At 45.1% G+C, this 144,179-nt stretch overlaps 1 protein-coding gene across 3 annotated transcripts; it reads right to left on the reverse strand.

The window, feature by feature from the left end:
- Nucleotides 1-12,956: 12,956 nt before the first annotated feature.
- On the reverse strand, nt 12,957-106,541 carry SLC4A11 (solute carrier family 4 member 11). Of its 3 annotated transcripts, XM_082050375.1 has the most exons (21): nt 106,157-106,541; nt 92,706-92,756; nt 79,883-80,035; nt 69,944-69,990; nt 65,118-65,349; nt 64,410-64,472; nt 63,794-63,875; nt 54,588-54,711; nt 50,111-50,317; nt 45,080-45,164; nt 37,497-37,622; nt 36,637-36,750; nt 35,598-35,730; nt 35,211-35,284; nt 30,517-30,766; nt 29,668-29,774; nt 28,358-28,526; nt 25,179-25,352; nt 19,492-19,687; nt 17,281-17,450; nt 12,957-14,225 (listed from the first exon to the last, which is right to left on the reverse strand). In XM_082050375.1, exons 1-21 carry the CDS (start codon nt 106,380-106,382, stop codon nt 14,162-14,164), a joined length of 2,847 nt encoding a protein of 948 aa, XP_081906501.1. In that variant the 5' UTR covers nt 106,383-106,541; the 3' UTR covers nt 12,957-14,161. The 3 variants fall into 3 exon arrangements, with proteins under 3 accessions (XP_081906501.1, XP_081906502.1, XP_081906503.1); XM_082050376.1 differs by lacking the exon at nt 64,410-64,472; XM_082050377.1 differs by lacking the exon at nt 25,179-25,352.
- Between the last annotated feature and the right edge of the window lie 37,638 nt (nt 106,542-144,179).

Consider the following 144,179-nt stretch of genomic DNA (forward strand, 5'->3'; position numbering starts at 1 on the left):
GCCTTACAAAACCCTTGTGGTCTAGAGATTCCAGAGGAGGGGTTTTCCCCCCTTTCCAGTGGGGAATGAGCTGCTCTGATACTTTGGGGCATAGCAAAATCCCGGGAAAACTGAGGGCAGCGAGCCACCAGCCAACTCATGGGATGTTCGGTGAGCAGCTGGAGGGCAGTTCTCTGCACTGGCTGATTTTTGGAAGGAAAGTAGGGAAAATACCAATTTTTGCATGAAGGAAGGATTAAAAATAATAATTCTCATTCTCCCTGAAACCCTCAGTGTAACATTTCTCCAGCTGCAGGCCACAATGACCTTGCTAAGACACTTACTCCTGGGGCACCCTGGGAAGTACTAATTACATTTAATGGTAATTAGGGGAGGAAATAGCCAGTGCTCCTTAGCTTAGCTGCTAACCATAGATTTCTCCCTTTGGCCGAGAAGGGAACACAGATTTGGAGGAGCAGGGATGTTACTGGAGCATGAGGGATGAACCCCAAAGAAAATCATCCTTGCAGAATAAAGCTGAGACGTTGAAGACTCAAATAGCCAAATTTTCCCCCTCTATCTTCAAGCAGACAAGAGACAAGTTCTCCCACCGTGTCATGAAAGCAGCGCCAAGATATGTTCTTCCATCTTCATGTACAAATGACCATTAAAGTGGCTATTTTGTTAACTGTTAATTGATAATATGACACCCTATTAACTCTAATGGCAAGGTAATAGGCACAGTTATTAATATGCAAATTCTGATAAATCTCATTAACTCCAAGGTCCTAAACCTCTCAATATTTGCAGGACTAACATCCCAAAGCAATCTCCCCTGTACCACAGGTGTTGACATTTCTCTCTCCAAACAGGCAGAACCTGCCCAGGCAGATAAAATTAATCACTTGACACTATCAGCTTTCAAGGAGCATCACTAAGGACTGCACTTAACCATCAGAGAATGTCCCAATGAGCTGGTCTGGGGTATCTAAACCCCCTCTGATTTGGAAACAGAAGGGTCTTAATCCACTTTGATGGAGGGCTGGCCAAGACTTTTGAGCAGGGCCTGTTGTGATAGGACAAGGGGTGATGGTTTTAAACTAAAGGAGGGAGATTCAGGCTGGACATGAGGAAGAAATTGTTGTCCCTGAGGGTGGTGAGAGCCTGGCCCAGGTTGGCCAGAGAGGTGGTGGCTGAACCATCCCTGGAGACATCCCAGGCCAGGCTGGACGGGGCTCTGAGCAACCTGAGCTGGTGAAGATGTCCCTGCTCATGGCAGGGGGGGCACTGGGGGGCTTGGAACGTCACTTCCAACCCAAACTCTTTCTACAACACTCTATGACTGAAGTCCATCTGCCCAGAGGTGTTCACCCAGCAAACACCATCTCATTGTGGTGGGAATGTGGTACCCAATAGATGGTTTGGTCTCCAGACAATGGACCTCTACACTCAGGGTCCAGCCTGGGGTGAGCATTCTCAGTCCCTTGGCACCCACTAGAATGGGCCCAGCAGGGGCCTGTGGCAAATGGAGCTTGGAGGGAAACTGAGGCACTTCAAAGTCCCAAGAAGACAGTGAATTCTCCATTTAAATATTCAAATCACACATACCCTTTAAAAATCAACCCACAATTCCATAAAGGGAAAAAAAAGTGTTTGAAGGAGAGACCCTAAATGAGATATATTAGCACTGAAGTGGAACAGCTTTGGCTGGAACAGGAGAAGATCTCCTCCCCATCCCTCCTCTCAGGCATAAGGTGCTCAGCCCACCCGAGCATCCCTGCGTCCTCCCGTCTCTTTGGTTTCTGTCTGCACCACAGCAGCAATATAGGGACCTGGAACCTCTGGGAAGGAGGAAAACAGCAGGGACACAGAGAGGGGACACTGCTCAACACCCCGTGGGCACCAGGGGACCTTATCTCATAGTGGTGACATCAGTAACCAAAAGACATCAACAAGGGACCCAACCAGCAAAGGTCTTTCTGCCTAAACCCTTTTTCCACTAAGGGAAAAGCCAATGCAACATTGATAAATTAACAACATACCTGTGACTTAAAACTCTCAGAGCCGGGTCTTCTGTTTGGTTCTTTTTCTCACTGGATTTCCCTAAAACAGAAAAATAATTAAAAAAAAATAAGTAAACTTTTAATCCAAAACCTCATGCATTTTGCTGTTTGAGCAGATGGGGAGTGATTGAGAACCTTGTGGGAAAACGCCATCCAAAGGAGACATCCCGATAGCTCATCTCAAAAAGAAAAACAGGTGCATTTTCTGAAGAGCATTGGGTACAAATATTATCAGACACGGCCACGCTCCCTCTGCTGGAGTCTGCACACACAGCAAGCAGCTTTTGGTGCTTAAATCACCCGTGATTTGCAGAATTTGCTCACCAGAGGGGGATCCCAAAGCATTATCTCTGTAGGTCAAGTCAGTGCAAGCCACTGGCAGCACCGGTGCCTCATCCCATGTCCTGCACAGGTGGGACTGAAAAAGCCTGAAATAAAAGGGGAAAAGGTCAAAACTGAATGATTTGGCTGAAGTTTCCAACACAAACCCTGCAGCTCTAGCTCACAGCTGCAGTCACCCACTTACCAGGCTTCTATTAGTGAACCAGCATCATTAGCGTTCATTATTTATTCAAAGCAATGAATGTGCAGCATTTCCACCTACCGTGCTTCCATCCACCATCTCCAAGGGTTTGGGTAGAGCCTGATTTTAGTTCTATGCAGTGAGGTAGGTGCTGATGTAGTTTTTTTGGCTCAGAGTCACACAGCGCTGGACTGGCCCCTCAATGTGTGGTGCTGGTGTTGTAACTCCAGACCATTCAAACTAGGGACTGAGAGAAGAAGGTGATGCAGAGCAAGCACGCCTTACAAAACCTTTCCTAAAATCCAGCAGAAGACGGCCCTCTGAAGAGCAGCAAGAAGGAGGAAGGTTGCTTCACATCGTTGTGGCACACCTTGAGCTGAAAACTTGAGGGGGCTCTGAGCAACCTGAGCTGGTGAAGATGTCCCTGCTCATGGCAGGGGGGGCACTGGGGGAGCTGGGAAGGTCCCTCCAACTCAAACTATTCTATGGTTCTATGTGACTACAAAGAGGTGAGCTCACAGCCTCCCTTAGAGCAAACCAACAGAACAAAACCTTGGCACAGGCTTCTCTGGTCCATGGGTTTGGGTCCCTCACGCCAAGAAAGGCCTTGAGGTGCTGGAGTGAGTTGAGCGAAGGGAACGGAGCTGGTGAGGGGCTGGAGCACAAGTGTGATGGAGCGGCTGAGGGACCTGGGGGGTTCAGCTGGAGAACAGGAGCTGAGGGGAGACCTTCTGATCTCTGAACTGCCTGAAAGGAGCTTGGAGCCAGGGGGGTCGGGCTCTGCTCCCCAGGAACAAGCGCCAGGAGCAGAGGAAACGGCCTCAAGTTGCGCCAGGGGAGGTTGAGGTTGGATCTGGGGAACAATTTCTTCCCCAAAGGGCTGTGGGGCCTTGGAACAGGCTGCCCAGGGCAGTGCTGGAGTCACCATCCCTGGAGGGCTGGACAGACGGACATGAGGTTCTCAGGACATGGGGCAGGGACAGGGGTGGGTTGATGTTTGGACGCCATGATCTTGAAGGTCTTTTCTGACCAAAATGATTCTGTGATTCCAGATACTTTCTGTTCTGGATTTGGGGCTGGCCAGGCCTGCATCAAGCCCTGCACCCACCAGCTCCCCGTTTTGAGCCTGGTTTCCCCACACTTGGAGCCAACAGAACCAGTAGAGCATGCCAGAGGTGGGCTGAGACCCTTTGGAAGTTGCAGGTGGTTCGGGGTGATGGAGAAAGTATTGCAGGTTTGGAAATGAAGCTCCTCCTTGTCTTCTTTTGTTGTCCTCTAGATGGCACCTGCTCTCAGCAGATTAAATCCCTGATGAAAATCCAGCAGGTTTTGGTGCTTGGAGAGGCTCAGGGCTGCAAACTGCTTGCCAGAAAACAAAAAGCCCACCCAAAACAAACATAAAAGGTGCAGCTAATGGCTTTTTTTGACTTTTACACCAAAAACTCGAGATACCTGAGATCTTGTTGGCTGCAGCGTTTTTCCTGCTTTCCCTTCTGGTCCATCTCTAGGTCCTCAATCCCCCCAAAACACAGTGGGCAGGGGCTGATGGGCACTTTCCTACCAGCTCTACTGCAGTGGCAGATGCAGATCTGGGGACAGCAACAGACCCCATCAGACCCGGGAAGAGATATTTTGGTCCTTTATAGGGCTGGAAAGTGCAGGGAGGAACATGCCAACTCCCTTTTCTGTTTAAATCACAGCAGGCCACTGAGAAGGGAAATGCCCTCACAAACTCATGTACCTCTGAAGAAAGTCCAGATACAGCCACCCTAAACAACCCATTTTTTGCTGTACTCCATACCAAGACATGACATACAGTAAAAATGCAAATAGCATCCCTGCCTGGCTCCTCTTTGAACAGTTTATCCAGGCAATTTTTGGCCAGTGGATACTTAAACCCCTCCTGCAAAGCTCCCAGCAGCGCGTCGCATGTGTGTCCTGCCTTCCTTCCAAAGCTCAGATCTGTGCAAAACGCCACTGACATTTAAACCAACTATTATTAGATGCTTGCTTTGAATTCTGCACCTCATGGGGCTTTGGCCTTGCTGTCTGCAGTCATGGGCAGATGCCCATAAGGCCAGATGTGAGGAAGGAATTGTTGTCCCTGAGGGTGGTGAGAGCCTGGCCCAGGTTGGCCAGAGAGGTGGTGGCTGAACCATCCCTGGAGACATCCCAGGCCAGGATGGACGGGGCTCTGAGCAACCTGAGCTGGTGAAGATGTCCCTGCTCATGGCAGGGGGGGCACTGGGGGAGCTGGGAAGGTCCCTTCCCACCTAAACCTTTCCATGATTCTATAAAACCCCATGCAGTGCCAGCTGGAAGGTGACAAATCCCACCTGCCCACCCTCTCATCTCCCCAGCACCCAACCCCAGGGTCTCGCTGCACCCCCACTTGTTCATGGTCCTCACGTAGCACCGAGCCCTTTGTCACACCTCACTTGAGCCCAAAGGTGCTTTCATCCTTCCCAAAGCTACTCCTGGGCACCAAGCGTGGACCTGGGAGCTGTTCCTGGGAACAGGCCCTCATGAACTGGAGAAAGACACCTGCCAGAGCAAGACCATGAGGCCAGGGGACTCCACAGTTCCCAGCTTTTCTTTGATGGGTGTACAACCACTTCTTACCAATTTTGTGTCCATTCTTGGTACCTCCTGCCTGTCCAGGATGGATCCATCTCAGGTAGGAACACACCCTCACTCTCCAGTCATCTTGCAAGATGATCTCCAAGTGTTTAGGACAATCAACCCACACATGCAATCCTTCAGCACATTTACCACATGCCCCACTCTCCTCCCACCCCAAGCTGCTTCTTGTTGCCACGGCCTTAGTTCCTGGGCACCAGTTTGAGGATCTCTGTACCTGCCTCCTTTTGAATGTCCCTTTTTGGACCTTACTATGAAGATGGATGCAATCTATCACTCTTCTGCAGAAGAGGATGGTACAGCAAACAGTCTGGACCCTCCTTCACCACCCCAGGGACTGGCACATCTCAAAGATCCCTATGACAGAGCATGGAGCAGTTCAGGACCCAAAAATCTGATGGAACCCGAGGGAATGGCAGGAAGACGTGCCAGGGGAGGTTTAGGTTGGACATTAGGAAAAGGTTCTTCACCTAGAGGGTGCTGGACACTGAACAGGCTCCCCAGGGAGGTGCCACAGCCCCAGCCTGACAGTGTTCAAGAAGAGACTGGACAACCTCCTCAGACACAGGGGTGACCTGTGGGGTGTCCTGTGCAGGGACAGGAGTTGGACTCGATGGTCCTTGTGGGTCCCTTCCAACTCAGGACATTCTGTGATTCTATGCCCACAGCCTTCTGAAGGTAACACTGCAAAGACCTTTGCCCTCCTTTTCCTGATAGCCTATCAAGATTATATATTATGTATCAAGATTATATATATATATTTAATATATCAATATATATATATCTCAAGATTTTATATATATAATATATATTATATATATATTATATATATATATATATATACACACACATTGAAAAAATACGAAGAGGGTCACCAGCACTGCTTGTAGAGCAGCCCATGCTGATGGAGGCCAGAACTGACCCTCTGCATGGAAGGTGAATCCCACAGAACATGCAGATGCAGCGGCTGGAGGCAAAGAGCAAGTTTGCAGACTCTGGCAGCTCCCAGATGGTCGTAGCAGCCCCACAGGGCCTTTCTCATCCCTTCCCTCAACCTCTGCTTCCACATCCCAAAAGCCACTTTTCTGCAAAATGAGCTCCTCAGGGATCCTGATGGGCTAGAGGGAGCTGGAGAGTCACAATCACAGGTTCTAGATTCACAGAACCGCTATCCAAGCCTGGGTCCCGTGGCAGGTAACAGTGAATTGGACAAGTTGTCATCCCCAAGCTCCCACATTACACAAAATCCACTAGATTTTGGCCTCATCACCTCTCATCAAGGGCAACGCTAGCCAGGTCTGGGTGCTCTCAGTGCACCATATCAGGTAAAAGGATCTGTTATTTCTTATGTTTCCCCATTAAAGCACAAAGGAATCCCATTTTTGGGTCTCCAGACTCCATATTCACCACTGAGATGCTCAAACATTGGGGATTACAGAAGCGTCTCAGCTACAGGGATCCCCACCAGTGACCAGAGAAGCTCTAGGAGAGAAGTCCAAGCAATGCTGGGAGCTAAAGGTTAAATAAAGGACACCGATTAGGCACAAAGTAGAAATATATAAACAGTATATTTCTCTTTTTATTTTGTTTTTAAATACAGAGTTTCCTTATACAATAAAGGAATTCCCTCCCCACCCCGAGCCCCAAGCAACTCTTATCAAAAGAAATCATTCACTGTAAAATCAACACTAGATAGAGGCATGCGCTTTAAGAGCAGATTTAGCAAGTGCAATATCTATAGGCCGTATCTCCCTAAACAGGAACATGTGCTTTCCCCTCACTTAAAATAGTTCCCTTGGCAATCTGTGACAGAAACCTCTTGATTCACCAAACACAGAACTATTTAACCAGTTACATGCCATGCTGGAAAATGAACCCAGCGCTGGTTTTCTGACGTGCTGCAGGGCGCCCCAGCCAAGCGGCTCCGCTATAGCACAGGATGGGGACACAGGGTTTGAGATGAGCCGGCTCTGCCTCGGGGAGGTTCCTCCTCTTAAATCACATCCTCAGAGCTTGTCCTGCATTTACACTCCAAGGAAAGCAGGAGGGGAATGAGGGAATATTGAAGATACAGCCCCTTTCTCAGCTCGGGACAAGGGGAAGAGGGTTTGATTTGCACTAAAGTTCAGGACATAGACTTTGGTAAGACAACTTCTGTTTTTCGGGTAAAGCCTGTGTGGGAATGAGGTACAACTTCACATCAGTACAGAGGACAGGGAGAACAGAGAGGCTCAACCCTTCCAAAAGGAACCAAGCACTGAGCCACCTTACGTATTAAATGAGAGCGGCTCCGCCAAACCTGAGACACTAAAATCTTGAAAGGGTCGATAACTTCTTGCTTTCCAGCAGCTGCTGAGCTTTGCAGCTAAATCTCACTTTCCACCATGGGAATTGATCCACCTAGACCTGCCGGGTGCTTCAGATCACAGCCCAACATCTGTCAAAGATGGACAGAGGGATGCACATCCCAGCAGTCACAGCTGCCAGCCATGGGCACTTAAAACCTCGTTATAATTTGGCATCAGAAGCCTTGGAGATGGGAGGGAGCTGCTAACACCTGGGCAAAGGAGGCTCTGCAATGAAGATGTGGATCACTGATGCGGGCTGGGACCCTGCTGAGGATGCAGCTTGAAGTCAGTGGCACTGATCCTAAATTGGAGAAGCTGAGAAATATGTGATGCTATATCTATAAGATTTAAATAATAGAAAGGTGGTGAATATATCTCCCAAGGTGAGCAGTTGACAGAGAGGAGGGTACACTGCATGAGCTCGGTCATAGAATCATTTTGGTTGGAGAAGAACCTCAAGATTATCATATCCAACTGTTAGCCCACCCCTGGCACTGCCCCATGTCCTGAGAACCTCATGTCCGTCTGTCCAGTCCTCCAGGGATGGTGACTCCAGCACTGCCCTGGGCAGCCTGTTCCAATGCCCCACAGCCCTTTGGGGAAGAAATTGTTCCCAGATCCAACCTCAGCCTCCCCTGGCACAACTTGAGGCCGTTTCCTCTGCTCCTGGCGCTTGTTCCTGGGCAGCAGAGTCAATGTCACTCAAATGTCAATCAGTCTGAGAAGAGATCACCTGCACAGCTGGAGATGCCACCGCTCCTGGCACCAAGGGCTGCACCTTCTCCAGCCTCGCCTGGCAGAGACCAGCACGGCCACGTCACCCTGCCCCGTATGGACACTTGCAAAAACCATCTAAACCATCCAGTCACGAGACACACATCTAAATTCGATGGCAGCAAAAAGTGTGCGGAGACACAGATTGCTGCTGAGCGAAAACTGCTCTCAGCCCTTCAGCAAGACTCCCAAGCACTGAAACGGATACTCCAGCTGTTGAATTTGATATGCTGATTTTCTGGAAAACCCTGATCATATAAAAGACTTTACTGCCAATAAGGGATACCAATAGCTTTTGCAGCAGCAGCAATTTGTCACGTGGATGACCAACCAAGACGACACATACATCTCATTCTTCTGCTCCAAGAGCAGCCTTCGGCTCTCCGAGCAGCAGCTCCTTGCAGCAGAGATGCAGATGGGGAGCAGAAGGCAGCATCTCCCCCAGGACACGCTCTTAATATTTAATGCAACATCTGAACGGTGCCAAGCAATCCAAGCTCGCGCAGAGTTTTCTACAAGGGAAAGAGACAGACGCAGCCAAGGATTGTCTTCGTTTGAAAGGAAAACAGACAAAAAGCTGAAGAGGAAAGTGCTAATTTGTGTTGCTAAAGCATGTACTCCAGCTACACCCCCCAGTCTGTCTGCTCTTTACACAATATTGATGGTTTGCTCTTCGCAACCAGATCTGCAGCCAGTAATGTAATGGACAGGGTTTGGTACTTAAATGCCTTAATTAGATATGAAAACAATTAGAGAAGATATTCTAACATCCACAGGCCTCTGCAGAGATAGAAAATGGGGCAAAGCCATCCCAGCACATCTATTTAAGCTGCTTTGGGAGCTTGACAGATGAGAGGACAGCCCAACTGAAACACTGCGCCATAAAATGATCATCTAAAGAGATGCAGAAGATCGTGCAACTGCAGGATAATTAGGAATCCTTCGTAATTGCTCATTATGGCAAAGCGATCCCCAAGGGATCTGCTGCTCAGACACAGCCTTGACTTCTCTGGAGAAAAATATCTACTGGATACTTGGGCAGCATCTCCACGGAGGGGACAGCAGAGCCAACTTCCAGAGAGGGGCTGGGGAGGTGAGTTCTAGTTCAGGAGATGACAGAAAATGGTTTGCACAGAAGTTTTGGGGGGACAGATACAAGAGATGAGCTTGAGCCAACCCCAGTTCTGCCCATTAACCTTCCAGGCAGGTGGAAACACTAGAAAGGGAAAACACAGAACACAATGAATGAGGGAAAAAAGCAGCTTGATCAAGGAGTAACGTGAATGTGTGAACAGATAGTGTAGATACACACCTAGCGGGACACAGGCCAGAAAAAGGTAGGGTGCTTTTGGTGACATGGCATGTCTCAGGTCCCTTTTTGTCCCCTCCCCTCCCCTCCCCTCCCACCCCCCAAGTGTCCTCCAGCTCTGTCCACCTTTGGCCAACTTCACGTTCCTCCCAAGGGTGTCCACAGAACACAGTTCAGCAGCAGTTTCTAAAGCAGCCAAATATGATATGCAGAAGTTCACAAACAGTTTCAGTCTTTTGGTGCAGCTGGAGATGTGGACTTTGTGGGGAGAATTATTTGACCTACAGTATATGGAAGGGTGACCATTTACCTTCCCAGTTCACACAGGTCGTCGGGAAGCGTGTACCACATCCCATGGTCACCGCACCCATCTTGAGGCATTTCACCAGGTGGCAGCCTTGGAGCAAACCAGTTGAGTTCATTTACTCCATTCCCATCCTCTCGGAGCAAACCAGTTGAATTCATTTACATCTTCTCTCAGCAATGCACTGATGCATATCCAGGTAGTGCTTGACATTCATTAACAGCCTCACATCTTGATGCCAGAGCATTTGGGGATTGGTGCTAGTGAAGTTGTCAGATTCGCCTCCTAAGCAATCCAGAAAGTGCTACGCCGCCCGTTCAGCAGTCTATGTTTTCACCAACTTGCCTTAATTTACGTGCAGAAACACACCTATTTCCACACATAGCACGTCAACAATATTTTTGAAGGCAACAAAATAAGTATCGGACCAATAAAACTATTCAGGTATAAATCCAATTTTAATTGTCAAGCCAACTTCTAGCTCCTACATTCAATGCAAGGATCAAAAACTACAAGTTTGGGAGCAGAAGTTTATTCTATCTCTGGTTTCTGATCGTTTTGGCAGCTGTCATAAGTTTACTTCCAAAACCCAATTGTTTCAGAAGCTTTTTACTACCTTGTGGTTCCAGGTGAACATCACGGACTCTCAGTATCTATCAACATATTGCAAACGCGATTCTTTGGCAAAAGTTATACATAGCATTGTGCGTATATAAAGAGCTTATAATAAAACTTCTTTTACATTCTAATTGTCTTAAACCTTCACAGAAGTATTAAAGTGCTCAATCAACTCTGAACAAACTCTCCTTCCCTAATTAGCCGACTTCCTGGAAACGCCTGCACTTCAGTCAGCAAAACCAGAAGCAAACAAGAAGAGAAAAGGTACTTGCACGAAAAATAATCCTCTGCAGGGTTGTCACAACCCCTTGTAAGCCAAGAGGCCTCACGTCTCACATCTCACTTCTACACGCGTATTAAGACAAGGGTCCAAATGTTCAACCAGTGTAAGACAACACAACTTCTTTTCCCGAGTTGTGCTGGTTTCCCATCACTTAATTCTTTGGCCCCTCATTTCTGGAGAAAGAAAATCCTGCAGAACAGAGTCCTATCGATGCTACAAAGAAAACATGAGGGTTGAAGTAAAGCAACAGTAATAAAAAGATATAAACAGGAGTTGTGATGGATATTTAAGCCCTTAGTTATCTGGATTTCAAATGATGTCAGCAACATTTGATACTATCTGAAAATGATGCCTTCAAAGAGGCTTTAAATTAGGACGTTTTTGGTCCTTCTAAGTGAAGGGATGGAGGGTACATCTCAAAACTATTTCCTCCGGCAAGACCTGCATGCCAGTTCACCCCACCATGCTCTGTGCTGGAGGGACTTGCACCCAGGGCCTCTGCTCTTCCTCAAAAAGGACCAGAGCCACATTCCCTTGGGCACATCTTCTCCTTTCTCCAGCCACAGCATCCAAAACAGGATTCAAACCAGCCCACAGGGTCACTTTGTCCTGCCAAGAGCTGAGACACCAGAAATGCAACCCCAGGACATGTGCATTTAATAGTCACAGGGTGGTTTGGGTTGGAAGGGACCTTTAAGCTCATCTAGCTCCAACCCCCTGCCATGGGCAGGGACATCCTCCACCAGACCAGGTGGCTCAAATCCACATCCAGCCTGGTTTGAACACTTCCAGGGATGGGGCATCCACGTCCTCTCTGGGCAGCTTGTGCCTCACCACCCTCATGGAGAAGAATTTTTTCTTATATCTAATCTAAATCTCCCCTCTCAGCTCACTCACCCACAGGATGATGCTTTTCACTCTAGCTTTGGTTAAAACTCTTGACATCTATGGGAAAAGCTTGTTATTTAAGCATCACCAGGCCTTAGCACTCCCTGTCTTCCAGCAGGTACTGAACTGTTTGCTGTCACCTGCTCTTTTTCTGTTCACTGAAGATCAGACATACTTTTACCACCTCCGCTTTGACACTGCCCCGAAATCCTGTCGACTCTGCCCCGTTTAGACATGTAGACCTTAGTAATGGCTATTGGTGATCTCACCACAGAAATGACTCAAACGCTAGGAAATATTGACAAAGGCGGTCAGAAACCATGCACACGTTGACACCTGCTGCCACGCCACTTATCAGACACAGCATGAATTACCCCTGCTGCTCCGAGACTGACTGAGAGCCCAACGAGTGGCATTTACCTGCTTTGATGTCCTGGGGCGGTCAGTCCTGACCCTGAGACTTCCCAGCAGTCCTACAAGAACCGGTTGGTGCAACACGAAGGTCACGCGACGCTGTTTTGCTTGCTAAGCTGAGCGCTTTGTCCTGCAATTGCCCTGGGAGATATTGGCCACGTTCTTGGGGACGCTCTTACTGCTCTCAAGTATCGATACAAAGATGAAGGGCTTCATTAGAAAATCTAGTTTCTTCACATGTTTTAAAGGTGTAGGCAGCTACATTAAGATGAAATACCTTCTGATATTTAGTGCAAATACACCAAATCTTCAGTGGCTTGAGTGTGGCTTAGTGTTAGCATAGGAGAATTTTATCCAATGCCTTCCTCCCTTATTAAAGGGTCAAGTCTTCCTTGTCGTGCAGAAGACACTCAATTCGTAGGGCACATGCTGATAAGAACTCTGCACCACTTACTGGGTAAGCAATTGGTAAGAAACACTTCTGTGTTAATAATACATTTGTTTCATTTTATATTCCCTTTCTTCCCTCGTTTCTACTGTTTTGCAAGTTAATTATCTTCAGAGGGCCACATTTTTTAACACTTTACCTGTGATCTGTAGTGTGCAAAGGGCAAGCACTGAACTAAAGGGCAGCTTGTTTCACAGTACTCCAAATAAGAAAACTGGCCATAGTACAAGCAAAATTAAATAAACTGAAATATAAAAAGACAGCAGAAGTTAGATTCATCCAGAAATATAATATAATGTCTGTGAGTGGGGGAAACTTGAGATTAGCTACAAAACAGAAATAATGAAATGACCAACAAATATTGATTAGGCGAAAGAGGAAAAGTTTCATTGCATGCTGTACATTAAAATTAAATGCAAAATTCACATGTTGGAGCATCAAGACAGAATGAAGAATGTCACAAGCCATGGGAAGACAGCAAACACATGAACAAAACCAGTAACTGAGCAGCTTCTAAAGGAAAAGAAGTAACCATATCTCAAATGAGAAAAAGCAGCACCGAAGCAGCAAACAAATGTATGGTCAAGACATCACAGGTAACACTGACTGCACAAAACACTTTGGATATTTTGAAAGAATCAGGCCTATTTGTAGATCTATGCAAAATATATACAGAAATCCATATGTATATATGTACACATAGGCACTACTGTACATATGTATATGCAATCGTTAACACAACTGCCCTTTGACAAGTTTCAGTATCTGACTCTGGGTGCAAGCAAAAACATTGGAGTTGTGCAAAAATACACTTTTGTGTTTGATTACCAAGAAGTAACAGTAGAAAGATCCAAAGGAATTCCCAAATTGCTTAGACCCAGATGCAGTTTCATCAACATCACCATGCGAGCCCAACCTCTGAACATTTCCAGCTCATTTGTAGGAATTAAATATTCATCCAAAGCTGTGGATTCTATCAGTACAATTTATAGCTGTTTCCAACCCTGCTCATCTGAAGAGGTGGCCAGAAATCTCTCCTGACAGTGGTTTAGCATGAGGCCATCCCACCCAAAATACCAATTTGGGAACACTGGATGAATGGGAAATGGAATTCAAAGGCCAGAATGGGACTGTCGCTCTGTAAAAGAAGGGTCAGTTGCTGTCCTTATAGTGTTCTGAAAGAAAAGGACGTGGTGCATTAAAAAAGAAAGAGATTTCCCCCACCCTTCAAACAAGGGAACACATGACAACTCTGAGAACGCATGCTCCAACCCTTTGGACACGCTGATCTTTGGGGTTTCCAGTTTTGGGATGTGGAAAGTAGCATTTTCCATAAAGCTCGCTTGCCTCACAGCTCCAAAGAGCTTCGGCCTCTCAAGTCCAAGGCTGTTTTGGTCTGACACCTCAACGCTCAAGTGGTCTTGGATGTGTGCGCATTGCCAATGCCATAGTAGAGCAGAAAGAAAGTGGTGAAAGAAAGATCTGCAGATAGATTGTTCTACGCCTCGGCAAAGCCGCCTTCCCACTCCGAAAGAGCCGACCTCGCTGCTCCATGTGCGGAGGACCCCGTTTAATACTCTGCATCCATAGCATCCAAGTACTTGGCCTCGATGATCCTAGGGAGCAGGTTATACCTGAAATTGAACAAGAGGGAGAGCATTAGTACTTGTTTTTATTCATAAAACCTTTTGCATGTCCAGAGACCCCCCGTTGAGTTTGTCCATGTGTGTAACAGATCTGCCCAGCTGAAGGGCAGATGAAATGGGGGAAAGTAAAACCAACCAATCCTGCAAGTAAATGCAGTGTTTATAGAAATAATAATAGAAATAATAATGCAGGGCTCATCCTGGAAGAAGCCTCCTCGTTTCAGTTGAGGGGAAAGAGAACATCCTCATCCTCACAGGAGAAAAGCCACTTACCTAGAGCACTGTGTCACCACAATGCCTTAAAAGCACCTGACCCACACGTATGGTCCTGGTTTGTGCTGGGGAGCCAGGCAAGAGCTTCCTGCCGCCTCCGGTTTGTTAGTGGATGGGTTACTTTGCCAAGAATCACTTTAATTTCTGCCTTCTTCACCACTTTCCCAACACTCGAACCCCACCTGATACAGCCTTATGCTCATTACAACACTGTCAACACCAGGCATTGAGAGCCCACTGGAGAAACAGGCTCTAAATTCACAGTGCTCACTCGAAATCCTGCACTTGAGGGTTATTTGCCTTGCACTTCAGTTCTCCAAGTACCACAGGTCATTTCTTTCAGCTCTCACCACAAAGAAATTTTAATAGACAACCCAGATGCTTTGGTCTTTTGAGAAGCAGCAAATATATCAGCTGTTGGTAAGACTTTATCCCCACCTGGTGTCCAAATTCTCCACTGGATCGTGAAGACAGTGATTCCCTTATTTTAATTTCTTTTTTTCTATTACTATTTGCTTGTTTGCAAGAAAATCCTCATGAATTAACATATTTGGGCGAGAAAGGCACGGCACTGTAATATGCTATGAATTTTCTCCTGTTAAATCCTATTGCATATTAAGTTTGACACTTTGCTTAACAAAGGAAACTATTCTTCAGCTGTTAAAATAAGACACAAAGCACTAGAAAGCCAGTTTAAGACTTGGACGGGCCTTTTCAATAGCTATGCAAGAGAACTGAAACAGCTCTTACTACTGAGAAGTACCAGAATCTGCTTAAATAGACCTGTCATGAAATAAAATGCTTGAGAGCTGTGAGAGCACAGATAAACATCACAGAAAACTTGGAAAGAAGATCCTTCCTTTGAGCAACAAAATAAACTAGTCATCCCAAAGTTTTGAATCAAAGCCAGGAGCTGGGGATACCCAAAGAGATCACATCTGCTCCCAACAGGCTGTTCTTCAGTGCAATCATGAGAAGACATTTAAATCCATTATCTTTCACATTAACGCTACACCAGTGAAAAAAGACTGTCCCTCACGACTGACAGTGCAAATCATGCGTCTAATGCAGTCAGACAGATGGAAATGTGGCTGGGAGACAGACAAGTAACATGGCTGGTTTTCTGGATGGGATACTGAGCCATGACTCACTCATCTGGGTTTGATTCTTGAGTTTGACCCCTGGCTACTCTCCCATCTCCTCTTCCTCCCTTCACTTCACTTAAAAAAAAAGATATTTCATTTCTTCTACTCTGTCTCATCTATTCAGAGTGCCAAACCCTGTGAAAAAGTCATTGTTAACTCCAGAACTCATGCATCATGGTGCTGCCTCCTCAGCTGGACCCCCCAAAACAACACAAAAGCAAAAGATGTCAGAGAAAGGAAAACCAAGAGCAAACTTCTACATTGTGCCAGGTAGCACCATGTTCCCCCTCACAGCAGGGTTGGTTATCCAGCTACTAGAAAAATCTGCTCTCAAATGAGTTAGCAGAGCTAGTATAAGATGACAACATCTTATTTACTCAAAAGAAGATATTTGCAGCGCTAAATTAGCTCTTATTACAAAATCAGGTTCTTTGACATCACTCTCTCCACATTAATTTTGCTTATTCCACTCTGCCCGATATTTGAATGTTTGGCAGAGGGCCCCACATTTTCTTTTCTGTACCGAGCTGCTCCGTGTGGGGACTTGCAATTCTCACAAGAGTCAATCAGCCAGCACTGCACACAGTTGGAGTATTTACCAGCCACTTAACCAGTCACCCAAGTGACGCCCGTGTGAAGGGTGGGTGAGAGACTCTCACCATAGGAACAATAATCCCAGTGTCTTCCAAGATTTTGTTTATCTTTAAAAATCCAGTCCAAATAGCTCTAACCTGATCCTGTTGAAATCCATGGTAGTTTTGACATTTGCTTTTGTTTTAGAAAGAACTGGGCCCGCCTTTATCACCCAAGGAAAACACCACAACAGCTGCCTTGGCAAATTATCACCTTGATAGCCCTGAACTTTGAGATCAGACAAAGTCTCTGAGACTGCAAGCTCAAAGGCAACCAGATATCACTGAATACCATGCTGACCTAAAAATAATCAAATGGACTGGAAACAGATCTGTTCCTTCCACAATCTTATTATGACTTCTCATTATAACCAAAGGATGGAGAGCATGAATGATTTAACCGGAGAATGATGGGCAGTCACTGGTAATGAACATTAAGGAATGAATTAGTTAAATTTCTCAATGGTTCTCTCTCAAGACTGCAAGACATTGTGGGGTTCTTCTGTTTTTGAAGATAAATTTTAAGACTAGATGTGGTCAGTTTGACCTAAAGGATCATTTGCAACAGGATCCTGCACTGCAGGTCTGTAAGGTAAGAGATAAAGATTCCCCTTTGGGAAAGTTTCTAGCTCTGCTCTAAGCACAGCCCTTCAGAAATCAAGTTGCATAGCAATAAGGATCATCAAATGCCTCAGGCATCTCAAACTGCAAGAGGAGACTTATTTACCTCTCTGCTAGCTGTAAGAAAAGCACCTGCCAGCCCAGAACACTTTGTGCAACATCCAGCATCAGTGAAATGACAGATTTCCTGCGCTATTCCTCCTCCAGCCTGAGCAGCTGGTGAAGAAGAGGTTCCACCATCACCCATTTCCAAGATCTGGCTACTCAGGAAAGTACCAGATGCCCTTTTGGACCTCTCAGACCTCCTGCAGTCCAAGTCTCAAGGCAAAGTGCATCAGAGACAGAAATAAAAAAGGCAGACACACTTCATACCTGATGGGGATCATTCCTATCATGATGAGCGGGAAGATCATCTTCATGTAGGGCAACGGTGACATGCCGAAACCACAGAGGATGAGGAGCTGCAGGACCTGCAGGCCTGTGAAATAGTGGATCTTCCTCTGGGGCACTCTGCGGATGTAATGTGTTGGAGGATAGGCAGTCTGGGAAGAGAAGAGTTACATGTTAGATATGCAGTGACCTGGACTTGCAACTGCAGAATGTGTCACAGGCTTTTGAACACAAGGGTTTTTAGGAAGTCAACGTGCACAAATAGTCCATCAACATTAGAGTCCTTAATAGGTCCAACAGCTGAACGCAGGTTTCGTAGGGTTAAAACAAGTGCCTTAAACCACAGCGTTGGCACCAACACTCAGCAGATGACTGGGCACTAGAAACGTGGGGAAGAAAAGACGCACCACCCAGCTGAGATCACCTTCGGGAGCATCTGGAGTGCAAGGAAAATATCTTGATAAGTACAGTAATGAGATTCCCCTGAGCAGGATTATCAGGGCTTTGCAGCAACACGTGAAGTGCCTGTGGGGGTGCGCAGGGGGGTGAGAGTGAGCAGATGCATTTGGGGGCTCTAACTGCTGGATGGTTTTTCCACCTGCAACCCATCTTCTCATTATTTTACAGCCTCCTGTCCTCTGCTGGTCCCAGTTCTTGGCTGAACCCCAATAGGGGAAGACCACGATCTCAGATTGCAGAGGTGTGGAAGGAGGCTGTACTCCATTTTTGCAAAAATAATAAAATAAAGAGAGGAAAAAAGTGACATTAATAGGCTAAATATCACTCGTGGTTTCTTCTGACAGTTACTTGCTCATGTCTGAGCACAGGCTTTGACTCACTGTCTATACATCAATGAAGACTATGAGCGACTGTCTGCTGGCACCAATACAGACTCAATGGATTTCAAATCCTGCCATGACTCATTAAAAGGTTTCCAGAAAAGGGAGATCTCCATAGTTGAGAACACTTTTTTAATTTCCCAAACCGAAGCCTGGAAAATTCCACACATAATTGGTACTAAGACCAGTAATATTCCACATGCATCAGTAACTATTCAATCCTTCTTCAAAAATTGACATGACAAATGTAATCTTTACCTCGATTTCACACTTTTAATCTCTGGGATGTAATATCAAAGATCAAGATAGATTAGCAGAGATGCAGAGCCAAATTTGAGCCTTATTAAGCCCCTGAACCTCATTTCATAAGGGGTGAGCTGGACACCTCTTATTGCTCCCAGGTACCACATACACTGCAAACCAACACCTCCTCAGCGCTCGTAATAGAGATGGCTTGAAAACAGATCTTCCAGGTTCGTTTTCATCCCACATCAGAAGGGTTTCAATAATGCAAACAACTCAGAGTTATTATAAAATCCCATCCCGTGATACTCCACACGAGTCAAAATGAAAGTGTAAAATACAGCAAAAAAGATACCTGTTCTGAAGCTTTGTTGGTGAAATCAAGGATCACCATTTACTGACATTATGCATGTGCTTTTATTACTTTTATTTTTAATTTTAGAATGTGTCTACCCTGCAGCTGACAGACATCACAGTGGGGTTTTAAAACTTACAAACACCCTACATTCAGTGAGCAGCAGTTTCTTTGAATATATTTTTGTATTCTACACAGTTTAGGGGGTGTCTTGACTGGTAGCAGGAATCCTGGCTCCATCCACGCACTCATTTTTACCTTCTGGAATTGCTCCAGAGCAATTCTTAGATTGAAAAGAGAATGACTACATTACTCTGAACAAGAAAACTCAAATGCTTTCGTAGCAGTGAAAAGCAGAAAGCACTTTATGCAGAATTTAAAGGACAGATGAGACACCGTGCAATTCTACAAATTCAGCTACCACCTCTTTTTAACCCAACAATAACCACACCACTTTTGTTGTTGCACACTGCGTTATTCTCCCACTCATTTGTCTGCTGTAATGGAAAGATTTCTCTTGCTCATGTCTCGGTGGCAGCCAGGCTCACATAGAGAACAAGTTTCAATCCCTCTTTGCACAGAAAGTGAAATGGATATGAAGTGCAGGTTGGAGCTGGAAATCAGCCTCTTGAGAACATGAATTTTGTGGGTAACACTGTTCCCAACACCAGCAGCTTTCCTGGCACGTTTTGCTTCCAAGGCTGTAAATCAAATTTCATTTTCTGCTCCAGCAGGCTGGTGTTCTGGTCCACGTACCTGTTCTTTGAGCAGGAGAGCCACCCTCTCAAAGAGCTGGTTCCCATCTATGGAGGTCAACGCGATGTAGAGGAAGAGGCCGTAGAGAACGGGCTTTGGGATCCACTGGAGAGGTAAAGGGAGGAGCAGAAGCGAGAGGCCAACCAAGAAATTTGCCACGAGACTCGTCAGCCGCGTCTCCTTCACACTCACAATCCTGAAAGCGAGAAAACAAGGATTAAAGGAGCGGGATGATATCCCAGCATCCACGTAAAGCTTACGGCTGGGGCTCCCTGCTCCGCGTAGCTGCAGGACACGTGCTGCGGGGGAAAGGGAAACTCGTCCCCGCGGCACTGAGATCAGCGGTTCTGGCCCGAGAAGGCAGAGCGAGCTCCGCTGGACCCGGGCCAGGCGCTTAATCCACAGCTCAAACCCAGCAGCTGGAAAAAGGCCAAATTCCCCTTCTGCAGAGCTCCACAGATCCCATCCTGAACTAAATTGCCCTCTAAACTAATTCTGTTTAGCACATCGAACGAAAAAAAAGGCCAGGCAAGACTCCTCTTTCTGGGCAGTAATCCTTTCCTCAATTTACCCAGCTGGCTTTGATCCAAAAGAAAACTCATCAACTTCTACAGGAACTAATGAGCCTCTCGAACAAAAATAAGTCTGCAGGCTCTCAAGTTCGAGTCAGCAATTTTGATGTATATGAGGATCTCCTTGTTTACATGGGAGGGAAAGCTGAGAACACTACTCGGGGAGCTCAAAAATTTAATTCTGCTGTGTATAATAGCAGTTGCACTGCAAATTGCCTATTAACATGCAAAACATGTAATTAATTAATGCAAATTTTCCAGAGTTGACAGACCACAGATTGATTTTTTTCACAATGGAGGAAAAAAGCCTGACAAGAAAACATGCAGCAAATTTCAGAGCCTACTTGGGGGGTGAGGGGAGGTTGCTTTGTTTTTACTTAATTTCATTTCAACTAAACCTGTGAGCATCTCCTAGTTTAAAACAAAATACCAGAAACAATAGGAGGAAAGAAAACTCATCTTTCAAGACTATTTATAATGGAGAAAAGGGTGATTCTTAATATAACTTTTTTTAGAAGATAAATTAAATTCAGTGGATAAGTTAGTGAGCAAATCCCACTATAATCAAGACAAATTCTTGTCCACGGGCTGTTTTGGCGTCATCCAGTGGCCTCGTTCCCTGGACATGAGACCTCATATTCCAAATTAACCCTGTGCACAAAATATGCTGACAATTAACACAAACAGCCATGAGAGCTACCCAAACACATTTCGACATTTGCATGCGCTCTGTTGGGACTTCAGAACCCCTTCTGTCCTAAAAGTGACTGCTTCCCAGCAAATTCTTTCAATATTAAGTTTTTGGGAGTCTGGCTTACAAGTAACATCAGGCTGAATTTCAAATCTGTTCATACATTCAAGAGCACAGTGAAGCTGTGGGGATGAAGGAGCCTTGAACTATTTATTTAGAGGGCATTAGAGCTATTATTTAGAGGGCGAGGGTAACAGCCTAAGGCTTGCTCTCAGGGTTTGGATCACGAAAAGCCATCAGACCTAAGAAACAACAGAGATCACAAACAGAACCCAAAATCCTGAGTACACTTGAATTCCTTTGTGTATAATGGGACAGATCATATATTATCTAGGATTACCAAAAGAGGATGCACAGAAGAGCCACAGGAGATGTTAACCTCTAAGTAACTCACCCCCTCAAACTCAGATAGGTTTAAAGAACAGAAACCACATCTTTCCTCCTTCCAAATATGTTTTTTTTTCAGATCCTCTTGCAAGTCTCCCATATCAAGAAGTCCCTACCAATGCCTAGAGAAGCTGAAGGAAAGCAGGATCCCAGAATCCCAGCCTGGTTGGGATTGAAGGGACCTCTGGAGATCATCAAGTCCAAGCCCCCTGCTAATGCAGGATCACCAGAGCAGATCACACCAGGTCGTGTCCAGGCGGGTTTGAATGTCTCAGAGAAGGAGACTCCACAACCTCTCTGGGCAGCCTGGGCCAGGCTCTGGTACCTCAAAGTGAAGAAGTTTCTCCTCATATTCAGATGGAACCTCCTGTGTTTCAATCTGTGCCCATTGTCCCTCATCCTGTCATTGGGCACTGCTGAACAGAGTCTGGTCCATCCTCTTGACACCCACCCTGAAGAGATTTATCACCATTAATGAGATCCCCTCTCAGCTTCTCCTCTCCAGGCTGAACAGCCCCAGCTCTCTCAGTCTCTCCTCATAAGAAAGATGCTCCAGACCCCTCATCATCTTTGTAGCCACTGCTGGACTCACTCCAGTAATTCCTTGTCCTTCTTAAAACTTGGAATCCCAGAACTAGACACAGAACTCCAGATGTGGCCCCACCAGGGCAGAGCAGAGCGGGAGGAACAACCTCCCTTGACCTGCTGGCCACACTTTTCCTAATGCACTTCACTCTTCAGACTGTCCTTGCCAGATCCAGAAGAACTGGGACATCACCTGGATGGATATAGCTCGGCACCCTTTTCACTGCCTTCAGGTCTGTTTCACCACAAAACAGAAGTCTTGGAGATGACAGAGCCAAGCAGCTTAAAGCACAACTGCGAGTGCTAATTCAGAGTAATTGGACAGTCCAACAAGGACTGGTAAAGCCCCTACCAGAACCACTATGAGCCTCTCAAGTGGCCCAGTAACGTAGGAGCGAAACGATGCACTAATTGATTTAGCCTCATCCAGGTACAGCAAGAGCTCCCCTGGCTTCATCATCAGGCAAGGTGCAGAAGCAGCATTTCCGGCAAAAATCAAACCCACTGGATCAAATCAAAGCCTGCAAGCATCAGTCTGAGCTTGCAAAAGCCTGCTAGGTTCCTGGAAAGCAAAGTCAGGATCAAAATCAGATATACAGCCACCTCATTTCTACCAGATGCAAGCGTGCAAGTACAAGAAAAGCCCAGAGTAGCAGCCCTTCGGTAATGGATTTTTGAAGTTCATGCAATTTTCTGCCTGTCATCTCTTGGGGATGCAGCAATCGCAGAACTGGAGTTCGATCATAGACAAGATCCACTGCAACTAACTACTGCCAGCTCCTGCTAACACCACGTATTAAAGTAGTGTGGAATTTCTTAGCAGAATATAGTTTAAATTGCTCATAATTGACACAACTTGTGATCCTTAAAGCTTAAGTTCCCAGCCCCAGCTGGTCTCAGAAGACCAGCCTCAGTCTTCTGCCAGTTCTAGCACCTTCCTTGTTTCCAAAGTAAGGATATCAAGAGCAGTCACATTAAGTCAATAGAAGACGCCTTGTAATTTGTATGTGTTCAGAAACTGTTTTGGCCCTTGAGGAAGCAGTGCCAGAAAGCTTGTGCTGCAATGAATTAGTTAATGGAGATTAAAGAGCATGATCCAGGCTCATTTCCCCAGGATCCTTTAAATACAGCTAGCACAGGATTAGCCATTCATTCCCAGCCTCCTCCGTATGAGTAACGAGAGCATGTTTGCAGATTGCCACATGAAACTCAAGTGGTTACTCTACAGGGGAGAAGAAAGTTTTACTCTCGTTGTGACAGATCTTTATTCTTGTTTACATCATCATCCTCACTTAGCGCTTTGATTCGAGTGCAGGAGAGGAGGCTGCCAAGGGAGCCAGTGCTGAAAGAGCTCCTGATTTTCTATAATAATTGAGCTTCAGGACGTTTTTCAGCAGAGCTGGCTAAAAGAAAAAAAAAAGACAACATCGCTCCGAGCCTCCTGTTTATAGCTCAATGTTTCGCAGAGAACAAAAAGCTTCGGTCTCAGAGGGAGTTCAAATAATGAAGTAAATCCTCGTTCCCCTCTTCACTCCCAATATCGGGTTCACAGCACTCACTGACGTACCGATTTGCCTCCAGCAGAGGAAGAGCTGTGCCGGGAGGGAAGACACTTAGTGAGATTGGGGCATCCCGCAGCTCTTTCAGGATAATATCCAGAGCCATATCTAAGTGAGCATCACCAAATGCTCTTTTAGGGGAGCTGTGTGAAGGAACAGGGGACAAGGGCAGAAAGTAGCCCTTAATTCAGGCAGGGAACCAGACTTTGTCAAGGAGAAGCCAGAGCACAGAATAAAGACGGTGGCAACACAGGAAAAAAGCCACCAGGTATTAAAATTGACAACAGAAGACACAGGGGAAGGTTTGGCACACGAGTTTCAAAGCGTAAATTACACATCTCACAAAGAAATGGAGAGCAGAGATATCCCAGAGCAAATCATGGATGCCAGGAGCAAGGGCGTGGATTAAAATCCTACAGAACTCAAATTACAAAGTTGCCTTTTTTGTTTTAAATAGGGTTTAGCATTGACTTAAGACAAAGATATAGTTGTGGCAGCAACTAACACCAACACATACTAATGGGAATATGAGCCCAAGGGACTAATCTTCCAGGAAAGATTTGGAAAAGCATCGCAGGGAGCAGCAGGACTTGGCTATTTCCAGATGTAGAAGGTGAAATCTGTCCATCACAGACCCAAAAAAGCAGCTGTGCCAGCTGGCAACAAGAACAGCGTGAAGGCAAGACCAAAATTAAAAGACAGACACACTTCATCCCCCAAAGTAAATGACCACGTAGCCTCACTTTTGATAAGTGGCAACTCTGAAAATGGAAAGCAAGACAGGATAATAGGACTAATGGCATGTGAGTGGAAATTACCACTTCTGAGGTGAAAACACTCAGTTGTAACATATTGAGATCAAACAGACCAGATAATCTCTATTTTGGAGCAGGTTTCATGAGAATTTTTTTTTAATCTTTATTTTTTAAATAGGCGTCTGGTAGGAGCATGCTGGACAACTCAGAACAGAAAAACAAGTTGGTCTTAAATAGAATGCCGTGACCCAAGCACAGCTCCACAGTCGCTTTTGTTTAAGAAACAAGAAAATTTAATAAGCATCTCGCCTTCCTGAAACGTGGCGGAAGATGCTATGGGAGCTCTGAAATAATGCTGCATTTTTCCTGCCCTTTGTAATAACCACCAGACAGGTTTCAGGCAATGAATCAGGCTGGATTTTTTCTGGTGAAGACATCTGGAAAGATCTGGCCAAAGCATCTCCTCAGCTTTCCACAAGGTTAAGCCCCAAAAAAGGCCCTGGCTGATCCCTCCAGAGGACAATCTGCATCAGAGCGGGCTGAACCCCTGCAGGTTGACGCCAGCCACTGATCAGAGAATCATTTTGGTTGGAAGAAACCCTCAAGATCGAATCCAAACATAACTTAACTCTAGCACTAAACCATGTTCCTAAGAACCTCATCTAAACACCTTTTAAACCCCTCCAGGGATGGTGACTCCAGCACTGCCCTGGGCAGCCTGTTCCAATGCCCAACAGCCCTTTGGGGAAGAAATTGTTCCCAAGATCCAACCTCAACCTCCCCTGGTGCAACTTGAGGCCATTTCCTCTTGTCCTATCACTTGCCACTCGGGAAAGGAGACCAAACCCCTCCTTTCAGGCAGTTGTAGACAGAAATCTGTGTCAGTCTTAAAATAAGCACTTTGGTGAGGGGGATGAAGCAAGGTCACTACCTGAGGTGGCTTCATTTGGCACATCTCCCTTCGTATCTTGCAGGCCTTCAAGATGACAGCTAACTCCCCAACCGCGTAACCCGCTGTACCCAAGGGATTAGGAAACCACAAGTCAAACCAAAGAGATCCAAGACAATTCCTACTTACGTCTCGTAGATATGTCCATTTTCTACCCTCTCCTCCACATAGGCCAGGGCGCGGACGTGCATTGGGGAGTGAGGGAAGGCAGCGTGGATCCATGGGAGGCCGAAGAGTGACAGCCCTGTGTTGATCAGCGCAACGAGCAGGAGGTCCCAGTGATAAGCTGTTCCCTTCACCAACCTGAAATGAGGTTTTTGTTGACAGCAGTTACACCCGGTGCAAACAATAGCAGGCTGCCCTTGCTGAACCTGAGCTTGAATGCTGAACACCGAAGTGCACTTCTGTGCACAGAGCAATTTCACACTCCTCCTGCTTCACAGCCTGTGTTACACGAACATGAAAGGTAATGAAACTTGATAGTTTGCTCCCAAAGCAGTCATCTCCTGGAAAGAACAACGCTGAGCAGAAAAGGCAACCCACTAAAATAACAGCCCATTAAAATTTCACCAGCATTTTACTGCTACGTTTATTGCAGAGTCCACTCAAAATATACATGTGTACTTGCTCAGAGAGTCCATAGAATCACAGAATAGTTTGGGCTGGAAAGGACCTTCCCAGCTCCCCCAGTGCCCCCCCTGCCATGAGCAGGGACATCTTCACCAGCTCAGGTTGCTCAGAGCCCCGTCCAGCCTGGCCTGGGATGTCTCCAGGGATGGTTCATCCACCACCTCTCTGGGTACCTGGGCCAGGCTCTCACCACCCTCAGTGTAAAACTTTTCCTCATATCTATCCATTCCATGCAGGGAGTGGTTAGAAACCTGAGCACGCATTGCCGAACTACTGATACTGAAGTTTCCCCCCCGTCTTGTTTTTAACCCCGATTTCTCTCTTTCCTCACAAGCAGAACACGTGCTCAGTATGCTGCAGTAATCCCCTGATTATGTAATTGCTACTGCACAATGAGAAAATAGGACATGAATTCATTAGACTTCAGCTTCTCCTTGGTTGGGAACCAAGGAGATAAGCTCCTAACTTTGGTGCATACAGGGTAGCCTCTACATTTTCTTTCTTGGGATTACGGGGAAACTGTCAGCATTCACCAAGGAAGATGACAGTTTCACAAGGATGACACAGAGAGTAGCTGGTAACATTGAACTCACATCTAGTTCAACCTTGCCATGTTTTTGCAAGGTCTGCCCCTCTCCTGAATACATCCATCTGGTGCCAGCCACTTGGATGCAATAAGTTTAGAAAAAGGCTGGGGAAGGATTCAGCACTCAGAGGTTGATACTTAAAGGTCTATAACTGTGTTTCTGCCTGGCACTTTCAAACTGGCAAGAAACACCATTTAGGTGTCTTAATGCCACCCAAGCAAACTCCATTCAGAGACTTGGAGCCAGAGATGCTGTAGGATGAGAGGTGCATGGAGCTATTAGACATGACCCTGTAAACATGTTCTACAACAAAACATCTGTGTCAAAGAACAGCAGATGTCATTGTTCAGGCAGCAGAAATCTTGGGTGGGGTTTGGTTTTGGAAGAAGACGACTCATCTCACTTGGAAGCGCTCAAGTCCATTGAGTGAGGAGGTGGCCACAGGGTGACCAGGTCAGGTAGATGTCTACACTGCAAAGCCTCTGAAGCTGGAAGGTGCTGGCAGGAAGGGTGGGATTGTAAACACGCTTCCTGCGTTGGCTCACACTTCGAAAGCACAGCCCCTGCTCACGTGCTGCTTTCTCAGAGCAAAAGCATCTCCAGCATCCCCAGGGTTATCTTTTGATTGTCCCATCTGCCCTTTTAGAGGATATTCTATGTACAAAGGCCATATATGTAACAGCAGCATCATTTTAGCCCCCTTGGAACACTGTTTGGTCCCAGCAGGCTTGCAGCACTGGATGTAGTCCACACCTGCTTTGACCAGCAGACAGGCTCCATTGAGCTTGTCTAGCTCAACACACAGATATCTATGTACCTTATCCTGAATTACCTTCACACTCCCCAACCAGCACAGTATTCCTTGGACTGTCCCATAAGCCTCCTCTGTTTATTCTTTACCAAGGCACATCAGTGTTCTTTCAGGCAAACATCTTTCCCCCCCCTTTCTTTTTCCTACAGGAGGATATCACTACATTTGGTAAGACACCAAACAGCACGTTCTCCATGTAGCTTGTCTAGATGATGGTATTTTTATTCTGTGATGGTATCACAAACAGAAGATGTCAAGTTGTAGTTTTCCTGTCTCTAAAAGCCCATGTCCTAATACCTGATCAGCATAAGCTCAGGCCTGTAACAAGGCATTATGAAAAACACTACGAAGAGCTCCAAATAATATTTTACATTCCTTAAAGACATCCTAGTGGAAAACACCAACTTGTATTAGGAAAGAGATGACCCACTTACATTACAGATTTATGCAACACTTCACTTAAAGGGATATAATAAAGATAAGAGGAAAAATCATGTGGTCAAAGGAAACCAAATTAGCGTAACTGGATTTGAGCTTGTCTTTTCTCCGTGTCACTCCAGCTACACCAGGGAGAATGCTAATGTATTTTATGCAAGGAGAGAGCCCTCCCACGCATTACATTAGCAAAAAATCCTCTGAGACATTGTGGTTTCCCTGGAAAAAGAGTCATATGCGTTCATTCTTGATATCATATCTGATTGCAGCTGGCACAAAAACAGAGGGAATATTTTAATAGTGCAACATCTCAACACAAGTTTGCACGTAAATCAGACATATGAGATACTGGACATACTGTTTTACTTCCACCTTTTCAGCTGGAGACTAACGGCTCCAAACTCTTATTTTCTGATGCTGAACTGCAGCGTATCGTGCTATGACATTCGTGCAGGTCATTGTCTTTCCATTTTCAATAACTCCTCTGTACTGTAAGCGCAGTGCAAGTATCCACATGGGTCAGACACACCCTAAATACCTGGAGGTACACCCACAGACCTCAAATCATACAAAATATCTATATAACATTCATACATTGGTAAAGAAGAAACAGATTGAAGTGATGAGCTAATTGACGCTTTGTATTTTTGGCTCACTGCCACAACGTTGGGTTTTGGGGATGGCGAGGAGTTAAGCAGTAGAGTTACTTTCATCTGTGACAACAGTAGTTCTCCAGAACATGTTACAAATATCCTGATATTCAAGACAAACTTTTGACAAGAAGTGCTGGGAAAGAGACTCAAGGACATCCCTCCACAAAGGATGAGGGGTACCGAAAGCATTACCTGTTCTCCGGTGCATTTGTGAGCGACGCCACGATGTTCTGCTCTATGAAGAAGAGCATGGACAGAAGGAACCCCAGCCCCATGGCGCTCATCACTGACCCGATGGACAGGGACTGGACCGGGGCCAGCATGAACAAGCTCTCAGAGGTGTTGTAGTTAAATTTCGACACTGGAAAGATGAGGAGAATGATGTTAGGAGGCACCTTCTTGTCCAGCTATCACATAGACTCAATGTTTCATGCACACCACAAACTATGGGGAAGCAACACGGCAAGCCAGGCGTGATGCTCTGGCACGTGGGAGCCAGAAGGCCATAGAAGATGGGCTCATCTGGCTGGTTTAGTTTATTTTGTTTTCCTCCATCCCCTTAGAACTTGGCTGCCATCCTGATTTGACAGATTACTGCTCGTTCTAGCGGGACATTACATATATTTGAGCAAAACAAAAGAGGGAAACTTGTTTTCCCACAGATGTGAGGCATTTTTAGATTAGAAAACCTTATTTCTAACTAGCAGCGTACTCCTCCTGCTCAGTTAATCAACTGACAGAGGCATTTAAAAACTTCCTCACATCCAACAAGCTGTGCAAGGCATTTTAGTCTAAAATGCCCCTACTTTCCTGCCATTGGAAGAAATCCATGGCTAGGGATAAATCGCACATGGCCACACATTATACAATCCAACTGGATGGAATGGCCATCACAGAAAAAAAAAAGCCATTTCTTATTTGTTTCCATACATTTCCTCACCATCACCCACTCACGTCACCACAGGACAATGCAATTCCTGTCCCCATTAACGCTTCCTGATATGGAAAAGTTGATCTATTTGGCCAATGAATGACGCCTCATTTTTAGATTTCTTTGTGTAACTTAAACTGCCCAGATGCTCTGCACCATTTCACCTAAATGAGGAAAACGTAAGCTGGAGACAAAGAGGACAGGCTGGGATCATCATCTCTATGTCTGTATGGCTGGCAACAACCCTTCCTGCCTGCTAATTACTCTGCCCTTTGTTCTTTGCTAGAAATTGTGGCTCCCCTTATTGAAAGGGATATATACTTTAAATTACATTGAAATGAAAAGACACACTGGAATAATCTGTCTAGAGAAAAAACTTCACTCAGCCTTATTTGATCAGGGTTTTCCATGAATTCAATCTAACATTGAGGAAATCTGAGCTCTTGGTGTGGTGGGAGGTACACATAGTATTTGTGAAATTATCCAGAACTTGGCTATTTTTTTAGCAAAATCTTCCTCAGATTTTGTTTTTCATCCACTAAATATTCCAGAGAATAAAAATTTAACTTACTTTCGATTTCCTTGAAGATATAGGAACCCACAACAGAGAAAGTCAGAACTGAAATCGGTAAGGCACAGTCAGACAGAATTTCGCGTACTCTTGCATGCAAATATGGGCTGCAATGTAAAGACAGAAAATCCCCATCAGCACCACACTGCAGGGACAACAGCTCAATCCAGATTGCATTAATGCTTTAACAAGTGAAAACTCAGTCCAATCTTGTAATTCTAAATAAATACTTGGAGTGAAGAATTAGTCTTTAATTCAGCCCTAAATCCTCCGGAATCTGTAGCCTTTGAAAGTTGATAAATGCATAAGCAAAACCCATGAAGAAACAAACTAAGATGCAAGCTAGAAAAACATCCTCCAAGCACCAATTTGTGTCTTATTTCCACTTTAGTTTAATTGCTTATGAAGAGTTCTAAGGGCAATGGGAGTAAAATCCAAATTAGGGCTGGGCATTTGACTCCCAAGAGCACAGTGAAGGTCAGTTCCCCTTAGACCTTCCAGCACCCACCGGGGATTTTGCCCACCAAGATGGTTCAATGCCTGTTTGGGGAAGAGTTACATGAGTTCCAACACAAACGATGTGGTTCACCCAAAGCTTTCTAAAAAGTCACTTGCGATGCCAAAACAAATACAGAAGGGCAACGTCCAGTGACCGAATGTTTTGTTCTGCTGCTCACATTTTCCAGGTGGCCAGCCAAGTTCATCTCTGGCTTTGGTTTCCACTGCCGCTAATGGAAGAGTTCCACCTGATTTTACTAGGTTACAAAACTAAGATCTGAACCGTTAGCCATTCCTCACAGGTAACACAAAATAATCAGTAGTCTGAGCTCTAAGACTGAAGTAACTCACCTTTTCTTAAACTGATAGAGCGTATGGCCAAGCCAAAGGGTACCCAACATCAACATGAGACTAAGGACGGCAGTTTCACGTCCATAATGCACATCATGCGTGCCTGTTTGATTCTCTAGGGATATGGATCTGCTCACTGATGAATTCATCAAGAAGGTGGTATTGATGCCGAGGCTTGGAATAGCATCAGTTCGTGCTTTTTCCAAGTAACTGTCTCCTGTGCGCCCATGGCAGTAATATTTCTTAAAAACTGTACAAACAACCAACAGGCAAGCATTAGGATAGGTTTGTGACAATCAAAGCAAGCAACATAAAGTAGTTCTTTCTTGCTTGATCATGCAGTATTAACATTACGCTTCAGCAGGTTTATAGCTCAACCCCTCAAAGCAGTGAACAGCAACCAGGAGAGCTGCTTCTCTTATAAAGCCAGCGCTTCGCAAATTCTATTTTTTACTTACTTTAACAGGTCAAAATTAAATTCATCTAAAGCAACAATGATTGAAGGACTTCCAGTGCCAATTATTTACATTATTTTGTTCCTAGCACTGGAATCGCTGCTCTTAAATAAATTATATATTAAAAATATGTATAACGACATAAACCTACTTTGATCAGCCTGGTAAACAAATTCCATCAGGAACTCTGATAAAATTAAGAGCAGCCAGGCTGCACAGATCCTTAAGCGGACTATAAAACAGTAATTACTTTTCCTCCAAGGCTGGTCCAGATTTTAAAGGTGTTTTGATATGCAAAACCTGGCAGAAGATTTAAACGTACACTGCAAATGAAAATACAGTTACAAGAGCACGTGCGGTAAACCTGTACAAGTGAAACACCCAGTAATGCCTCTGGAACTGTCCATAAGTGTATTAGGTTCACTAAGAGGCATTTACATAAGTAATTAACAGTTGTAAATACACCCTTGATCTTGCTCATTTAGACAGCTGTGTTCCCATTTCTGTGGCACTAGCTGGCTCCAAGCTTATCAACATGTTTGGATGATTTTGCATCTTTTGGGAACAAGAGCCTGAGGTGACACAAGGAAAAAGTACAACCAGAAGATGGATGTTGGGCTTTGCAGCCTTGATGCTCCCACATTTCACTATCAGATAGCAGCATCGCTCACCCCATAGCCATGGGGAGATACAGGAGGATGAAGCCACCTCCGAGCTTTGCAGTCTCTGCCTTTCCTTGCTTTAGTCCAAAATATCCCTTTCAAACTTTGCATTGGGAAACTTGAAAAGTTTAGTGTAAGACCATCATTTTCAGGTGAAAATGCAACAAAATAATAATCAATCACCAAATAATAACCAAGTTTCTGAAAACCCCCAGCACCTCAGCTTTTCCATCTGCAACAGGGAAAGCAGGCAAACTGTGATTCTAAACATTCAAAACCAAGCAAAACTAAACATTCTTGCAAAGCAGAATTGGTATTTGCAATCACCCTGGATTTGGCCAAAGCACAGTTTGTGTTACTGGTGCTTTGGAGCTCACCCCAGTGTAAAACACCCCATGTTTTGTCATTTTAGCAGGGGTAATAACCCTTCTTGTACCACCTTTGTGTTTTAACCGAAGTCTAGGCATTGGACAAGTGGATGGGCTAAACAGGGCACGAAGGTCACAAGAGAAAAGATCGGTTATTTCACACTCAGTACTTCAGTATATAAATTTAAAGATTATAGTTTACAGCTCCAGGTTTAACCTTTCCATTTGCTCTCAGCAGCAGCCAGAAATGAGGAGAGCATCGTGCTTTTAAAGCACGAGAAAGGTTCCTGAAGCAAGGAGCAATCTCACTACGACCTCCATTAGCATGGTGTATTTCTGCGTCACGCTCTACGGAAGAGGCTCTGCTCTCATTTCCTCCCTCCGGCCTCGCAGCTGCATCCAGCCCAGGCAGGACACCCACACCTGCTCTGCAAACAGGTAAACTGAGGCACAGAGCACTGCGTGACCCGCACAACAGTACAGAACAGGTTGTTGGAGGATTTGTGCTTTCCGGTTTTGAACATTTAAAGGACACTTTCGTCATAACACAAATGATTGTGGCAGTATTTCCTGAGGATTAGCAGCTGGCCAGGGCTAAGAGCCTGTTCACCATCTCAGCTGACCCTACGTGTTACCAGGTCCTAGAGACACGCACCATTACTGAGCATATGATAAACCAACAGCACTTACAGCTCAGCAACTATGCAGAACGCAATCGCAGGCCTCCGTATTTAGATTTGAACTTGAATAAGAAACAAATTAATTTTTGGGTTGGGTCCTGGAGATTTTCTTAATTTCCCCACACTTGGCTACACTGCAATAATACATTTATGGCTGAACACATCTTTGGTGCCCTGTGTTCTATATTCTACGTACACTACCTCTCAGGCTGCAATCCAGTTTGCACCCACCTCCAAACCAGGTAGGATTGCTCCACTCTGTCCTGGATGTAGGAAAATAAACTTGGACTTCAGTCTTTTATTTAAATTAAAGCAATGAGAATGTGCCAAGACGACTACCAGAGGCCTTCATCCTGCACCACAGACTTGCTGTAAAGTATTAAGATTCCTACAAGTTTTGTGTTTGTTTTTATAACAGATCTAAGTGACTCCTGAGCAGCAAAGCAGGTGGTGCCCCCGCTGCAACGGAGCTGTTCTCGAACCCAGGGTGCGCTCAAGTTCCCTCCAACAACATTAACGCGCTTTGTTTGCTTCGGCCGGTTCAGCGCCGCTTCCTGCAGAGTGCAGATGTCAAGATCAAACAAACACAGCTTCGGTGGCTGGGCCACACGGCAAAAACAAAGTGTCACCGGGATGGCGTGAACGCACATGGCTTGATCCCTCTGTACAGAATCGCATCCTCCCCTTCCTCCTTTCCTGCACATCTATGAGTGGCTTGCAAATAAGGATCAAGGCTAGGAACGGAATGAGGAAAACACATCTGGGCAAGAGCAGCATGTCCACTGGCACTCAGGAAGCCACAAAGTCTCTGTGAGCTGGCTCGCTGTCACCAGGACACATCTAACAGCCTGCTACCAGCTTTCTTTTCCTACTTAACTACTCAACTGAAGTTCTGATGGGGAAATGGCAGTTGAAACCATCACCTCCTGCTACCAAACAGGAGCAGGAGAAGATGAGCACGTGGCTGTGAGCTGCACTGGTGCCATGTGTTTAATTATGAGGGTTAAGGATGAATTCTGTGCCTGCCAGCATCAGTGCCCTTCTGCATCTGGGAATGTGGCTGATTTGATGTCCTACCTCCTGTTGCACTGAAGACTCCAGATGCAGCTCAAGCTAACATGAGCTGGCACATAAGTGAAGCGTTGGTTTGATTTTATTGTTCCTGTAAGCTCAGCCCTTCCCAAGTACAAGGGAGAATTACACTAATTATACTAATTAACTTCCATGATCCTCTCCCCATCCCCACTACAATACTGTGAGGTATTACACACATATTCCTGGAATTCTGGCAGCTGAGACCAATGGGTGCTTTCTGCACCTTTAACCCACGCCCAACCCCCTGCTGTGGGAAATCATCAACTATGGAAGCACTGTGAATATTTGCATTTGCTAATTTTTACAGAGCAGTTGAATATTCTGTTGAAGAACACCGAGTGCCACAGGGAGACTGTCCCACACCTCCAGAACAGGGCACGAGCAGCACACTAAGCAAAGCTCACAACTACATATTGAGCAAGGAAGAAGCAAAGCATCCCAGAACACCTTCTCTTTCACCAAGCTTTGTCTAAAGCAGGATATTTGAAAGATGCAGGTGTCATGCAAAGGAAAAAACCCTTCAATTGCACCATCAAAGTACACACCGAAGGAGCCAAATCAAAGATTCCCAATGAAGCAAGGAAGAATCTCGCTTCAAATTGCTTTGCAGTGTCAAACCTGCTCTTTGAAGGCGTTTTCAGTGCATGCAAAGATACCATAATGAGCCAAGCTTGAGAATCTTGAAAACAAGGGACGTGCTCAGTGTGCTGAGTGATGTCCTGAAGGATTTCAAAGGACAACCCAGATTTGGGGCTGTTGGACAATTGGTCATAACAAACAAGGAGTGCAGACTTGGCCAACTCCTCACCAGGATAACAGAAAGATTGCCGTTCACATGGCATTTTCTGCTAACATTTTTACAAATACCTCCCACCAATCCTGATCAGGAGGAGAGAATACCAGAGAAATTTGTTAAACCCTAAGGCTGCTCATGGATACCCACCTAGAGCTTAACCCAGAAACAGGGACCAAGTGGTTGGAAAGGGCAGAATAGCTTTAGGAGCACACTGGAAGGGTCTCAGTGCTCACATAAAAATGGGCAACCCCAACACATCTTTCACTTCCCTTCCATGTAGTTGTAATCATGTAGCAAGGAAACAGGTCTAGATGCACTGCATTTAAGTTGGATATTTTTTGCCAAGACCATTCAAGAAGAGATTGGTATCAGGAAAAGGCTTTCACAGCACTGTTATTATGGTTTCTCCATTTGGTAAAAGTTAAGATACTAATCCTATCTCAGCTACCTGAAATTAGAACGGATAGAGATTCTACACATCCAGGCAAACTGCTAACAAATTGCTGCTTCAGTCTCACACAGGTTTTTTCCTGAAGACCATGAATGAACACACAACAAGCAAACATCATGCATATTTACAGCCTTATACTTCCCTTTGACAAGGAAGAGGCACTGAAAAACACTGTTGCAAGACTTACCTTTAATAATGCCTTTGATAGCATCAAGCACAAAGGTGATGGATATAAAAAGTGCAATTATTTCTTCTGTCGACCTGTGGATAAACCCCAGGAATTGAAACAGCCATTAGCAGTGTCTGCATTCAACTCCATTGTTCAAAGGAAAATCAGCATATTCATGCATTTACATGAAAATATACCAATTTTAGTTAGACTTCAACTCATGAAACAAAATCTAGTGAATCTTTAAAAGCTTCTTTCAGGCTGGAACAATAAGCTGAAATGATACTAGCCTCATCGCACAAAATACATTTTACAGCAAGTTTGCAATTAAGGAGCTTGTGGAATGTATAATTTTTCCATTTACTGAATAATCAGATCAAAATATGACTTCTTGAAAATAGCTACCTTTTAAAGAGCTTCATCAGAAGACTGAAATTAAAGAGGGAGTACATCACAAGGAAAAAGCTGTTCCACAGGCCAGTCCAGGCATAGAAAGCATTGAAATCCAAGTTGTAGTCATCACAGATGCCTCGGATAACTGCAAAAAAATGAAGCATTCGCATGTCAGATGAAAAGTTTGTTGTTACCACCCCGTGATTCCCCTCTGCTTGATGGCAAAATGAACCCATTTCAAGACGTCACTGCAAGGCACAGCAGAGAGCATCAAAACCCTTTTCTTACACTCCCATATGACCACTGGTGGCCCAAATCATTCTCCCTGCCCTTCTCTCCACTAGAAACAAAGAAGCACTTGGAAGATTTTCTCCCAACACAGCTCAAAGCATCTTTCCCAGGGATCAAGGCCACAAAAACCAGCCCTTGGAATTTGCTCTCGCTAATGTTTCGCGATGCTGTTGAGCAAGGGATCTCATACACGGTTTTGTATCATGTTTACTCAGTCAAAACTTCATGTCTTAAAACCTTTCAAGCTAGTCATAGCTCATCTGATTGTTCCTGTAGATACTGAGTTTGCTCCTCTACACCTCTGGCTCAGTGATATGAGCTTGCAGCCATAACTGGGAAGCCAGTGATCAGACCTTCAACAGTTAAAAATACCCCAGCAACAACACCAAGAACCAACCAAAAAGGCCACCAACAAAACAAAGGCAATAAACTTTGTCTCAGGTTCTTATCCTCAAATGGGTTAACTGCTACCACATGGGGAAACCATCAGACAAAACAGATTTCCTCCTTTGAGCAGAAATAATCATTATTCTCACCAACTGTTTTTTTTAATGCAAAATGATTCCTTTGTAAACCAGCTTTAACCAAACCTGAGTCAAATTCCTCCCCTTCCCCTCAGCACCATAAGCAACCCTTTAGTATTGATTTATTAAACCAATGCAACTGAAGCTGTAACAGGGTCGCAAGGCTCTTGTACAAAGTCACATTCGACCGATTGCAATCGCATCGGTTCCCCTCGTGTGCAAGTTTAATGACTTACCATTAATGTAGAGCGCTAAAGGAGCTGTGGTAAGGAGTACAACTAGAGGCTGCCCCGAGAAGAGTGCGTACAGCAGCCCTCCAATGCTCTGCCCGATGATTGTCTTCTTCACATCTATGGGTGATTGGGAAGAACGGAAGCAAACAAGGTTTTTAACCAAAACCTTCCCAGTCAAGGAGAATTCACAGGGCATACAAACCAACTGCTAATGAACAAGTGCAATACTTAAGATAGTATAGAGGTAAGACAGCGAGAAATCAAGGAGCGACCATTCGCCAGCAACGTGTCCCAGTAATTTAGGATGCTGTCACATTTCTAGATGTTCAGCTATGAAACTTGGGAGTAGGGGGGTTGTTTGGTTTGGGTTAGGTTTATTTATTTGAAACAGGTATAAAAACATGACCAGTTTCTGTGGAAGCCTTTAGGACAAGATTTCAGCTGAGACCCCGGTGAACTGTAACAGCAGTATGAACTGCTTCAAAGGCTACAATGGGGACAGAGAAAAGTATCATACACTACACACCAGTGGTTTGGATACTGGTAATCAAATTCAGATTACAAAGAAATAAAACACAGTAGCTTGTACTAGGAAAATCATATGGATTATTACATAGTTGTAAAGTGAGCATCATTTAAAAATACAGTAGCATTTATCTGTATCAGTCCAAGTCAGATAATACTATCTAAACTAGTGCTCAATTTTTCTGGTCTTCTGAGGAAAATATCATGAATGTAAGTTACAAAATCTTTCAGTGGCATCCTATTCATCAAATAAAAACTATCAAGATTTCCTGTGACAAGAGCTACTCAGTTCAAATACACAGAATCTTAAAACAGATGCACAAAACTAGTAAACTTACCAATAACTCCTCGGGTATTTTCATCATTGAGTGACCCAAATGCAATGGATGGAAGGAGACAGGCAAAATACAGAAAGATCATAGTCGTGATGTATTTCCCTATAGCTTTGTTGTTTCCAATAATACCTAGTGTAAACCACAACAACAACAACAAAAAAATCACATTATTACTGCCCATTTGCAAAGCATTTAAACCCTCCTTGCGTCAGCCATATGCAGCTTTAGTTCTTTTAATGCTGAAAGGCAGAAGTAGAAGTTCAGTCCACACCTCAGTCTTAAATGTATATATAGGTCTTTAACGTTTGCTTTTGCACAATCGTGCTCTTTTGTTCATCTGGGACCAACATGCCACTGCATTTCTGCCACCATCAAAACAGGAAAGACTGGAAGCCTTTGGTTCAGCTTTGCCAGCCCCAAAAATTCAGAAGAGAATCAAAGCAGAAAATCTAAGTTTAGGGCTTATAAGCCTCCCACTCCTTGTGTTTTTAATACCAACATAATAGGTGTTCTGGACTATGCCCCTAATGAGCTTCATGATGATCACTCATCTTCTCAACTCATGATGCCTTGGGCAGGAAAACTTGAACAATTTCATTTTTCCCTAGGCAGAAATCTGAGGTTATAGGCTTGAATCAATAATATGCAACGCTGAGCCAATTAGCACCAGCAGACTTAGAAAAACAAATAGCACAAGAGGTCAGGAATGCATACATTAAGAGTTTTGCTTCAAAAAAAAGCCCTTCTGAAAGAATGGCTTCTTTCTTTTCCATCCACTCACCCCCTCTCGTCTCCGTCGGAAAAAACACAGCGGGCCAAAACAAAAGCAGCCAGAAAACAGAATTAAAGTGTCATAATATGAATTTAAGGGCCACTGAAGTAGCTTCCGTTTCCTGTTTTCAGCCTGATGTCCATCCCCAGTGAGCTCAGATCACACCAGACAAAGGATGAGAGTTGAAAACAGCTGATATTGCTCGAGGAAAGCGTAAGTTATTCCTCTTTCTGAGAGTACACACCAGAGAGGGCCTTTTCAAACACCTCGAAACAGCCTTCAACCTGTGTCACCACCTTTGATAACTCTCCTGTTGCAAGACACTTGGACAAGCATGGAATCATCCATTTCTCCCTTCTGGAAGCCTCCTGAGCAGTAAACTCCAACGCAGGCATCATCCCTTAATGTCCCAAACATCCATCTAAGCCTCTGGTGGCATCAGTGTCTTGCTGGGGGAGCTACAAGCCCATGAGTTGAATCGGAGAAGGGAGGGCTTTGCATTAGAGACTACCGGGGCAATGTTGAGAAAAATCAGGACATTGCCACAATCGCTCGATGACTTTGAGACCTTATCTAACATCTGTTTTCTGCATCATTTGTAGTGCAGAGATAAGGACAGAAGGAGAATGCAAAAACCAAAAAAATATCAAAGACAGTGTGTAATGAACAGGCATGAGCAAAGGACACCTTCTGATGGTTCCTATTCACAGATATGAGAGGAGCAGACAAATAGGACTTCTGATGGTCAGCATCCTCAACAGTAAAAGGGCAGGGGCTAAAAATTGACAGCAGATATCTCAAGCATGCAAAAACGAGCCCAACCTTCCAAGAGTTGAAGGACCAGCTGTTTCGAGGCAGATTCCTTTCAATTTACTGTGAACATTCAGAAACCACAGACCACATTCCCAACCGCTCTTGGCAACCAAAGGGCCTAAAATTTACTTCTCGTGGATGAAGCTTCTTCATGTGATCTGGAGTCCAAGAGCTGTGGGCTCCTACCTCACACTCCCCAAGTGTCCAAGACCTTTAGAGAAAAGGACAGACTTGGCAGCTCAAACAGCGGAACGAGCGGTAGTTTTATTAGTAGACAGTCACGTCCTTGTTCAGAGGAATCTGCGTTGCTCCAGAATAGTGTTTTTTGGACAAAGGAGTCTTTCCAACATGAAAGGTCAGAGGCAACAATGCCTGAAAGCTTTGAAATCGTTCATAAAGCGACAAGCAACCAGAACCAGAGAAGCAAATAGTATTAAACAAAAAAGCTCATTTGCTGAGCAGACAAAACTACATAAGTGATGAAGTGCTTTCTAGAAAACTTTCAGTTCGATAAACCATCAGAAGGAAGGAAGAAGGCTTGAAGAATATCACAAAAGCTCAAGGATGGCTTTTAGTTTCAGCTCCAACCCTTGCAAAGCAAGTTCTTAGTGATCGTGGAGGCCCTTGTGACACATCACATCTGGGTCCAAGACTTTAGGTACAAAGCCAGACTTTACTCAGTCCATCATCAGCCACACAAGATGCAAGGAATAAATAATCCTTTCTGATGGGCAGCAAAATTCACTTTGTAATTGAGACAATAACCACAGCAGATTAAACGTACCTTTCCACAAACATGATTAATCATGCTTTAATTGCTCAAATTATGAGCAAACACTGCCTCCCTTTACAAGTTCACCTGAGACAAGCTCTAAAACCCCGTGCTAACCACAATTTACCTTTTGCCTTTTTAAATTCAACACCTGGCTAAATATTTTCAGGGCCTATTTGCAACCCAGGGACTGACATTATTTCATTTAAGAGGAGGTGGGCTGCGTTATGATGGCATTTCATCTGCGGAGGCTCATAAAGCCGTTGAAATATGTGTCACTCCAACTGCACAATGTAAATTTGTCGCAGAAAAATCCAACCCTCAGTCCAGCTGTGAAATTTGAGTAGCTGACTATTACAGAAGCAATCCCTTGAAATTAAGGTACATCTACGCATTGAAACGGGAAGCAATTACGTTCGTCGACATGACAGTTCTATTTTACTTGCTTGAATTTCTGAAATGTCAGTTTTTAAAAGGCAAGTCTAGAGTTTCAGAGAAAACTGCATCATTTTTGACCTCACTTTGCTTGGTATTGTGCATCAATAAGTTTATGACCAAGAGACCTAGAGACTCTGGTAGAGCTCCTTAAGTCTAGTAATTATACATTTACTGAATCAAAACTGAGACAGATGGACATTCTATGAAATGGATGACTATTAATGTTCTTTCCCAATTCTCTGAAATACCCAATGCAAACCAAATTTAATTACAGCACAGCAGTGTCTATTAAAACCCTGATTAAAACAGAAAAATTAAAAATCACCTTTCAATGGTAAAAACACACAGTAAGGATATGTGTTCATAGGTTTTGAGCTATAAAAACTCAAATCATTACAAACTTCTGCTAATGGTCTCAAGCTGGGCTTTCACTTATGTAAGTAGCTGCTGGACTCTGCCCAATCTTCTGAAGATGAACAGAGGATGAATCTTCCCTAAAGTCCTCTGAAGAGTAAATCTCAGTGCAAGTGAGACCAAGAACGTAGCTGGAAAAGGAAATCCGCTCTGATTTTGGACCAGAGAAGCCACACAAATGCTCAGACCAGGGGAGTATGAAGAAGGAAATCAAGGGTTCAGAGCTTTCCCGTTTCTTGGTTCTTTCAGCCCATTTCCCATGAAGTGCTCATCTCTTGGAAGGAAACACCCGCAGGCAAAACGAGATGCTTTTATGCGTCTTTAATGCACTCCCATCCACCACTGACACAAAGAAACTTCAAAAGCATCGTAGATGTGAACTCAGGTCATGATGCCCCAAAGGATCCAACAAATCAGTCTTCAAATTGAACTTTTACACCCGGGTGATATTTAGGAATAAAGGGCTGCAGAATGATGCAGGAGCTACTCCACTGATGAACATGGGGCAGCAAAGGCACTAAAGAGAAGGGAAAAGCCTATCTGCAACTCCTTTAATTCTTCCTCCTCCCTCAAGAATGCAATTCTGCCAAACAAGGTGTCCAGCACAGCCAGGTGGTAGAGTCGATGATTTGGCACATGCCACAGCCAATCCACAGTCAACGTTTTAGGTTTAATCTCTGTTCTACCTTAGACAACCAGCAACACAGAACTTCCCTTTCGAATCCCATTTTTCCAGTGCCTTCAAGCTTTCCTTCTAAGCACATCTGCATTACTGGGAGCTTTGGGGATCTTCCTCCTGCAAACCATCATCACCAAATGCCAAAGATGTTGTCAGCAGATGTGCACAACTGTCAGGAGTCGGTTATGGATACTCTGCAGGACCAAGGACAGGGAGGAAAATACACGTCTCCAGCTGAACTATCCACCCACCGCAGTCACAAGCCAAGGACACAGGTCCAGGAAAACAGAGAGAAACAGAATAAATCTCAGCCCTCTTATCTCCCCTTCACCCTTCCTCCCCAAGAGGTGAAGGGACACAGCAGAACACAGCAAAGCTCACCGTAAAAGTCACAGACACCTCAAATTCCCCTCCTGAGCACTCCAGGCACTACATTCATAAGTGTTTATTTCTCTGTGTTGTACCAAAAAATACACACTGAAGAATGAGGGTAGCAAATTCAAGGGATTTCAGGGTAAAACTTGCAGCTGAGCCCAGGCAGAATTCCCTCCTTCATTCCAACCAGCCTCAACAACAAAATGTTCAGAAGCTCCTATGGTTCAAGTAAGTCTTAAATAGGAATAATATCAATACACATATTTTGAGGCTACTTGACAAGATCAGGATGAAGTTCTGCACAAACTTGTTTTAAAAAGAAGGCAGAGGCCCATAAACAAAGTTTGTCATCATTAAGAGGAGACTACATGCCAAATGGTGTTAATCCTAACTTAAAGGGAAAATTACAGGTGCTCTTAGGCTCAGTATAATTCACTCATTCATCTTGAGATGCTCCTTCTGGAAGACACCTATTACAAGTCATCCATATCACCAAAGTCCTGGACTAAAAGTTTAGAAAACGCTTCCTTGATCCTCGTGTGTTCAGTGAAATGCGCAAGATTCCACAATCTTAAGCAGACCTAAAGCTGACAAATTCCTAATCTGGTGGAAAAGAAGAAAAAGCAGAGAACAATGACTTCTTTCTTTCCTCTCCAAAATCATGATGGTTAAGGATAACTTAATGGGCAGCTTTGTGCAGCATGAAGACAAATTCCAAAGTCCAACTGACAAAATATTTGCTGGCCCTACAAAAGCCTTGTTATTTATCACTTTGCCCTTAATCAGTTTATCTGTCTAAACCAAATCCTCAGGATGCTCCTCAGATTGAGGATTTAGAGGCTCCAACCACTCAAAAAAAAAAAAGAAATAAAAAAAGAGAGGCATCTTTGTAACTCAGAGCTCTCTGATGATGCACGTGTGGTTGTGTGGGGTGCAGAGCCTTGGATAGCCCAAATCCCCAATGCTCTGGTACACTGCTGCTTTGAAATGGTCCAGGAATTTCACATTCCTGATCACCTCTGGTCTTGGTGGTTTATGGCAGATGCTTTATGCTCCATCTGGTTTTCATTCCATGCAGATCTTTAAAGAATCCATCCTAATTTCTGGTTTCTGGGAAGAAATGGCACATACTAATATATATCTAAAAAATCCTCTTTTTCCCCCATATCCTATTTGAACCAGCACAGCTGCTCCTATGGTGAGTACTTCACATCTGAGCTGCAGTCGTTCTTGAATTTCACTTGGCTCATTTCTGCATCTTCCACTCTCCAGAAGTTCTATAACAACACACTGACACTTTTAAACATACACTTCATACTAAAACATACATTTTCTATCAAAATCATTTTACTTGAATATTTGTAATGCTGTATTCTCACTATGACAGTGTTTCATCATTCAGGACAGATGTAACCAAGGGAATAATTATTTTAAGCTAGTCAGTCCCAGTATCTTGTTTAGGACAAGTCTAATCTGCCACATACATTGGTTCGTGCAAAGCTTGTGGACTTGGCTGTAGCTCTGAGCCCCATAGGCAGCATACACAGGTTAATTTGGATACAGGCAGAGTCAGAAAATGGACCCAAAAATGGATTTCCAAATCTGCTGACAGCCAAAGTTGGCTGCAGGACCATCGTATGATGCATTTGTGCCTGTGACCCTGCTGTGCTCAGGACATGAACAGCCATATCATTCACTGCTGTGTCTCGAGATGCACATGGGTCCTCACAAGGTGCTTCTGCAGCACTTGCCTTCTGAAGTACTTCAATATCCCTTTATAATGAAAAGTTAGATTTTGACAGCCCTACAACGCAACAGCCACGGAGATGAAGTGTCCTGAACCCACTCCAGAGGTGTCCAGATAAGGAGCTTTAGTCCCTGCCAGATCTAGTGCCAGGGATATACATGCCAAGAAATAATTTTTGTGTTTTATTAGACTCCTTCCTGCTACTCTGAAAATAATTTCTTGTCCACCTTCCTCAGCATACCCTAAATCCCTGAAGAATATAGCATTTGCTTGTCTTCAAACAGAGTCTGCCCTGGTTTCACCCCAAGCCTCCTGAAAATAGTTGCATCCCAGCAGTTATAAAGCACCTGAAGAAAGCATCTGGCACTCAACCACTCTGCCAAGGCAGCACTTCATATTATTCCCAGCAGAGTGAACACCACAAACTTCAGAACCCATCGTGATGGGTGAAGCAGCGTCAGAAGACAAAGCTGGATCTTTGTGGTAAGGAACCACTTGGCAGCTCCCCCAGACAGACACACGGTATCTCCTGCAGCCCATTGCTACGTTCCACCCTTGTGGAAACGGAGGAGAGGACACACATCTGTACCCCAGCCACACTTAATCTCAGATTAAGCTGCTGTGGAAGCAGCTGCTGCACCAGAATACTTGTCTACAAAACAGGGCTCAGGTGTACATCTTATTTTCTTATGCCAACTCCAAGGGAAATAGCCCCCAGCAGAGGTACGGGGGGAAGGTTGGGACACTGTGGCTTGAGCAGAGGAAGATTTAGCAGCAGGAAGGTGTCTAATAAAGTCTTAAGATCCTCTGCTTTAGATCTTAATTTCATGCAAACTTATCGAGTTTGACAGTTGAATATATTAATCAACTCTCTAATAAGCTGTAAGAACCTGAACACGTTTTGATGTCAGGCTAAGGCTGGGTAATTACGGTTTGCCCTGAAGACTTCTCACAGCCTATAAGATCCTCTGAAAGTGAAAGTTTGAAAGCGAAAAGGGAGAAAGTGACTCTTGAAACCAACAAAGGCTTTGTAGAAGCTATATAAAGCCTGACACCTGAGGCTCAATATAAACATTGTATTGCTGCTCTTGTGATCCGGCTTTGGCAGACAAGCTATATCCTGTTTTTAAAAGCACTGAGCTGAAGTTACTACAGCTCAGATTTGGTTTAAACCTTCTCAGCTCCCACAGCAAGACCATAATTGCAATTGACACTGGCTTGCAAAGACAGCAGAAAGGATCCATTAGGCCAGTGCTGACTAATTAGGCTGCAATGAGTTGATCTGTGCCTACACACGACTACAATCAATCCATTTAATTGCCTCATTGCTTAATAAAAATTAAAGTCCTCATTTGCATACAGCTAGCATCTTCATTAATGGAGCGCTGCAAGATTCTCATCTATGGTGTGCCATGCTGCCTATTCACAGGCTTTTGTCAAAATATCCTTTCAAACAAGCAATAAGAGAGCTATTACACGTATCAAAGGACACATTCAATGCGCACTGTAAACAGGACATCGCATCACAAAAATTCAAAAATCAGGCCAATGTTTTCATAAACATTGGCCAACATACCGTCAGTGAAGTCCAAAGCGTACACTGGAAGTCTTCGTGCAATGTCATCAGAAATCCCCTTGCCAACATTGAGAAACTCATGCAACTAAAGAAAGGAAGGAAGTACTGTGTCAGTTTAAAGGCTCATGTATTGTTAAAGAGATTAACCTCCTTATTCAATACTGATAGGAGCAAAACTAGTCATTTTGAATAGGGTATTCAAATCAGATTTTGTAACGATAATAAAAATAAACTCTTCGCACTTGAATTTATATCCTCAAAAGCATTGTAAAAGACAAAAAATCCCCCAGACCACCCTGCTTTCCTCCCTTCCTTCCCTTTTCCCCCTCCCATTCATATCCGTGTCCCTGCAGGTAAGGGAGCTGATGCACAGTGTGACCTGCTGAAACACCCAGGTCAAGGGCAGGATTAGACCCTGGGGTGCTGGGTAAAGACCAGGTCAGAGATGTCTTTCCCAGCCAATTTCTTTTCCTTTAGACGGCACTGGAAAAACCTCTTCCTCCCAGTCTATGTTGAAGCCTTCAAAAGGGGATCTCCAGCAAGAACTCCCTCCCTTGGCATTGCCACGGGACAGGGAGACCTCAAATCAATGTAGGGGAACTAAAACTGCCAGCAAAAGGGAACAAGCTTAAATAACTCGACATAACCAAGCCATAATTTCTGCCCGTTAAAGGATAGTATGGTCACTGTAAAAGGGTTCCAAAAACCCAATGTGTTCCCCTTTTATTTCTGGTTTGGGCGCCTGCAAGGTGCAGTACGATTGTTTATACAACCTGATGCACACTACAGGCAATAAGGAGCTTTTTAGAAATATGTGACAGCTGCTATTGACTTACAGCCTCCCAATTTTCACAACTACATCCTTACAGAAAGCACATGGAAAGCATCAAAGAGTAGGCAACACTTGCAAATGAGGCACCTGTCGGATTTTCTCCCCTCAGCCTCATCTCAGAGAACACATACTACTCTGAAAATCAAATGCACCTTTATATAGTGCTAACAATTGCCCCAGCTGTCCCATGTAAAGTATTTAATATGTTTGCTGCAGAACAGACACACAGGACATAACCTCTGCTAGGAAGGATAGGGGGAAGAAAAAGCACAGCTCCAAAATTCACACCAACAGATCATCTCAAAACCACATGGGCATCTTCCTAACTCTTCGGCTGGCTTACATCAAAACTGATAAAACGTAATGCTTTAGAAAGGACTTGGCACTACAGTGCTCTGCTAACAGATTACGCACAGCTTTGCCTCTTTTCCTGGGTCTCACCTGCCTTGCAGTGCCTGGAAGATCAGCCATAAATAAAGCACAGCAAGGAAACCTTTCCTTTAGAAGAAATACACTGGGTACAAACAACACCACAGTCTGCAAAAGATTCCTCAGAGGACCAGCTCCTTCACCAGCAATTGTCACATCTTGTATTTTACCTGCTTAAGTCAATTCTGTTGCACTTTACATTTTGCCAATACACCTGTATTACTTCAGGACAGTTTCAGCTCTCCGACCTGAACAACTAGGATGAAAAGACAAACACCAGCACAACATCTGCAACTTAAGAATTATAAAAAAGCCCAACTATGAGTTTAAACCATATTTGGAGGCATATTTAGACATCAAAGCCATCTGAACTTGAAAAGCAATTTAAGTTTTGTGCCCCCAGAAAGACATTCCTGAAGGCACGAGTCACCCCGAGAATCACAATAGCTTTCATGACTAATATGTTTACTTGGCTCGCTGCAGTGAGTATGCGGAAAAATGATGCTCAGGGTAGCTCATCTTCCGGGAAAGAGGCCACACACTCACTGCTGCCCAGGGTTGAGAGGGAAGGGGCACTCACACATTGCCATAGCCAGAAATAAGAGTCCAGAAAAGAAAGGCATTGCCTAACTTCTTGTCCCACAAGGTGCATTGAAGCAAATTTGAGAGAAGGGGAGGCCATGGGTTATGTTTGAGACCCCTCCAATTCCTTCACAGATTTATTTCTTGCATGTGTGCAAGTTTAGCCTGGGATGGGGAGTGGGGATGTCAAGCTAAACCTCGCCAGGGTTATTTCTGTAGATATCACCAACATCAAATCTGGGGCTAAATAAGGGGAAGGCAGTTTCTTTTGTATGGCTAAACATCTTCTCTCTGCTCTACTAACCTCATACTCAACTTCGGTTGCACTGAGGAGAGAAAAGACCAAGTTTACTGATCTCTGAAGTCACTGCCCTTTTGATTTTAATTTTATCTCCCAACCCAACCACCATACATTCGCCTTGTCTAACCCTACTCCAGATATGTTCCAGCCTGGTTTTTGCCTCCTGTTATCTTCTGAGCTTGCGCCTCGTGAGGTTTCCAAAAATGTGCAGAAGGACAATGCTAACATTTGATTCTTGTGTGTTTTCACTTGTTTCCTCACATACTCCAGTGCTGGGAATTTCTTGGACTGCCATTCCACTTGTGTCTCCTTCAGTGGGTCACGTTGGGCTTTCCACTCCTGCTTATGCTGGCACTTGTCTCATGGTCCTGTCATCTTATTCATTTAACATCCCGGTACTAGGTGACCTTATCCTGAAAGCTTTTCTTTCCCAGAGCTGCATCCCCCACCAAGCTCAAGGCTTATTAACCTTTCAGAACCACAGCTCAGGTACCCAGCACCAAGTCTTCCTCCTGGCTCCTCCCAGTCTCCTCTTCTGCAAGTCTACCCAGTGCTTTGCTCCACGTTGCAGAAAAAAAAGGAGCACACAAAAAAAATCCCAGATGAAGTTAATGAATTTTCTACTTTCTATTCTACAAATCCCTCCAAGTCTCTTGCCATAAACAACCGTTGTTTGGATAAGAGGCTAAATCAGCACTATGAGCTACACAGCCAAATTGGAAATATCTGCTCCAACAACATCGACCCTTTCTTGGTCCCCTAAAGTACTGGGGGGCTGCACAACCATTTTACACAGACAGATTATCCCCCCTCCTGCTGATGCTGAGCCAACATTGCTCAGCCCTCTCTGCAAATCCACACAGGTATCAGAGACCTAAAACCCCAGACACCACAGCCAGAAATCATCGCAACTGCTAGGGACTCCTCCATGAACAAAATCACAATTAGATGCCTCAGTAAACAAGATTATTTCAGGCTGACTTAATTATGACTGAGTATACAGCCTTGCCTAAATAACCCCCCGAGATGAGCCAAAGCAAACTCACTGTGCTGCAGGCACAGCGTGGTACGCAACTGCCGTGTCCCCTTCGGTATTTTAGCAGAGGTAAAGATCAAGCACTTGCAAAAATCACACTCACAGGGCATTCAAGGCCCATTTTTTCCCCATTGCTGCAGGATCAAGGGAAGAAGAGAAGCAGAAAGTTGGTTTTTATGCTACCAAGAGACTTTATCCTGGTCCCTCCTGAGGGCTCAGTTGCAATCACACGGTGGCTCTGGATTAGGGTATTTGTTTCACTGGGGGTGGTTCATAGTTGAAATGACACCCTGGTCTCATTTGTTCTCATGTTAAATGCTTCCTTTCTTTCTAGAAAGGGAGGAGATGCTCCTGGAGATGGTTCTCATAGGAACTGAGGAATGCAGGTTATGATCTAAAAATCAACCTCACTTCTCCAGGCAAACTTTGCTTGTCAGAAAAGGAAATCTCCATCCCTTCTCTTAAGGTCTATGCTGGCAAGGCAAAGTCAGGAGCAGCTTCTTCCAACAGACATGAGAAGGCAGAGTTACCAATACACAGGCTGCATCTCCCGAGAGTGGAAGGATGAATTATTTTTAAAACTATTTACCAAATCCAGACCAAGGATGGTCAATGGAACAAGTGCTAAATTAAACTAGTGTCACTATTACAGTTCTGGCTCAGGGCTGTCAAAGGTTTGCCTGGCCAAGTCTACTTGCTCAGCAAGGCAGGTAGGAATCACCACATCTCAGGACCGACATCATAAGCTCAGCCTTGCACCCAGCCCTCCTGCTCACCAAACCATCTCTTCAGCTGTTTATAAAGGGCTGGTTTTAGCATAAGACAGAGCCAGACATGTCAACTTCTCTACAAAAAACAACTCCTTTGAAAAAGCAAGGGCAAAGGGTTAAACATACTTTACCTCAATTACATTGCTGCAACTACTCTGAATAGCATCACTCTAAATCACCGAGGTTTGAAGAGGGTTTTCAGGACTCGTTCTGAAAACTTAAGAGCAAGTATGGGGTCCAGCCAAGTTCAAAGCACTACCTATATAAGCAAGGGGATTCTGCAGGAAAACAACACGAGCTTTGCTCATTTCCAGATGTGCAGCTTGAAACCTCAAGTCTATTCCAGGAAAATAGTGATAAGTTAACCAGCTTCTGCACTGTAGGCAACCCAAAGCTTTAAGGTTATTTGTAATTCAGAGACAGGAGCAGAGAGCTAGAGATGGCAGAGTTTGTTTGTCAGGTATGCTGTCTGGTTAAAGAATGAATTTCTGAACGGAAAAGCAAAGCAATGACCAATACACAGGAAATTCCAAAAGAGAAAGCTGAGTTACAGCATTTCCCTTGGACTTTAGAGTACAAAGCAAGTAACATTTTACAGAGCTAAAGATCAAACAGCGAGAAGTCAAGCCAAATACTGACAGGCAACTTTTAAGTGAAATTACCATGCAGGGATGGCCAAGAAGCCTTTTGGCTGCAGGAAAGACAAGCAGCAGCTTCTTCAGAGACTTCTGATTGTAAGGATTAAGTACCTTGGACCGATAATGTACAGTGATCCATTAATCCCATCCTTAACTGAGCACATGGAAATCAAAGTCCTGTAACCATTTCACCCCCCTGCTGCTTTGCATCCCTTCAGCACCTGCCTCTTTGAAGTGCTTTCTTTAAGATTTACAGTGGGAGCTGAAGAAGATGGACATACACACAGCAGCTATTTGTAGAAACCTCGGTGCTGAGAGCTTGCTAGGAGATGCCAATGGATGCAAACAGCACAAGTGTTTCTTCTCCCTGCCCAAAACCCCTCACATTTACACTTTTGGACACCACTGGAGCAGGGGCATGGGCAGATGTTGGCCAACCTTACCTTGAGTGGTTTAGGACTGTGCGACTTGTGCCCATCGCTCATTGCTGAGGGTCTCTGATTCACCACTGTCAACAAGTGGCGTTGGTGGACTAAGGCTTCCTTGAACTCCTCCTCTGTTTTGGTTTCGAGGAGCTTCTGCCGAAAGGTTATATCCGAAAACATTGTGGCAAAGGTCCTTCCCACTTCTGTGGCCGTTTTGGTACTTTTCTGAGCAGGGAAAAGACAACAGAAGAAACCTTGTAAAACTATTTTATTTCACTTCCAAAGATACCACTGATTTTCCCTATTTGGCACCATCTAAAGACCAAGTTCTTCAGCTTCCAGGACCCCAGAGACATCCCATGGAAAAAGGCACATGTGGAAGCTACTGCAGATGAAGACACCAACCACAGCAGGATCCTGTGAAGGCATCAACATATAGGCCCTGACCAGAAGCACTGATTAGTCTTAATCACCGTCCCAGGACTTGAGCCAAAGCTGAATCATGCTAAGCATACATTTTATCCCCAGTCTCCCTTCAAAGCTGCCAATACCAAACGAAAAAGTGTCTTTGCTGTCCTACGGCATCTCAGCATTACTGCCACTGTGGTGGAAAGACGCCGTAGCCAAGGTTCCTGCAGGTAGAAGTGTCCTGATGTCTTTTCCGGAAGACTTGAGATTATTGTGCACATCTGCTTCATCAGCTTCCTATTTTCTGGGCATTAAAACTCAATTCAGTTGGCCTCTCCGGGGCAATTCTGGCAGCACAAATGGAGATTTAGAGCTCTCAGCTAAAGCTGCTACTGGCACAGAGGAAAGCATAAGAAATAAGCAGCTGAGCATGTACACCAGCATCACTATCCTCACCAAATACTTGGAAGGGACAGGAGACTTGCAAATAGGAAAAAGGAACAAGTGCCTGTTTGTAGGCTTTAACATTTCTGTGAGCCACAGGCCTGATCTTTGAGGGTCCGGCTTTAACAGTATCCAAGCCCACTTTCCCACCGCTCTAGGCAACTTGGAAACGAGATGTAAAGGGAACAGTAAAGGAGATCGAGCTCCCCATCCCTGCACAAACCCACCAAACCCACGCTCTGCAAACCCTGACCTGACCAGCTGCTCACACGCTTTGTTCAGAACAAATAAGATACTTGCCAAGGCAAAGTCATGCAGAATCACAGCTCAGTAAGAGCTCCTTTTGACGCAAAGTTTTAACCTCCCTGCCTTAGCTACACCCCACACTCATCATGCAGCAACTGCTAGAGACACCCAAACAACCACCCTCCCTTGGACACCCTCCAGCCTCCTCGCAGTACTGTGAAAAGTTGTAGTGAGCAACTGTGATTGACCTGAATTAGTTTTCATGACTCATAACAAAGCAGATGAACAATTTCTTCATGAGCACAGCCAGCGCCACTTGTCACAGAGACGTGGACATGTGGGTGGCACCAAACTAATCCCAAAATCATCACTAACCTGCTCCATCACTCACACTGCCCTGCCTCCATCTCTCTCCCTCCATCAGCAGAGATGGTTGCTGGGACACATTCAACATAAGTTTCTAGGGAAGGGTTTGGATTTAAGTAAAGATAACCTGCTTTGAAAGTTGCTTTTACAGTTTGTATGCTTGGTCCTTTTGGACTGAACCAGCTCAGATTTGCCATCAGAGGGGAGGCTTCTTCTTTCACCTCTAAGAAGCAGTGGTCCTTGGGCTGGATGCTGCAAGGGGTTACTGCATGTTGCTCAATGACCTTCCCTTTCTTTGCTATCCCAGAGAACAAGATGAAACTTTTTTGAGTAACAGCACCAAGACTCACAAGAGAACTCAAGTTTTTTCCATTCTCCAGATTACAACCCAAAGCTGGGTGGTGCAGTTGACTTGCTGGAGGGAATGGATCCCATCCAGAGGGATCTTGACAGGCTGAAGAGATGAGCTCATGTCAACCTCATGAAGTTCAGCAAGGCCAAGTGCAAGGTCCTGTATCTGGGTTGGGGGGAGAATGGATTGAGAGCAGCCCTGAGGAGGAAGACTTGGGGTTGTTGGTTGTTAAGAAGCTCAACATGACACAGCAACGTGCACTTGCAGCCCAGAAACCAAATCATATCTTGGGCTACATCCCCAGCCCCGTGGGCAGCAGATGGAGGGAGGGGATTCTGCCCCTCTGCTCCAGTCTGGTGAGACCCCCCTGCAGTGCTGGTCCAGCTCTGGGACTCCCAACATGGGACCTGTTGAAACAAGTCCAGAGGAGACCACATAGATGATCCGAGGCTGGAACAGCTCTGCCATGAGGACAGGCTGAGAGAGCTGGGGTGTTCAGCCTGGAAAAGGCTCCAAGGAGACCTTAGAGCAGCCTTCCAGTACCTAAAAGCGACCTATCAGGATGTTGGAGAGGGCCTTTTCACAAGGGCATGTGGCAACAGAACAAGGGGTGATGACTTTAAACTAAAAGAGGGGAGATTTGGGTTAGATATAAAGAAAAAATTCTTCCCCATGAGGGTGTTGAGGCGCTGGCACAAGCTGCACAGAGAAGCTGTGGATGCTCCATCCCTGGAAGTGATCAAGGTCAGGCTGGACATGGCTTTGAATAACCTGGCCTAGCAAAAAGTGTTCCTGGCCATGGCAAGGGGGTTGGAACTAGGCGGTCTTAAAGATCCCTTCCAATCCAATCCATGATTCTATGATCTGAGAAGGCGAAGAAACTGGATTCATCACCACAGATGCCCATTTTCTGGGCTTTTTCCACCCTCCCAAGCAAGGCTCATTTAATCTCTTACTGCTAGCAGGTTAATTATTTTAACTGCTGTACCAGAAATGCGTACGTAGAGCTGGCTAGATAAACTAATTTAACATAAAAAGCATATTGGCAACTGCAGCTCTGCTTGGCTTCCACTCCCTTTCCTTAATTTGATGCTGTTCATTGGAATTGCAAGCTTTCAGGACACAAGCGGATGCAGAGCTGTTCGCTGGGTGCTTTGCACGTAGCCACCCGGAGATAAGCCAACTGCCATACAATGAAAGACAGATCAATGCAATTGCACGCAGGTTCACTTGTTTGCCTGCTGCTTTTCACAAGGAACATCAATATGTTTTCATCCTGTTGGGTTCAAGATCTATGCCAAAAGCGCTGAACTGCTCAGTTGGGAAAGATCTGCCAGAAAATCCTGGGAAATAAGGAAACACCAGTATTTCCATTTAAACAAGGGTGGTGGTGGAGAGGGGAGGAGACAGACAGACCAGACTAGAAGGTCTCAAGGTCACACAGATAGCATTAGAGAGCAGGAAATTGAATCAGGATATGTCCTGTTCCAGACAAAGTCCACAACCTCTCCAGCATCTCCTAGACACACAGACCTAGTAGCCCCAAGGTGTAAACAGCCAGCTGAAGTGTGAAAAGGTCTTGAGCTTTGAACCAATCCACCACTAGCTAGAAGAACACACCATCTTCATCAAGCCAGTGCTTTCTAGGAAGACAGGATGGTGATCCCCAATTGACCTTGATGCCCCTTGTGATATCGCAGTAAATGTGTTCTATTGGGTCATTTGTTGGCCTTGTCTACACCAAAGAACTACTAAGTACACTTGAGCAAGCTTTAACCTTGCAGGTTTGAGTGCCAATAGCTATGAAAACACATCCCAAAGGACCTCAGCACAGTCTGACCTTACAAGCACCCCAGCTCCCAAACAGTCTTGCCCATACTGCCATACGGGTCACAAAACTACATCTTCCTCTTGGCTCCATCAGTCCATCTACAACCACAGGAACCACAGCTGTAGTGTAACTGTCAGTCCCATCAAGAGAGTTTGCTGGGAAGCAACTGAGACTCTTGCAGTGGGGTATCAGCTGCAGACTTGCAAGAGACCTTCACAAACATGGATTTAACCAGGAACAACATTATTTACCTCTAAAAACAGCAGCTAAACTGATAAAGCTGGAGGGAGTACTCACAGTATCACAGTATGTTTGGGATTGGAAGGGACCTCAAAAGATCATCTAGTCCAATCCCCCTGCTGGAGCAGGAACGCCCAGGTGAGGTCGCACAGGAACATGTCCAGGCGGGTTTTGAATGTCTCCAGAGAAGGTACTGAAGAGAAAGTACTACACACATCACAGCCGTAGCTCTAACAAAAAGTGTATGGGGACTATGGACATACTTGATCTGCAGTGTTCTCCTCCCAGTCAGGCTAGAAGCCATTCTAGCCTGCCAGAAAATCCTGGGAAATAAGGAAACACCAGTATTTCCATTTAAACAAGGGTGGTGGCGGAGAGAGGAGATGACAGACAGACCAGACTAGAAGGTCTCAAGGTCCCATGAGGACGCAGCTGACTAATCTCTCACAAACACTTAGTATAAACCATCTTGACAATTGTGGAGAAGATCTCAGGCCTTTTCACACCCCTTTTCACATTGTCATTAACCCTAGAAGGAGACCAAAGAAAAGCAATCTTGGGAGAACCCTCTGAAGCACCAGAGAGAAAACCAAAAGCACGATACTCACCATTTTAGGAGGAGCCAAGACTAATATCACAAATCTCACTTCGCAGGAGTTTTCACCCCAATTCTGAGGCCTCTCCAGACGGCTGATGCAAACATGACGTCGCTGAAGGGACCTTATAGTGCAACTGTCAAAGAAGATGGTATTGTTATACTTGGCACTATGACACATGGAATCACAGAAGGGTTTGGGTTGAATGGACCTTCCCAGCTCCCCCAGTGCCCCCCCTGCCATGAGCAGGGACATCTTCACCAGCTCAGGGTGCTCAGAGCCCCGTCCAGCCTGGCCTGGGATGTCTCCAGGGATGGTTCATCCACCACCTCTCTGGCCAACCTGGGCCAGGCTCTCACCACCTGCACCATAAAAACTGCTCTCTTCTGCTGCACAAGGTCTATTAACACATATTTCAACTTTGAGAAACACAAAACATTGGTTGTGAAAAGCTCACTTCAGAAGTATTAAGCAGTGACTTTAAGCTACTGTTAGCCCAATTCTGCTAGCTCTCTTGCAGAATTTGAACAGTTATCATTTTACAGGACATAACTTTCAAGATGTATTATCTCTCTTCCTCATCTGCTTTTTAATAGCCAAGAAATCAAAAGACAATATAACACATGTAGTACTTGTGGTATTATAGCAGTTTCTGAAAAAAAAAAAAATAAATGCTCTTAGAAGAAAAAAACCCAACACCTACGACACTGGAAAGCAGTTTACAATTAATTTCATTTCACCTGATCTCCAAAAGTGCTTTTAGAAACATTAAGGCAAGATGCCAAGCCAACACATTTCCACTGCTGTTGCCTTGGGCAGATCTTCCTCTCTGTTTGAATGGCTTTGAATGGCTTTCCCTATTTGCTCACAGCTGTTATTTTTCCCTGTTCTGGTCCAGGTGTGTTACAGAAACCAAGCTGACCTGCTTGCTCAAGATCTGCAGAGGCTGTCACAGGCAGGATTAGTGCTCGGAGGGAAATCCTTGGCTGCAATCCTGCCGCGCTGGGCACACGAGGGCTGTTTGACTCCCATTACAAAGAGCAGCAACAAGTTGTTTGAAATAAACACAGAGATCATCTTTGGAGGCTGTGAAAGACCAGGTCTGTCTCCCCCCGGGATATTTAAACAGAGCTGTCATCTAAATAACCATCATATTTTCCTGCTTGGAAACTCGAAGAGCAGCAAAGTGGGTCAGTGCAATTGCAGGAGGAGGTTAACGCCAGCCTGGACTGCAGATCTTCTGCTCCTATTAAAGCTACCTATTACTTCAACTCTTCTCAAAAGCACTGACAAGATACATACACAAATTTTGCCTACCTGAAAGAGGTATAGAAGTGTGTTTTCCTACCTCAGAGTGATTTCTTTCAGCTGGTTCAAAGTCACTTGGACTACTTGCTCCCTTTTATTCATTTAGCAAGCACCTATCAGTCCTTAAATCATCTCTCCTCCAACTTCTCTTCCATAATCCCTCACCCATCTCTTTCATTTTAAGATGTGTTCCCGCACCCATGCACCCTGAGGGTTGTTCCACTGAAGAAGACCTTTCGCTGGAGATGTTTTAGTCATGTTTTCTATGAAGTTCTTAAAAACATGCACACAAAATCACACCATGGTTTTCTCTCATTGAGTCTGACTTGCTGATCACAGATCGGAAGCAGCCAACTTGTGCAAATTAATCTGACAAAGGCACTTGTCTGAGAGCAACCAAACAGCTTAATTAGAACAACATAGGTCATTAATAAGATGAGAGTATTTCATTTATTTCCTAACTTCCCTCCACCACAGCCCCTTTTTCTTTTTCAACTCTGATCATTTGTATCAGCCTTGAAGGGAGGGGGAAAAAAATACATATATAGGACCTGCCTTGATTATTATATATAATGTTAGGAGTAAATCTCTTCTGAAGAAACTGGAAATAGAGAGCAAGTTCTTCTCTCTTCTAGAGTTGTATTTTGGATCTGCAACAATCCTTGTCCTTCTCTCCCAAGGGATCAAATGAGCACAGACTATGCTGGTTTTTACAGACAGATCAAAGCCCTCGTTAGCAACCCTGCTGTGGCTGGACAGAATCTCCTTGTGTTACAGTTCAACCAGTTAATGGGGAAAACAGATGCACTCTGGGCTTTAGACTAACAAGAGAACTTTGAAGTGGTCCAACACCTCCAGTTCACTCACCTTCATCCACCTGAACTGGTCAACAACAGTGAACGGTTAATGCACCGTTGGCAAAAGTGGCCCTTATTTTGTGCTCAGTTCTCAGCATTTTCATACCTCAGCTGTTGAGCTCACCAGTTAATTCATTTTGAAAAGGAAAGCATCATTTCTATTCCAGAGATGGCCAGCAGCAGGTATCATACCTACTGCTCAGAGCTGTACTAACGCTTTCCAGACATCACCCCTTTCCTGATCACACCAGCACATGCCCCGGAGCCTGAAGTTGGGCAGCATACCAAGTCACACACGTGCAATTAAATTTGTACATGCTATGGAGGTCCAAGTTCCCAGTGAGCTCTCCTGCTTGCCTGCTCCTACTCCATTTGAGCGAAAAGAACTGAAACCTCACACAATTCCCTCAATTTCAGCTTAATTTTACTCAAGGGAGAAGAGCCAACAGGCAGGAGCCCTGCTCCTCTTGCTACAACATGTGAAGTCATGTAGCAATATAGCAAGTTATTTGGAAAAAAATCTATTATATAGTGCAATTATTAAGCAAGTCACATGTTCTTCTGCAGTTAGTTTTCTCCCCTAAATGACAGGGTTGTGTTTCAGCTCCAGTAATTTCTATCTAAGCCGAACAGCACCAGTCCACAGGGCTACACCACCACTTCAGCTCAAGAATGTCTTGGGTGCAAATGGGAAATCTTGACTATTTAAAAGGTTGCTCTTTGTCACTGAATCACAAAGCTCATTCTTCAGAGGCGTTCTGAATTTTCCTAGCAGCCACCCCAAAAATCTTGTGTTTTTCTAAGCCAGGATCCACTGTTTCCTTACCTCGAGGGACTGGGAGAGTGTGCAACAAGAGGATCTTATGGAGCTTAGGCCATAATGAAAGATTTAGCAACACCGAGCATATTCTCAAGAAACCAAATGTCATCATTACCCATTTTTTTCTGGAATAGCTTTATGCACAGAGCTGGAATTTGAGACTTTTCACACCTATAAGAGATTTTTTTCCAACTCTCCTGTTAAGAGCCCTCTTGGCACCAACACATGCACCCAAATCCCAATATCACTTACGTCAGTAAAACTGAGTGAAGAATTTCCAGCCTAATTTAGGTCAATGTATGGATGCGATTTAAGTCAATAACAGCTCTACAAATCAGGCTGAGTTGGTTAGTGGGGGTAAACCAGAGTAAAAGCAGATTTAAACAGGTCTGATGCACCTGAGCATTGCTGCATGGAGGGGAGAAACAGCACCTTTGTGCAGAACGCAGCCTCACCCGCACTGAGCCTGGTCTTGCTCTATTATACCTACTTATTTGGGTAAAAAGATCGTGTACTAGTACTTCTATCACAAGGCCAAGTCACTTCTGCCTGTGTGTCATCCAGCATCTCAATCTTCTCTTCAAATTTAAGCCATTATTTAGTTGCCTCAAATCCTATTCCCTCATGTAGCACCTACAGCTTCCGCTTTTAATTCCAGAATTCAAATACAAATATAATACATAAAACTCAGCATAATTCAGGCCAATATGAAAGTCACTTGGAAAATCAAGCAATTTTTTTTTCAAGTAGCACTGAAGTTCCCACTAAGAGAAAAAAGACCTCCAGAGTAAATATCCAAAGCCCCAAAACACCCGAGAACTAGCAAGACATTTTCAGCTGACTCTAAATCATGTCTGGTTTGGCCAAAGTCTCCAAGTTCCCTTTTGGTTTGAGTTGAGCTAAATTTGATTCCCCTTCGGTTTGGCCAACAAGTTGAAAAATCTGTTTTCACCCAGTATTAGTCACACAGGAAAGTGCTGTGCTATGATTTCATGAGATGCCAGGTTGCGTTCTCAGCAATTTTATCTTGATCCTCCAATAATTGAGCTCATAAAAAGGGCATTTAAATTATAGCGTGTATTTCTCCTTTGCTGCCGTCCTCTCTTTCCAGGCTGGGTATCTAGCAGCGTTGAGTGTGGCACTCGGATGGTGAGAACTGGCAACGCTCCACCAAAATTACTGATCCATCGAGTCACGCACGCCGCAGGTCTGCTCCACGCCCAAGATGTTATCGGAGTAATAACACATTTCTCAAACAAATCATAAAAAGGGTCAAACTATGGAGACCCAAGAGAAACAGAAACCCTCTTTAAACAGGGCAAGAAAGGAAGTTAATTCAGAAACAAATTATCCCCTGCAGTAAGAAAAAGTGCCCAGCAGAGGTAATCAGCTAGCCAGCCTTTTCCTGTCCCCATGCACAACAACAATGACACTTCTTGTTCTCATCCGCTGCAAATAAATCTTCCTCCGCGGAGCCGCTCCGGGCACAAGCTTTCAGAAACCAGAATGTGCAAGTGAGGAATGAAGCTGTGACCAGCAAACCAGCTCACCCGCAGCTTGGCACCGTTGTTTCAAAGTCGCTCCAAGCTGGATATTGTTTTGGATGGGTAAATGCGCTTTGCTGAGCTCCAGAAAGACCCATCTCCTCTCACAGTTCATCTCTGCTGGATAAAGTATTTCCTACAGGTCAATGTATAAGGAGACACCTCCTCCTCCTCCCTGTACACACTGGAACGAGTCATCCTTCTCACCAAAAGGTTTATTTCAGGCCCCAAATTCCTAATGAAGGGTTTGAATTTGAGAACTCCTTTTCATAACACAGCATCTTCAAGCGCTTCAGTTCCCCAACGTAACCTAAGACAACCCAACGAGTGTGGCTACAGGCACTTAAAAGAAAATTAAGCAGTTCTTGGAACCCAAAGAACACTTGAGAGATGAAGGATGTAAGTTCTGGAGAAGAGGCTCTTGTTTACAACACTCCAAATCTTGCATTCATTCCTCTAAAGGATATTTATTTTAAACCGTTGAACTATTTAATTTCCCATAGCAACCCACTTTGATCTTTGGAAGAAGGGCAGCTACTCTGAGGAATACACAGCAACTGAAGCATCTCTGAAATCTATTCTACAGCAAAACCCGAAGCAACATGACTTTTCTACAGACCCAAGCATCTCTGGGTCTGAACCAACTCTTAAGCACATGAGAAAGCTTTTACTTTTGTTGAGAGATCCATTAGTAATGCATTTCACACAGCCATCAGTTCTGCATTAAATCTGAGAAGTTACTGCTCTTAAACTTTACTCTGTTTTGAACAACAGTCTTGCTTGATAGCCAAAATAACCTCACAATACCTGTTTGTGAAAAGCTACCTGGGTTTTTCCAAGTTAAACTCCTCCACAGGAATCCTCACAATAACACACTATATCAGAATAAGCAATTTTACAGCGACATGGAACACACAAACCACTAAACCGCCCTGTGCTTTCAGAGAGGCTTCTTCCCCTGCTTCCCCTGTTGAAACAGCTTTAGCAAATCACTTCCATGCACTGAAAATAAGTCCTTCACCAATCCATGTGCCTTATCAATGCAGCCAAAGGAAACACTCTTCAACTTCTCAACCCAGACTACAAAGTAGCTTGCTTTCATATTTTTCTAAGGGTTCAGATTTGGAGTAAAGCAATTATGTGTATCTCCTGGCAAGGAGAATTTAGCCTGGAAGTTGTGATGCCTTGGGAAGTCCACACAGCTCAGGCAGCATTTGTTGAATAATCCACACAGCTGGTGTTTGTGCTAGGAGGACATCAAGGACAGAGATCCACCAGCAGACAGTTAACAGTTAATTTAACATATTTAGCCTTAGGGATCTCTCATACCATCCTTAATCCCAAATTACACAATCCCAGCCTGGTTGGGGTTGAAGGAACCTCTGGAGATCTTCCAGCCCAACCCACCTGCTCACGCAGGGTCACCAGAGCAGATCACACAGGGTCGTGTCCAGGCGGGTTTGAATGTCTCAGAGAAGGAGACTCCACAACCTCTCTGGGCAGCCTGGGCCAGGCTCTGGCACCCCAAAGGAAAGAAGTTTCTCCTCATATTCAGATGGAACCTCTTGTGTTTCATTCTGTGTCCATTGCCCCTCACCCTGTCGTTGGGTACCACTGAACAGAGTCTGGTCCTTCCTCTTGACACCCACCCTGGATATATTTATCAGCATTGATGACATCCCCTCTCAGCTTCTTTTCTCCAGGCTGAACAGCCCCAGCTCTCTCAGTTTCTCCTCATAAGAAAGATGTTTCAGGCCCCCAAACATATTTGTAGCCACCACTGGACTCTGGACTCCCTCCAGTAATTCCTTGTCCTTCTTACCCTGAGGAGCCCAGAACTGGACACAGAACTCCAGATGCAGCCTCACCACAGCCATTAGTTCTCTAACGATAAACAATCAACCAACAGCTTCACAGTGAAGCACCAAGAGATCTCCATGCTGGTTTGTGTCTTACCCTTCTGGCAAATGCTGTAAACAGGAGAAAGAGTTGTGTCCATGGTTTCTAAGCTATGAGATCATGTCATTGACTGATGAAGCTGATCCATAACTCTGGAGATTTGCTTTCTATTTAGAAAACCATCACAGACACAATTAACTAGTAACCTTCATTCTTCTAGAGGTAAAGATTGCTCTTAGTGGGGCACGCAGTGTTGTGCTACTCTCAGCTACGCAGAATTTAATGAAGGAGTCTCAGGGTTTCCATAAGATTAAGTAGCCTGGTATGGCTTCAGCAAGGTCAGGTTTTAGTCTATTCTTGACTTAAAATAACCCCTAAATTCTATTGTGATTCAGAAGCCAATTATTTTCCTGGACACTTCAGGAGAATGTTCAGATCTCAATTCAGATCTTCAATTCCCCAACAATTTGTTCTGTCACGTGGCTCCAGCCCAGATCCATATGGTACTGGCGGTTCAAATAGACCTGAAACTGTCGGGAAAGCACCAATTCCAACAGAAGCAGAATAGCTATTTCACCCTAGGTCTTACCCACCATGCTTCCCACTGAGGATAAGGCAGACAAGAAAGAACAGCCATTTCTACAGCATAGAAAAGAGAACCAAATTGTGTCATTATGAATGTTCCTCTGCATCCAGGCTCTGCACAACCCAGTGAAAATCCTACACAAGATTTTTCTAACTAATTTCAGCTTCAATATTTCCCTTCTAAAACAATGCAGAAGCAGCACTATCAAATCTCAGAGCTGCTCTTCCTCATTAATATAATCCTATCATGATATTCAAGCCTCTCTCATCCACTAGCAATAAAAACATGCACAAAAAACTTCAGTGCTAACTTAAAACTTAACAAAGAGTATAGACTAAACGCAAGGATAAAGAACAGCAGATATCTTAAAGGGTCTTCCCACACACATGGATAATTTTTTCATCAACAAATTCCTTTTACTTCGGAGTTTTGGAAGTTGTTTTGCAATCCAACTTCAAGAAAAATGTAAGATCTAAAAATATGGTTCACAATCTGTTGCACAATAGCTACGGCAGAAATACAGCGCAATAATTAGATAATTATAGTTAATAACTCGTCACTGCTTTCCCACCACTTTCTTCTCCCTCTTCAGAGTAACAAAAGGAAGAAACAAGGGAAGTTTTGTACAAGACACCTTCAGGCTCTAAGCTTATTTTTCAAATCATGTCTTGTCCTGGAAGTTGGCATTACTCACATGGATGTGTTTAAAGCTTTGGCACACTTTCTACAGAAAGGCTGAACCTACCCTTTTCAGCTTCATATATATAATGATAGCATTTGTATTGTGACCTCAAGAAAAGCTTTGTTATTAAGTCAACGCTCTCTAAAGCCTCCATAGAGTTATGTCACTGTAGAAACCTCCACCCTCTACCCTTCCTAGAGTAGAACGTGCGTATCCTTATTGCAGCTACACTACCTATGGCATCAAAAACCCTCTTGGTTGAGCAGTACAGAAAGACCATTTAACTGTATGAGCTCATTTTCTTCTTTGTGCAAGCTGCTCTGAACATGCCAGATGTATGAGTAGAGCTGGCAGTAGCACATGTAGCGTAGACATTACCCAGCTCACCTGTTTTGCAGAACAGGGCCCTGATATGGAATAGTTACCTTTTTATATAAAGACCATGGTTTTCTCTTTCATTAGAGATTAGAAAGAAGGGTAGGGAGGGTTTGTTGCTTTTGTTGCTTTCCCTCCTCTTTTTAAAAATAATCTATTTCCAAACCAGAATAGATTTTCTTCCAGCCATAAGCAGAGGACAGGAGAAGAACTGCTAGTAGGAGGACATCTATTGTGACAGTTGTCCTAGCAAACTGGCAGTGAAGGCCAAAACATGTGCATGCACTCCCCGAGCCTTTAGGTACCTCTCCAACACATTCCAGTAATTTCTCCACAAATTAACATATTTCTTGACAATTTGACTTAGAGACTGCGTAGGTACAAAGCAACAGACAGAAGCCAAATCGCATTGTTTTGGCTGGCTCAGCGACTCAGGTTCTGGCCATCCTCTGGGAAGGGACAGTTTAGCTCACACAATGCACTTGACTTCAGGACAATAACTTCAAAATCCAGTCTGGGTCAAGTAGAAGCTGGGGTGAAGCCACCATGTCTCATAAATCCCAGGTGACAGGAGTCCTTACTGTCTTAAGGGTCTGCTCCGATGTTTAACAGTGTTGACAATTAATAAGTGTCTGAATTATTTGTCAGACAAAGCAATCAGTGTCTAAATAGTGTTGGAATTTATGACTTCAATTTTCAGCTACAAAGTTGAGACGTTTTCGTCAAAGAACCTAGGAGAACTTTCGGTACAAGTTCCCAGACTTTGGCAGGCAAAACCATCCATGAACCAGTTTGATTGTCCCTTTCAGAAGTTCCTCTCATTAACATTTCTCAGTAATTAGCATTTTCTGGCTCAGACTTTTTTCAGCATTCTTAGCTTATTAACACCAGATTTCGATAACATCCAGCAGCTTAATTCCCTGAAGAGATTGCAGTCGCCTCCACTCAGGCTGCTGCTTGACCATTTGCAAAGAGAAGCAGCCCAATGCTGAGACTGAGATCCCCCAGGACAGGATGCAGAGATGGAGAGGGCATCACCATCTTGACTTCCAAGAGCACATTCAGAACCACTGTTTTTCCCAGCAGCAGGAAAAGTTACAAATTTTGAGCATCCAGCGGATTCTGCTAATTTAACAGAGGTACTTACATGATACAGAGCCAGGACTGCTGATACTGCACCCCTGTGACTGTCGCTGTGACCCCTTGAATTGTGTCCGATAAGAGGTGAACTAAGAAAAGAAGAAAGGGAAATGTGAGAGGCTGCCCATATTCAGTTTGCAACTGCAAATAACATTTCCTTTCAAATGGAAGCTGAGTACTAATACCAAGCACACTTATTTATCTGCGCAGTGGATTGATGAAAGGATGAGGGGGTGACAACAGAGAAAGATGGAAACATTTGTTTTGATGCTTTTGAATTCTGTCCTTAAACTATTCACAGCTTGCAAAGGCAGCTGTGTTCCCTTCCCAACATCAACCTACTGCAATATTAGGTTATTAGTACTACTCAACATACACAGACAGACAGGACTGAGGCATCAGCTTCTGAATCCCCTGCCCTCTCTCTCCCTCTTCCTAATTACTGTTCTTATATTATTTTGTGGCACTGCTTAATTTTTCTTTACTGCCAGAAAGCCTAAAGAGATTATAAATGCAAAGCTCTAAGATAGGTAGCAAGAAGTAACCAAAGCATGAACATGCTTACTACATGCTCAGGACTTGACATATCTGTTAAACAAATTCACTCAGGCTGTGACAGTTACATTTGAGGTGCGATGTACATGTTTGTATATTCTTTCTTGTTGACTCTGAAACATCAGGGGTGCCTACAGAGAAACAATGCTTAGTTAAGCTTCTGTACATCTTGGGCTAAAAGGTAGCATTTTAGACTAGACTATGACATTCACTGATAATTTAAGGTGATATGTGGGCCAATGATGTTGGTTAGCACTGCCCTGGTTGAGTTTCTGAAGGAAAACCAAGTGCCTCTCATCTCTTCCAGTGGGCTGGGAGCAACGTGAAGGCTCAGCCCTTCCCAACCAATTACTCCTCCAAAGCATCAAACTTCCCCAGTCTGCGTGAATTCAGATGGAGAATCACAAGACAAAGGAGCCCTTTCTGAAGGGGCACTAGCAAGTGTCTCTTGGCTGAAGAGCATCAGACACTTTCTGAGGACAAGCACATCTAATGGGTCCAAACAGACAAGATATTCCAGCACTGTAGACTTCTTCCCCCAGAGAAGATCACCATGTCTCATCTTAATGAAACAGGGGTGAGACCCCACCAAAACATAAAAACCCCAGAGACACGAGACCCTCCAGCCTGGGTGACACGGAAAAATAACCCCCAAGTGCCACATGCAACATGCAAGTCTGGGGACCACACGGTAGTGAGTGTTCAACACATCACCAATGGAAACGACAACAACGTAACAGTAACCTGCAGGCAAAACCAAATCAAGAGTTGATTACCATTCCCTTCTCGTGGGGTCCCTGAATCCGTGAATAAAGTGCTCATGATTTTTTCAAAGTTGCAGCTCGGCTCCGTGTTCTCAGGATCTTCGGCGAAGTGTTTCAGCATCTCCCGAAGAACATCGTCCAAGGAGGTGGCTGTTTCATCAAGGATGATGCTGGCTCTGGCCAAGAACCCGTCCAAGTCTCGGTGGGCTCTGACTTCCTCCTCAAAATTCTTTAATTTCAGGTACTGTGTTAAGAAAAGAAGAGGGTTAGACAGTTGCACACAACACCCAACAGCAAAGGTGTAGGTTCTGTGTAGTTCACAAGCAGTTCCATTGAAGTTACTGCCACCAAACCAATGACTCTGGAATATCTTTGACTGTTCAAGTTCATGTTACAGGAAAAATCAGGTTTCTGTCATATTATTAATATACTGAAGGCTTGTGTTTTCAAGTCTTATCATAACAGAGTCACCACAGGTGAATGCTTAGGTACCATTTATACTCTGACATGGAAAGCAGAATAAAAACATTAGGGTTTTTTTGCCTAGGATAAAGCACATAAGTTAGCTTAAGACAGCATTTAAAACTCTCTTTAAGTTTAAATAATTCCAGAAGCTTGCAGAGATGTGTGAAAAGCCATTTGGAAGAAATAGACTCTGAGCTCAGTATGTACCTCAGGGCAACCTAACCCAGCTCTTCTCAAACTGGAAACCACCTCTCCCCAGTGCTCCCAGTTTAGGAGTCTGAAGTGGGAGAAGGAAACGCCATCTGGGCCATTACATTTTTTGGTGCTTCCTAAATTTCTATCCTTCCTGCTCCCAGGGAAGTTTCTGCCTTTGTGCATAACATTTAAACTTTGAATTAATGTGTGACAGGAGGGAGAAAAGAAAAAAAAGACAGTAGACAGTGACTGATACAGACTGATACTGTCTCAACTCTCTGCTGGTTCCTTCTGCTGTCCCAGACTTGTTGGCCTTGAAATGGAAGAAACAATCCTGCTGTATTACAGAACCTCAACCTCTTTCTGTACTTGTCAGCTGTGAAGTTCGTTAATTGAGTGATCAGACTACAAAATGCATCATTCCCATTTCACAGCCGTCAGAAATCCACGCACACAGTTGGCACTCTCAGTGTGCTCCAGGACTGACAGTTCTGTCCTCTCCTTCAACAGCTTAAGATGGAGCGAGGAAATGGGAACCGCGCTTTGCGACACGCGTCTTCCTTCCAACGGGAAAGGGGCCAGGCTTGAATTCATGGTGTTGAGGAGCAGATTGTCAAGGTACATTTAAACCCCCAGCTCCCATTAAGCTCAGTAAGAATCAAGCTTTGAGCGGCTTTTACAAGTTTGACACCAATTTGCCTCCACAACCAGGATCTTGGCGCATTCCCCCCCAAGTTACGGAACCACCCCAAAGGCTGAGTCATGGACACCCTCCTCTCACACAAACCTTTTCTACCTTTTCCATTTACAGCCTAGACGCAGGGAAAAAATGCTAACATCTCCCTAATTACTGTAATTATCACAGCAACTATCAAGTTGTCAGTATACATCCATCGCAATTAGCACTGTTTTACTCTGCATCAATCACTTCTTACACAGCATCCAGGAGAGGGAGGATTCACAGAGATTTCAGCTCCCACCCCCAAGGCTTTGTTGCCATCTGCTCTTAGGAGAGGAGACAGTGACACAGCCATGTTACAACTCCACTTAAAAGACACCATTTAACCACAAACGGCAATGTCATTCTCAAATTATCACTGTATGATAGCAAATTAAAACACCTATCACCATCTGTAACATTGGTTTTCACGGGGTCACCATATGACCAGCAGCCACCTCCCAAAGGTAACTCATTTCAGCTTGTCTTGCATGGAAAATCCAACCTAGGATGTAGGTTCAATCAGCAAAGAAGCCAAATGACCTAGAGAGGATTTGATAAGGATGGCAGAAGAGGTACCCATGGAGGCAGGAGGAAGGTTAAGAGGATCAGGAGTGCCACCGTGCCGAGGAGCTTACAAAAAAAGCAGCAGTGGCTTCGTATCACCAACTTCTCCCATGCACAAGAGAAGCCACCAGAAGCAAAACAGTAGAAGGAGAAAGCTGAGGGACAGCAGACACGGATCAAAGGCATCCAGAAGAGGGCCCTCATCATCTCAATCAACACTGATCCTCCTGTGCACAACAGCAGCATTTGCTTGTTGGGGCAGGACAGCCCGGTCAACAGGAAGTCACAGAATAATTTTGGTTGGAAAAGACCCTCAAAGATCACTGAGTCAAACCATAACATAAACCACGTCTCTAAGAGCCTCTTCTATATACCATTGAAACCCCTCCAGGGATGGTGATTCCACCACTGCCTGGGGCAGCCTGTTCCAATGCCCAGCCACCAGTTCCATGAAGAAATGTTTCATAAGGATTCAGCTCCAGCTCTGCCACAGGCTTCAGGCAACGCTTTGGGTAAATAACCCCACATCAACTCCTGTTTCATAGCCCTGGTCCTTTATAGGAAACAGGGGCAATAGCCGCCCTTATTATCTCTCCCGTAACTCCAGGGAAGACATGCACATTAAACACCTCGAGACAACTAGTCACCATGAAAAGATATGAACACATCACTCCCTGAGACAAATCAAGATGAAATGAATGGAAGTGCTGGTACAGCAATGCCTCAGAGACAGCTTGAACCGAACTATTCCAGTCAGAACACTCACCAGTTTCAGGAGAGATTAATGATTGCTCCTTGGCAGATATTTTTATCTAGATAGTCAAGTCACACCAGGATACTTGATGCTGGAAACTGCTTAGCAAGAAACCCAAGACAGCTACCTAATAGCTGTTTTAATAGCATTGAATATCCTTGATTGCAAAGCTGCACGTTGCATCCTGGCAAGAAGGGAGACTGTTGTGCCAAAGAAGGGGGAACACGTTGAAACAGCTTCCCTTGGCTTCAGGCAGCTCTCCTGGCCAAAGTTGCATACTACCTGTGCAAAAAAAGAGCTCTCAACGCTCACCAAGAAGGCCCAAAATGCAGGTTCTCTGTTGGGTGGCTGCTCTGGACACCACTCCACTTACTGCAAGAACCTCAGAAAGGTTGTCCAAAAAGCATTTTGTCCTGAGCAGAGTTCTACCTGTGCTGTTGCCACAGTCACTCAGGCCAATTCCCTCAGAAACACTGTGATGGTTATTACAATGTGTCAAAGGAGCTTCTCCTTATTTATGGATACCAAGCATCATACCAGATAGCAACTTGCCCAAGACACAGCTTGCCCTTCCCGCACTCCAGAGGGACACAAGAACCACAGGCTACCAGAGACAGGGAAAAATCAACAGACAACACTTCTGATCTGACCATTTTTCTAGCAATTCCCCCTTCGCAGACACTCTGAACCATCTCCTCCACAATTCAGATCCCGATTTCCTTCACATTTGAAGCGCCAAATTTACATCAGTCCTCCTTGGAGGCAAAAACTGGCAAGGGTGTCTTTTCTCAAGCCGCGCTAAAGCTTGCTAGCTCTTTGCTATTTGTTGCTCGACAGCACACTAAAATCCTCAAGCAAGAAAAGCAGGACTACTCCAGCTCCAAAAAGGAAAAATAAAATAGAAGAGACACTTATGTGTTAGCTGTTTCCAACTATTTCTTATCAAAGGCAGACCCTGCATTTGAGCTTAGAATTCGCACTTACGTGATCAAGTTCTTAGGTTACTTTCACTCAAGTGTATACAACTCAGGGAACCTTGGCACTAGTATTAAACAAGACAAATTATTAACAAAGATACTTCCATTCCTGAGCACAGAATAGCTTATTTTAACTTCTATGACTTAACACCAAACAATGTTTGGCTTGTTTTGTTAGTGGTGGGTTTGTTTTGGTTTTTAACACAGAAAGTTTCTTCTATTAATGTTATTTACACATTTTCCTCCCCCTACTAATTCAGCCCATTGAAATACCTTTTGAACTGTCTTAGAGGCCAAAAGCAAAGCAGAGTTAGAGAGCTCTCTAGGCTTCCCTAAAATGCCCCCAAGGCTCTGGAACACAGATTTAAGGGCCCAAATTACAGCCTTCGAAGCCTGTAATATTTGATTTACCAGGATCAGTGGTGCTAGATGTTTTTCACACAGTCCCTCCAATGGGCAGATGAAGCAAGAGTCAAGAAAACTGAAATTACCACGAGTCATGTCTCACAGCCCCCAAAACCAAGACTGCACATAGTATTAAATAAACCTATTTCCTCTCTCTATACTTTCTGTGTACTTGCACAGTTGAAGGTTTGTAGCAACACAGCCTATATTAAGCGGGGGGGGGTCTGCATTTCCACCTCATCGCTATTGAGTTACGGTCTTGAGAGGAAGCGTAAACTAAGCGTTGTTTCTTAATCATCCTCCTAGACCGCGTGTTTCCAGGGAATTCACTCCTGCTGAAGCTCATGAAGGCAGATCTGATTAGCTGGAATAAACAGGAAACCAAATCACAGCAATGTCTATGGGGTGTTTCTGCTTTCGGCTCCCGAGGAGCTCAGCAGCCTGAATCTCTGTGGTGCGGACTTGGATCCCTTTGCAGGCAGCTGCGGAAGAGAAAGTGATGAATTAACATGTCAAGGAATTGTCTGGGACCAAAAGCAGCGGAACAACCAGAATTAGAGAGAAATTGTTTGGAGAACAAGCAGCACATGGCTTTTTAAGGTTTAAATACAGCTAGAGGAATTCAAGGAGGGAGGTGTTAATATGCCTTCTGTTTTGGTCGGTAAAACCACCTCCTCACCCCCACAGAGTGTTTCAAGATCCTTTTAGCTGCTTCTAGATTATAAAGAACAGTAACTAGATCATGCAGCGTTCTTACCTTCCTCGATGTGTGCAGTAACACACAGCCAGCGCTTTCACTTTCAGCTGGAAAGGGGAAAAAATAAGAGAAAATCAGAGCAGTATTATGATCACAGGTAGCAGGAACCAAGCAGAAGGCTCAGAACAAAGTGTTGTATTGCTCTCTTGGTGAAGGATGATCTCTAGAGAAAACCAACCATTCAATTTTGACAACATTTCCCATTTTGGGAGTGTAAAGTGTAGAAATAGCCTTTGGCTTTATCCGACCGGTCAGGGTTTGTGCCTTGCAGCTTTTTTTTTTTTTTCCCTTCAGATTCCGTATGTATTTTTACCCTTCATCCCTCCCAAAAATTTAACTCCTAATCCTTGAGGTAATCATTTAATCCCATGCATCATTGTTTGATAGATTGAGGCTAAGATTGCATGAGTCACACTTGTTTGGAAACCATTCTTGTCCTCGTTAAAGAGTCAACAATAACACCCAGGCACTTCCAAGAGAGATCACACGCAGTGACTCGAGGATGAGCACATTAATGTCCTGTCAACTCACCACGCCGCCTCCATAAATCTAAGCATAAAGCAACACAGCTCTTGGGAAAGAAAACTGCTGGTTAGGGACTATTAAATGTCACTTAATATGCAGCCGACGCACGGGGACGAGGGTCCCTGGGAAATCCCCAGTTCAAGCTTCCAAGCACCAACATTAACATTTTCTTAGGGTATCTATGAAGCAGTTTGGGGGGTATTAAGCTAAAAAATGAAGCCCAGTTGTTTTTGCCACAAGTCCACTCCACACTGCTCACATCCAAGGTAACTTCCCTGTAGCATCACTAGTACCAAGGTATTGTGCATCTTGAAGTCCCCATCATAACACTCTCCAAAAAACCCGCAAGACTGAGCTGTTCCCCAAATTATACAGGGAACTCATGAATAGTTTTCATTCAGATGAGCGTAGCGACAGCATGGAAAAAACCCACTGAAGACCAAAAACCTTTCCAGAGGCCAAGCTGTGGAAAAGTACAGAGATGTAACACAGAGGTACAGCTATTCAGACAAAGATTTTGCTTCCTTTCCAGATCTGGACTTTAAATCCTAACTTATAAGAACTGCGGTGATCCCATTTCACAGGCTGACCTGATGCACAGGCACCTTCAAACCCAGCCCTGCTACTCTCAATAAGTGGAGGATGCAATTCATATAAAACCGCCAGAACTCAAAAAAAGCGATTGTTTTCTTTTTGCACACAGAAAGCTGCTTTAACCAACACCATCTCTGATCAAACAGGAACTCAAATTGTGCCCACGGTGGGGTTAAAAGGCTGCAATTCAAACTGGGAGCAGAGTTGGTGGAGGAGGGGGAAAGGATTGCCTTCATCTCCCACTAAACCAAATAAGATGGTTCAGAGGCTTTGGTTACATCACTCAACCTCTTCCCAAGTTCACTTGGACCCTGTACATGTGATTAAAGCGTCGCTTAACTAGACAAGTCTGCTGGTGCAATGGTCCCAATTATTGCTGCTTCTGACACATCTTTTGGAAAACACAAGCTGTTTCATCTTAAAAATGCTATTTATTATTAAAAAGCAAGCACCCAAATAAACCAGAAACATCAAGTGTTTTCCCCAGGCTCTTACATTTGTAGTTCTTCAACGCTCACTTACTCAACTTACAGCCTAATTACACATGCAAAAGTATGCTGGAAGATTTGGGAGCCATAAATATTCATTGAGGAGAAAACATGTTTTGGGTTTTCTGCTCTTGCAAGAAATAGTTCTAGAGAGACAAAAAAAACACCCACAACCCTGAACACCACCACACATACGCTAAAAAGGTATCTACACATCTGCAGTCTGTCCTTAGAGATGCATGAAAATACAACAGAAATTCATGTTGTCCTCTTATCATGCAGCAGCTCTTGGTTCCTCTTATCAGTTTCAAGCGTGTATCAATCTTCTCCGTTGACAGCTCTCTCAGGTGCTCATCAGAGTGCTGCTTTATCAACACAAATAAAGCGAATCTAATTACATCTGTTTGACTGGGGTCTTTCAAACATCCCAAAAAAAAAGCTGTTCTGGGTACGGAATTGATGATTTGGAAAGCCCAGAGCTTCATTTGTCATTTCATCCAAGCAACATGTCACTCAGACTTGATCCAGGGAAAGGAGATGGACTCATACAGCCATCCCAGTTCAGGGCTGTTATCTTAAAGACCCCCTAGAGTGCTAAAAGAAACTACTAAGGGATAGTAGTAAATCCACTATAACATGAAAAATCGGGGGGAAAACACCCCAAACTACAGAGAATTTCCAAGTGTTTATCTGCCTGGCTTATGAACCACCTGTTTAGTTACTATGGGGGAACCTACTACATAATGAGGGATAAAACCCTGCATAGGGTTGCCCATGACACATCCATCAGGAGACAGCTTGGCGAAAGCCCAAGACCATCCACCACCAGCCTGACACCCATTTTCTCCTCTGTGGAACCATCACCAATTCTCTCCAGCTATGGAGGAGCTGCAAAGACGCAACACCCTTGACTCTTGCACCCCTGCATGGAGGAGCCCTTGATGGCAACAAAACGGATATAGAAAAAACACTGATTCACCATCTACTGACAACAAGGAAGAAAATACCCATCAATCATCCATTACGTCTCGCTACTAGGAATAATAACTAGATTTCACACCTAAATGTCAGGATTATGTATACTTAAACAGAAATAAGAGGTCAAGGCCATGTAAGATTTTCATTTCTATTTTTGTGGGCCTCCTTGTTGGACAAAGCAGGCTGCAAGAGTCTATTTTCGGCAAGCTAGGTAACGGGCAGCATTGTCTCTGTCCTCATCCATAGCTGAAGGAGAGCTGCCAGGGTGACCGACCTTATCTGTTGGGCTGCGCTCCAGGTTCTGCCCAGGGGAAAAACCAAAAAGCCAGCGACACATCTCCAACATCCCCTGGCAGCCACATCAAGGCAACGCGCGTATCCCGAATTTCTAGGCTACATGCACACGAGCACGCAGCACTACTGACCGTGCCACAAGCGGCTCTAGCAACAGCGATGACTCGCCAATGTTAGACTCACACTCATAGCCACATTCAGAACCCTGCCAGGGCACAGTGGTGTTCCTCCGTTTTTTCTTTCCCACCATTTTCAGAACGACAGGACTACGAACATGGAAATTTAATATTTTGAAGCAAGAAACGCAGCAGGAAAATTGTTTGCTGTACTCCAAAGTGGTCTCATTACAGCTGCCCTTCGCATAACATCCCAACAGCAACTCGGAGAAATGAAATCCCCTACTCGCTTCCCTTCTGCCCTTCATTTAGATACCGACACCTATGCAAAGGCAGCCCTGAAAACAAACCCGTGGTATTAATATGCTAAAGTTTAAGGCTTTTCACCTTTTGTCTTATGAGATCTCCTTTCACAGAAGATCCCCTTTCCATCCCTTCCCCTGTGCAGGTCCCCAGTGCCGCCCCTAACACCCGAGAAGACACCACAGTCTTTGGAGTGGAACAGCTCCACACTGCATGTCCACAGCATCTGAAGATCATATTTTAGTTGGAATAAAGGAATGGAAATGGGAGAGCAGGAACTTTTTGGCTGTGCAGGTGTCAGCAATCATTACTTAAGATCTACATGCACTCCCCAGAGCATCTGCATAATAAACAGGCTAATAAATCAGAGCAGAATACTACACTAACACTTCCATTATTTTCTCAGAAAAATACCAGGCATCTGGCATGAGGTTTAAGGTTTGAGTTGCTGGGTTTTTTACTATTTAAAAAAGTAATTTTAACTGGACATGGGTTATTTCTTCAGCGGTCTGAGCAAATCTAAGCCACAACCACTTCTGTTAAAGCACACTGCAAACAGCAAAAACTGTTCTGCTTTTAGATTGTTGCCTTAAAAAATGTAAATAAAAACACACCAGCACATTACACAAGAGAAGCTTGTTAGGAGCAGTGTAGATAGCTCTAACTCATCACTGGCAGCGAGGGATTGCACAAGCAGGATCTCCAGGGGATCCTTTGCTTTGCCATCCTGCTGTGCCTGTGCTGAGTCTGGACTCATCCCCACCAGACTTGAGCGATTTTCTTTAAATATTGTTAGATAAATAATTGTGTAGGGGAAGGGTAAAAAGGTGTATTTTTTTCCACACTAAGTGGAGGGACAGGGTGCTCAAAATCCTGGAGGAAGCTGCCCTGAAGTAAACCCGAGGTGAAGCACCTTAAAGGGAGAAAAAGCCTCCTTTGCACAGAACCACCCGCGCTCCCAACCCCCCCCCGCACCTCCCTTGGCTTCCTAAGCACCGCTTTGAAAACACCCTCATCAGGAAATTCGGATGGAGGCCATCTCCCCGACACAATCGGTGTATCCACTTTCCATTAGAGTATAGGAAGCTTTGGGAGCCCAACATCCCACGCTGACATCAAACTGCTAAAACAGGAGTTATCAGATGGAACGCGTGGGTCAGCATTGTGCCTCGAGACATAAAAAGGACTTTGGTATTAATGTGAGGAAATGTGACTATTGTGTACAGAATGATACCCATTCAGGCCCAGACCACTTGTCTCTGGACGCTACTCTCTCTGGAATATCCTTGGCGCCAGCATCCAGCGTTTCTCCTCGTCCCCTTCAAGAAAATAAAGTCATCTCGGTAGGGGCTGGGCCGTGAGTTAACGCGCCGTGTTTTGCTCGGAGCGGCGGCGGCGGGCGCGCACGTGCGTGCCCCTGGAACGGCTTACAGGAAACTGTTGATTCTCCGTATCTAGGAATGATCAATTGTCCAGAGGGTGGAAACAGGCTTTAATTTCTCCTGAAGCGTAAATCGTGTTCCGTTATTTCCCCCCCCACACACACCCCGACAAAGCCACATCCTGCTTGCTGATTGGCTTTTTGCTGCCATCAGGATTTTTTACCTTTCCCCCCCCAGCAAAAAACAGTTTCAAGCACCTCTCTGCAGCTAAAACCACCAGTACAAGCACCAACCATCAGGAGCAACACACTGCAAAAGTTGAGCAGCTACAGCTACACAAATCCCTGATAAACTGTGACCAAGTTCGGGAAAGAAAACCCCATGCAAACCCCTCTATTGCAGTCTGGGGCAAGAAGGAGAAGGTGCATTGTTTTAAAAACCTCAAGCCACAAGAATGAGGTCCAAAGAATTGTTTTAAAGCCCCAGACTGCAAGAACGACGTCCAAGCGATGAAAATACTTGCCTGGTTGACTTCAGGGAACTGCCAAACAGATCAGAGCACTGTGACCAAAGACAAGGCTGCGGCCCTGCAAATCGTACAGACCCACTGCAAGAAATGAGGCTCCCGTTGCCTGTCTGCAAACTTTGAGGCTCAACCGACACCAAATTGCTGTATTCACTTGCAGGGATTTATTTCCAAGGGTGCTGCAAATAAAGCAGCAAATGGTTCAATCCCCCAGTTTGATGGTTTAGGCTGGAGGGATGTAGGTATGTCCACCTGCAGCCCAGGCTCCAGATGCGTTTACGGAAAAGCCCACACAAAATTGTGATGGATGCACACAAATCAAGCTGGATTTCCCACCTACAGCACAGGAAAGGCAACAACTCTGCTGCTTTGGTGGGGGCTCACCCTCTGACCCCAGGCAAGGGAGTCAAGGAAAAAGGGACTTCACTTGGGTCAGGAATGCAGTGTTGACTCCTACAAAAATACATGCAGCAGGGCGCAGATCTAACATTTTACTTCTATTTATTGTGACTGAAATATAAGCCTCAGCCTCTCTAAAAAACATCCTCATCTTCCCCTAGAAGTGCAGATCCCAGGTCCAAAAGCATGCAGCTTCAGGTAAAGACCCACAATCATTTTGGAGCTATTATTTGCTGAAAACAGAAGTTTTGCCAGCAAAACCTAAACTGGAAGGACAAGAGGCAAAAGGAAAAACACACACCAGCACAAAACCAACCAACAACAATAACCACCACCCAAAAAAAATAGAACCCACACATACCACCTTTTTCATCATCTACTGTAAAGGAAGCAATAAAACACCCAGGAGAAAGGACCCAAGTGTCAAGACTGAGCAGCATTTTAGCACCTGGTAATCTGCAGTGATTTGGGCTCAATATTCCATGCAATGGCAGCCAGTATTAGCTAAAAATGAGATAGGCCATACCTTAAACCCTAGATTTCTTCAGGCTATCCTGGCTTGCACACATCTGTGCACACAGCCCAGCATTTTATAACAATGGTTAATTGTCAGAGTTTTATGGGCTGTGCTATGTTTTGTTGGCTCAATGTTTAATCCCACACAGCGATCTTTTTAAAACAGAATTATAGTAAAGTGCATCCAATTATGCTCATAGCGAGCTGTACATCCATCATACGAAGATTAACAGCTCGACAGGATGATGGCAGAGCTGTCACTGTATCTGTAATTCCACTTCCATTGCCTGCCAGCAGTCAAACCCTGGGGTACCAACTCATTCCCTTCCCAGATGGGATTCTTGGATTTTTTTATCCTTATACTAAGGTGGGCAGCAACCTCACAACAGCTCGCCAGAAAAAGGGCTCCAGCAGGAACGATTTGGACACCACATTTAGCAAGAGACTGAACTATGACAACCAGAACACGCATGCAGAGACTTACAAATATCACAGGGCAGCGATTTGTCTTGTTTCAAGTCACCTTCAAGGTTTTTCCTGCTGGGGATTGAGCAAAGGTATTTTATGCAGCAAATACTTGACACTAGGGAGCAAATCAACCTGGGCAGCATTTTTCAGAGGATGGCCCATAGTCAGTCCCTCTCTGGCCAGGCACCAGCTGCCCAAGCCCCACAGCAAATGTTGCAATGGGTTGCAAGACACAAGAGGGCAACATCGAACCCTCTGGCACAAGGTCTTGCAGCTCAGAGGTTTCACAGAGCCTGGAGAAAGCAAGAAAAAGGGACAGGGGTGGAAGGTGTCATTCCCACACTTGCTTTTCCCCTCTGCTTAAAAAGCCACAGGGGATTTTGTAGGATCCTGGTGCACTAGCTCAAGTGGGGGTTGGAAATGAGGTGTTTGAGGGGGATTTTGCATTGCATGTGGAATTTTTTTCCTCCTCTTTCCACTTCCTTTTCAGCTCATCTTGCAGGAGACAAGCACTATGAGTGCTCAGCTCCACAAGTTTTGTACCAGGAATGCAAAGCTTGAGCATAAAACAAAACACCCAGAGGGGAGCAACAATGCAAGGGCATTTCTGAAAAGTGTCCCCTTGCAGGGTGGAAAAGGAGCAGTATTTCCAGATACACCTCAGCAAGGGCACAATTAAATCTCAGCTCTGAAAAGATCACAGAAAGCTTGTGAAGATTTTTTTCTTCTCCCCACAGCTGCTTTCATTAGCAAAAGAGCTTAAGGGGCTCATCTCAGCCACTTTCAGCCACCTGAAAAGTCAGCTCTCCAGGAGGATCAGCTGTACCCTCTGCAGCCAGAGACTGACTTTTACATATACATATACACACACAGAGAGGTATAAAATCAACTCCGCAAGATGCTTCAGCAAAACCACCTCTGAGCAAGAGCTGACAGCCCAGATGACTCAAATACCTGGAAGTCTGAGGAATCCCATGCCTGATGCTCACGGAGAACCACCTGCATTTTGGCTACCTGGACCACTTTGATGCTGTCATGGAAAATAATACCAAACAGAAAAACACCACCAAAAAAACCCACTTTACACCTGCTCTTATTGAAAGTCTGGATTTTAGTTCTGTCTAAAATCCATTTTTTTAAACCTCTATCCTTGCATTTGAAAGGGGACTCTCCAGCACATAGATCCATTTTTCCTTAAACATCCTAAATATCTCAGCTGAAAGAAAAGGAATACAACTAATACCACCGTCACAAGCATCAGTGCTGGAGGGAAATAAGGAAGCCTTTTTTTGTCCTGTTTTGAATGGAAGGGAAAACACTTATAAAAAGCCCAGGAGGACACACAAGGAAAATCAGCTTCTTCAGACACAGAAGAATCCACAGCACTTGCATTCCTCATTCCCAAACAATGCACCCCACGGCATTAATCCCAGACTTGTCATAGCAAAGTACAGTTCCCCTTAAATCTTCCAATTAAGATAGCATTTGTAAAATCGCATGCTTTAAAATTGCTAGATATTATTAAAGTCACCGCTCAGGCTTCAAAAAGTGGACTTGAAAATAGTTGAGCAAAGCTCTGGGTCCTGCTTGTTCTGCATCACCATTTCCAATAGTTGCTCACTGTAGATCAACCAGGATTTGCTTGTAATCTAAAGATAACTTTCAGCAAACTTAAAGGACTCTGATACCATGACGCCAAGAACAATCCAGAGCCCTTGCATTTCGTCTCCCATACAGTCTGTGCCCACACAAGCAGGCTCCAGGCTGCCTCTACCTGCTGAGAACAAACCTAAACTGCTGCCATGTCCTAGAGGTTGCATTTTTGTAGGCACAAAGCATGAAATGCAGGTTTTGCTAGCCCTCCCACACCATTTAGCACGTGCATTACAAAGGATGCTAAAATAGCATTCTAGAGGCAAAAGCAACCTCTCAAGCAATCCAGGTATTTTATCCCTCAATAGCGAGCATTTTAGATACCATCACAATATATGCTGCTTGGAAGTTGCCTCCACCTTGCTCCCCACATTGGACAAAGTTTCTAAAGGATGCTGACCTGGCAGAGAGTACAGAAAGAACACAAGTTTTGGGCACACGTGTCCATTTGCAACACAACTGCACAGCTTCATTCTCAGCTCTGTCCCCCCAGGAGCACCACAGCAGCAGTTCCAGCAAACCCAGCCTGGTCCAAAGTCTCTCCACTGATCTGCAGAGCACTCTTTGCCACTTGCTTTTTGCACAGCTCTTCTCTGTCTCCTCCCAAAACACTCGGTATGAGCCAAACCACTGCTCAAAGCTGACACTGTGACTCCCCACCAAGGGTGGAAGCCCCGGGGGTGCATTTTGCCAGTGGGTTGGTGCCCACCAACAAGCAACGCTGTGGGCACCGCCACCAAAAACCATCCTCCTCCCCAGCACGAAGCAGGCACAGATCCCACTGAAGTATATTTAGGGGAGCTTAACACTTGTGCCCTGACACAGAGCACATAGTTTATATTTATAAACCCAGCATGACACACACAACAGCATTTCACTGTACTGTAGACATAGCTGTGTGCTGCAGGGGACTGACTTCCATCAGAGGTGTCTAACAGGCTGGTTTTTCTCCTCATTTGTGCTGTTTGCCTCAACACAGCAGGCTTGCTTGCCTGCAGCTGGGATGATTAAACCCAAAAGGCAAGTGTCTGAACCCAAAAGTCCCACCACACTTTTCCCTTACTGACTGCTGTGGAGAGCAGCAACTGAGCTGGACAGACCACAGCTCCAACTCATTTCCAGCATTTCAATTGAAACGTGATAAAAACACCAACCAAAACCAACCAAAGAAAAAGAACAAAAAACCTACACCCCCCCCCCCCCGCCAAAGACTCCAAAAAACAACCCCCCTCCAAAAAAGAAATAATCCCAAACAAGCCCCCCAAACTCAAGCAAACAACACCCCAAACTGCCCAAACTGAAAACAAAACCCCCCAAGCCCAAACCAAATAAAACCCCTCAAACCCAAACCAAACCCACAAAAAAACAACCAAACAACAAACTTCTAAAACCCTTGGGAACCCCCAGAGCCACATTTGAATTATCTACAGGGACCAAACACACCAAAAATCCTGATTTCTCACTAGAAATGGTTCTTTCTTCAGCGACCAGGCCACAGCACCGAGAGCAACACAAGGCCCAGGCCCCAAACTCAAGGCCTTTTTAATTAAAAATAATACAATAAAAAAAGCTGGCAGGTGGGAATAAGGAGTTCAGATGCTTCATGCAGATGGCTAAAGACCCACTCAGCAGCCCAAACTTTTAAGTTTATCAAAATTCCACAGCAAGAAATGGCCGGGAGGGGGGGTGTCACTCACCAGTGGCATTCGGCGTCCCCTCCACGTTGACATTGATGAAGAAGCGGATGCTGTCCCCCGAGACGATGGAGGAGTTCACCGCGTCGAAGAGCTCCTCGCCCCCCGACTCCTCCCTGGCCCTGCAGCCATCGTCCGTGTCGCACTTGAGATACCCTGCAACAAAATGGTGAAAGCGGTTAATGGGGACGCACCAGGGCCTGGAGCCACTCAGTGCGGGGATACCCACTTCTTAACAAGCTGAAGGACATCTCCTATGCCCGGCGAGGGATGAAAACAACAGAAAAATCAGGTTTGATGCGTTTTGGATCAGCCTCAGAGGTGGGTCCCAAGGGCAGCTGCAGGGCCTGGAGACACCATGGGCCTCGCACACCGGCCCACCCACCGGGTCAACGGCAAGTGGTGGATCCCCGGGATGCACCTCCCTCCTCTCCGATCACAAAAATAACACCACGCAAGATGAAAACTCCAACTGGAAACCATCAAAATTGCCAAGCAGCGACCCAAGAAGCCAAAACCGGCACCACAGCCCCCCCAGTACACCCCCAAACTCTGCACATTCGGCAGTTTGAATCACCAGCACCGTGCGGCCGTTTCCCTCGCGGTTCAGCAATTTGAAACCCAGAGGGGGGGAAAGGTAGGAAAAAAAGGTTTCCAAGGAGATACCTGATATGGACAGGCAGACCTACAGCTCCCCATGGGGCAGAGGAGCAGGTCACAGGAGGCAGCAGCACCAAGAAAGCAGGACAAGTTTCTTAATTACAGCGGACAACTCCTTAGCCTTTTGCAATGCGTCTAATTAGAGTTTAACCTCGCCACATTCAACAGCAAGCTGCTTCACTGCGATGTTTTATTACGAAGCAGCTGGAGGACTCTTGTGGTGTGCTCATGTATCATGTTTAATTAGGAGAATTAGGGACATTATAGAATGTCAATTTTTACATTACCAGGATTATTCACCAGCTTCTACCCATCTTCTGACAAGTCTTTTATGCTTAATTTGAAGCAGGAGGGATATATTTCATTAGCTTGCTTTAAGGCACTACAGCAAAATGAAAAGGATGAACTTCAAGGCGGAGGCTTGAATGGAAACAAAAAGTATTAATGGCTTTAAAAAAAAAATAAAATAAAAACAAACTCTAAGCAAACATGGAGGTGGCAGCAGCATCTTGGAGGGATCTCGAGCCAACAGTAGAAAACAAGCCCTGAGCAGGGAGGCCACAAACAGGAACCCGGTGACACAGCACAGGGGCTGCAGGGCTTCCTGCTGTGGGTGACACCCCATGGGCACTCATCCCAAACACTCGTCACCTCCCTGGGAGCACTGCAGGGGCTCCAAGACTTCAGGTGACTTCCGAGCTGCTTATCTAGGGCATGGGAAACCCAAAAAGATGCTCAGATTAATTCCCCTGCCGATCTCTGCCTCCTTTATCTACCTATTTTACATGAATAAGTGTGAATGGGTCTCTGTCAGAACTGCTCTGAAAGCTTCAAAAAGCATCCAGGTTGCTTCTTTCTCCATCTAGCGTGCCAGCAAAATGCACCGAGGGTGCCATCCTCTGCTGCTGGTGGAGCTTAGGCAGCTGTTCCCATCTCTGCACAATGGAAACTTGCCCAAAACAGCCAAAAATAATTGAGTGAGGAGAGCATAGGAGACACCTGAATGCAGTACCTGAAGTATCACAGCACCAGGTATGAAACACCTGGCTGGCAGATATATCAGGATCAAGTGGCAGCCTGTGTCCTGGAGGGATGGACAAGAACCAGGCAGGTTCCCATTGGCTTTGGAAGCACATGCAAGCATCTCAATCCAAAACAAAGCATCAAATTTGGGGCTCGGTTCCTCTGATATGCATGATGGACACCACAACCTCGCCCCAGCAAAGCAGAGCACCCACCAGTGCTGACAGCCTCCCTGTGCCAGCTTGGGCTGCCCGGCAAAGCAAAAATCATCCTGGGCTAGGCTCAAATCACTGATCCTGGCTTTTCCATCTCAGCCATATCCAGGATCGCAGTCCCAGGAAAGTTGTCACAACAGGTTTGAGCTTCTCCATCCTTCCCCACTTGGTGAGTCCAATGAGAGGCATGTGGGGGCAAGATGGTTTGAGCACACAGCTCTGAGAACACAGCTGAGCTTTTCCCCACTGTCCTAATGCAATTAAGACACAGATGGGTAAATGGGTAAAAGCCAAGCAGGGAAAACTTGTTTATTGACCTGCCAAAGCCCACTGAAACTGGCCCTGACAGCAGGGAGGGCTGGAGACAGGAGAGAAGCAGCACAGGAGCTGGAAGAAGGGCAAGGGTGGAGTAAGATCAGAGGGTTGGGCAGAGGTCAGCGAGGACTCTGGCAAGGGAAGCATCCTCTGTTCCTCCCTCTTTAGGGGAGGAAAGAGCAGAACAAAAGGCAGCCGAAGCCTCGTGTCCCTTGGGCAAGGGACGGACAAAACACTCAGCTTGCAAATAATCCCAAACCTGGGCTGCGCAGGAACTGCGCTCCCGGGCAGGTGTCTGCTTTGTCACTAAACCACCTCAAGGCTTCAAACCCACTCCCTGTTTTGAATCCTTCAGCCTGTTAAGTCTGCCAGGCATTTTAAAATGCAAGCAACTTACTCCTGTCAAATGCAGGGTCACCTCGAGGTGAGAAGATGAGCTGTGTGCGTGGCAGATGCACCTTCCCTTCCCTCTGAGCATGGATCAGTAGCTGCCTCCAGCCCTGGCAGCTGTTTTCTCCCCATCGCCTGATGATCACCGAGTGCCATCCCTGCTGCTTGAAGGGCAGCAGATGCCACAAGCGACAGCAGAAGCTGTTCAGCTCCTCTGAAAGTTTCGCTGGTGTTTTGCAGAAGTTGAGAGCCAGATCTGCTGTGGCCGTCACATAATTTGTATAAATATCAATCAGGTTGCCATATGGAAGCACTATCATTAATGCTTTATAACCTGTGCTACGAACAGTCGCTCAAGGGAGGCGGAGGGGTTTAGACACCTTTGCATACTGCCTTAAGTTGGCTGGGGAGGAGTTTAAGAGCCCCAAAATGATGCTCCCCCCATCTCCATCACTGCGGATTGCTGCCTTCATACACAGGCAGCATTTGCTGAAGCACCATGAGCTACATGACAGGGTGAGTCAGACCTCTGAGCACAGGAAGTGCCACTTCACCCTGAAATATTGTCAGAAAGCACTAGAGAAAAAGAGATTCTGCTGAGCAGGAGACCAGAGCTGGGAACTGAGCTAAGCTTGGCTGAGAAGATCCCTGCACCCCTCCTGCACCTTGAAGAACACCTTGTGGTCAGGATGGTCCCCCTCAGTCCATTCTGCAGGACTCATCTCATCACAAAGAGAAAAGGAAGAGCATGAAAAGTGCACAAGGCCAAGGACAGCAGGTACCACCCTTTAGTACTACAGGAATAAAAATCAACTTCTCACCCTGTGCAGCCATAAGTAGCAGATGTCTTGACCCTGAGTCCTTCTGTACCTCAGCCCATTATATGCAACATGAAAATAAACCATCCCCCTTTTAGTACAAATGCTGTGAATTTCAAGAAGAGGCAATTTCCCCAGCCATTCCTCTCTAAAGCACAACCCCCTCCCCTGTAATTCATGCCTGGCCTAGACCTGCCTTTCTCCAACATCTCAATATCCACCCCCAGCCTTCTCTCCTTACTCTCATCACCTTCTCAGAGCCACTTCATCTCCCCGGTCCTGCCACTATCAGCCCTCTCACAACCCCGACAAGGTGCTTTGCCCTGCGGCTATTTGGCTTTTGAGCTGAGTTTTAAGAGCCCAGGAAGAGCAGGGAATTGAGCTGCAGCAATCAGAGGTGGCATTAACTCTCCCTCCGCTGCCTTAGTGGCACCTGGCAGCTGCACCTGGGGTAATAAAAAAAATATCAGAGTAGGAGCTAGCAGGAAGCACAACTTCAGCCACATCATATACGTTCCCTAGAAAAGCTTAATTGCTCCGTGGGAGCAGCACTCACAGCCCAAGGGCTGCAGACTTCTCCAAAAAAGCCAAAAAAATCTTAATCACACTCAATTTCCTGGGAGAGAAGCAGTTCTATTACTAATAACATCATCTCATATCCTAGGTTATGAGGCTTATGCCAGACACAGCCCCAGCATAACCTCTCGGTTATGCCTCAGAGGAGACAAAGCCAATCATTGTATTTTAATCAACATCTGCAAGCATCCACACTAACCAGGAGGATAGGAGTGCAAATGCATCTATCCGCATATTGCTGCAGACTCAGTTTAGCACAGAAAGCCAGACAAAGCATCTAAGAAAGATTTTTAGGGGGAGACTGGGCATTTTTTCCTTTTGGCATTACCCAGATGTCGTCCAGTTCTGGGCATGTGCATGCTACACATTTTTTATTTAATCAGATATATTGCTGCTACTGTTTTAACCAAAGTTACATGGATGAGATAAGGTACATATCCACATCGCTAGATTAGCAGGGCAAAATAAGAAAGCTAAGATCAAAGCTTGTCAATAGTTATTGACCTCTGCCAAGTCTCTGCACAAATTGGTGGCTTTATTTCTAAAGGACATATGCTACATTAACACTCTGAATACTCAATGCAGTTTTCTGGAAACCACTGCTCTTTAACCTCAGATTTCAAGGTACGCTACAAATCTGGAAAAGTGTTTTCATTTACAGCACCTCTTTGCATAGCAAAGCCTATTCCCGCAGCCAAATCCAAGTCCCAGCTTCCAGAATCACTGGATGGCATCTCTTCTTCAGAAGCGGTAGTTGCCCCATCCCAAAGTCTCTTCAGAAAGCTAAAGTTACATTAAATTGGTTCTTTTGAGCTCAATGTCTGGAAACTCAATCAGCTAGCCCATCTCAGATTTCTCAAATGTGTTTTTAAGCACAAAAGGCAGCAAATTACAGGATGGTCCTTTTTACTGCTTTTGCAAAACAGGACTTGTGGTCACCTCACCAGAACACAGGAGCAACAGCAGGTGCTGTGCTCCTGGCAGCTTCAGCAGCCTCAGACATTTCACCCTGGGAAAAGGTAAAGTTTTCCTTCTAACATCACTGCTTTAGATGATTTTGTCACTGAATAAGACCCAAAAATCCAACCGTTGGCCCCACTCTTAGCATTTCAAGCCATAAACCTCACAGCCAGAGAACCAGCTCTGCTGGAGCCCAACAGGCAAGGGCAAGAGCTTGCAAGTTCTCATATCAAACAAGCCCAAGAGCTATTTGCATCTACTTTCTCAGAAGAACTACAGGTCAAGTACAGAAGGACAACAGAAACAATAATAGTATATATTCAATAGCTTATAAAGGTAAGCGGGGAGCAACTGGGACATGAGCATTACCCTAAAATCAGATCTGGTTCTTGAAGCATCCCAGTGCTCAGCTGGAATACAGTGTTAAGGAACTCAAGAGAAAATTAAGCCCTGTATGTAACTAAAAACCAGTCATGATACTGGCATTAAATTAACAACAAAACAAAACACACAATTCAGCTTCATCTGACTTACCCACTCTCATGGATTTTCAACTTAAACTGACAGCAGACGCTAATTTTGAGGAAAGGCATGAGGTTTTGATTAACCTCAGCTAAACTGATCAGCCTGAGCTTTAAGCTATCAGAGGACTTGCCTGGTTCCCTGAGTGCTGCAGGGTTGCAGATTCACTGCATCACTCAGAAAATACCCAAATACCCAACATTGGGTGGCAAAAAGAAACTCAATAATGGGTCCTCCACCTTCATTCTGACCTTTACACTCTGCACAAAACTAGTGTTGCCTCCAAAGGTTAGATAACCTTACAATTAGTTAATATTAGCAGGGATAAAGCAATCAAAGGATTCAGGAGAGACCAGGAAGAACTTTGTACATGTGTTACCAGTTCTCCAATCTGCACAGTATTCTAGAAAAAAAAGGGTTTAAATACCATCCTGCTCTCACACTAAGACAAGTTTCTGGTCACATCTCATATGCTGATTTCCACATAATGACCTATTTATCAAAATAATTCTAATTTTTCAGGCAAAAAAACCCTAATCCTATGGATAGAACATCTTTCACACAGATATTTGCCTGAATTTTTCATGCTTCTGCTGAGGTTAAACTTCAAAGTTCGGAGGTTACTTATTGTTTTGAATCACAAGAGTCTGAAAAAACAGTTGTGAAAAATTCCTTCCTAACAAATTATTTCATTACACAGACAAAAACAATTGAAATGCTGCAGCCACCGAGCAATAGCAACGCTATCAAGTCACGTTTTGCAAAGCTGTCTCTCACAAAATTAAAATTTTAAGCCACGCCGATTAAATAAAGCCGTTCTGCATACAGTTGGATGCTTGCTAGAATTTTAAGCTTTTCCTTTGGTTCGCAGCCGAGAGTTTCCCTGGCAAAGCTCCCTGGTTTTGTCCTAAGGAGACTCGCCCATGGTATGGCAGGCAGCCACGTGGCCATGGTCCGTGCCAGCCCAGGAGAGAAGACAACTGGGAGGTCAGGGGATGTCCACAGACTGTGGTGTTGGACTGCTGAGAACTGTTTGGCACAACGAGTCCAAAGTTTCTCTCTCCCATGCTTTGCTTAAAATCACAGAATCATTCTGGTTGGAAAAGACCCTCAAGATTGAGTCCAACCATTAACCCACCCCTGTCCCTGCCCCATGTCCTGAGAACCTCATGTCCGTCTGTCCAGCCCTCCAGGGATGGTGACTCCAGCACTGCCCTGGGCAGCCTGTTCCAATGCCCCACAGCCCTTTGGGGAAGAAATTGGTCCCCACATCCAACCTCAACCTCCCCTGGCGCAACTTGAGGCCATTTCCTCTGCTCCTGGCGCTTGTTCCTGGGGAGCAGAGCCCGACCCCCCTGGCTCCAAGCTCCTTTCAGGCAGTTCAGAGATCAGAAGGTCTCCCCTCAGCTCCTGTTCTCCAGCTGAACCCCCCAGGTCCCTCAGCTGCTCCCATCACACTTGTGCTCCAGCCCCTCACCAGCTCCATTCCCTTCTCTCAACTCGCTCCAGCACCTCAAGGCCTTTCTTGGCCTGCGGGGCCCAAAACTGACCCAAGATTTGAGGTTTGGCGTCCCCAATGCCCAGCACAGAAGACCGACCTCCTTTATTAAGCTAAATATTCTAGGTTGGCACAGGTAGACTAATGACTTCTCCAGGTCACCTAGATGGGATTTAGAGATATGTCCTCTCCTCCCAGCCCCTCCATGAGTAGCTTAAAGGGCAGAAGAGCTGGGGAAGCATTGGACGATGCTTCTTGGCTCTTGAGCAGCCACTGGGAACCCATCAGATGCAGGTTTGCAGCCTTTTGGAGTAACAGCCACCTGCTTCAAGACTACAGAACTAAACCATAACCTCCTCATGTGGAGAAAAAAGATATGTAGAAAGTGTCTAGCAGGTGCAATCACCAACACCAGACCTGAATCCTTTCAGTACCAGATCCCTCCAGTGCTGGCCAGTCATGTTCCCAACCCTACTTCAAGTCAGTCTTTTGTCACGAAGAGCCAGATGGAAACCAAGCTTCCCTTGCCACTTCAGTAATAATTCATAACAGAACTGAAAGAACTGATCTGCTGTAAAAAAAACCCAAAACAAATACACAACACCCAGGCACTTTTGAATTAATTCCAGTATTGTGTTTTGCAGCCAGATTTCTAGGAAATGTTGTGAATAGTCCAAGTAATTCAGTGGGGCTCTGTTTTTATTTTTGTTGTTTTGTTTTTACAAAACACAGCAGCACGTGGAGGTTCAGCTCCGTACCAGAACCCACAGAAATCAGGAGTGTTCATTTTATTATAGGCCTCCCAATAGATAGTTCTCAGAAATAACAATCTGCAAGAAACCTGCAAGCGGCCCCTTGGGCTCTCCATAGGTAGCAACAGCTCATCTCCTACTGGTAAACTGGGCATCTCATCAGGGGAAACCCATTGCAAAACGATTTGTTTCACTAAAAAAATTTATATTAATTTCATAGTTAGGCAAACAATTCCAAACTAGATAGAGGCAAATTTAAAAAGAAAAAAACACACATAAAAAACCCACCACACAAAACAAACATCCCATAGCACACATACCAAACTGCAAACTGAAAAACAAAACCAAGCTGATAAAATATATCCAAACATCCCAAGGCAGACTGAGGCCTTGGGGCCCCTCAACGCAACTGCAATTTATTGTGCCAGCAAAACCAATTAATAAGTCAGAGGAGACCAAGCAGTGAAGGATTTGCTCTGGAAGACAAATATAAAATATTACGGTGCGATATCTGTCGAGCCAGCTTTGAAACAATGCAACAAATTCACATATCGCCAGCGCTACACTGGGACTCCTTCCTTCGGATTTTGCCAGAGGAACTAGAAACCCTCTGGTTGTGTCTTATCAGTGAAAGTTCTGGGGTCAATTAAAAAGCTCATCATACACTGGCAGAATTTAATCACTTGCAGCTAATACTGATAGTTTTAGAGCTAATCCACTCGTTGCAGACACTGGATTTCCCCACCACGGAGGGTGCAAGAGGTTGACAGCCAACAATGCGGGGCTTGATAAGCAGTTATTCCGAGCAATGATTGCTGAGCTGCATTTCATCAGGACTCCAATTATCTTTAGGTCTGGATTGGGTCTACACAATCATCTCGTTAGTCACTTAAAGCTGCCGGGGAGAAAAACTCATTTTGGCAAAACAACTTTGCGGAAGATTCAATTGACATAAACACACGCGGATCGCTCGCGGGGAGGATGAGGGGACACCAAATGCTACTCATCTGCTTGTGCTTGTTCCACTGACTCAAAAGAATGAGTAAAAACATGGATTTTCATCAGCAAGAATGTCAAGGGGACAGCTATTGAAAATGACAACACATGGGTTGAAAACATAACATGGCCAACAACTGTCATTGTACCTGCTGGCACCACACTCCCCATCAGAAACTTCTCACTCGCAGGTACAAACTGATTTCCTTGTTTTTTCCCTTGGTTTTGCCTCTACAGAGCAAACTACTACATGGATTTTTTCCCCTCCTGTTCACCCCGCATGCATTTACCTTCTGCAATGCACTAAAGGCCACAAAAAGTGACTTTCAGTCAAGTTCCTCCAGCAACACAGGAAGAAAAGACAGTATGATAGAAACTGGAACCTGTAGCTAAAGACATGGGCTCCTTTGATTAATTTTCCAGCTTTTTAGCCCATTAAGAAGTTATCAAATAGGTCGATACATGGTTGGGACCATATCAACCCTCTGAGCTTCCAGAATAGTCAGATATTAGCATCCCTTCACTAGAAAATCCTTCCTGGGCTTTCCTCAGCAATTAACAAACAGCTACAAATTATTAAATACGGAATTAAGTTTTTATGACCAGTTAGTATCCAGGAGATTCTTACAAAACACTGGTTTGGGGCTACAGCAAAGATTACCATCACAACAGTTTAAACTAAACCTGGAGTCTCAACTTAAGTTTTAACATTGCCACAGCTGCTCTTGAGAATGCAACAAGGGTAAGGAAAAAGCTGGCAAAGAGACACAGTGTCTGAACAGAGCCCCAGATATTGTCAGAAACAAAAACATCCTAATTACTAAGAAAACAGAAAACCATATGTATATGCACGATCTCAGAAGGAGATAAGGAAAAAACTCGGCTGTGCAATGAGCAATAGTACCAAAAGATGTTTCTCTACTGAGAAAGAGGGAAGAAAATATAAGTGCTAAGGCAATCAAAAGAAGACGTTTGTCTTTTTCTTCCCCCCCTCTCACAGAATCCCAGAATGTCAGGGGTTGGAAGGGACCTGGAAAGCTCACCCAGTGCAATCCCCCCATGGAGCAGGAACACCCAGATGAGGTTACACAGGAAGGTGTCCAGGCGGGTTGGAATGTCTGCACAGAAGGAGACTCCACAACCTCCCTGGGCAGCCTGGGCCAGGCTCTGCCACCCTCACCATGAGGAAGGGACCCCCAGGTCCCTTTCCCCTACACTGCTCTCTAACAGGTAACTCCCCAGCTTATACCGGCTGGGCAAGAGCATCTCTTGGTCTCCATAATGACCTGGCAGATCCCAGCAAGTGGTGCCAAGAAACAGCCTAATCATCACGCAGCTGCATTTCAAAACAAGTAGTTTTGAAACCATGGGAAAAGGTAACTTCTTTCTCTGTGGTTTCCTCTAGCCCTGATTATGTTTTTGGGTAAGTCTTGAAGAATCTGAGCACATGAGATTTCTGTACAGAGAGAGCGGAGGGATGTGAATATTGAGACGCAACCTCCAAGATGTGCTGCCCATATATTCTGTGCAGATACACACAAGCCCACAGTTAAATCAGGCAGTCGGAGGTGACTCATCACTCAACAGCAACTGAACTTTTAAAAAAAGGTCAGTTTGTAATGAGGAATGAGAATGACAGCAGATTTGAGCGTGAAATAACCAAGAAATCCACTGTATTTTCAGTCGCAGTTACTACAGCATTCAATCCTGCAGGCAGGCTGAAGAGGACAACCTTCCCTCCTACCCAAAAACCACAGGGAAGCAAAGCAGCATACACAGTTTCATGATGTCCTTAATGATACCTCTAAGGTGTCATCTCCGTAAAACAAAAGAGGAAGCCGAGTAATAACGCAAATAGAGCAGAAATAAATGCTCGCTGCCATGGCACCAAGTTGCATATCTCATGGGAGAGCTTTGCACAGGGAATGCCCCAACTACAAACATGCGCTCTAAAAACACCCAGATTTCTGCTTTTTTTGTTGTTGCTTGGACAGTTTCAGGAAGACTAAACATCGAGTCCTGGAAGGGGACACATAGAACCTTTCCACAGAAGATGCTAGGACAGAAAGCTTAGTGTTCCCTGGGGCAGGAGGGCTTGGGACTAAGCAGGTGACACCAAAACACAGAATCCCAGAATGTCAGGGGTTGGAAGGGACCTGGAAAGCTCATCCAGTGCAATCCCCCCATGGAGCAGGAACACCCAGATGAGGTTACACAGGAAGGTGTCCAGGCGGGTTGGAATGTCTGCAGAGAAGGAGACTCCACAACCTCCCTGGGCAGCCTGGGCCAGGCTCTGCCACCCTCACCAGGAAGAAGTTCCTTCTCAAATTTAAGTGGAACCTCCTGTGTTCCAGTTTGTACCCATTACCCCTTGTCCTGTCACTGGCTGTCACCGAGAAGAGCCTGGCTCCATCCTCCTGACACTCACTCTTTCCATATTGATCCCCATGAATGAGTCCCCCCTCAGTCTCCTCTTGTCCAGCTCCAGAGCCCCAGCTCCCTCAGCCTTTCCTCACACGGGAGATGCTCCACTCCCTTCAGCATCTTGGTGGCTGCGCTGGACTCTCTCCAGCAGTTCCCTGTCCTGCTGGAACTGAGGGGCCACAACTGGACACAATATTGCAGGTGTGGTCTCCCCAGGGCAGAGCAGAGGGGCAGGAGAACCTCTCTGACCTACTGACCACCCCCTTCTAACCCACCCCAGGTACCATTGGCTTCCTGGCCACAAGGGCCCAGTGCTGGCTCATGGTCACCCTGCTGTCCCCAGGACCCCCAGGTCCCTTTCCCCTACGCTGCTCTCTAATAGGTCATTCCCCAGCTTATACTGGAACCTGAGGTTGTTCCTGCCCAGATGTCAGACTCTATGTTTGCCCTTGTTATATCACACAGTAGAATTTCTCCCCAAGCCTTTACACAGCTCTCAGCCAGATGCTGGAGACTCAGTCATCTTTCCAGGTCCCAACCTGGATCACCCTCTTACATTCCCAATCCTCAAGAAAGCACCAGCCACATCCCAAGGGACCAGAAGGAAGCCACAGAAGGCCAGAGCAAGACCGCCCAGACCTCATGCACCACGTACTCTTGGAAAACCTGCCAAAGAAATAAAGCATCCCTGAGGTCAGGGTTTAATTTCTGCCCTTCTACAATTCAATCCAGCCTTCAGAAAATACCTCCCAATAGAGCTGAGAGTACATTTCATCCTTTTACACCCAGAAACCAGCTCTATTTAACGCTTTCAGAGAAGGCAAGCGAGCCAGTACCAAAGGAAGCACTGTCAAAAGCGATGCTGGATCTACTGCAGCTGACATCTGGCAGATGTTCAGCTTCCCCTTTCCCAGATGTTAAGACCTGGCCCCCTAGAAAAAGAAAGATAAGCCTTGTGACAGCAACAGGCTTAGGCCTGTTGTTTAGACAACATTTGAGTCTTCTACTCTCCCCATCTGGAAGTCCCTAATACTCCAAGCACTGCACCTTTTCAAGGGCAAGAAGCCCCAAGACCTTCAAAACTACAACCTGAAGAGGCTGGTCTTGAGTTGAAGTCCCAATATGATCTCTCCCTAGAAACCCCCGGTACACACTGAGCCACCTCTGTTGAGGCAGATGATACAAATGTCCAAGTGCCACAACTTAATTCAAATAATAATAATAATAAAATCTTTGAGGGCACTGCGTGCTGAAAGACATGTTTACCAGAGCCATACAGCATTTGCCTGATGTTGCTGGCAGGTTGTCTCCAAAGGGATCTGACACCTCCACGTGATTTCCACTCCAGAAAAAGACACACAGATACACCTGCCAGCTTGTGCTACAGGAAAACATCCTGAAAGAACTTGAAAAACAAGGAGCCACCCAGAATAGTCACTGATGACAATGCAAAGATGATTATTTACTGCTTTACATATCTAGAACATCTACAGGATTTAAAAACGCAGAGTCTGCTTCCAGTACAAGATTACACAACTACCATGCAGGATGCTCTTCACATGCTGCTTAAACTAAACGCACTTTGGATCTCTTGAGTTTGAAGTCCAGCTAACCCCATAGCGCATCTGTCCCTCCAGTACAGTGACACTATACACAAACAAGTCAAATAATACTTGCCACTCTCTTCAAAGAAGTATCCATTCCTTGACATCGCTGCTGGTGGAGACTCTAAAAAGACAGAAAAAAAGAAATCATCAAGATGCTGAGTGTCCTCACCTTACTGCTAAACTCACTGTAAGCCTGGGTTACAGCAGCAAGCCAGGCTCAAAATACTGCAGGCATCAGATTTTCCTGAGTGTGGCAACTTCAACCTTTTGTTTATTGACTTCAGTATTTACCAGAATATCCTGTACAGTCACAGTTATTGCTTGAAAAGAGTTAAGTTGGTCTCAGACATCCTAGGCTGGGACCACAAAGCAGCAAGACTAAAGATCAGGACAAGCCTGATCATCTCAGAGACCTAATAAACCTGAACAAATGCATCCAAAAATAATACAGCCTGAGCATCTACAAAGCTTGTGTACAAAAACAAAAGCTATAACGAAGTCCAGACTGTAGCTTATGCTTATATAACAAGAACCAGTTTAATTTAGAAAAAACAACTCAATTTAGATGAGAACAGGATATCACATCCTATTCTGCTGCTCCTAATTGTTAGGATATCCCAAAACAGTGCTTGGCACTTGGAGATAAGCACCAGAACTCTGTAGCTTTCCTGGGTCTCCTTCCTGAGCTGGGGTCCTGCAAGCACCATCTGCACCAACGGGGTGTCCCGAGGAAACCGCACGTGGGAAGTGACGCTGCCCAAGAACGAACCCACAAACGCAGCAGGACCAAATCCTTTATTTGTTAGCAAGGCAGTTCTGCAATTAACTGCTGACAAAATTACATATTGAGCATGCAAAGAGATGTACAAACAGCACAGGAGGCACCTGCTTTCAGGTGTGATCAAAGGCTGGTACCCAAACCCAGCCTGGCTGGTTTTAATACTAATAATATTTGACAGTTCAGACTGCGTGGGTTAGAAGCACCAGCTTTTCTGCACAGGTGCATGCCATGTTTTACAGTGAGCTAACAAAGCTCTTTACTCGAGCAAAAGTCACCCAAGCGGTCTCTTAGAAAGCGGCCACTAGATGATGCCCATTTATATGTTTCTTCCCAGCCAAAACGCAATCAAAAAGAGGAATATATTTGCTCTGTCTTTCCCAATTCATTAAGCTAATCAAACATTACCTACGCAAGCCTGGGATGAATTTGGGCCAACAAGGAAAGAGGTTTTCCCTGCTTTATTGTTCTACAGATTAGGCTTCCTGCTTCTCGTTTGAGGTATGAGACAGTTTCCCAAAAACCCTTTCTCTACCCTATAACTTTTGGCTTACAGGTTATATGGTCTCTTTTGGCTTTTTTTTTTCCCCTCTCCTTTACAGTGTGTCACATTTTCAAGCATCATAATTCATCCTGGTCCACTGGGAACCTTTGTGCACCAGACGGATACAAGTCACACCACTGACGGCAGCACCTTCCAGCCCTAACGCTTGTCACAGACCTTCAGTGCAGACAGTTCCTGGAGGGACACCCTGATGACCATTGAAAAAATAATAATTATAAAATAAAATACAAAAACCTGAGGGCAATTCGACTGTCTGGTCCAAGAGAGAAACACAATGTTCCAAAGTTCATCCCAGAACAATAGGCTGGAGGAACAAATGCACCCTGGCCAAGGGGCACCCATTACACGAGTCAATTGTTTCCCTCCACCTGGAAGGGAAGGAGAAGATCCATCCAGACTGATTAGCATGCTAACGATCAAAGGAAAGTCTTTTTTTTTTTTTTTTTAAGAGGCTCTTATTGTGTAATGATTGCATTTACGTATTTCACAGAAACAAAATACACCTATGCGGATGGATTACCCAAGGACCTGACGTTCCCACCGGGAAGGTATATCAACTTCTCCTTTCTGTTACAGCTTCTGAGGGAGCCTGAAGCAACACGTTCATCCTTCACCAGGCAAAATGAGACGCACTGTTTGCTTTTTAACTGAACACACCTATTTCTATGGGTTGATAATGCCTAATGCGCAGGAATTCAGAGCTGGCTGGTTGGTTTCCTTGTTAAAAGTATCTTCTAACTGCAGCATTGCCCAAGTTGACATCGCACCTTTACAGAAGGCTCTGGTTTGGTCGTTGCTTGGACCAGGCATGAAAAGGGCAAAGCTGGGGTATTACAGCAGTCAGTGCCATTTCATTAGGTGGCACTCGTTCCTCTGAGTCACTAACGAGCGATAGTCCCCTAGGCAACACGCTCAAGCATTTATGTTGGAGGTGCTGTTTTTTCAGATGAGTCATAAAACAGAGGTCTTAACCTTGTAATTAAAGATGCAATGGCACGTTTGGGAAAAAAAAAAAAAAAGAGTCAGGTGTTCACCCTACTATTGTCCTGACTGAAATCCAGCCCTGGTAATTTGTCTTCTCCCTGTGTAATGTTGTCCCATAGCACCAAAGGGACTCAGGCTTCAAAACAGTCTTGCTGGAGCCTTTTGAAGAGCTGTTACAACCCCCCACGGAAGGGGCTACGCACATTAATATCAGGAATGGTGTGTAATGTGCCCAGGAGGTAAAAGGTGATGGGGTGTTTAGGCAAGCCCAGACACACGCATGGAGCTACTGGACTAGCTTAAAGGTATTAGCAGAAACAGAGGTAGGATGGGTAAATTGGGGGCCACATCATCTGCATCTCTGAGAAACAAGAAAAAGTAGCATTTAACTGAGCAGAACAGAGACAGAGAGGGCAATTAATATATTTCCTCTTCATGCATCAGTCTCCTTCTCCCTATAGGCTGGACATGAGGAAGAAATTGTTGTCCCTGAGGGTGGTGAGAGCCTGGCCCAGGTTGGGCAGAGAGGTGGTGGCTGAACCATCCCTGGAGACATCCCAGGCCAGGCTGGACGGGGCTCTGAGCAACCTGAGCTGGTGAAGATGTCCCTGCCCATGGCAGGGGGGGCACTGGGGGGCTTGGAACATCACTTCCAACCCAAACTCTTTCTACAACATTGTATTTTCCTTAATCAATTTAGCACAAGCATAGCTTATATGTTTATGGGATGCTAGCTAAGGACAAGACCAGCTAGACTGTGCTTAAGTGCATGCTCAGTAGCAGTCGGCATGGCAAACATAACAGCACATGCTTCTCCTTGCATAAGGCTTATGGGATTTTTTAATATCTAAGGTCCCAGCTCCTTAATCATGTTTTGCTGGAGACAGGAGCAATGGGTTCACATTATGCGGAACCGACAGCAAGGCAGAGCCATCTTTTCTCTAGCAATAAGGTACATACCCACTGCCTGACACTCTCCAACCTGCCTTTCCTTGCCCTATCTCTCCACTCTCAAAATTAAAAGAGCTCAATCATCGGGCAGTTATAAAACACTGTGCTAATCAATGCAATTGTTAAGTGCAGGGAAGCCTGGACAGGAATACAAGTCTCCAAAGACATTAGAGATCAACATTACAATGCTCCAGGGTTTGCCTGAAGTTGCTGAAGTGTTTCTGTGAAGTATAAATCAGCCCTTTGCAGGTTGGAGGAGAAGACTTGCAGGCTGGGGAGCACTTCATTAGCACAGGGTGGGAGTTCCCCTCTCCACACCAGCACATCACTTCCCTCACATCCACCAAACACATTTGGCTTGTTCTTTTCCCCCAGATTTTCTTGCGGAGACTTCAGCAATTAAAACAAAAATCCAAGTAAAGCAATTTCAGCAAGACATAAGGTCAGGCTTTTAGAGGCAAATCTGGAAGACATTACCCCAAGGAGCCAAGATACACCAACACAGCAAATTCACCCTCATGCCTCCAGTATCTTGGACAGAGAGGTCCATGCCCTCACTTTCCCACCCAACACCTACAGGGACAACCAGGCTCCCCCATCCAAAGGCAGAACAAGATGCCATCTTCTATTATCTGCCAAAAAGCCTGTGCTATAGGTCTTTTGACAATTTCAGCAGCACTCTTCATTTTTAAGAGTTAATTTACTCCAGCAAATCAGTTTTGGCTGCCACCCCACCTCATTTGCTACAGGGATGTCTCTGAGATGAGACTGAATTGGACAGGCATTACAAGTGTCACCACTCAGTTGCTTCTTCAAATAAAAGCTTCTGACTGGTTTCTCATCCCTTTATGAGCACTGAATTCAAAAGGCAAAATTGAAGAGCTGAAACACTGCAAAATGGAAAACAAAGCCTATTTCTCTAGACTCAGGGATACAGCTTAGGATTTCAGAAATAAACCACTGCCCTTTGACTTGAAGCTATTGCAGTGACTCCAAGAGCCAACAAGAGGGAGGTACATGAAGTTTACTACTCAACTGGTATTTTGCTCTAGTTTAAGGTGCTTGGTTTTAGGACTAGGACGAATCAGATGATCTGCAGTGGGACATACCAGATAAGTGGATATACTTCCTGATTTCTAACATTCTTACCATTTTTACATTTGCATTTAACAAAGAACAAGCTCTACCGTGCCATCCTCCATTATTAAATTCCTGCGGGGAAATGTGTCTCAGATCTAATAACCCATTTTAACTCTCTTGTTTTAAAGTTAGTAATAAGTTCTCTTGAGCCTTGCAATATTAGCGGATTACAAATAAAAACACATTCTCTGGATACTTCGGTAACTCAATTACAATGTTCTGCTGCTGGCATCTTCCAAATAAACAGCCCCGTGCAGCACAAGCCTTATATTGAAGCAAAACAAGCTCTATACAAACGGTACCACAAACTTCAGCTTTTATGATTTCACCCCAGTTAATCTCCCTAAATTCTGGTGTCTTGAGGTTTAATTGGAGTTCAAGGCAACACCATTTTGACAGAGTTATTAGGAAGATACTTTTTCACTTACAGACCCTTTAACATTGGCTCTGAACATAAGCAGCCTGTACATCTGAAGCATTTAGTTGCCCCATCAGAGGAAAACTGTTGGGTACCTTCATCTTCTACTCAGGGCGTGCTCCGTTATCCCAGTTTCAACACATTCTTCAACACTCTGAGGACATTTCTGAAACTCATCAGCAAATACAATGTCTTGCCTTAAAGCTGATAAGGCAAAACACTTGAGCCTTTGAGCAAGTCGCAATAACAACAAAAATTTCTTAAAAATCACCTGTTCAGTTGGAAAAAACCTTTAGACTTTCCCAATTTCCTCCCAGGAGGAGTTACCAATTCTCAACGCGACCAACTCAACTATCTAGAAACAAATCTACTTTCCAGAAGACATGTCGGGCTGTAGCTTTAAAACAAGGTCCTGGCCACTTCAAGATGAGTTTGTCAGTCAATGCTAAAAGATCCATCACTACCATTTAAATAGTTGGGCACCAGCTTCCCCGCATGATGGAGAACGTTGCGGTTGGCTGCACTCCCTCAAACAGATCTGGAGCCAAATCCAGCTTGAACAAGTGTTTTGTCTCATCTAAGGTTTAGATCTGGGGAAGATGATACAACTCTCCCTTATCCAAGGCTCCACCAGATTAGTATTTGATACTAAACTCTGAACTCATTTATTGTTCTCACCATGAATCAACATCACAGGACAAAGGGGTCCACAGCGGCACAAGAGACCAGGGAGCTGCACCCAGGTTTATGCCATTTGGGGCTGGGGAAGAGTCACGATTTATACTAATACTTTAATAACCAAGTGATGCTGCTCCCCTCCTCCACCCCAAGTCAGCAGAAAAATCAGACTTGAGGAAAAAAACCACACACAGAAGGAATAATATCCCAAGGGAAACCTGCAGGAGAAGCGGTTTCATTTTTTAATTACGTGGAGCATTGACTAAAAGGAGAATCTAAAAACCTCTGTATGCAGCAAGAGCTCAGCAGCAGGAGGATGGAGAAGCCACAAACTCCTTTTGTAACACAAAACTACATCACCACAGAAAAGCAGGAAAAGGGTCCAGCAGGCAGCAAATCTGATCGCACTGACCAGCCGATGGGTCCAAATACATCGATACTGCGGGATTCTCCTGCACATCTTTTGTGCTTATGGAACATGCGGTTTTGGCAGCTTTCAGGGAAGAACCAAGCAGCGAGGTCTCCTGGTGGAGACATTTGCTGCAGATTATTTAAAACCATTCAAGTCAGCAAGAACGAGTGGACAGCAGCACGTGAAAAGCTGCTTGGCCTTAAGTTACCACGTCTCATTTTTATCTGTTCCTTAGGCTGATCCCTTCCCCACAGCCCTGCATATTTCAACTGGAAAACACTGCAAAAGCACAGCTCATACTGGCACAGCAATGAGAAATGTGCCCGTATTGCTGGGCAATAACAACTCACATAAACAACAAAAGGCTGAGATTTTACCTGTTGTTTTTCTTTACACTTGGAGATGTGACAAAGGCGAAAGAAACAAACCACAAAAGTCAGGGTTTCAAAACCGATCACCGCAGTTCACGGAAGTGTAAGACGAGTAAAGCGTGTGTGTTAATGCTCGGGCAGGAAAGCGCCTGGTAAATATGGTGTAATGCCGCTGCACATGGCAAGCCCGAACGCAGACCTTTCCCTGGAAAGCACCGGTTTGCTTTGACAAAAAGCAATGGGAAACATAATGGAAAAGAACCAAGAGTGATAAAAAGACCTTTTGTAAGTCATTAAATGGGAAATAACGGCACTCCGCTACCTCCCAGGGAGTTTTACCTTGAAGGGATAAGAATCAAGATCTACTACAGAACTCTTCTTGACTGCAGCTTTACAGCCTCACCCCCCGCAAGCACAACACGTGTCTCAGCGAGGACACACATCCAGCCACATCGCATCCCGACAGAGGCTGAGGGGACCTACCCCTTCACAGGGCACAGAGCCCTGTCCTCCTCAGTTCATCCTTCCTCTCAGCGGTACAGCTGTTGGGAAGGGCTGAGACCCACGACAACCTGCCAGAGGACCAGCCATGTTCCTCCTCCCCCCAACTACATCCCCATGCCCATCACACACAGAATCACTGAATAGTTTGGGTTGAAAGGACCTTCCCAGCTCCCCCAGTGCCCCCCCTGCCATGAGCAGGGACATCTTCACCAGCTCAGGTTGCTCAGAGCCCCGTCCAGCCTGGCCTGGGATGTCTCCAGGGATGGTTCATCCACCACCTCTCCGGCCAACCTGGGCCAGGCTCTCACCACCCTCAGGGACAACCATTTCTTCCTCATGTCCAGCCTGAATCTCTCTCCTTTACTTTAAAACCATCACCCCTTGTCCTATCACAACAGGCCCTGCTCAAAAGTCTGTCCCAGTCTTTCTCATGGGCCCCTTTTAAGTCCAGAAAGGCTGCACTAAGGTCTCCCCAGAGCTTCTCTTCTCCAGCTGAACACCCCAACTCTCTCAGCCTGTCCCCCAGCAGAGCTATTCCAGCCTCAGGTCATTCCTGGGGCTCCTCTGGCCCCTCTCCAGCAGGTCCATGTGTGTCCTGTGCTGAGGACCCAGAGCTGGACACAGAACTCCAGTGCTTATATTTAGAGGAGGACAGAGAACCTACATATTCACACTCCCAAGTCCTCAACAGCATGTAAAGTTTCACAACAAGCTTTGAATAAAATAACTCAAGAAGTAGATGAAAAACTGAATTCAACAAGCAATAGAGCTGAAGGGGTAATCTGTGCTATGCCAGCCCACTATTTTCTGCCTGTAAAAATAACTTTATAGACCTAGGAACTACATATCTAAATAACTTCCTAATACTGCTTTTCTTCATCACTGTTTGAAGAGTTCACAACATATCAGTCATCACATTGAAAGCTTAAGGAGACACTTCTGCCCCCTACTTTTCCTCTCAGCTTATCCTCCTCATCATGAAGCTGTCAAGCCTTTGAAAAATCACAACCAGACACCAAAGGATGAAGGACTCATCCCCACATGCTGTGCCTATAGGTTTAACGCAGGCAGCAGTGTGCTATACCAGCAAGCATTGCCACCACTTTTGTGATAAAATAGGTGTTTTATTGGAGACCTTTACCTAGATGGGTCGTTTTACACATCACCCCCATCCAAACACCTACAATAAATCAATTTTTGAGGTCTTGGAAACAGTCTAGAAGACAGCCATGACCCTAGAAGGTTTAAATCTACTCCAAACCCCTCCACCTTGGTAAACTTAGAAGATAAAGTGTTGTCCAAGGCAGACACCAAGCAGGAAGGCGCTTTTAAGTAGCTCAATCCAATGGCAAATTGTTGCTTTGGCCAAGAGACTCAGGCCTGCAGGGACACAAGCTCTTCCCTCCTTGTGTGTAGACACAGGCAAGTCCTCTAGCAATCCTTACAGGAGAAGATGTTTCTGTTCATAAAAAGAACTTCTTTATAGAAGTTATGTATGTTTAAACATACTCCTCTTGCCACAGAATTCCACAGATGAGTTGCTTGTCTTCCCTGACCCCCCTCCAGAAGTATCCCCTAAAGGCTTTGCACCACCTCTTTGCTTCCCACAAGGGTTTCATATCCCCAGAATTCCCATTTTTGGGACTAAGAGGTCTGGATCACCCCAAAATAAACATCTCTAACACATCCATGTCCCATTTCTCTGATTTTTTTGAAGGACGTGACACCAACCCTCTGACATCTCCCAGGTGCACCAGCCACTTTGCTCCACAGATCTACCTAAACAGTGTCCTCCATCACAGTGTCACCACCCCAGGATGCCGGTCCTGATCTAGGTGGGAAACACAACTTTTAGCTTCACGGCTCAGCAGTCACTAAAATATAAGATTCAGGGATTATACACAAGGACCTGCATATTCTTCTGGTGGAGGTAAATTGCATGAGGAGGTCTTAAATCACGCCGGGGTCACTCTGGTACACGAAACCCCAGAACTAATTTTCACAGTCGCTGGCTGTGAAAATAAGAAAGCATCATATTGAAAGGATAAAGCAGGAGGCATCTCCTGCCTGCTCGCTGCCAGGCAAACACACACCCACACACAGGCTCAGGGATCAGACATGTCTGATTTCAAAGCATTTTCCCCTGCTACATTAAACAATTCCCCTTCTCCATCCCCTCCCCAGCTTCCTCCAGAGCACCCATCGCCATAAAACCATTTAATAAAAGATTGCTGGACGCAGCAGGGACAACCAGAGACCTTCCCCCTCAAAAACCAACCCATGCATGTTAGAGGTTGGGCTTGAGGTGCTTGGATTTACCAGCAGCACCACACTCATCACAATTTAGCCCACCCCAGCAATTAATATCCAAGGGTGCCTCCCAGAGGTGAGCTGCAAGAGGAAGCAACCCCGTCCATCATGCAGCTGCTTTGCTAATGGGATATTGTTTCCCTCCTCCACCAAGTTTCTTGGCCAGCATTTTGTAGGTGAGTGGGACAAGCTGAGAAGCAGGGGGAACAACGACACTTTGGGAATTGGCTGCCGGACAGAAGTGGAGCTCTTTGCCTTTTCTTTCCAGGGGGAAGTTTCATTTTGTTGGGCCCTCTAAACAAAGTGATTTAAGGCTTGCAAGGATTTCTTGCATAAGTGCTACATAGAGAGGAGAGAAAGCAAATACCTCCAGAGATCCCACAAGCTGGCAAAGACCCAAGAACAGACCAGCTGAAGCTTTTCGGTAGACTTCTCCTGAAACATCTCAATAATTTAGAAAGCATTCACTCTTCCTGACAGCTTTTCAGACAGCTCTTTCCCTTACAGGGCCCTGTCAAAAACCTCCTAACTCTTAATCACAAAAAGAAAGATACCGCAACGGCCCCAAATCTTGGTGAGGGTTGGACATGGCTTTAAAAAGCTGCTTTGGATAGTTTTCTTTGCTGAAATGCTTCCCTTGTACAGGCAGGTCTTCCAGAGGCCACCACCTGCCACTTATCTGCAGCGGTACCATGTAAAATATGCCAAAGCTGTTAAGAGACAGTCAGTCTGTCAACATTTCATTTGCTTGGGGCTGTTCAGAGGAAGGGACCTGTTCCCTACAGTGGTTCGGTTGTGTTAAATACTGTAAAAATTAAGCTACTAAAGGTGTAAACTAGCAGCTACAGACTCATCTTTGGTGTTCAGTGGAAGAGATGCTCCAGCACCACCAGTTTCACGCTCCAGCATCCCCCCAAGGATACCAAGACCATGTTTTGGAACACAAAGTGTGTTTCTACAACTTATTTTATCCCCAATCTTACTTCCAGCAGACACTAAAGAGGCAGCAGTGGCTGGGCCAAGTTTGCAGTGAAGTTATTCCCGCACCTCTTCCCACCACCACCACCCAAAAGGCATCTGGATCAAGCAGGAGACCAGCTCTAATTCACTCCAAACCAGAAGTTAAATCAAAAAACAAGATCTCTGCTGTAAACACAAAAAGACACAGCACTGAACTCAGCCACTTGATCACCAAACAGATTTTCAGTTGTGGTTCCCAGAAAGACACAGAAAGAAAAACCTCCCCTTGCCATTAACAGTGGGTAGTTCAGAGGATGCTCAAACAGTCCGAAGGATGCTCAGCCTCAACCCTCCCCACAGAAAGAGGCATTTTTAATCACAACAGGCTTGGCAGGATAACACAAATCACCCCATAGAGTTTCTATGTCTAGGAGCCACAAAACAACAGCAGTGACAACACAACCACCACAGGCTGGGGGGAAAAGAGCCAGCAGCATCAGATCTGATTTTACTGTACATCACCAACCCAAAATAAAAATGCCCTGGTCCGGTGGTGAAATAATTGCAGACTGACAATCCATGATAGAGTGTTATTCATTAGGACATTGTTTACTGTTTGTCTACGTGGCTTCCATGGCTACAGCAACAGGGATGATGTTTGTGAGCATTTTTAGATTACATATATGCATTTTGTTTTCACTCAGCACTGCACTTTCCCCACGTGAAGCATCAGTATGTAAAGCCTCGCAGACACACCGTTTGGATGCTTTAACATTAATTAGCGAAATAAAACAGAACAGGTAAGACCTCTTGTGCTCCTCTCCCCTTGCATACCCTGAAACTAAATTCAAAGCCTGAAAGACAGCACTCTGGTTAATGTAAATTGAATTCAAAAGGTATCCTCCATCCTTAAACACAACAGCACAGAGACATCCGGCACAGGCAATAGATATCATCGCTAAGCAGCAAAGCCCATTGAAAATACATCAAGCACTGCCTTACTTCAGCGAATTAAATAATTAAAGAGCTGGCAGAGCTGGTTTTCTAGATTTCCTGTCCAAAAGCATCACCCAGCAACATTAGTGCTTCAGTTTCGACTGGCTTTCTGTTTTTTTAAAGAGCAAAACTTACCTGCGCTGCTACTTCAATAGAGACGCTGTTCAAACAGCCCCCGCTCCCTCTGAGCCACCAACACTTGTTCCCAAATGCCACTCGCTCAGGTGGCCGAAGAGGCAACACTTGGTGCTTTCTACACGGCTCCAATATTAATCCATCCAGAGCATCTTTCTCCCTCACTTCCGATTGGCGAGAGGCGAATGGGTGGAGTGAGAAGGCGACTCATTAGCTCCCAAAACAGACACCTCCGACCCGGCTCTCCCAACCTGGAACTTCACGCCTGCCAAGCATCGCTCCACATGCCAAGGGTGGGCTTGGGGTTGTCTCCTCTTGCCACCCCCAGCCCCACCTCAGAGCTGTTTGCTTCTTGTACCAAGGAGGGGAAAGAATATATAGAATTAAAGCAACCCTGTGCTTCGGAGCCGGTGGTTTGTGCTGGATGCTGTATGGACGAAGCTCATGCCTCCTTAAAAAAGAAAAAAATAGAAGAAAAGCAGCTTTGTGGCAGCCAGGCTCAACTCAAGTGAAGATGCTGTACCTTATAGACAGAAGTACAGGGAGAACAAGAGGATGTGAAGACGCAGGAAGAAAAAAGGGGGGGAAGAACTCCACCATAAACAACACAAAAAAACCTGCTGCCAAGAGGTATATATTGCAAATTTCTTAAAGGTATAGCTGCTATGCTCTGCCCTATACAGGGCTGGGCTCCGATGCTTTTTTTTCTATGCTACCCAGCCTGACAGTTCAGCAGCAACTCAAGGGTTAACGTACGTGTTCGATGAGGAGCCTGCACAAGGGAATGGCAAACAGGGCGATAAGTCTGCGTTACACCGGCAAGTCGCAGAACATAGAGCTGGAAAGACCTCACCTCACCCGAGGAGACTTAAACCCGAGCCCGTCCGCCCGGCGCTCGACTGCGCGGTGCCCAAAACGCTTTGGAGGGGAGATACCACATCCTCCCTCCGCTCCCCTCCAGCCTATTCTAGTGCTTCACTTTCCTTACAATTCAAGATTTTCATAACAATAAGCCAAGTCTCCCCCAGCTGGATGTTTAAAGCCCAGAGGAATGGTCTGTGCTGGCCAAAAAATAATACTACTAATAATAATGAAAGAAACCTAACTCCCCAAAGCAGCATCAAGTCAGCTTAGAAAAAGCAGAACCCTAAAAAAAGACAGAAATAAACAGCGAGTTATCCAAACGCTGGCAAGACTGGGTCACGCTGTCATCTCCGAGTCCCTTACAGTAATTTTGTGACTTTTAAGTCACAATTTGCCCAGTAATCGTATTTACCAGGAGGCAGCAAACGCTCCCCAGCACCAGGCGAGGCATCGCTGGTAGTGGAGAAATTCAGTCAGAACCACATACCCCGTTTTCAGTCCCTGCTACAGACTTGTTTCCGCTGCACGAAACCACAGGCAACGCATGTTTTTAAACACCTCCTACGCATTTTCTCTGCTGAGACTGCTCATCCAGCCTCTATTATTTTTTCTGCATGCCACCTGACGAGCTTTTCCAGGTAAGGCACATCATATTCAGGCTGTTAATAAGATGCAAAGGAAGGATTATCATGGTTCAGAAAGTATTTGAGGGTGGGAGAGACCCTCGGAGGTCTCCAGCACCTTCCTTGCTCCAGGCAGGACCACGTTCAAACTACATCAGGCTGCTCAGAACCTCATCATCACACCTTCTCCAAAAAGAGTTTTACAGGCAAGACTCCTGTTCCTTGGGACCAGCACCTACACCAGCTCCTAAAAACAGCAGGATCCACTGAGATTCTCCTTATAGACTCTTTGCAGTAAATAAACATGTAAAATTCTGAACCGAGCTGATATTTTAATACTTCCTCATAGTGAGACAAATCTCCACTAGAGGATCTTAATACCTTCCCCTATTCCTACACTTGATACCTTCAATAATAGTTCAAAAGAGTCGACAGCATCCCAGCTCTAAAGGTGAAAGGAGCCCACCCAGCCTCCAGCAGGTATTTCAGGTTTCAAAAGACCGCCGGATTCGTTTCAGTGAGTGAACGAGCTTATGAAACAGAAGAATGGCTGAGATCAGTTTCTATTTGTATTATTTTCTCCGTGCTGAGGTTGTTTATCAGCTCTCCCTGGGCACCAGGGTGCAGGAGGGACCGGAGCTGCTCCTCGGTGGAGATGACAGCGGCCAAACGAGCTCCACGACGGGAAAGTCCATCAGCACAACCACCCCAATGCATCCTACCCGCACCACCTCACCCCCAGCCTCCAAAACCCCCCGAAATCTCAATGGGCTTCTCTGCTACCCCAACACCACCCCTCAAGTCGCCAACCCTTTTACCCCCAATCACGCACCGTCCACCGACCCGCTCCACCTCTGCGCCACCAAACGTTGTGGCCACGGGGCCAAATCCTGCGAAGAGCCAGCGCTGGCCCCGAACTGGCCGTAGGGCGAGCGGAGAAAGGTGAGCCGGGGGTAGCAAAAAGAAGCCGGCTCCATGAGGACGGAGAAGAGAGGAGAGCCAGGTACGAAGCAAACCGCGTCTCCCTTCGCCTCCTTCAGCGGGTACTGTTGGGACATGCAGTCTCCAAGCCTTCTCCTCGAGAAGTCCCTTTTTTGGAGAGGAATTAGTGCAAGAAAATATATATATATATATATATATATATAAAGAGCTGCTCAAGCAGCCCCACTGCTGCTGTCACAGCCCGGCAGAGCACACTGGAAAGGCTGCGTCTTCCAGCCTGTATTTAAACGCCCCTCGCAGAAAGCAGAGATGCAGCACAGGAAGAGACAAATTCCAGCTCTGCGTCGCGCTGATAAGCCAGGTTTATAATATTCAAGAAGTACTGGCATTACTACAATTCCTCCTCACCCACCCACCCACCCCCACCCCAAGGAATATCTTGCGCGGTGGCTTGTTGTGCACAATAAGCAAAAAAAAAAATAAAGAGAAAAAAAGCTCAATCCCTAAAAAATAACAAAAATAAATAAATCAGGCTGTTCCGGTGGGAACAGCCAACACGTTGAATAAAACAAACACACGTGTGTTAAACCCTGGGGATGCAATTAGGCTCGGAGTGGGGGGGAAGAGGCGTTTCGCTCCTGGAGAAGGAGATGGCAGCGAGCAAGAGGAAAAGGAGAATGAGCCTGATGGAATAAACCTGATGCTCAGCTCCATGTCCTATGGGGTGATTCTTCCCCAGGGGATGAGCCCAAATGCAGCTCCCGTTGCTGCAGGGGGTCATCACTACCCCCAACACCCAAAGGGGAGGAAGGTCCCTTCATCCTCAACCCCCAGAATGCCCCTTTCTCCTAATTCTCTGCTCCTCTGCCCCATGAACAGGCAACACCCAACAGTAACTCACTCCCATCACCACTGCTGTTCAAAACCCACCCACAGCATCTTGAGATGAGGGTTGGTCCAGCTTCAAGCAGTGACTGGCCAAGATCTCCTCTCCACCCGCTTCAAATGTGGGAGTTTTCCCCCCAACCAGAGCCCACATTATCACTAATCTCCATCCATCCCTCGCTGTTGGCACTTGCATCAGGTCCTTCAAACCTAGAAAGCCAAAAAGCAACCACAGAGAGGAAAGTTCCTGCCCAACACAAGTATAAATTCAGCGTTACCCACTCCGGTGGCGCGGATGGGGTTTTCATGTGTTCCTGCCCATCTTCTCACAGTTTCTCAGCAGGATGTTTATGAGGAGTGAAACTGGACTCTATTCCCTCTGTGCCCAACCCAAATCACAGCTTCCACTGGTCCATCAGAGCTTGCAAATACTCCTTCAATAACAGAGTTACACTGGAGCCCTTGGTGTATATATATATTTTTTAATTGCAAGTCAAAGCCAGGGATGAATTTAGAAACAGGGAACAGAAAAACCCAGGGAATTATGAGTGACAGCTAAGCACTTTGATATCAAAGCCAGCACTGACAGATGCAGAAGCCTACAGTGTTCTGCTCCAAGCCAGCATGTCACCCTGCTCTGCAGAAAGGCTTTATGGGGACCTTAGATTAGATTATATTCAGGAAATCATATTGCATTAGAAAATAAGTATTTTCCAGTTTTACAAGGTCCCCAGCACAAACTCCCACAGGAGCCACTTTGCAGACTTCACCATCACAAACCACTGCTCAAATTAAGATGAACTTCTGAAAACTGGGAATGTCGAGGCAATTCCTTAACGTTTCTGCACCGCATCTTTCCCAGCGGGATCCATGTCCCGCTCTGGCAGGGACATAGTGCCACATCTCAGCAGCAAAGGGAGCTTGGATTTAACGTATGGTGTGTATCTGGTGTGCCAGGCAGTCGTTTGCATGTTTAGAGTCTAGGTGACAATTTCATGAAGATGAGTCACTAAAGCATCCCAAAGAGTTGCTTACTTCCACACAAATCCTATGTGAAAGAAACGAGGCTCTTCTAGAAGTGGTTTTGTATTGGAAAGATGAATTTTGGTGGGTCTGTATTAGGAAGTAGTAACTCAAGTGCCACGCAAGCTAAAGAACTAGAAAGCTTTTGGATAGCGATCATTGGGGCTTCCCAGAGACACATAAATCACAGCACAGTTTTCAGAATTACTCACTGAAAACAAACACACCCCCCAAAAAAACCCAAACACCACCACACGGCTATTTTCTCCCCCCAGGTAATATGATTTATCACCTTTCTTAAGGCATAAAGTACATATGCAGAACATTACCACCATTCTGCAAGGACAAGGTTTGAGCTTTCGGCCTTATACAGGCAAATATAACAGCACCGTGCTAAATCAAATAACTCCTGATTAAAATCCAGCTTTGCAGCTAACATCTTTGTCTTCACATTGGCTCGACATAAAAATAAAGCTCATTTTAACTACTGTTTACAGCCTTAAAATGATTTACTACAAGCTTTACTAGAAGTCAAGGCGCTATGAGTTTACATACAGATATCTTATGCCGCTGGGGGAGTCAAGCCAGTGCTCCATGTAAAAGCACAACTTGTATTTCTAGCTGCGTTCATTTAAACAAGCTGAAGTGTTCAAATTGCCAAAGAACAACACGAGAGCTGGAGAGGGACTTTCTCCGCGGTACGTAATTCTCACAGAGCAGCAACCATGTAAAAGCCACATATATTTCAAAACTAGAAGGACGCTGGTTGTGATGGATTAGCCAACGCGTCTCGATTATAGCGGGGAAACGGCTCACGGGGTGGTAGCAACAACTGAGGTGGTGGTGTGGACAGGACTGAAGAGTCGCATCACTGTTCTCTTCCAACCTTATAAAAAAAGACAGCCAGAAAACCAATTTCAACAGCAACCCAGGTGAGAAGGGTGAAGTACCGCTGGATTCATCCAGCCCCAGGTCAAGCTGTTTGTCCCGTGGTTCAGCTACAGCATTTGATGGACAGAAAATTCCGCAAAGGAGGGAACAAAGCTACGTTCACACCTACAGAAAACCCACTTAAGAAGTCCTGCAAACATTGCGTGTTGCAACAACTCAATAAAAAAAAGTTCTATGTTTCAAATAGATTATTCACATGCATATTGCCGCTGCACAGCCCGTCTGCTACACCAGGTCTCAACAGCGACAATGGAGAACAGCAGGGCAGAAGAAAGCCGCGCTTCATATCTCATGTTCTTCCTCAAACTTCTTATTAAACGGGAAAAGGGGGGGAAAAAAGGAAATAAACCGAGGGCACAATCCTCCTGGAGATCCTCAAGAGGATCTGAGGACCAGGCTCCCGATCGCTGCTTCGCAGGCAGCAAAGCTGTTGTGCCACCTACAGTTGCTTTTACTCCAGAACAAAAAAAAAAACACCACCAAAACACCAAACTTTTCCTCCACGAACCCAAGTCCCTGTCATTTAACGCAGTGTCAAACCAGCGCTAACGCAGCCATGCTGATGAAGGAAGCGCTTCCTTTGCTAAGGCGGGGGGGAGGCACTTCAGAAAATAACTTTGCAAGTTTAGAGTCAAGCACAAAGTGCATTTCAAAGCGCATTTAAACCCACCCTTTCCAAAAAAAAAAACAACAACACATCGGTGGAGTTTTTGTTAATGCACACAACTGCCCAAACCCTTTACATTAGTTCAGCTTGAGATATACAGTTTCACTTTTTTTTTCCCCCTCCTTTTTTCCTCTTTATTGCGGCTTTTACACCATTACCAACCCGAAGTCGGGCAACCGCATCCGCAAGTGCCGGAGCGGAGCTAAACACCCTCCCCTTAGTTAGGTACAAACAAGTACCAAAAGAGGGGAGCAAACACCCCCAAAACAACAAGCCCCGCAGTTTTCATCGCTCCGTTACCCCCCGGTACTTTTCTCACTCCGCATCCGCGCTCCCGGGGCTGGAACATCTCGCTCCGACCCACGGAGCGCAAAATTTGGGGGGTGTCACCACCTCCCCCCAGCCAACAACCAGCTCCTGAACAAAAAGCCTTGAGGAATGATGCAAACAGAAGAATTTCACAGATTTCTCCCCCCACCCAGCACCCAAAAGGGGGAGGGAGAAGGATACAACCCCATCCCCTGCATCCCAGCCCTCCCCGCTGCTGCAAAAAAGAAAAGCTGGGGGGAAAGAAAAGGGGGAAAAACTACGCAAACTGCCGGCAAACACTCATCACATTTATGGTGTGTGTCCCCCCCGCAAGGGCTCCTGCTCCTCACCGCATGGTTGGAGGTGAAACACCCGTCGCGCTGCCATGGCCGCCCGGGGTTTTCCTCTCATCCCGTCTTCATCTCCACATTTTATTTCGCGGGCTTTGTTGTGGTTTCGGAAGGCTATTTGTTTATTTATTCGCCCGGCCGAAATAAGAAGGAAAAAAGCCGGCTCGGCTTAAAAAAAGAAATAATAGTTATAATAAATAAAGAACTAAAGTGGCGGTGCGGGCTGGAAGGGGAAGGAGGGAGCGGCGGCACACCCCCGCCTGGGTCCTAGTGCCCGCCCGCCGCGGCCCTCGGGGCACCCCGGCGCGGCCCCGGCTCCACTCTAACAACAAAAAAGAAGATTTAAAGCCCCTTTCTCACAAATCTCGCTTCTCCCGTAATATGTGTTGATGTGCAGCACGCCGCCCCATCATTCGGACCAGTTTTCTCTGCCCTTTCAAAATTTCCTCTTAAGTAACCTGGCACAGGCAGGTTTGAGTCAAAAGCAGCCAGTTGGGTTACAAAATAAATCCCCAGGGCGCAGCGATGGACCTCGAGTTTCCTTACAAAATCAAGCAGCGACAACAGCAACAAAGTCTTTAAAAGCAGGTGCAGAGTGATGCTCCCCAACCTGCACTATTTGCTTTAAGAAAAAACAGGCAAATTTCTTAAGTTCTTACAGATTTTGTTGCCCCCTTTTTTTCCCCCTCTGGTGAATTTTCCCCAGCTGCCACTACCTTGTTTGCTCACAACCCAAACAAGCCTTTTTTATTATTATTATTATTAATTTTCCTCCCTGCTAAATCACTCTCCCCAGAAGGTGCCAACACCAGGAATATTGAACATGAAGCATTTTGGGGAAGCAGCAAATAAAGCTTAACACCCCTCTGCTGAAATAAAAACAAGGTAGCAATTAGACTGGCAACAGGATGTTTGCATCACCCCCAGTGTGTACACAGTATATCAGGATAAATAGGTATATGACCATAAAGGCTGGACTCTTTTGTTCCTCCATTTCCCAATCCTTTCTTCCTCCAAAAGGTTCTGAGCTGGTGGAGCTGCAGCAAGCAATTGGGGAAATTTGGAAATTAGGGCTGAAGAAGGTTTAAAGAAGACTTAAAAGGTATGTTGGCTTTTGATTGCTACAGATCTTCGTCTCAATGCAACATATCCAGAGTGAACCTTCCCCATCCTCTAAATCAGCAAACCACAACCACTAAAAAAGCACCTAGAAAACCATTTAACAGCATTTTAGCTGGAGGTGGGAAACCCCCTGCAAAGATTTGAAGGCTTAAGATACTGTGCTGATCCAGTAAACACTGGATAAAAGAGCGTTCATGCTTATTTATCACCTAATTTCAAAGAATCAGCATCTGAAAAATGGAACATTAGTTAAGTGCCCCCTCTTTCAGCTCACAAGAGAAACCCATTCCCACCCAAAAATCATCATAGAAGAGTAAGGAGATCTGGTTTTAATGCAATTATGCTGTTTTACAAGATGTATGTATTTTTAAAAGTAACCATTTGTGTTTTTGCTGAAGTTCTGCTTACATTGCAGAAGCTAATAGTTGTTTTAGCGGTTTAAGCTGTACAAATTTAATACATTTAGCTCCTCACACAAGTCGAATACATAGTAGTCCAGTTACATCAGGTGACTGGGAGCCCAGTCTCCCAAGTGGGGACCTTGTCTGCACCTCCTGGAAGAGGCAACCAGGACATGCCTATGGGAACACATACAAAAGCCTACAGGGACAACTTTGCAGGGTTGTATTTCATACAAGTCTCCTACACAGGTTTGTAGACCTGTAGACCTGTTTCAAGACCTACATCCCATGGGCACACAGCTAGTGGTGGAAAACTGAGCCCCATATTAATTTCCTTTTATACAAACCCAACCATATTTCCTTACGATGATGACAAATTATTATAGCAATAGGTGTCCCTTGCTAGAAATATTAGCCCCACCACCAGTATAGCTGTTGGGAAGGTATCAATTTATCCGATATGATGCCAGGCACCAAAGAAGGTATCAGATACCTTTTGTCTGGCGCTATCTGGTCTACCCCAGTGTCTCCAGACCCACTTTTTGCCAGCGGTCTCCACTAACCCAGCTCAGCACGGTCACCCAGAGGGAGCTGGATCCAAGGAGCAGCAGTTCCACCCTACCCTGAGCCCTTCAGCTTCTGAGGAGCTTCATCTGAGCATTCCCCTCCAGCAGGTTTTAACTTTATGCACAGAGACAACCTCCCTTCAAGGCAGATGCTCATTACCCTCTCTTAGCAAGTTATTTCTTCTTGACTGTCTGATTGGCATGGGGTAGTTCTTTGTATCTAGGGCTGGTTTGGGAATCCGGTGGGATTTCTCCTTGACTTCACAACCAGGTCACACAGGACCTGCTCGCCTGGTCCAGCAGGATCAGCCATGTATCCCAGCAGAAGATACTTGGGTTTCCTCCAAGCTGTGGACAGATACCAGGTACATTTGCTTTTTAGTAGGACACTTTTGCCAAGACCGTGATCTTTCTGGTGGGCTAGTGCTGCAGACTGCAAGAATTTGGAAGGCAGAAAGCAACACTAGGTGGACCCAAGCATTGCAGAGAAACTCTTACCCAACACTCACGCATGAAGTACTGCTGGGATTCCCTGTGATACAGCCAAGGCTTTAAACAAGAGCCAAGAAAGCTGCTCATGGAATCAACAAAAAAACAAAGCACTACCATACCTGCAGTCATAGTTCATTTATTCTATTTTAATCATGCTCTGGACTTGTTAAATCCCCTCCTATCTCCTGATGCTTTAACTGCGAGTCAAGTGAAGTGGAACTTTTGCTTCCCAACCGCATCTGCTGGTGCACAAGCTGCTCTGTGCAGCTGCAGGAGCCCAGCCCTGCAGGACACTGCAATAAATGCTGCAGCACGGCAGAGGGAGCACAGTGTCCTGCTGGGAACCCCCCCCGAGGGGAACCACCAGTTAACAGCTACTTTTCTTGGAGTTTTTGTCATTTGGAAGGGTTTTTAAGTGTTTATCCCACCACTAGTTGCTCTTGGGTCTCAGCCGTGGAGCTGAATCCTCCAGGTGTCAACCACAGCACTGAGGATCCCAGTTCATGATAGACTTCTGAATTGGTCCTGCAGAGACCCAGGCTGGTTTGGAGCACTAAATGCGCTTTCAGCAGTCACAGAAATTCAGTATTATAGGCCAAGGTAATAGTGGCCTCGCAATTTGAGCAGTTGCAGCCTGAAGATTGAGACACTGGGGTGAGTTTAGCAACTGTCCCCCCCCTTTTTTTTGGTGCCTGTCCTCCAACCCACTAAAAAAGCACAAATACATATCAGATAGAACAGTATCAGACCCTCCAGATGCAGCCTCAAGTTACCCTTTAAGAGTCAAATCTTTGAGGGTTGCCCCCCACCTGAGAAACTGAAAAATAGGAGAGAATACTGCAGAAAAATAGTCACAAAATTCCAATAAAAGGCACAACAACAGTCCCTTTAGCACAGGGGGGTCCAAGGAATTTAAGAGGCAGCAGCACAAGGAGCTGATGCAGAATCCTGATGCTTTAAGGCAAAAAGACACAACACTGCTGCTTCTCCTTGCTCATGTTCACAACTAAGGGGATGGCCAGTAGGATAAATTAGTTATATCTGATTAAGAGGTACATAAATACTCATTCATTCGTCTCCCTCCTGTAGACTTCCTTTTTCCTATGGCTTACTACAGCTCTTAAAGCACCACTGGCTCTCTCCTCCAGCAGCTTGGAGCTCCACAGGGCCAGCAATGACCGAGGCTGGTGCTGCTGGGAAGGTCCTTTAGATGTAGATTGCACCCAGATGGTGATTTCCCCCTGGCACTGGTAGGAGTGGGGGAAAGCAGCCAGTTTCTCCAGTGTGCTCTGCCAAACCTACAGGCAGAAACTCCCTGGCAAAAGTCACACCAGCATGCAGGTTTTATTAGGCCAGGACTAGTCAGCCAACTTACATTACCACCAACTAGGACAGGGAGATGCAAGCAGGACTGAGCGCTCAAACACGGTAACTGTTCTTACCCTAAACACAGCCCCCTCCCCATGTTTTTACCTCATTCCCCCAGAGGTATTTGAAGGTTTCTTCAAGCATATAAGGGGAGCAGTTCTCACCCAACCATTGCCTTCTTGGAAAGGAGCTGAATGCCACAGGAGGGGACTGCAGCTTGGAGAGGATCACAGAACAGTTGGGTTGGAGAGACCTTCCCAGCTCCCCCAGTGCCCCCCCTGCCATGAGCAGGGACATCTTCACCAGCTCAGGTTGCTCAGAGCCCCGTCCAGCCTGGCCTGGGATGTCTCCAGGGATGGTTCATCCACCACCTCTCTGCCCAACCTGGGCCAGGCTCTCACCACCCTCAGAGCAACAATTTCCTGAATCTCCCTCCTTTAGCTTAAAACCGTTCTCTCTTGTCTTATCACAACAGCCCCTGCTAAAAAGTCTGATCCCACCTTTCTTACAGATCCCCCCCAGGATCTGACTGCAAAGTCTCTGCTCTAGCACTCCTAAGGAACACACATCTAGGGCAGGGAATAGCATCAGGAATAAACCTTTTCCTCTTTGGAGGAGTTTTCCATGTATGCCACACCTTTACAGAAGCAGCAGGAATAAGGATCCCCTAACAAAACCTGGGCATCCTGACTGGAAGGTCTTGTGAAGGGTGAAGACCCCACTTGCCAGCAGAGCAGGAACCAGCAGAGCTGGACACCCACAATACTAAGCTGTGGTTCACAGAATCCCAGACTGGTTGGGGTTAAAGAGACCTCTGGAGATCATCCAGTCCAACCCACCTGCTAAAGCAGGTTCAACAGAGCAGATCACATCATCTGGTTCATGTGACAGACACCAATGCTGCCAGAGCTTTTGTCTCCTGACTGTGTTGGTTAGCAGGGACTGAATTAACCTTGTTCACCTTCTCTGAGGCCCCGAGGGCCAAAATATTAACTGTGGACTACCTGGAAACTGCCTAGACCACAAGGCAAGAAAACCATTCCCTTCCCATGTGTCCAAGAACAGAGGATGCTCAGGCCTTCCCCTCAGTAGGGGTTAAAGAGTTGTTCCTCATCCAGCCATCTCTTTTCACAAGGTGTTTCACAAGCAACACTTGAGATCAGGCAGCCAGACTGGTCCAGCTCACACTTTACTGGAGAGACAGGGTCACAACACACTAAGACAAGACTTGGTCAGACTTAAGTGCCCAGTAGCTGGGCTTATCTTAGAATCATAGAATATCCTGAGTTGGAAGAGATGCACAAGGCTCATCAAGTCCAACTCCTGTCCCTGCACAGGACACCCCACAGTTCACACCGTGTGTCTGAGGATGATGTCCAGTCTCTTCTTGAACACTGTCAGGTTGGGGCTGTGACACCTCCCTGGGGAGCCTGTTCCAGCATCCAGCACCCTCTGGGTGAAGAACCTTTTCCTAATGATCTTGGAAACAAAGGGAACAAGAAGAACATTTGGTGGCCTGCTAAAAAGTTTAGTTAGCGGAAGATTTGTCTTGAGACCCCTCCAGGCTGCGACCAGTGAGCTGTAAGTCTGACATGGACTTGTGGCCACTGAAAGCTTCCACCAGACAGCGCAGCCCCGTGCACTCACCTTGGCTGACTGATTAAAACACCTTGTACAGTACAAAACATCTCAGGGACTCTGAGGGTCCCTGCAAGATCCACATGGAAAGCAGAAGGGAAAGATTTCCCCAGGCAAGTGACAACACAAAGCCTAATCTAATCCAGACCTTAGAGTCCTACAGCACACCAAATGCCATCTCAAGTCTTTCCATCTCTTGTAGGAAAGCAGAGGTGCAGCACAGCTTAGTAGGGGAGGTGAACTAAAGAGCAAGGGGAGGTAAAGTAGACAGAGCAGCTCAGGAGAGGAACAATAGTATGTGGACTTCATTGGTCTTACAGCTCTGGTCTGTCTCCAGGCTCCTGAGCACGCTCTACCTGAGGGCAGGATTTGAACCATAATTTGAAGGGATATTACTCATTGTTACCTTGGTATAAAGGAAAAAGCTACTTTTAAGTGAGTGTGGCATTGAAATCCATCTCCTGAGAAGGAACTTAGGCTCTAGTCTGCCACTAACACCTGAGTATCAGTTTACCTTCCCAAAATAATTAAACAGGATGTCTCCATGGAGCTCATCAAAGCACATCTCCATTTCATGTCTCATTAACAACAGGATACATTATATCCATGTGTATCATTGCTCCCTAGACCCTATAGCAGCAGTCAATCAAGGACCAGAGAGCCAAGGCTCCATCTCTCCCTGCCAGCATGTTCCTGAGAGCCAACACAAAATCATAGAATAGTTTAAGTTGAAGGCACCTTCAAAGATCATCCATGAGCAGGGACATCTTCACCAGCTCAGGTTGCTCAGAGCCCCGTCCAGCCTGGCCTGGGATGTCTCCAGGGATGGTTCATCTACCACCTCTCTGGCCAGCCTGGACCAGGCTCTCACCACAAACATTTCTCCCTCATGTCTGGCCTCAGTCTCCCCTCCTTTACTTTAAAACCAACACCCCTTCTATCACAACAGGCTCTACTCAAAAGTCTGTCCCCATCTTTCTTATCGGCTGCTTTTAAGTCTGGAAAGGCCACACTAATGTCTCCCCAGAGCTTCTGTTCTCCAGCTGAACACCCCAACTCTCTCAGCCTGTCCCCCAGCAGAGCTGTTCCAGCCTCAGGTCATTTCTGTGGCTCCTCTGGCCCCTCTCCAGCAGGTCCATGTGTGTCCTGTGCTGAGGGCTCACATCATATTGTCATGGGACACAACACATACTGGTGCAGCAGGATTGCCGAGACCCAGCCATGCCACCAGTGTCACCTAAGAAGTGACATTCACCAAGAGATGGTTTTCCTTTGCTTTGGTTTCTACATAGGTAAGACCACAGAATCACACAGAACATTGGAAAAGCCGACCCTTAAATGATGTTCCAGCCCTACAACATCCTCCTAGCCTAATGAGTAGGTCTACAGGCAGAGATAAACAATAGATTTGCATAGAGCCGCAGCTGAATAGCTGACTTCAGCCTCAGTTTAGCCTCGGAGCATTAAGAAACTGTTGATTCCAGTAGAGAACACACTTGCCAGCCTGTTTTTGTGCAAGAGTACGATTTAAAGAAAAAAGAAAACCCTCAGTAAATAGTCCCGCCACTGGCAACCCAGCCTCTCTTCTGTAGTTAGCAGTGACCAAACAATGTGAATATTTTCACTGCTGCTGGAGGCAACATACTGGCGATAAGGAGTTTAGCATGGCAGTTATTTAGTTATTTTCAGAACACCAGTGGATTTAGAAATAAATTATGGTCCTTACTCAAGACTCAGCTGAACGTGTTATGAAGCTCAGAGAACAGACTAGAGCGGCAGATCCAGATGATGTCATGTAATAGAGCAATAAAGAATTACACAACTGAGGGCAACAGATAAAAAACAGGAACGCTCAGCAACATCTAAAGATGTAATAAGGAATAGCCTTCAGTCTTAGCTACACACACTTGCAAAGCCCCTTGCCTAACACATTGGTTAGATCACGCCACATCCACGGGATGTAAATATTTACCCGAAACCTTTGTGACCAAGAAGAGGAGGGCACCAGGCGCCAGTGCAGTTTCACGCCACGCAAAAACACACGGGAGAACGAGCCTGAAGACCAACATTTTCCAGGCAAAAGGTAGTTTTTAATCCAACTCAGCAGCAGGTTCACGAGGACTCGCAGTACAACGAGACTGGTAGTCAGGAGCGACTGTAACAGCTTCCAGATAAGCTAAAAACCCCAATTTTGACACCAAAAGTGATCATATGCAGGGATGCGGTTGTGAAGATTCTTCACACTTTGGGATGACAACTTTCATCTCACTGAGTAGATACAATTGCTGGCAGCAAATACACAAGAACAACAACAAAAAAAGCCTCAAGTTCCACAACAAGCTTCAAAGCCCTATAACATTTTACTTGCTGCTAAAACATTCACAGATTGTTATGCTTGTTTAACATTGAGTTGCACGAAAAGCCTCTTGCTTTTCTCCCCTTGAAGTGCCATCCTCCCCCAGTCATGGGACAGTTGGGTACAAGTAGCAGGGATGCGCTGGTTTTCCAAGTGAAGTTATCATAACTTGACACCTCTAGTTTTGACACTGAATAGACTGGGATCAAAACTGGATATTGGGTGAAAGGATGCGGTAGTGGAGGTGTTTTAAGAAACACGTCAAGTCCAAGTAGCCAGCAAAGAGTTTGAGCTGAGTGTGGGAACCGCAGCATCCCTGTTCAGGTCCTCCTGGAGTAGGGACATCACTGTCCTCTGTGGAGGATTCACTGGGACCAAGGGCAGAAAGTGTCCATGTACCCATGGGTTAGCACATCTGCTCAGCTTTGAGACCATTGCTTCAAAGGAACATCAGTTTTAAGGAGACACTTGCCCTCTGAAGCAAATAAAATAACAGTAAAAGCCAATGCAGAACCACAACAGTGTAATAATGGAGGTTGTCTCATCAATTAGAAATGGAATGTGGATCACAATAGTTTGGGTTGGAAGGGACCTTCAAAGGTCATCTAGTCTGACCCCCATTGGACTAGTATGTGCCAGTACCTGGACACCCTAGGGACTGGAGGACCTCTTGGCCAGCCAGCCACAGACATTTATGGTGAGCTGAAGGCCCCACCAACAACAAAGCTATGCTAGAACTAAGTTTAGAAGTAGATGCTCAGATGAAGCCAAGCTAATTGATGAGTTTAGTCTAATCTCTGGACAGACCAATTCACAGGTTCACCTCCCCACCGTCAGCACAAACAACTTGCAGGTTGCGATAAGGAAGCAACAAGGAGATTTGTTTTCCCACTATTAGGTAAAAGCCCTTAGTAGTTATCAACACACCTCAAACAGCACAGACAGGACAAAACCCTCTTAACAGCTGTTTCAGGTTGGTTGGGGACACTAAGGGACAGGTGTAGAGGTGTATAGTTTGCAGTTCCCTACCCCTACAAGGGAACTGTGGCACAAAATTTGGTCATTTACAGATCTAAGGTGGTGTTCACCACCTTTCTTAGTAAGAAATGTGCTAGCACAGAGCAGCCAGGCAGCTTTTACCTCCTTAAAACAAACAAAAAACCTTGACAAAACAAAACCACACAAAACCCCCACAAAAAAGCCACAAAAACCCTCAACTACAATACAACTCCCCCACCCCCATACACAAAAAAAAAAACCAAAAAACAAAAGCACACACACACACAAAAAAAAAATCACTCAAGTTATAATTATTAAAGTTTTCCATTCTATTCCAGCCCTACAGATACAGGATAGAAATTGTCCCATTTACAAGTGAGCCCTTCCAAGCTAATTAGAGCATGAAAGCAGTAACTGGGAATGCACATACTGAAACACAGACCATTAAAATAGTGTTCTCATTAATCAAAAACTTAATTGACTGCTTGCTGATAAGTAGCATAATAGACTCCAGGAGCCACCGCCTGAAGGAACAGCCCCGGTTCTGCCTCATTTCTCCACACAGGTAGGTGATGTGGTTGCTGAGGGACCATCGCTCACCGTGGTTCAGGATGCTGGTACACACACCTCAGTCACTCCAGCAAAAACACCAGCAGCACCTCCCAACAGCAAAGTAAAGATTAGGTAATCCACCTCCCAGACAAGGAGAAAGAGCTACAGTCCCTGCTGTCAAATTAAACAAAACCAAGCTCTTTTGATGTTAAAAGCCCAGCTGACTCAAGTGTACAAGCTATTAGATAGCACTTGTTCCTTAGAACTAGTTTGGAGCAGTAGCATTCCCGCTCCCTGGGAAACTGGGTAAATAAAACCCTTGATGACATTATGAAGCAGCTCAGCACCCATATAATTATATTTTTACATTAAACACCATAGAAAATCAATGCCACAAAGGGCTTATCTGCCTTATCTCCCTCTGTCAATAATGAGAAAGTACAAGGCCAAGCAGGAAAGAGTCTGAAAGTATTACAAATAGCTCTCTTTCTTGTTCAAGCACACACTTGCCTTTTTACTTCTGTTGGTTAATGCAGATAGTCATGCTGTGAAGTTCTATCTTAGGTGTAGGTGAGTTAATTCAAAGCTCAAAGTCTTCCATTCTTAGGTCCACCATTCCACCATGAGCTACCCATGGCATGTCTTGGACCAGCCAGTCTTCATTCAACCCAGGGCTTTCCCAAATATTAAACAAGGCTAAGCTCACTTTCAGAAGAGACTTTCTGCAGGAGCTTAGCAGACCTGCAGACAAACAGATCTACATAACTATGTTGGGCCAAATCCATCTGGACCTTCCCCACCAACCACCACCACATCACCAGTTATTTCCTTTACCCTTTAAATCCAGCCACACGCCTCCAATTTTCCATGGGAGGGAAGAAAGCACAAACAGTTGGACAAGCCATTCTTGAGACAGAGTATTCCCCCTTGGAAGGGACCTGCCACAGTCATCCAAGTCCAACTTTGGTATCATTAAGCCTGCTTTCTGCAGCCCTTTGCAATAGGGAGAAACTGTTTCAGCGTGATCTGGAGGCTTGGAGTTTTCTTTTCAGTCTTTGCATGGCAGAAGGGGAAAATTTAAATAATTTGGTACTACAGTAACAAGCTTAAAAATCACGTGCCAGTCTACAAAGGGTTTAAGGAGAAACCTTTCCATGAACGCTTCCAGGTGGACTGTGAGCTTCCCACATTTCACAGCTCCTGTTTTGCAGCTTACATTTGTCTCATCCATAATCAAGCATGTTAGCATTAATAATCAGTGTTTTAATAATTCAGCTCCATTCTTGGCACGAAGCATTGGGCAGGTAGGTTTAAAGCTGCAGTTGGAATCGCTATCCCTCGCTCCAGCGTTGTTGACAGAGCTGAACAGGATCCTGAGAGCAAACAAGAGAATGATCGCGGTTTCTCAAACCCAACCTGTGAGGAAAGCAGTTGTAGATGGGCTTCGAGACAGGGGAGCTGAAACAGAGCACAACCAAGCAAGGTAATCTTGGCTGACTAGCAGGGAAGTCTTCAACAATTAAACCAGTTAGACTGCAGCCTAGTCATCTTCTCCCAGGAGAGTATTATTCCTGCACAAACTGGAAAAACCCAAAGCTTGCAGTACAGCAAACAAGTTTTATTTATATATGTATATATAGAGAGAGTTGAAGAAAGGCAAGTGGTTCTTATCTCCAAATTCAGTCTTACCATCAGTTCTGCGCCAGAAGAATAAACAATTCCTTCACCAGAAATATACCTACATGTAAAGGGACATAATGTATTCATGTAGGATTTATTTATCATGTAGGATTCATCTCTGAAACACTGCAACCTCACACAACTACCCTGTTTCCCCAAAAATAAGACAGAGTTCATATTAAATTTTGCTCCCACACTTATTACTTTTTTACATATATAGCTGCCTGGACACAAATTGACTCTTTAAATTAACTGTAACTAGGGCTTATTTTTGGGGTAGGGCTTATTTCAAGCATCCTCAAAAAATCATGATAGGGCTTATTTTCAGGGTAGGTCTTATTCTCAGGGAAACAAGTTGTAACTGTGCACAGACAACCATAAGGTCTTTGGTAAGAGGTTTTCTTCCCTAGGCAAGAGTTTGCAACCCATCCAGATAGTTTCAACTCCTACAGATGGGAATGGACGCACTTGGCCTCAGTTCACAACACCAAACCCGCAAAATGTCAACAACTACAACATGTTTCTGAGACTCCACCACTTGAATTTATTTTTTAGGTAGCCCATCCTTTTTTCTCATGCTCTGCTTGAGGTTGCAGAATTACACAAAACACCTCAAAGTACTGTTGTTAGCAGGGCTCTTACCCCAGGAACAACCAGGAACAAGTCTTATGCATCAAACTGGCAAACCCCAAGCTTGACTTGCCAGTTTGAGAGCTGCATTGAGAATTGTTCACCATGACAGCCTTGTATACACCAAGCTGCAGATCCTGTTCTGCAGGCAGCTGGGATTACAACATCAATCCCCTTGTCCTTCAGTCCTAGACTTTTGGGTGTCCTAGGTGAAGATAAGGACTTCAAAAAGCCACCTACAGAAAGGCTGACATGCTGTCATCCATTCGGATGGTTTCCTCATGCAGACAGACTGGCTCCTGGCTAGGAATCTTGAGGAAGTAGGTAGAAAGAGACTGAAATTAAAGCAGAGAGTGACTTGACAGTGATTTCCTCCTCTGGGCAGCTCCCACATGCCCTGCCCTTTCACCAGCCTTCCAGTGAACCAAGTCATGAAGTCCTAGCATGTGGCAAGAAATTACACCCAAAAAAACAAGTAAAACACATCACGAGCACAACTTCAACATAACATTACATCCTTTTTATTTTCAACCTCTCTTTTGGATGAAGTCCCCCCACAAGAGTTCAATTTGGACTATCCACAAGGATGGGTTTGTAGAACTCATTTCAACTCTCTCAGCACCAGAGCAGCCAAAACTAGAGTTTCACTGGTTTAACTCCCACTACAGAACAACTGTTTGGCCTCCACATGAAATAAAATGTTCTTGATAGTCTAAAGGTTTCACTCATTACTCCAATGAAAAAAACACTTAGAAAAATCACATCTCTTTAATCTTCTGAAAACTCTAGTGTCTGAGAAACTCCAGGCTGACATGAAGGCAGCTGGATTCAGCTCAGACTGTCCTGCAATTGCTATTCCCACAAGAGAATATTTTTACACCCTGGTAAACTAGACAGCAGTTTGATATTGGGAACATTTCAGTTGAGAGCTAGAAACAACTCCTCTATTCACAGCATTTTCTTTCCCCAAGACAGTGCCAGCCTCAGATAATTTTGCCTGTAAACATTGAGATCTTGAACTTGAGACCTGCTGGGAGCCAGAGAAGTAGCGAGAATTGGGGTCACAGAGTTGACATTATTAAACCAACTAATGCACAATGCTGCTGAGCAGAGGATGCCCTTAAATAATCGAGTTTGCTGTAACTCCATACTGTTCTAAGCTTTAGGAAAGGTCCAATGATGCCTTCTCGGAGCAACCCTCCTGCAGAGCAGCCAGAGGTTGACCTTCCATCCCCTTCCAGATACCAAACACCCCGATCACAAAAGATACCTTGCTAAAAATGAACAAAACCAACAGTAAATTCCTACAAGGATATTTGCTTTTATACACAAACATACCAAGCTAGCACTGCTCTTCCCTAAACAATGCAAAAATGTTTGGGTAAGAAGCTGCATTGCATATACTTAATCTCCTTGGTCACACTTTTTTTCCAAGATGTTTGTCCATCTCTCCTCACCCAGGTTATGGTTGACGTGAACTTTATTCCTTTAAGTCTTTCTTTTGCTGTCAGATGAAGCTACCAACAGGCTGCACTGCTGCCAGCTGGCAGGGACAGAAGGGAGCAAATCAAGGCAGCAACTCTTTTCAGCCTGAAGATACAAAGCAGATACCCACAGTGCATTTGAATAGAGGGCTTGCGTGCTGTTGCAAGTATTTTATTGAATATATACTGCAAACGCCACAGCAGTTTACTGCCAGCCATCTTCTGTTGACATGTGCTACAAGACTCCCCTCTAGTCTAGTTGGGCTATTTTGATGGTTACCTGAACTATCACAGTCAAAATACTTTGCTGTACTCTGCAGCAATGCTATGGGCATTACTAAGTATTGAGAGCCAGTTGTGGTCGTGTTGGTTGAGCAATGTAACCTCCCCAGGACTTTTGTCACCTCCTCAGGATACAGACATTCAGTGCTCAGACTGGCATGAAGATATCTATCATGGTCCACACTGATAAATTAAGTTCTCTTGTTAGTTTTAGCAAGAAATCTTCAGTGAAGATTTGACCCAAGCTTGCTCCCCAGCTTTGTGTATCTTCACCACAAGCAATTTTCCACGGGCAGCCTGGTTAGACATCACATCTCTGGTTTTGATCACAGTATCACTGTATGTTTGGGATTGGAAGGGACCTCAAAAGATCATCTAGTCCAGTCCCCCAGCAGCAGGCTGGAGAAGCAATTTGTGTCTTCACCAGAGAAAAGGCTGATTCTGCCTCAACATCAAAACCAACTCAGCTTTCAAGCTCAATCCTAAAGTAAGGTAACTGAGATCTGACAGCCCTAGAGATGCTCAAAGCCTTGTCAAAGTCTTATCCATATTGCCCAAGGTACGTGGTCCAGCTCAGAACAGTTCAGCACAATTTGCAGGTGATTTCAGTCTATATTGAACTTATCGCTGCCTAGATCTGGTGTGGGTCAAGTCACCGGACTGCTTTCAACCTCACTCATGAAAAAGGTTGAAATCACTAACTAGCAGTGTCCCAATCCCACAAAGCATACTCCAGCGCTGAGAGCACCATCCTGGCCGGACTCAAGGTTATTATCTGACTTTATGAAAGACTAAGAGGTTCACCTGGTGCATTTCCTCTGTAATAAGGGTTGTGAGCATCATCAAGCAATAGAAACTATGAGGAAAGGCTTTAGCAATTCCTCTGAAAAACATAAGGAACAGCTTAGTAAGAACTGGGGAAGAGAGCAGGATGCAGACAGCTGAAAACACAACCCACCTGCTTACAACATCAACACAGAGCAAGTGTTTCTGGCCACGCTTCCCACACAAAAATCCCATTAAGGCTTTGGTTCTGCAGAGAAAGCTAAAGCCTGGAGCACTGTTGCTATCGGTACATTACCTTTGAACAGGATGGGAATTGCTGATGATGGGTGGGGTGGAAAAGAAGAGCATCTCAAGAGCCTAAGAACAGCTCCTTCCACTGATCTACAAAATCTCCATCTAGTCTAGTGTCCTGGATTGGATAACAACTACCAACAAATACCTAGAAGAGAGCGCTCTCACCAGCCCAACCTATGGGGAGGTCTCCTAAGGTGTTCTCCAACAAGCCTGGATTCCAAGGACTTTGAGAGTTAGAGATGGGTCTCTGCATTTTACAGCCTGAAACACATGTCCGTACTCACTCATTCTCGCTCATTCTTTGAGGTCATCTGCATTTCAGCATCTCCAAACTCCTGCAGCAGGGAGCTCCACAGCTTCACATGCTGTCGTAAGAACAGTTTCCTTCTGCTAGGCTTTTAAGCAAAAAAAGCCCTGGATAATGTACCTTAATTTCCCACCTTTGTCAATACTCTTCACTATTTCCTTGTGACCTTTTCCAGGTTGGAGATATTCTCATTTTTGTTATATCTTCTATAGAAGCTATTATATTTTGACCTTGGTCCTCACTATTGCCTTTCCAACTCTCCAGTGTAAGCCAGAAACGTCTCCCTGAACTCCCAGTAACCAATAATCCTTAAATCAAAGAATGATCAAATCATAGAGAGTCATTCAGATCTTCAGCAGCACAAACAGAATTAGTGGAAGCCTGGAGGAATACAACTTTGACAGACTATTTTAGGTAGGTTAAGCAAATTTGGCTCAGTAACACAAGCTTATGTTCTACTTCCCTCCGTGAATTATGCCCCAGTAATGACACTAGAATCCAGTTTAATGATGATAGAGTTGATTAACAGGGCAAGAGAGAGCATCACAGAACCAGTCAGGAAAAACACTGGACAATTATTTAACCTTTAACAGAACACTTGCTGCCAACATTAAAGATTTCCAAAAGCTTGGTGCTTGATGAAGCAGCAGCACCTCTGCTCCAAAGTGATTTCAGCCATCTGGAAGAGTTTTGTTGTTGTTTTTGTTTTGTGGGGATTTTTCCAGTGTTTTCTGGTTGTTTGGGGTGTTTTTGTTTGTTTGTTTTAATTCAGCAGGAACTTTCCTGTGCTCTGAGCAAACACGGTGCCCTCAGGGTGATATTCCTACTGCCAGACCACTGTGCTGGTGTGAGATGGGTACTGGAGTCCTGCTAAGCAGCTGGGGACACCCCATCTAAGATGATCAAAGTAACCACCAGTATCCAGGAGGCCCCAAGGCTGCCAAAAGCTCCTCTTCACACCATTATGACCTTGGAACATGGTTTGTTGGCACAGGAAGAAACAAAAGCAACTCTTTTCTACCTGCATCCTTTGGAGCCAGCTCCTCAGAGCTGCCAGCTCTCTGTAAGTTTAAGACCTGCAATTTTTGGGTGGGTTCCAAGTGCTTCTTATGAGCAGCTCCTGACCAACCCAAACTCCCAAGAGTTGGTGAGGGCTGGGAATCTCAGTCATGACCAACTTGGGCTGCTGCCTGGATACCTGCGCTAGGAGCGTGGCTGAAGCTGCAGGACCAGCTGCTGGAGCTATCCAGACCATTCCCAAACACCCCTCCTCCTCCTCTCCATCCATCCTGCAGCTCTACAGGGCAGAGAGACCTCATCCCCAACCATGTGCCCCACCACATAGCAACCTGTATGTGAGTAATAGTATCTGAGCACTCACCGCTCAGATACTATTAGCCTGACAAAGAAAACAGAAAATGAGGTGTGAGTTTAAAAGCAACAAAAGCCAGCTTGCATGGAATCCCAGACTGGCTGGGGTTGAAGGGACCTCTGGAGATCATCCAGTCCAACCCATCTGCTAACACAGGGTCACCAGAGCAGATCACACAGCGTCGTGTCCAAGTGGGTTTGAATGTCTCCAGAGACTCCACAACCTTACCCTAAGATGAGCTCTCACCATCTGCTCAGGATCTCAGATCCCAAGGGAGAGACAGAAAGACACAAGCTGAGCACACTTCCTAGGGCCAGCCTTGTCTCCACCTTGACCATCAGTGCTAGTTACCAGCCCTGCCATCACCACCTCTACCAACAGGAGGCAAACTGTGGCCATGGGCCATCCCACCACCTTCCCTCCTGCAGTTCTGCTGCTTCATCCTAACTCAGAAGGGTGGGTGTTGGTTTTTTGGGGGGAGAAGGTGTTGTTTTGGGTTGTTTTTTTTTTTCCCCTCTCCACCACAGCATCCCAAGGTTGGACATTATCTAGTTAAAGACGTCCCTGCTCATGGGAGGGCCATTGCACTAGATAAGCTTTGAAAAATCCTTCCAAACCCAAACTGTTCTACAATTCTGTTCTGTGGACCGATGCTGCAAGAGTTACACAGGATTGTGCTGCGCGGATCATCCAAATATAGCCAGGAAAGGGCCGGCATCCCCACGCAGGAAGGTCCCCTGTCTCCGGAAGGAGCTCCAAGGGGAAACGCTTACTTGGTGGCTTCCTGGCTCGGACGGCCGGGGAAGCTGTTTGTGCTGGCAGCCCCAACCAAGGGACGCCCCTTCATTTTGTCTCATCTTATAACCATTACTCATACCCAGGGACAGCCCTAAGGACTGCACCGGGGCATTGGGAACAAAGCCATAAGTGCAGATAATAGCATCCAGAAGCAGCTTGTCCTTTCAGCACCTCCTGAAAAGGTACTTTTTCCTCTTGCATTGGCTTCTCCCTCCCCTCAAGCTTCAAAGTAAAAAAGGTTTGGAGGAGACCAAGGCAGAAATAAAGCTGCTCGCCCAAGTTCAAGAGGGAAATAGAGCAATAGGAGGAGTCCCAGCCATGCATCTGGGTGATCCTTCGTCCTGTTCTCAATGCCCCGTGGCTCATTCCTTGCTTGGGATAAGCCAAACACCCCCATCCCTGTTACTTTATTGCCCACAGAGGGGCTGTTGCTTGGACAGAGGTTTTCCCTACCAGGAGCAGCAGGGAAGAAAGCTACAGCTGGGAACAGCACGTTCACTTTAAGCTTCCAGGCTCAGAGGGATGAGGGGTAAACAAATAAAGAAGTTAGGAATTGTGTGCAAGAAATTATGTGTTTTATTACCGAGGAAGTTTGTCTATAAGGCAAATCCCAATTAAGGGTGTCAGTTCTGAGTGTCACAACACTCCCAGCACAAACACAGTGCTTACAATGTTCATTTCTTAGAAATATTAAGGCAGAAGGCATGGAAGCAGGCAGCAGGCCTTCAGAGCCTGCTTTCTAGGTTTTCAGCCATCCAGAAGAAGCCAGAGGCACACAAAATGAATATATCTGCTGCTTTAAGCATGTACATATGCAACAGACTTTCTCAGTGTGCTCAAAAACAGCAGTCTGGGCAACCTCCAAATGTTTCCTGGATCCAATGAGATCTAACCAGGTGTGGACAGGAGCAAGTCCTCTGAAGAAAGGCATCTACAGCTAATTAATCTTCACTTTAAATTGCTCTCCAGACTTCCCCCAGTTTGTGTAGCCAACATCACAGCACTGGCTCACCTTGGAGAAGTCATGTGGGCTTTTCCCTCATCTTCTCCAGAACAAGGGACTCCAGGGCTGCCAGCACCTCTCTTGACTCCTGGTTATTGCCTCTGGATGGGTCTCATCCACCACCACTATTGTTTCACATCTTCTCTAGTGGGAGTCAGATAAGCTCTCAGGTTATTTGCCTCTTGGTAAGGCTTCCAAGGGAAACTAGAAGCCTCTTGGACCACTTGAGAGTGTTTTTTTCTAGAGGTAGGAACCTATATGCAGTCTGTTTTGCTCACTCTGTTGCTGATAAGTGTTTCACATCCATCTCCCCATGCTCACTCCATCCTGGCACACACACCCTTGCTTCTGAAGTGGCCAAAGCCAACCTGATGACCAAGGTCATTTCAGCAGGCAGCTGTACTTTAACACAGTCTATAGCTGGGTCAGATGCTAGAAACATCTTGAATTTGTCAAATGAACTTTGCTACATCTAAAAGACCCCCACAGTAAGCATAATAGTTTCTCTTTAGAGAGGCACTCTGCAGAACTACCGAGAAACCCACCATTTAGCAAATGGGTTTCTACATTGCTTAACGAGGTCACTCTGCTGTGCCGGATTGTTTTTGTGCTGCAAAGTTAACTCTTCCAGACAAAAGAGAGAACACTGAGTGGGTTATGACTTCCTTCTGTTAAGTCATTTAATACGAAAGGAAACCCCAGCAGAATACACAGCACAGCATGTCCTGCTTTGTCCTGCACCATAGGATTCCTGTTCTGCACATCTTGAATTTGACTGAATTGTAGAGTTCTGCTTTTTTTCCCCCCCAAAAAAGAACATTTTAGAGAACTGACATCTCCCAGCATGGGTGCCTTTGAGCGTCAGAGGCTTTTCTGGGGGACATCATGTTTGTACACCAGAAGAGCCAAGGACAGCGTGAGGAGGAACCCCAACCACCATGTAACAACCATGCTTTTGTAAGCCAACAAAATGTGGTCTACAATAGGTACATATGGCCTGCTCTGCTCGGTTCTGGCTAGCATCCCTCTTGGCCTTGCTGTGACATCTGTTGTTCCATAGCAAAGTCTCCTGTGAGATTACACACACGATTTAGCCCTTGCAACCTTGCCAACCTCACACATCATTATCACAGCCACTTCTCATGCCGCCTCTCCACCACCACCTTAGCCTACAGGCTTGCAGTGTGATTTGGCCGTCCAACCCATAATCAGGATTGCTTGACAAAAAAAGCCTTCTGAAGTGGGTCTGAACTCCTGCCCTTTTGGATTGCGGATGGATAAGTTCTGAATTTGTTTTTGCACACTCCAAGTTAAAAGTTTGTCAGATGTGAAACTGGGTAAAAAGAGTTTCTGGAGTCCCAGTTCAGAAAACTCTCAGATCTGCTATAAATTGCCAGGCTGTGTCTCAGGGGACAGAGTCTGTAGGGATTAAACACTCAGTGCCTCAGAAAAACATGGGGTGTTTATCTCAGGGGTTCATTTTAGACTTTAAATGGGCAGAAATTACTCACATGGGAGACTTCTTAGTGGGGGGCGGTTGTAGACACAGACCCATCTTGCAATCCAGCATGACTTTTGCAGCACTTTGAGCTCAAGAAGCTTTAATTTCAAAGAGTTGTTTTGCATTTCATCTCATTTGGATTGAAAGAAAAACCGCCGCCAGAGAAGATGGAAGGAATGCTTTAGAGTGCATTAGTTAACTGAAGGCAAGATGTGCAACCACAGACAGCTCATCTCTCTTCTACCCTGCAAAGGAGATGCCCTGTTACAAAAAAATGTTCCTTAACGTGTCCATCCATGCTCATTTTGAGGGCAAGGAGTGCTCATGGACAGAACGGAGCATCCCAAAGCCACCCCAGCACTGCTGGAGATGTTCAAGTGGAGAGGAGAACAGGGAACACCTCTAGTCCACACAACAAAACCTACAGCACACAAGCCACAACACTAATCCTCAGTCCCCCAGCTTTCCCAGAGATGAAGGACCAGAAGGTCATGTGTGTTATTCAAGAGAAGAGCCCCAAATGGCTGATGACATTGAGGGAAGAGCTGATTTCAGTGGATCAGGCTGGGTTTTGTTAGCAGATTCTTGCTGCAGCAACCCAAGGGAATTTCAGATACCTACAGAAGGCTATTTTGAATACTACGTAATAGATATATGGCCTTACACTGGTGGGACACTTCAGTAAAATTTAATTTTAAGTGCTCAGATAATACCAGTATTTCCATATTAAGATAATGCCCAGTAATACAAGCAGGTATTAGAATGTCATTTTAAACACCAACTGCCTCATACTTTTTCACTGGCAAACACACTCATTAAGGTCATCATGAGTGGTTATTTAACACAAAACATAACATCACAGTACCCCTGTAAGTCACCTCATCAGATTTATTTCCTAATCTTGGAAGCATTTTTACTTCTGCTACAAGTGATCAGAGCAACAAGAATGGTTTTACCTTCAGACTTCCAAACCCACCCTTATGGAGGGTGTGACGGAGTCAGTTTTGGGCAGACAAACTACCTGGTGGACATTATTGACCTTTTCATGTTAAGAGCATCCACAGACCTACAGATGAGTGCTCTGGATTATCCAGTTTGGGCAGAAATCAAAAAGATTATAAAAGTATTGAAGATGGTTTTTATTCACATCCACTGTCAACCACAGTGAAAGGAGACTGAACTGTTTACAACTCTTATCAGGCAGCTCTATTTATCTTGTAAGAGCAAAATAGCGTGGATGTTGACTTTTTAGCTCCTGCTCTGCTTTTGCTAGCACTTGGATAGAGAAGACCAGTTGTATTTATTCATAGTAAGACAGCATACAAAAAAACCCCACTACTATAGATTGAGTTTTAAGCTGCCAAGGCTAAACTGCTTCTTAATTAGACTACAGATACAGCTCAAACTGCATGGATACAGCACATTTTATCTGAAGCTCCATTACAGATGTATTTCATGCTGCTCTTCCGTGTGGTCGTCCAGCCCCATGTCAGGTAGGGAAGACTCCATCACCCCATATCAGAGGTCCCTGAAGAGCTGCTGGGTGGCTTGTCACCCTGGGGACAAGGTCTCTCCTCAATCCATGAAGGCAAAAAGCCAGACTCTCTGCTTTTATACACCCAAGCAACACCTAAGGCTTCAAAAGCCTCCAAAGCTGGACTTTCCACTTCTGATCAAACTTGCCGTGCTGCTCCCTAGGACTTCCCAGGACCATGTTTTCAAGGTTCCCTCTCAATGCCTTCACACAAACCTCCTCAGTAAAAAATTAAAGTTGCAATTCAATAAGGATCCAGCAAAGGCTGTGCAAGGGTTACAGCGGACGTGCATGCATGGTTGTGTTTCTACATCCAACTTTTAAACCCGAGCTCATTAAATACGCATTGTAGACAGCACGCCCCACCCCACATCTGCCTTGTGTCACTGGAGCCATTCTGTTAGTCACTCTCCAAATTCACATTTCACGCTACAAGTGGTGGTCAAGCAATCATCCAAACAAGCAAATAAATTTGCATTCTTCTCCAAGACACACAACTACCTGCCTCCCCGGGTGCATATTTAAATATCAAAACAGTCTATCCTTTAAGACTCCTCCAAAAACACGTCATTCTCACGTTCGCTCATCTGCAAAGCTGGAGAGACCTACTGACCATGATGCATTTGTGACATTTGAATACTCTCCACTTGATTTGTGTCTGCATGTGACTTTTGAGCCAAGGCCAGAGCTGCACACACAGACCTTCTCTCCTTCAAGAGTCCCTGCACTGCTTCACCCAGGACCTACATCACACCTTCCACCATTTTTAGCAGAAGACAACAATCCAGCATCAACACATCAGGATCCACATAGCACAGGATGTCAACCATATTCCACCAGAGCTCCCACAGCTTGTCAGGAGGCAGAACTCAACTGGAATTTGACCAGGGACAAAGCCACCCATGTCTCCTAGACCAAGCCTTAGGACCTCTAGCAGAAGTTTTACAAACACATTTTGCCAAGGGACACCACTTCATCTGCTTCATGGGGAAATGCTTATGTTGCACAGTTCCCAATCCTCTAACAAGGTGCTGTTCAACTTTAAATACACAGCACCAATGACATGGATGATACCAAATGCATAGTTAAGAGCAGCCAGGCATTGCAGGATCAAGGCATTGGGTTTCTTGACATTCTATGCACAGACTGATTAATTTGCAGCAAGAGCTGTCACCTACTGCCTTTTGAAGATGAAAGCAAAGTTACTCCAATTTCTGAGCTTTCCTAAGGGGCTCAGCTTCCAACTGCTTTGTTTTCAGAGTCAAGTATCATGCCTGACCAACACTATCCCAGCTCTTAAAGGAGCTGCCTTACATTGGGGACATCATAACTAACCAGCTTACCAGGTGAGGTACATGTATAGCAAGCAAGGAACACCATAAACAGATACCTCCAAATTTAAAAATGAAAAAAAATAGATAAGTAAGCAATGCATCTTCTTAGGAGCTGGAAACTGGAGTGGACAAAAGCTATATCTCATACAATGAGCAATATATGGGAGCACCACAGCACAAAAGAAACCCTGGAGCTTTTGAACAGGAGGGTTGGGGCTTTTGGTGATGAAGAGTGTACCACAGATGAAGATTAAGTTCCTCCGAGCTCAGCTTCACACAGAGACAGATTTTTAGTTCTGCAGAGAAGTGACAACTTACTGATGTCTCTGTCAGCATGAAAAGAGCTGAATCCCTTCTTTCAACTAATAGCAGGTAGAGAAAAAAGCAGAGAGCGGCTTACGGTGCTATAGTTACCTCCACAGAAACCAGTAATGAAGTACACTTGAGATGGGCATATATCAACACAGAAATACAGCAAGAGTTAATGATGAATCCATTTATCAGCTTGCTGGAGGAGCTGAAAGAGGTTAAAGTCATGGAGATGAAGAAATAAATGTGTAATCACTACCTATATTATCCTTCCTTCAGGAGAAAGGAGTTGTCACCCACAAACATACAGTTCTGATGAACTGATGAAGATGGCAGTTAAGCTAAAAACCTTATTATTTAGAGAAATCCAGTCTTCTCCTCTGCCAAAGGATGTTTGCTTAAGAAAAAGCTTTTTGCTAGACTCTGTATTTTGGCAATTTGGGTTATAAACCCATATCTGCTGAGGTTAGAATCCACATCCCAGTGTGGATATGTCCCTTCCCTGCAGTACATTTCTCAGTGTCTGGTACACCATGTACAATTAAATATATCCACACAGAAGGGTCTGAGACAAGAGCTACAGCTGAAAATTACTCAAGAAATAGTCATGTTAATAGAAACCTGCCTCAGAGAATTAGTGCTCATCATTTCAAGCTTCCTCTGCCTGTCTCTATTGGTCTCCTTACTAGATATCTGTGTCACACTTGGGCTACATAACTGCTGGCCAGACCCCCATCTTTTACTATTTTAGGTACTAAATGACTCAAATACAAAAGCATCACATTCATTTTTCTGCCAATAGCCAGAAGTTTTATTTCCTAATAGTTACAGCAGAATTTAGTGCACACTCAGAACTTTTGAGAAATAAAGTGTTATTTAAGTGCCACCATGAAGTACCAGGAAAAAAAAAAAAAGACATTTTAAGAAAAGATAATTTAAGAAATATCATTTCAGTTTCTCATAAAGAAAGTCTCTCTTCCAAGTGCCTTTCCAAAGGTAAGTTATCAAGATGAGGGTCATATATCCAAACAAAACACAGCGAGGAGCAGTACTATGGCTTGTTATAGCTCTTCAGTCAGCCCAGGAGATGTTCATTACCAGAGATAACAAAGTCTTAACTTGTCATAAACAAGTATTTAATGCTTTGTCAGCAGATTTCTCACCATTCAGATTAACTGTTTCTCTAAGTCTGTGTGAACGAGATTATTAAATTTAAAAAAAAAAACTTTAAAAAAAACCCCACAGCAGCAACCAAATTCTGTTGTTGCCAATAGAAATTCAACTTGTAAAATGATTCCCCCCATCTGTGTGAAGAATATTTAAATAGTCCTTTCCTTGCCCACACTTATTTCTGACCTTCTTCTCCCCATACTACCACACAACAGGGGGATGGGGCCAGATGTCCCTCACTGACTCCCCACGTCAGGCCCAAGGGGATGATGGATTTTTGGCATTTCCCTGACCACCAGCACCCAAGTGCTTGTGTCTGAGACATGCTCTGAAGTTTGAGCTGGAACAGTGCTCAACAGCTGTGTAGTTACAGGAGCTGCCTCTTCCAGAGGGGTGCAGGTTCCCAAGTTCAACACCTGACAAGGGTGGAAACTGATGCCCAGATCCCTCTCAGGCTGATCCTGCACTGTTTACTCCAAACCTAAGCTCAAATTTTAGTACCTAAGCTCATTGGTTGCTGTGTCTTGTGGCCTCATATGATAGAATCACAGAACAGTTTGGGTTGGAAGGACCTTCCCAGCTCCCCCAGTGCCCCCCCTGCCATGAGCAGGGACATCTTCACCAGCTCAGGTTGCTCAGAGCCCCGTCCAGCCTGGCCTGGGATGTCTCCAGGGATGGTTCAGCCACCACCTCTCTGGCCAACCTGGGCCAGGCTCTCACCACCCTCAGGGCCAACAATTTCGTCCCCTCCTTCAGTTTAAAACCATTTTTTCCCCATTAGTTTATATTCTCACAAGTCTGATATGCAATAGGTGAAATGAGCATGGAGACCTCTTCAGGAGGGTTAAAGGCTGAAGCAAAGTGACATTTCAGATGCACTGTTAGCAGAAAAACCTCAAGTCTGTGACCTGAAGGCAGATCTTGGACCATTCTGGTCAGCTGAAGCCCTGGCCAGGTTCTACAAGCTGAACAGCATCTTCAGTAGACAAGAACTGGTCTCCTCCAACCTGGAGGCGTTCACTTTAACTGAAAGATCTGCCTGTATGCAAAGGAAATACTCAATTTGAGTACAGAAGTCAAAGTCTGCTTATGTATGCAGCCCATTGGCACTAACAAACACCAACTTGGGCTACTGAGAAACCAATTAGCTCCAGAGCACAAGATATACTGTTAGTAGCATTTGAAAGCTAGAGGAGATATAAGTAATAAGAAAAAAAGTCACCAATACTTACTAGCTATTTCTACCCTCTAATTAGAAATGAAAATAGTGTGGCTTTGAGAGAATACAATTTCCTTATCCTTTGTCCTTCTTGCTCCCTAACCCACACTAATAGCAAGCCCCCCAAGATGTTCATGCTGAATCCAAATCAAAGAGCACATTTTTCTATGTGGTCTAGTGCCAAATGTGTCAGCAACACATGGAAGGGACGTAAAAGGGATGCCTATCACTGTGCTCACAGCCTGCTCGTAGTCCCTTTCTGAATTTAGTCCAGTTCCAGAGCAGACCTCAGCCTGAGAGCACATTGGAAGAACAAGACTTAGGTTGTAGGTCCACAGGGAGGTGGTAGTGGCTACTTCAGTGTAAACCCAGGTCACACTCAATACAGGCATGTGCTTCTCCAACTGCAAGGCTATTTTCCAAGAGTTAGTGAGCAGAACTGGCTATTTTTCTTGTTAATTCCATTGCTTGGTACCAGGGAGCTCAATGCTATTCAGCTGCATTAAACACCGAGGAATGTTATTACAAGCAAGACCCTTCAAAAACTTATCAGGGAGATAAGTCAGCCCATCCAAGATGCCAAAAACAACTTAAGCTTCCATCAGCTTGAATTTGAAATGAACATGTAGTGGGGTGGAAGGGTGGAAACCAATGGTCAGCTTTGTTCATCTCAAAGTTTGGCACCTGTGTTCATGTCAGCTTGTATATTAAACACCCCACCAGAATTATGGGTCAGAGCATGAGAAGACTTGGGAAGTACTGTGGAAGGCAAAAAATACACAAATAAACTTGGAGAAGACACAGGGCTTCAGTTTTAAAGATAATAATTGTACATAACAGCCTGACTACAATACCTGAGCAGCCAAAGCTTTGGGGAGCATTGAGGAACAGTTCTTCTGATGGGGATGGAAGCAGTTGAATTGACAGAAAACTCAAGATCTTTTTAACAGATACAGATCACCCACTGCAGTTCATCTTCTGTTCCAAAACCCAATGCCCAGTCCTGCTCGCAGCACCATACTTTGCTTTCCAACATCCACCAGCACAACGCAGGCCTGGATAAAGGAGTCTAGAAGTGTTGCACAGCAAGGATTACATGTCAGCACCTCTTTGTAAGGAAACAGAAGGGAAAAAATCTGAGCATAAAAGAGGATTTGGGCAGAGGTCCCTCATGCTCCAGTACTATAGATTTGGCATTAAAAAGGCAGCAAGGGCAGAAGAGGAGCCCCTAGTATGGTGGGCATCAGTTGAGCATCACAACTGCTGTTTTTTTCTTCATTCTTTCCCATTTCTTATCCAGGATGAGGGCTAGCAGGGATTTTCCAGTGCCCTTGAGGAGTTTGAACTGCAGAAATTACCAACATGCTGCAGCCCTTACACAAATGATGGTCGAACAAACAGAAAAACATTACTTCAAAAGCCCACTGTGAAGCACCAATACACCATAAACTACTACTTAGCAGCAAAAGCCCCAGACCTATCTGCATCTCTCCTCCTCCCCAGCCTCTAAATTGGGGGAAATATAATAAAAACCATTGCAGCAGGGTTATCCAACACACATTCATGCTGGTTATTGCAGAGCTCACATGCCAATGTCAGACTAGAGAAATGCCACTAACCTCTCACAGGAAACATCGCCGCAGCAAGGCACCCGCTTGGACAGGTCAGACGAACACACTGTGACACTGACAGTAATTAGAGAGGCCAAGGAGCAAGCCTGGAGAACCCAGACGCTGCTATGACACTGATAAAAATACATTCAAAACAGTGAAGCCAGCCAACTCCAGCCTTCCATTTAAAGAACCACTAGATCAACACCAGGCTTATTCCTTTAGATACAGACAGTAGGAGATGAAGTTTTTAAAAAGTTGTTGAATCACACCCATTCTTAAAAATAAATCAACTATTAAAAGACACGCTGCTTTAGAGATACGTATTCCTCATTGTCCCAATTACAAAGTTGGCTGGACGCAGCCCTTTGAAAAATGAAACACGGCTGTTGTCATGCTGTTTCAGCAGGGTGGTGTGTCAGAGGAAGTTCTCCAGCAGACAATGTTCTTTCAGGGTCTGATTGTATATCTAAGGGAGGGCCACATGGCCCATGACCCCTGAAATGCATCCATTAAAGAAAATAGACTTGCAAGCACACAATCGCTTCCATTTGTCTTTTGTGCTATTGTGGTAGATTCAAGAATACTGGGCTATTTAAACAGGAATGATGTGGGGTCTGTGGAGGTCTGCGCAAGAGTGTGGCAAGTCTGAATTAAACCCTTCATGTTCTTATGGGAATTTTTTTTTTTTAGGAGACTGTTTAAAGAGATAATCTTCCTTCCAAGACTGCATCTTCAGACAATATTATTAAGGCTGCCTAACTCTTCCCAGTACTGTTTTCAGTTGCTTATAAATTCACCAACTCCTGGCTGTTCGAGATAGAAGTTTGCATGCTAGCCGGGTCTGCCTCAGGCAGAGTTATTTTGGAACATGTGAATTCAACTGCTTCTCAGAAAGCAGCATGGGAATAAACACATTGTTTTGTTCAATTTCTGGTGACTTTTTTTTTAAAAAAAAGCCTTGGACCCATGATTTAGAATTGGGACTTTAATGAGCAGGGGATAGCTTTTTGTGTCAAATTTAATTTTTGTCATCACTGAAAATCTAGGCGAATTATAAGCCTTTTGAGGGGAGGAGAAAAAGCAACTAAATTACATATGCTCAACAACCCTTAGACTTTAGAATTTAAGACTAAAGGGTTTTGGCTTTACTGAATGAAATTGGAAGCAGGTATGGGGCATGCAGGAGGTAATGAATAGGAGCCAGTAAAAAAGAAGAGAAAATATGCAACAGCAGGAGATATATCAAGATAATTGGTGACTGAAGGAGATTCAAAAACCTGTGTTTAATGCCAGTAGGCCAGAGTAGCAGCTTGGGAAGGTCAAGGAGTTGTAATAAGGGATGGTGTTCAAACAGATGCGGCAAGACCACCACAGAACATGCCTTTCTACATCACGGGCAGGTCCTCATTTCACCCATTCTCCATGTCAGGAGTGCTCAGGTGGCCAAAGTATGTTTTGTATAACTAGTGCAGCTCAACTGGAGAAGCCCTTTGCTGTTGGATGTTCTTGTTTTAAGGAGCAGAGGCTGCCCAGCAGCTCTGGAAACACAAACCTGCTGATGGACACCAGCACCAGAAGCACCAGCACTTTCACAGTAGCAGGCAGGAATCAGTTCCTGCAAGTTTTTCTTATTTTTATGAGTGACAGAGTGTAAGTCAGTCTTTAATTATTCAGCCATAAAACATACAGTATTAGTTCCATTATTCTGTGCTTTTGTGGCCTGCCCATTTTTAAACCATTTGGCATGAATTTGAGCGTTAGGCATTGTGCTCAAGGGAAACAGATTCGAAACAGTAGTGTTTGCTGAGCCTCATTCAACATTTGTATAACCTTATATCTGATTATTATTCAGTTTGCCTTTATGTTTTGGAACAGAGATGGAAATCATGAGATACGGTCGCATCTTTTCCATGAAGTCAATGACAGACAATTCCATCACCATAGATGCAGACTGCTCCAAAGGTTTCCAGCTCCAGCAAGAGGGGTTCTACACAGTACCAAAAGACAGAAATCAGTTGAGCACTAGCCATGCAGGGTGCAAAGATTATAAATACAAGTACCCAGTTAAGTGGCAGGCCATCTGATGTCTAGAACATTCCAATGAAGGGTGCATCTCCAGTCCTAAGCTTATATCAATAACGCATGCACAAGTTCCAGGCAGTCTACTATTACTTATGTGGTAGAGGCTGTATGAAAAGTCATAACTCTGATTTAATCATCTTCCTTCATTGTAGCTTCAAGCAAAGCCTGGTAACACTAACTATGATGCTCCATGCTTAAATGAAACTCTGCTCATGCAACTGCAGAGGCTTAATTGCAGTATTTGAGAATTTCACCATTTGCTGGTGAAAATCAAGTATACCTTCTTCTGATCAATGGCATACAAGATCTTTAAAGCAGTAAAACTACTGGTGACAAAGTAAAATCCCGCTCCTTTCTGTAGAGACAGAGTTTCCTCAGTTTATTCAATCACACCCTTGAGCTGAAGAGGAAAAATTTTGTCAAGTCTCTTACGGTTTGTCAGAAGTGTAATCAACTAGAGGCACCCATTATGCAAACCTTGCCTCTAGTTACGACCTCGGTAGCTCTTTCTTCCCCTTTTGTCAGCCCATACTCTCCAGAAGGTCAATTTTCTATGCTTTTATCTATTTTAGCTAGACCTTGCCAACTTGCCATCCTTATAGAAGTTTTTCATAGCTTTTTCAGGGTACAATAAAAGCATATGATAGCATCTGAAAATGAGGCAGAAATGGATCAGTTACTCCACTTTACTGAATTAATGGCTTGCAGAAAGGTAATGAATCCTGTCCAGAACAGAAGTCTACCCCTAGATGTTACCCCTTACAGTTCAGTTTCACCATTTGCAAGTCCACAGCACTTAACATCTATTTACTGAGACTAAAAAAGCTTATTTACAATGGGATTGCTTTCATAAATGAGGTTTTCTGGATCCCTGACCTAGGCAGTGTCCTCATTAGGAATTCTATAATCCTACTGTGCTTTAAACAACCACACTTTTAGCATAAAATAGGTTGAACAGTCATTCTCCCAATCTCTGCCAAGCCAACTGCTCGTTAATTGTCTCAGCTCAGACCCAAATATGTCAAACAACTTCAACTCTTTCTGCAAGATCATCCTTATAACTGCTGGGCACAGCAAAGCCCTTTTAAAAACCTGCCTTGTAAATTTAAAGGTAATAACAAGACTAGCAGAAAGGTAAAAAGGACACCCTCTGAACCTGAGGATATCAAGCTAGAGGGTATGTTGCATCCAGTTAAGATGATCTCTTGCCTTTCCAACCATTGGGAGCAGTTTGGAATACTGCTCTTCACAGGCTTTTTCCACAAGGTGTTTCTTCAGGAGACCTCAAAACCTTATCTCAGCTGTGTTTTGTTTTAGCATAGCCTCATTAACCAGGTTTGAGCTGCAGATGTTTATAAATAGATGCTGTGAACTACGATATCACTACCTCTGTACTTGTGCAGTAAACTCTTAAAGGCATGTTGTCTTGTGGGACAGACAGAGCTCTTCTCCTTTGCTTTGTTTCTTAGAAGTGCACAGCTACCCATCCTAGCAACCAAGCCACAGGAAGTTCTCCATCTTAAGAATAACCTCACCCACTTCCACTTTTTCTTACACAAACCAATGCCAACCTAACAAGTTGAGAAACTAGTCAACAACAACACTGAGGGAGGTTCAGCTTCCAGCTCAGCCACATGCCCTTTCTGGTTTTACAGAAAGGAGACTTCAGCCTGCCCTTTCAAACCTGGAGAGACTCTTGGGCTCGTCCATCTGATCCCAGGTCTTAAATAACCTGAATGTATCCCATTTTGATGAAGCAACAGGAACATGAATGTGTCCCCACCAAAATACCTTTCTTCCAAACAGCTTGTTTCTCCTGCAAGCCAGTATCTTTAAACCCAACTGCACAACTGCTTTTTTCACTTTGATCTTGGAGCACATGGACAAGCTTTCACAGGGGGATTGCACCCACTCCCTGCATAATTTGCTCCCCATATCATGTCAACTGTGCTACTTGTGAGCCAGTTGTGCTGTCCTACCATGCACTATCATTCATTGTGAGTTATGCTAGCCAAGGGGAAGAAGTTTCAACTACACGGAATTAGCGAGTTTGTCACAGTCAAAGTTTAATATAACCATTTTCCCTCTAGCAAGAATTATCTAATGAGATTGCAGAGTTCTGAACACTCAAGGCATGCCCCACAACCCTGCCCTATGTCAAGGAACTAGAGAGATGGGGGACTAGTTAGAAATGGCTACATAATCCAAGCTGGAAAGGACTCCAGTATTTGAGACTAGTGCTGGATAAACAAGTGTTTCATAGAACCATTTTGGTTGGAAAAGACTTTTACAGTCATTAAGTCCAACCATTAAACTAGCCCTGCTAAGTCCACCACTAACCCATGTCCCTGGGAACCTCATCTCCATCTGTCCAACCCTCCAGGGATGGTGACTCCAGCACTGCCCTGGGCAGCCTGTTCCAATGCCCCACAGCCCTTTGGGGAAGAAATTGTTCCCAGATCCACCCTCAACCTCCCCTGGCGCAACTTGAGGCCGTTTCCTCTGCTCCTGGCGCTTGTTCCTGGGGAGCAGAGCCCAACCCCCCTGGCTCCAAGCTCCTTTCAGGCAGTTCAGAGATCAGAAGGTCTCCCCTCAGCTCCTGTTCTCCAGCTGAACCCCCCAGGTCCCTCAGCAGCTCCCATCACACTTGTGCTCCAGCCCCTCACCAGCTCCATTCCCTTCTCTCAACTCCCTCCAGCACCTCAAGGGTTTTCTTGTAGCAACAGAATGAGTGACTTCCAGATTTATTCCTGGATTCAACATCATGAGCAGATTCTTCAGCAACCACTGTAGTACAAGGAAACTCCTTCGGCAGAGATGCTAGTTCGCTATTTCCCTTTGTGTGTCCCTTCCTTTATAATATAGTAAAAGGCTTTGAGATCACCTCTCAAGCTTGGCTGTAGCTGGTTGTTAAAGAAAAGACACACGTGGTACCATTATATAAAACCTTACTTCCTTTAGGGGGAAAAGCAGCTAAGAGCACCTCCTCCCACATAGTTATTAGCGTACTTCAAATACCCAGGGCAGAGACTACAATAGATCTCGGAGTGACAAGATCTGGATGCACACAGAGCTGGAGGCTCAATCAACTTTGATTCTTCCAGGACTGTGACAGCTCACGGCTCACACAAGTCCAGGGGAACATTTCTGGGGATGAAGTACCTCATTCAGTCACAACAACAGCTTGTGCAGACTTTGACATTTATTTTTATTTCGGTTTGAAATAAAAGGCATCCCCAGGCTGAGCAAGCTGTCAGCTACAAGCCTCCGGCACACAAAGCAGCTATTTCATCTGCACTGCACAGGGCATCGCTCTGCTGTTTCGTTATTACAAACTCACTTCTTAATTCCCTTATCTTGTGGCAGGTGGAGAAATGCCAGTGGGCTGGTGGGGGTCTGAACAGCCTAACTCTCCTATTCAGAGGTGATATGTTCCTGCTTTTCAAGGGAAGAATGGCTAATTAGCAGGGAAGCTATAACTGCAAGAACAGAGGAATCCAGAGATTAATAAACCAACAGCCTCTAGGATTAGTCCAAGGATCCTTTTGCACAAACAGATACAGAAAAATATCCATGTAAAAGGACGTTTGTGTAGATTCGTAGCAGCTCTGGCAACTCAAATATCAGACTCCAGTCCAAGACCTTAGTACAAATAGATATTGTCATCAATACCAGCAGACCTAGAAGTGTTCATGGGAGGGAGCTGGTATCTCCCACCACTTCTGCCCCATGGACCAGCTGCAATGCTCTGCCCCATTCCCAGGAGCAAACTGCAGCTCAAGCCATCAATGACAAACAGGGAAAAGGAAGTTTGGGGTCTGGAGCAACACTCTGGACAAACATTAGTTGAAAATCCATATGCCACAAGGAAAACCCCAGCGCTCCCTTATTTTACCTTTGGTGATTTAGCAAGATGACATAGCTATCTAGTTTGTAAAACTATCCTGAGGACAGCTTCAGCAGACACACGGCTGTCCAGCTGTCCCATCTAGGGCATGTTCCACAGCAAGCAATAAACCAGTAGTCTCAGCCAGACCCCTTTTGAACCACCACTGAATACAGGCAAATATATCAACGCCTGAACCGCTCCCATCACAGCGGAGCTGGACCTGGAGCAAGTAGTAAACTGCTCTGACTTCCCGACAAAAATAAGCACAGGCAAACTAATAGACATGGGTTCAGACATCATGTTAGGGCAATAACAAACATTTACATAACACTGCTGAAATCCTAATGAGATGCCCAATACAAACACTTGTACTTGAAAGAAATCTGGCATACCAGAGTTACCACGAGATTAGGAAACAAGGCAGGGCCGAGGCAGAGTTGCCACACTAATGAGCCTGGCCACATACAAAGGAATCCAGGAAATCACCCGAGGAGTCATCTGGCCTCACTGTCTGTGCAGGTGAAAGCCTTCAAACTCAAGAGTCAACAGGCTAATTGCCTGGAGAAACCAATTGTTTCAGTGCTAAAGCAACAGCTGGTGCATAAAGTTTTACGCCTTTCAATTATGAGTAATCTCAGAGCTGACACCAAGCTACAGCCTGTTTGTTGTAGACTTAAACCTTTTGTTTATCACCTTAACGCAAGACAAGAATGAGCCTGAGCATCAGTTCACCTCCCTCACAAGCAACTGCGTCATCTCTCCTAAAGGAACACAGGAGGATGAGAATTGTTTGAAGAAATGCCAATATTTAAAACTACTGAAAGAATGTATTGATAGCAGAGATGTGGGATGGTGGTTCTTGTGCTTGAAATATCTTTGAGGATGCCATCACCCGCTTTCTTGATCTAACACGATCCAGAGAAACAGGTAAAGCGGTGGGTTTGCTC

Source organism: Streptopelia decaocto, assembly GCF_964273445.1.
Source record: "Streptopelia decaocto genome assembly, chromosome: 4".
Taxonomy (NCBI): Eukaryota; Metazoa; Chordata; class Aves; order Columbiformes; family Columbidae; genus Streptopelia; species Streptopelia decaocto.

What these genes read in the sequence shown, in the direction of transcription:
- SLC4A11 (XM_082050375.1), bottom strand. Translation starts at nt 106,382, where the DNA reads ATGTCCCAACAGTACCCGCTGAAGGAGGCGAAGGGAGACGCGGTTTGC. An exon ending in ATACTTCTTTGAAGAGAGTG is followed by an intron (nt 80,036 to 92,705) that starts GCAAGTATTATT and finishes ATTTTGTTGCAG; the next exon opens with GGTATCTCAAGTGCGACACG. An exon ending in TATCTTCAAGGAAATCGAAA is followed by an intron (nt 28,527 to 29,667) that starts GTAAGTTAAATT and finishes TCATCTTTCCAG; the next exon opens with TGTCGAAATTTAACTACAAC.